Source organism: Tiliqua scincoides, chromosome 9, assembly GCF_035046505.1.
Source record: "Tiliqua scincoides isolate rTilSci1 chromosome 9, rTilSci1.hap2, whole genome shotgun sequence".
NCBI lineage: Eukaryota > Metazoa > Chordata > Lepidosauria > Squamata > Scincidae > Tiliqua > Tiliqua scincoides.
Window position 1 is genome coordinate 28,140,403 of NC_089829.1, and position 144,179 is coordinate 28,284,581.

The window sequence follows — 144,179 nt, forward strand, 5'->3', positions numbered from 1 at the left end:
AAAGTCAGCAGCAGAAAGGGGATGGGGAAGGAAATGGACTTGCTTGAGCCTGAAGCTCCTGAAGATGGACTTTAGGATTTGGCAGATGCAACATTTTGTCGCCGGTCTCACTGGTTTAAACTCTAAATATCAAATGAATCTAGAAAACTACAAATCCTTCTTGCATGTGGAAACACACACACACACACACACACACACACACACACACACACACTGCCTTAAAAAAATGAGGAAACCTGTTGCTGCTTCTAATTCTTGATTTGTATTTGTGTACTCAGCCAGAAGTACGGCAAGTGTTGTTTTGTGTTATTTTGGGTGTGCAGTTTTGCAAGCAAAATTCTTTAATGGCATCAAAAGGGAACTCACATTCGGTGTCATCAGAATTCCACTTCGGAGACCAAATTAAATTTGGTAGATCAAAATAAGTTTGGTAGAGCAATGTTCAAGCACACACGGATGCACGCCCAGGGCCAAATGCCCTTTTTAAAATCATGTCTGTTTTTCGTTCTTACAGTATGAACAGAATCAGAGTAAAAGCAAACTTGGGAAGTCAACCTGCAGAGGAGCCATTCACAGGAACAGGACCACATGCACAGACACACCCATGAAAAAGATCCTTACTTCTAGCAAACACACTGCGACTATGCATTGCAGCTGTGCATTAGCTTTTCGTGCCCAGATCCACTAGTGAAGAGCTGAAACAAGTGTCATGCATTATATCCCCTGGTACATATTAATGCCTTCTCTCAGTGGTGCAGGCAGTTCTGCTAGGAAGTCTATACACCCACCTTGCCCCTTCTAGGCCTGGCTAGTGCCAGTGGACCCCCCATACACACACAATAATCCCTCATTAAGAGAGGCCTTAAGGAAACTCACCTGCAGAACAGGTAAACCCGCTCAGCTGAAGAGGACACTTGAGAATTACAAATGTTTCATTACCCAGATGTCGATGGGAGGGGCAGGTACAGGGAGGGGGGAGCAAGGAGCTGGTCTGCCTTGGTTCTTCTTTCCTTTGAAATCAGGGGAGAAGCTATAGGCAAGACACTGTCGAGCTTTTTAAATCCATTCACTCCTCACTCACTGATTGAATTACTATATTAATCAAAACCTCACAGATGTTCTGCCCTGCAGCAAGTGGCAGGCTGACTTTGCCTTACTGGAGCAACTCAAGTCTAGCCTGAAGCAGTTGGGAAGGAGAGATCCTTTTCTGTCCTGTCTTCCCTTCAGGCAGTGAGACTCAGTGATGGGGAGTAGACTTGTTCTCTGCTGGATAAAAAGGCACATTTAAAAGGAGGAATCTAGGAAAAGTTCTTCCTTCACTCCCCCAAGAGACAATTCTCTCTCTCTCTCTCTCTCTCTCTCTCTCTCTCTCTCTCTCTCTCCTGTTTCTTTTTCTGTAGCTGCTGAGCTCCTGGTTGGGAAAGTGTAGGCAGTCTGGCTAATGTAATACCAACTGCCCCCTCAAGGTATCAATTCTCAATTGGATTTTGCAAAAGAAAGAAAGAAAAAAAAAGGCTTCAGCCTGGACCACGTTGCCTTTAATGGGGATTGACAGCAGTTTAAGCTGTTACAGGCAGAGGAAAGGAAGATGTGAAATGTTCTTGCTGGTTGGGTTTCGGGGCAGGGTGAGAAAGGTAAGGGAAATTCAGTGCCTTCAAGTTGGGGGCATCACTTGTTTCGAGACTCACGCTGCCCCTCAAACTTTAACATGAGGTTTTTCCTGGCGGGGCTCCTTCTCCACTATTGCCACGACCTGCCCTTGGGTCCCAACTGAGAAGGATCAGGCCCAGCTGCCATTTCCTTTTTTTCCACACCAAGTCACCAATATAGCATCACTCTAGGGCACTGTGGGAAATAAAATGGTATCCCCTTCCAAAACATGGCAACTGCCAATGGGATCCAACATGCCCAAAAGGCCTTGGGGCAAACACTGAGGACATTGTGGGGCAAAACAAAATGGTGGCTAGCCACCACCAAGAAGAGTTGATCTGTTTTCTATGGCATCAGTGGAGAAGAAAAGGGAGCCCCACATATGATCAATCGTTCCTTTGCCAGAAGGAAACCAGGGACTTGTAATTCCATGGAGATGGGGTGGCTAAGAAGCTATAAGTACATCCTTCCAGAACTACAATGCCCAGATGTCTTTGGGGGAAGACACAGCAGTTCAACTGTGGCTGCAATCCTAACCCATTTTCCAGCACTGACAAAAGGGCAATGCAGCTCCGAGGTAAGGGAACAAACATTCCCTTACTTTGAGGAGGCCTCCGTGAGTGGCACCCAACTGCAGGATGCAGCATATGTCCCATTGGCACCGCTATGCCAGTGCTGGAAAGTGGGTTAGGATTGCGCCCTGTGTCTATAAACGTAATTTAATAAATGTATGTTTATATTGCAGGTATATACGTAACCTGGGAATTCATGTGGGCTTCCCTTTCTATTTGCATCCTTTGACTTTTAAGTCTATGTAATATGTGTGTGTGTTTTCCTACTCACCCAATAGTGAGGATCTGAGATTATGCAGATGGCTTCAGCAATTTCAGCATTGGAAAGCTGGGGAGGAAAAAAAAACGCAAGCAAAAATCACAACAGAGAATGAGGTACCAGACCTCAAGCTGGTCCTGCAATATTGCTTCCCAAACATTAAGTGACATAGGTGATAAATTCAGCTCGCTCTTGGCTGGAAGGTTAGCAGCTGTTTAAACACAGAAGCTGAGAATTGGGAAGAGCTTTAGAAAGCATGGAGACCGTTTCCCTTTCAGACGGAATGGAAACTTTATTCATGAAAAAAGGAGGAGATTTTCAAGTTGCACTGAGCACTTTGCCTTTATCTTTGAGTGGCTTGAAAGCATCCATACATTTACCCCTACTCAGGGGCTACTCGGCTAGATAGATATTTGAATTCAGGGTCTTTCTGGACTTAACCCAAAATTTTAGCTCTACTCTGGCCCCTGGATTCTAGTCATTGGATTGGAAACAAACATGTTATCATTTTACTAGTTTTCTGGTTTCCCTCTTTAAAGGATTTGAGTCATCATGCTGAAGGATGCGTAAAAAATTTTTACAAACCCATTTCCCCTTAACAATGAGGCTTGTGGGCTAAGAGCGTCACTTCATGGTTTAAATATTTAACAGATTGGCTGTGTGATGTGGCTGCAGCCAAGGGGTCTGGAGAGAAATTCAGAACGTTTAATTGTTGCTCGGAATTTCTGTTGGGGAATTCTTTGTTTTAAATTTGAGTATTGGTGCATCTGTAGGGTCTCGTTTCACCTGGAGCATTTCTAAGATCGGTTGCAGAATTGGATCAGGCTACTTACTGCAGCATTGGCCTTTCCCAGCACCTTAACAGTTGTCTCTCACCCTCTTGGTCCGCAGACTGCCCCTCACCTCTTAGTGTTCCTTGCCTTCTGAGTCCTCCTTCCATCTTTTCCTCCCAGAGCCTTGGCAGAGGCAGTGCTGCTGATGGGCAGTGCTGGGACCACCCAATTCCTTCAGTTCATTTGTGAGGGGTGGGCTGGAAGATCTCAAGAGAGAATTCTCAGCTGAAAACTGAAGGGCTGTTTCAGGGCTGAAAGGGGGCTGAAACTGCTTATCCACTTTTGCAGTTCATTATGGGGGCTGCATTACATCATGGATTAGAGATGGAAACATGGGCCAGCCCACTCATTCGGTCTGGTGACACAGCCACACTAAGTGATATGGCCCCTTCCTTCTCCAAGCAGATGGGCACTGTCCCAAGTTAGGTTCAACCTATATTCCCATTTTACTACATGTGGATGATGCTGTGTTGATTTCTCAAATATGAATTGGCCTCAAACGACTATTAAAAAGAAGCTCTGCTTATCTTCCAAAAAATAAACTGGCGTTAAATACCCAGAAGACTAAAATATTACAGTGTTTAAATCCTGGAATCTGCTTACCTGGAATATTGATGGTGATAAAATCGAACCGATCAAAAATTTTAAATATCTCGGGGTTTACACTTCCAATATAATTTATCTTGGTGCACCCATTGCAAATTGACAGTTAACTTAGCCCATGCTACTTCTCAAGCTATTCTTAGGTTTTTCCGCAGGAAGGGTAATTGTTTCATTCCTGCGGCAGTTGAGATCTTTAATGCTAAGTCAGTTGCGCAATTATTATATGGCATTCCAATTTGGATTAGGGCAGCAAACTATGACTTAAAGCAAGTCCAGGCAAAATTTCTTAGGGCAATTTTGGGATCACTTAGGTATGCCCCTTATGCCGCTACGTGTTTGGAAACAGGGCAAAAACTCCTGTTAATCAGAGCCTGACTTTTGTCCATTCGATATTGATTGCACATACATTATAATTTGCCACCAGGAAGTCTGGTATATCCGATGCTTGGTGAGTTTGACCTTTTCACATAGTCAAACTTTATAAAGAAAGAAAATTGAGTCAATAGGGATCTCACTAGACCAGGGGTGTCCAAAGTTTTTGCCCGGAGGGCCACATCATCTTTCTGACACTGTGTTGGGGGCTGGTGAAAAAAAGAATTAATTTACATTTCAAATTTGAATAAATTTACATAAGTTTACATAAATGAATATATTAAAGATGAACTTATATGAATGAATGAAGGTCTTGGAATAGCTCAAGGCCTATAAAAGGCCTGGCACAAAGCAAGGCCAGCCTTTCCTTCGCTGCCACTGTTGCATCACAGATGTGAAACAGCAAGCAGTGGAGGGAGCCCTCATCCCACAGCTCATGCAAGAGGTCAAACAGTCACCCTCAATCTGAAAGCAGTTGCGTCGGGCCAGTGCGAGCTCCAACAAATCTTCGGAGGGCCAGAGGCTCATTGGGGACTGAGGGCTCCCTGAGGGCTGCATTGGGAGTCCTCGAGGGCCACAAGTGGCCCCAGGGCTGGGGTTTGGGCACCCCTGCACTAGACCATCTGAACATGTGTTCATACTCCGAGGCCTATCAGAGGATCTCAGTCAGATTGCTGGATATTAAATTTCAAAATCTTTGTGAACTGGCAACACAAGATTTGCTCGCCCTTAAATCCTTCCAGCCCATATCAGTTTGGGAAAATGGCAACTTACCTTTCCTCACTGACAGACCCCAGAGAACGATGCGCCATACCTCTGGCAAGGTTCAACATTATTCCCTCCAGGGTAAAAGTTGGGAAATACCACAAGATTCCCTACCAAGATCGTCTTTGCCCTTGTGACGGGGGGGGGGGGGGTTGGTTGGTTGGTTGGTTGAATCTCTTTTACATGTATTCCTCTACGGTCTATGGCATAACAGTGCCCGCTCCACCTATTTGATGCCCATCCTGGTTAATAGGGTCTTCCAGATATGGTGAAAATAAAGCTTCTATTCAATGATTGCTCATCTGCGGAATTGAAAAGGTTTCAAAACTGTTAATGTTTGATATGTATGCCAATAAAGGTCTTGTGTGTGTGTCTGTGTGTCCCTGATAATAGGGAGGCCTCTTGTTCCCCAACAAGTTCAGCAGTGTCTCCTCATTTTCAGCATAGGTGTTTTTTCATCTATGCTGAGAGGTGACAGTGGAAAGTCTGGAGCTGGACTGAAGACCCAGGCAGAGTAAAGGCCTCCCCCAATACCACAGTCTCCCCAGGTATGGCATATTTGCCCATGGTTGCACTGACTGTCACAGGGGAGTTTTTGAACCTCTGGGTCTCTGGTGGCACTGGAGCTTAGAGAGGTCTTGCTCTTCTAAGAAGGTGGCCTTACCTGTTTTGAGATACAGGGCCAGGTGGGATCTGGCAGATGTCTGGAATTTTGTCCTGCCCTCTACTCTGTGATGTGAAAAGACAAGCTGAGGTTTACGCAGTAGAACAGATAGCCAGAGGTTTTATATTATTGAAACACATTTGGGCTCTCAGTGGGAAATAGGCTGCAAGTTCCTTGAATTGCATTGCTGTGACTGTTTACTTTGGGGAGGGGGGTTTCTATTTTTGTGGCTGTTTTTTTTGAACTTTGTATGATTTTTATCAATTTTTTTTAAGATCAGTTATGATAAAAGGCAGGGTATACGTTTAGATAGGCACGTAAATAAGCAAAATTAGAAGCTGAGAGCTAATGGGAATGACTGTTCTGGACTTGAATCCTAGCTCAGATTAAGCCAGGTGTTCCCAAAGTGTATGTTACAACATCATAGGGCATCATGGCACACTCACAGGGGTGCAGCGAGATGTTCCCGGTTGCCCCCTCTTACCTTTTCCCCTAGGCTCCACCATCTTTGATCTTGCAAGATCGTGGTGTCCAAAATCTCACAAGATTTGGGTGCCACCCTTTTGGGTCTCATGAGATTTCACAAGATCCATATTTGGCTCAGCCCGGTAGAAGAGGCTGTGGGGGCATTGTGACCCAGGTAAGTTTGGGAACAACAGGATTAAACCATGAAGCTGCTCTCCTTGCCATATTTTATGTCACTTGTATGTCTCTGCAAGTTTTGTGAGTTACAAAACTTCTCCCTGTTCAAGCTTCTCCCTGAAGTCAGAGGTAATAGAGGCATGTTCAACTGAGTGGGCACCAGAGATCCTATGAACTGACCTTAGGAGAACATCTTCAAAACACCGCAGTGTGTCATTGCTTGGACAGTTGCATGGAAATTTTCCATCTTGAGGAGATTGTTAGAGACTGGGAAATTTGTCAAAAGTTATGACAAAGTCATTTGGCAGCTCTTCATCTGACCTATTTTACAATACGAGTGATTGAATTATTTCTAAAGAGGCTTCTTGGCCATAAAATAATTGTGTTCATTGGTTGGACTGTGGCAAAAAGAAAGACAATTGAATCAAAGGCTTGAGATGGTTTCTAGGATTCAATTGGACAAGTTTGTCCCCCGGGGGTGACGAGTAACAGAGATATTAAGCTTTCAAAATTACCTGGGCAGGGGGAGGCATAATTGATCCAAAGAAGCTTGGTTGTTTATATTAGATAAAGTCGGACTGATAAGCAGAAGGGTTATAAGAAAAGAACTTAATTGAAGCATCATTGTTCTGGGAAATAAAAAGTTCAGAGACATTGAGTGGGAACTTCTAAGCAGGGGTTCACAATAGTAATTCAAAGTCATGCATCTAGACCCAGGACCATGTGGGACATGAGTGAGTCAATTCCAGAAGGCATTTTCCAACTCAGGGGGAGCACTATGCTGCCTAGGATTTTTTTTTGGGGGGGAGGCGGGGAAGGGGGCGGGGAACACTGGCTTTCCAAGTTGTGACATGACAGTCTCCATGTAAAGATGAATGAATGCAGATGAATAAATGAAATTGGTTTGAGTTTAAAAGTATATATGGTATGTATCCATGTAAACCCTCCCCCCAAAGTGTGGTCATGTTCCAAATTCTACCCACCTGACCCACAGAGCTCCTCTCTCTCCAGGCTTTCCATCTGGCTTGCGGATTTTTCATCCATGCCCCTTTTGCTTGCTTAAGTGATTTTTGAAGAAAACCACCTTGTTAGCTACTGTGATCCTGGTTTGAATAACATGCTTAACCCAGTTTTGCCCAGCCCGTAGGTGTACACATTTGGTCCCTGTTGTGTATATGCAATGTTGGGTAGAAATGGCTTTAAAGGTAGTGATGCCCAAACTGTGAGCCATGGCTCCCTCAGGAGCCTCAGAAACCAGCCAGAGAAGCCACAGAACCCTCACAAAAAAAACTCACCACCTTATACAATATACAGGACTGTAGCTCTAATGGGGAATCACAGGCAATGGTCTAGTAGGTTGATGTATAGTAGTTGGCAATCTTCAGTCTCGAAAGACTATGGTATCGCGCTCTGAGTGGTGGTTCTGGCACAGCGTCTAGTGTGGCTGAAAAGGGAGCTGCCAAAAGTTTGGGAAACTTTGCTTAAAGGGGATAAGATGCAGCAATGCCTAGACTTGTGCTGTAAGTTATCTGTACCTCTTTCAAAGCACCCTTTTATACTTGTAACTATAGGAGTTAAAAAGGGGACTTTTTTAAAAAAAGGAATATATCCAAATGCAAGAAAGCCCAACCTCTTCCAACCAGACAGAGAAGGCTATTACAATTATCTCACTCCTCTCTCCACCCCATCCTACACCTCTTTCTTTCCAGGCCTGGAAAATTGTACAGCACCATCTTAATTCAGGAAACGGAAGGGAAATGAATCCTCAGCAGAAAGACAGAAATCCTCTGTATATGACAATTAAGCCCTTCCCCCCCAGGGAAGGGCTGAATGCATGCACCCCAGAGGTGTGCCACTCAATGGCATCACTAGGGTTTGAGTGGCCCAGTACAGGAGTCCAGTGCATGACCCCTATGAGGGACCTCCTCCCATGCAGTGGGTGGGGCAATGTCCCAGCTGGTGGGATGGTGATGTAACATTACCCTGCCCTCACTGGGTTTTTTTGCTGTAACTTTTGATAGAATAGAGATATTTCAAAGCTGTTTATTTCATTGCGTTCTGCATGAAATTATGCATTGAATGATATATAACATGATGGTATGTTTCAAAACAACCAAGATTTTAAAAATTTAGGCCAGTAGTGGTGTCACCCCCCATGCGGGTCACCTGCTGCAGCCCACATCTCCTGCATCCCACTAGCAATGCCACTGGCACCACTTGCACATTTAACTTGCACATAGCCTATTATGCACATTTATGTTGGTTGTGAGGAAATTACTGCTTTCCTATTCATGACTTTACAAGCCCTACCTAGAAGTAGAGCTGCCCCACCCTGCAAAGAAGGCTGGCTATCACCAGACTTGTCCTGGTGACTGTCTCTTGCTAAAAGCTGGCATCTGGCAGGGATGGTAGCTGATGTGGATCGAGGCCATGGCAGGGGAAAGGCTGTTACTTCTCCACCCTGTGCAAATCTTTGATACAAATCACTCCCCCTCTAAGTTACCTTCAGCCATGAAAAAAGAAACCTACATTTGCAGGGTGAATGCCTCCTTTTGCATGTTTTCCCCATTTTGGCTGATAACCACTCCCTAAGAATGTGTGTGCGATTTGCACTGTGGAATTGGCATGAGGGGGGTGGAGTGGGAGGAGAATTACCTTCCTGCACCATGGCTCTGTTCCAAATCAAGGGCTTCCTTTAGCAATTTAAAAAGACAGCCAGAGATATCTCAAATCTTCTGCACAATGTATGGTTCGGCTCTTAAGACAATTCTTAGATCAGAACTGAAACACTAAAAAACTGAGGATGTGCACAGCCATCCATCCTCCAGGATTTTGACATCAAGTGATTTGAAAGCCATTCCTGCCCTTGGATTGTAAGCTCCTTGGGGCAAGGCTCCATGCCTCTCTGGTATGCCACTCTGAGTCATACATCTGTGGTTTTCTGCTATGATGTTAATTGCAGCTGGTGGGTTGATTAGATTAAGGCAGCATATCTCAAACTGAAGGTCAGGACTCACTAGGTAGGTTGCAAGCTAATTTCAGGTGGGTCATGTTAGCACCTAACTCAGCTGCCATTGAAAATACAGAGCTGAAAATACAGGCTGCAGAGCTGCTGGGCAGGGTGGGCTCCTGGTGAGAGAAAGGCAAGGTACTTTGCTCTGAATAGGTGGGAATATGGGATGCTGGGAAAGGGGGAGGGCTGTGTGGTTAGAGAAGGGTCCAGGTCTGCATTCTGCTTTGACTTCCGAGCTGGAAAGTATGAATTCCAAGCCATGCAAAAGAGCCGCACAAGTGTGCTGTGTAATGGAACCATTGGCTGATCCTGGCTAAGGTTTGAAGCCTAAATTGATGATGTCACTTCTGGCCAGCCCCCAGGGGTTAAGATGGTTGCAATGCACCTCTAATAACCAGCCACGCTGCTGGTTAACCCCTGGGGGCTGGGGATAAGAATAGGCCCTCAGTTTGGCTATACTTGTCGTAAGAGGCGACTAAACACCCACCGGGTAGATGGAACTCGTCAGCCTGGGAAGGCAGCTCATCTGAGAGAAGGAAAACTCTGATCCCAAACCTCCACTGCCTTGTGGCTACATCCAGTTATGGAAAAGGCTTCAGGAGTCAACCTCGAGGCAAAATCCGGAGCCGGAGTCCCTGAGGCAGTTCATGGCTGAACACAGTCACGTTCTGGCAACTCCTGCGACGCCGCTGGAACCAACCGTATTGGCTTCTGCCTTTCCATTGGACCATTTCAGCGACGTGGAGAGGGGGGATTTGCTGCATGGGTAACAGCCTATCCTCCATACCTACTTTACCCAGGCTTCGCGCACTGGAGAGGACACTCTGTTCCAGAACCACCATTCAGAGCGTGACACCATAGTCTTCCGAGACTGAAGGATGCCAACAACAAACTTCTGGCCATGACATCACTTATGGTGGGTCCCAACAGATTGTCATTCTAAGAAGTGGGTCCTGGTGCTAAAAATTTTGAGAACCATTAGTTTAAGGAAACAGGAAGAGCAGAAGGCTTAACTGTCCCCTCACTTCCTTGCACTGCAGCTCCACCTACAATGATGGCAGAACCAGAATGATAAGAAACACCAAAGTCATCATTTCGTTGACACACTCTCTGGTAAAAGTTTTCTACCCCCCCAGCTTTTTGTGAAAACCGCCATGAATAAAGACAATGCCAGAGGCTGGGGCTGTAGCTCAGTGGAGGAAGCCTTAATTTGCAGAGTGAATCCTTGGTGTCTCCAGGTAGGGATGGGGAAGACCCTAACCAGCACCTTGGCTGACCAAAATGGTTCATGCTGAGCTACACAGACCAATGCATGGATTCAGTTAAAGGCAATTGTATGTGTGTGTGTGAGTGTGTGTGTGTGTGTGTGTTCAAAACATATGTCCAGCGGTGTATGAAGATGACAACTGGGGGGTAGTGTTGGCTGGGGTGCCAGCAGGGTGTCCGAGAGGCTGTCCCAGGATGGTGGCAGCGGGTGGTGATGAGCCTGGCTGCAGCTGCGATTTTGCTGCAGCTGCCCGCGGGCATGTTGACTGATGTGATTGTAAATACTAAGTTACATATAAATATGAATATTTACATATTTATATGTAAATATAACTTACAACGTTAGTATTTATATATAGATACAAGGTTCAATAAAAGAAAATGTGTACTTCTCTAGCCATTATTATTATTCATTTCATGTCATGATTATTACTGAACATAATTTTGTCATGAGGGGGGTGCCAAAAATTTATGGGTCTTGGTTGTCAAGTGACCTTGGCACACCACTGCACATGTCCCAAAATCCTAGGCTTGACTTACACAATATACAAACAACCTCCCTAGCTCTGGCAGGTTGGGAGGTGCAGCTTTAGTGAAATACATTGTCTCCCTAGTGAGGTGTCCAAGTCACTGCTGAGGATTTGGGGGAGAGGTCCCCATTTTTGAGCTCAGAATTGCAACACAAAACAGCTTCTGTAAAAAGTTAAGGAGAATATCAGTTTTTAAGCATTCGTCTTGGGGGACATCCCCCCCCCAGCCTCTTCATGAGGAATGCTTGCATCCTTCTCAGAGGATTTTCAGATGGGGGGGGGGGGAGATGGCCACCACCTGTGGCTGGTGGAAAAAGCACCTCTCCCACTGCTGGCAAGTTCTGCTCCTGCACCCCAACCTCCACCACCCCATGAATACTTAACATCACTATTTGCAAATAGATAGAAAATCTGCCAGAGAAGTGTATTCTGTCAACACCAGACTTCTCCAGCATCCCACCTTTCTGCAAGAGCGGCACTTCCTTGCAAAGATTGTTCTGGCCAAGTTTTTTTTTGCTGTGCAGTCCAGTTTCACTATAAAGTAGTCCACCCCTAAGAAGAGACACTCCCCTTTAATGCCCTTGCTCTCTTCATCTATAGCTCATAGGGCCTGTCATAGTTTCCCTCCCCCCACCACGATTGACAAGAAACCCCCCCCCACTTAGCATCACCACCATTCTTACCTTAAACAGGGTGTCCAGAGGACAGAAGTACAGTGAAAGTTGCATACAGCAGAGGGTTGGCAACTGGCAGCCCCTGGGCAAATCCAGCCCTCTGAAGAATGCTTTGACCCCCACCATTCTAAGCCTATCAATAAGAGTAGTCTGGTGAAAGTCTCTCTAGCATGAACAGAACATGCTGACAAGTCATGAGGTGAGGACACAGTTGAATATTAGGCATAAGAACATAAGAACAGCCCCACTGGATCAGGCCATAGGCACATTTAGTTCAGCTTCCTGTATCTCACGGCGGCCCACCAAATGCCACACCAGATAACAAGAGACCTGCATCCTGGTGCTCTCCCTTGAAAGGGTGCCCTCCTTCCCTAGGACTCTGGTCTTTAAGTGTTTCTCATCAGAGCTGTACATGCACATTTCAGCTCTATGGGGAAAAGGTACTATATGCAATATAGGCCATTGACCGCAAGGGGGCATTCTTGCACTACTCTTCCTTACCAGAACAAACCTTAAGACTGGATTTAAGGACCTGCAAAGTAGGAATTAAGGATGCTTCGGAAAACATGCAAAGTGTTATCACCTGTTCAATTGGTTGTCACATCATTGGGATTATGGGGAAAAGGGGAGAAAGTGAGTCTTCCAGACTTTCCTGTTATAATAATTCTCTCTCTCACTTTCCCATCCTGGAGCTGCTGAAATCTTGGGGCAGGTTTTAAAGGCAGTACAACCACAAGTGTCTAACAGCGTCTTTATAAAGATCATTATACTGTATTTATAAGGAGTGTGGCTGAACTTGGGCTTTAGGATGAGATCTGAGAAGGACCTGGGTATGGAAAACATTTGGGACAGGCAGCAAATTCGGAAAAAGCACTGCGAGGTTTCTGCCTTTTTCCTGGGGGAGGCACCAAAAGGGATACTGAAAGCAAATTTTAGAATTCCTTTGCAGAAACAAACATTTTATTCAGGGATCAGTAAGATTGGATCAGTACACACCAGCTGTGAACCAAGGAGGCCCTGAATCATGCCGGTCCCAATAGAGCAGCAGGGGCTCCTGGTGGATGATCCGTTCCTGGTGCCTGACTGCATCCACTTCTGGTGCCAGCCGTACACAATTGTGCAATCACAAATAGCTATCAGAAAACAAAAGATGTGTGGCAGGTGCACACCAAACACTGGACCCTCTTTACCTGCAGATGCCAAGCCCATGGCTCAAGGGCCTAGGAGGACCTGCTGGACACAGGTTCTGGTCACATCTGGAGGTGTTCTGAGGTGCAGGGAGGCCTCCCTGTACCTCAGAACACCTCCCAGACATGACTGGAAGTGGCTTCTGCCTCCTGTTATGTCTGGGAGGTTTCTAAGGAGGCCATATGCAACCCCAAAGTAAGTTATTGTGGTGCCCTGTGTCCCAACCCACAAACTTAATTATCTGCAGAGGGCTCTGCAATGGATTCCCCACACATACCCAGGCCCAAAAGGAGATTCAGGTTTAACTCAAGTTATGTATGGTGATGGTAGTAGAACAGATTCTTTCTCCCCTTAATGGTACATTATTATTATTATTTTTTTTAGGAATACAATAAGGCAGCATTTCTCAAACTGTGGGTTAGGACCCACTTGTTGGGTTGTGACCTGATTTCTGGTGGGTCCTTGCAAAGCCTCCAATGAAAACATGGGTGAAGGAAATAAGATAACTAATTGCCTCAAGCTCAGAAGCAGTTCAAAAAGCAGAGCTGCTAACTGCCCAACAAAGAGCTGAGCTGCTGCAGTTAGCAAGCTTGTGTAAAAAGAGGGAGATGTTTGAGTGTCTTTCATCTGACATGTCCCTCCCCCAAGTCCATCAATGACAGGTAGTGGAGGCAGGTGAAGGCTGGGTTAACTCCTTAACTCAGTAGGACTTATTTCTGAACACACATGGGATCAGGCTGCCTGCCTTTATATCCAGCTCCATGTCTGTGTTTGCATTTTGGCTTAATGAAATGTCAGCCTCACTCTTCTCCTAATGAAATGTCCACATTTTTAACCGTATTGCAAACAGTCTCCCTAATTCCGTGCAAGGGTCTGTTTCCACATTTCTATGCAGTGCAGCTGAAGGTGAAACCCTTAGGCACTTTTGTGAGAGGCAAGAGAGGCTATTTCTTTGGAAAGGGTATTTGTTGCTCCTAGAAAGTAATGAATGGAAAATATCATTAAAAACTCACCAACTCTTCCAATTTAAGTGAGACTGGAAAAGTAAGACCCTGTGAATCCTGAAGCACCTTAAGGCTTCCCAGTGCATTTTAATTGGATGCATGATATCGAAGGGCAATATAATAGAAACTCCTCCAACACCCCTCTAACTCATCATCTTCGAGAGTCAAAAATTCCATTGCTTTCACCAATATTTCTCCCCATTTTTTCTTTAAAGAAACCTAACTCAGCAGGGTCACCAGGGGGTGCAAGCCACACCAGGTGACGCACACAGGTGATGGGTGACACCATGACTCCCCAAAATTTTTAAAATCTTGGCATTTTCCAATACCACCATGTGATATATCAATTGATGCATAATTTCATGCAGAATGCAGTGAAACAAACTGCACTGAAATAGCTCCATTCCATCAAAAGTTACAGCCAAAAAACTAGCAGAATGAGGAGATGGTACATCACCACACCCACTGCCGAGAGTTGCCTTGCCCCACTGCATAAGAGGAGGTCCATCATGGGGGTGATCCACTGGCCTCCCCGCACCAAGTGATGTAAATCATAGTGGCACCACTGCCCTAACTAACAAGGTAAATCATCTTTAAATACCCAGCTTCAAACAGCTCAGAGGTCTTCAATTTCAGCCTGAGTTGAGAAGACACAAGAATGTTTGGACAGAACTTATTAGTTGTATGTGAACTTTGAGGGCCCTTATCTCAGCTTTTTGTGCAGTAAAAGCAGTTACTGCTTATTAGCTGTGAACCATTGTCCCCCTCCAAGCTGCCATGATATAGCACTTTTACAATACATAGAGTACTATGCTACTGGTACTCCAGCTCCCCTCTTGTGGGGAATATGTTGCAAAGTGTAAAGACACACCTTTTTCTTGGGTCCTCCTGAAAAGCCATTGATATATTGCGCCAATTCAGACTGCTACGTCAGAAATTGCAGCTAAGCCCCAAATCATTCTTTGGAAACTCTACTGCTCTCATTTCCGCAAATTTGAACGGAGCGTATCCCACACAAACATCCCCCACCCCCAATTTCTACAGCAGACAATACTTTTTTCTAGAATGCAACAACGTTATTTTCCATCAAGGACACACACACACCCCTCTTTCTTTAAAAAAAGAAATATTTATTTAAAACCACAGAAATAATAAAAGCCACAAGGCTGGGGGGAGGGAATGCCTCACATACTATATACACAGTATCACACATGAAATATAACAAAATCCTTTGGTAATCTTGAAGGCAAAATTGCACCCATGGCTTATATTTAGAACTTGGTTTTCTTACCTGATCTCCATGAGACACTACACACCTTCACATTGTTTAAGACAAAATGAATCTCTTGGGCATTCTACTGATTTCAAACTACTCCCACATGGATTACAGTGGTAAAGCACTTCTATAAACACAAACACTCCACTAATTTCTGCACAGAGTAAACTTGTTCCCTTTGATGTGTAGCTATCCCCCTAGGTTTGCATTAAGCCTACTATTATGATCCAGAACAAAATGTTCTGTAACGCACTGATTTTTCAATGCACTTAAGTGTGCTTCATCCTTCAACCACATTGCACATTGGTGGGCCTTAAATGGACTGCAGGTGTGCCATGAGTGTTGGGGGTGTCATATATTAGCAGGGTCATTGGGGGATGTGGGCCACTGTGAGATACAGGAAGCTGAACTAGATGGGCCTATGGCCTGATCCATCGGGGTTGTTCTTATCTGTAGATTTAATGCCATGTTGGAATATGGCCAAAGTGTACAGCAAATGCTCTTCTTTCAAGAACAATCTAATCTGCTCTCTTCCTACACACCCAAGAGAAGTTTAATTTTCTCCTTGAAAACTACCCATAATGTGGATGTATTTGATGCATCCAAATCTCACTTCACCTCCATGGTGCAGCAGACATGGAGGTCCTATACTCTAAACCACCTTAAAACAGTTCCAAAAATTGCATAACTTCCTTGTGCTTTCAGATCCGTGTTTTTCATGCCTTGCCCAGGAGAACCAACATCAGCAAGAAACTAGTGGTTCCTATGCTCCAGTGGAACGCACTATACCACCATTGGGCATGTACAAACCTTATAGCAGCAGGGGGAAAAAAATCAGTCCCCATTTCCAGCACTAAAGCCACCCTAAGCTACCAGTGCAAAATGTGCTCAAAGTTAGAGGATCAGGCAGGCATTAAAGTGGCAATCAGTTAAGTTTTGTAGGATGTGCAAAGATTATGGCTTTACAGTGTAGTTACAAAGTCAGCATCCCCTGAGTTAACCCTCTTCTGTCCCCCTCTCCTCCCATACACAACACAGAATTTACTATGGGCTGGTTTACTTACTCAGCAAACAATTCTGCACATGTGGTGTACAAATGGCTGCTCCCCTCCCACTATAAGCAGATGGTCATGTTCGAGGCCATTGTTCTGTGTGGGAGCATGATTTGTACAGTCTTTGGGGATGCAAGGGTAGGGTCATGAATTACATCATGCCAAGACACCTTAATCCAGCTCCCACCTTCCCAAAATATCAAAATGGGCCATGTAAGCTCAGATGAATAACTTGCCACATGGTTACAACAAGCATAGCACATTTCCTCAAGTCCTCATGTCACTTCAAAGCTACTCTTGAAACATCCTGCAGGGATACAGGTGCAAAGCAGACAAGACAGGACACTTGTAAGCAGTTCTGCCACAGAGGCTTTTATAAAAGGAAGTAGGAGGTAGGCTGATCTGCTCCCACCATGCCATTTTTGTTGTTAAAATTGCTTCTCCCTGCTAGCTGTTTTTGACTGTATGTAACAAAAACACAAAGTTGAAGGAAGGCATCAGGACAGCTATATACTTCTAGTACCTTCAGATCTCATTTTCGAATAGGCACCTAACATACTACCTCTGTAGCAGTCCTCAATATTTCACAGAATATCTTGCTGGCTTGAAAAGAGATGGATTCCAATGTTCTTCAAAAGATCCACAAACTGGATGATAGCAAGGTTCATTTTAGGATCATTTCAAGGACTGATCATTGGCTAGCACATATCATACGTCAAGGGTGCTACTCAATTAAGCAGTTTTGGAAAAGGAAAAACAAAAATTTTGCAGTCTTCTCCTAAGCATTTCCTGTTTAAATCAGGAACTGGACACTATACATCCTGCCAGCTTCCCCTAGATCAGTATTTCTCAAATAGTGGGTCAGGACCCACTAGGTGGGTCATGAGCCTATTTAATGTGGATCCCCACTCATTTTAATTTTTCATATATTAGACTTGATGCTACCATGGTATGTGACTGCATTTGGGGAAATGTTACAGATCTGTTCTTTTAACAGGCTATTGTGTATATGATAGTAAATGGGACTTACTCCTGGGTAAGTGCGGGTAGGATTGCAGCCTAGGATTGTGAAAAATTTTCCTGCTTGATGATGTCACTTCTGGTCATCACTTCTGGTGGGTCCTGACAGATTTTTGTTCTAAAAAGTGGGTCCTGGTACGAAAAGTGTGAGAACTACTGCCCTAGATAACCCCAATGCATTTCCTTCACATTTCCCCCCTCCCAAGAAGTAACAACATGAGTCCATCAAAGACACAACCAAGGTGATCAGACATCCAACCAATCCCACAAAACAGAAGTACCAACATCATGCAGAACCAGAGAAGGAAAGGGGAAGGGGTGGGGTGAAAGGAAGAGAACAAAAAGTGATGACATTCCTAATTTGGTTCTACTATGCAGATCACACAAGAGACAAGGTTCAGCCTTATGTTTTAGGATCATAAGAGGTTCCAGCTCCAAAAGGCCACATCATCTCAGGGTTGAGAAAAAAAATCTGTTCGCCAGTCTAGAAATAGTCCTTAAGTGTTCGGAAACATCCGCCACCAAAATCAGCAAAAACTTGATGCTCTTCTGAAACAGACATTTTCAACTCATGTGAACAGCCCATTAGAAACAGGAGCAGAATTGAATCCGGTCCCAAGTGCAAAACACAATAATTTATTAATTAACACAGTCCCAATATGTACGCAAGTTTAAAAACAAGTCATGAAATCTTTCTCAGCTTTCGCCAACCATGATAAATAGTCCGCACCCTTGATTTTTTTTCAGTAAAAAAATTAATCCTTTGCAGGTTAAATTTAGTAGAAAAATATGTATGCATTTTGGTTTTTAAGGTTCAGTCTTCCTTTTTATCTGAGACATTTGAGTTGTCTTCTTCACAAGCCTGAGGACAGACTTTATTCTTTGACACAAAAGATTTTTCCGAAATGGGAGTTTTTTGCATGGAAGGGCCACCAACGTTTATTTCCGTGTCAAAGTGGCAGCGCTGGAGTTCAAGGTATGTTGTGAATAGCTTGGCGTATTCAGGATGTTTGAGGGCAAAATCCTTAAATTCTTCTGCAAATCAAACACATGCACAGATGGTTTTATGTCAAGTATCAAGCACACATCAAACACAACTGGAAAGATGCTACAGTCCATAGGCAGTCTTACAGCAGAACCCTAGATTTCACTGAAGATTTCTCTCCCTGTAGTTTTCTCCTCTATTAAAACAAGGCTTCCTGTTTCTGACTGGGATGATTATACTGTCAGCCCAGAGTATCCACAGGGGATCTGTTCCTGGATCTCCCACAGATACCAAAACCCATGGATAATGAGTCACATCCAGAAAGAGTTCTGAGACCTCTGAAAGACACTTCAGAAGTGCCTTTTGAATGCCTCCTGAGGCGTGGGGCTGTGCATGTCCTCCCCACACCTCAGAACTCTTCACAGACATGACCAGAAGACTCTTCTGGTTGCATTCAGGAGATACAGTGAGGCCCTCCTGACCAGGGAAGGGACCTGTGTTGAGCCAAATCCTTGGGACCTGAATCCATGGATAACAACGGTGGACTATTAATTTTGATAATTACTGAAGTATTTTTTAAACTACCATTTTTAATTTTTTTTAAAGGGTCAAGACAATTGAACTAGCATGGCTCCCCCCCCCCCGAAACATGGCTCCCTCTGGGAACTGAGAAACAATTATTTTTTAAATAATTATACCCTACCTGACTCCACAAAATTTGAAGTGGCTACAGTAAAGGTTTACCCCCCCCCCCCAACAAAAACAGATATAGAATGTATGTAATGCAGTCCTGGAGAAAGCAAGTAAATCTTTAATTTAGAATAGTTATTATAGTCTTTAATTCAAAACAAGTACCTCTTCAAAGAATGCCAGAAGGAAGGAAGCAAAACTCCTTGGAGAGTGAGTTCTACAAGTAGGCTGTTATCACCAAAAAGACCCTCCTTTGAATCTCTTCCAGCCTCACATCAGTTAATGGAGGGCTATGCAAGATGTCCTTTCTTGCCAAAGATCTCAGGGCACAGGTAGATTCATGTGGGAGAAGGTGGACCTTCCGATGCCCTGCTCCCAAGTTATTTAGGACTTCAACCATACCTTCAATTGCACCTGGAATACCTTCCCCAGGGATGTTTATTTGGCCCCATCTTCACCATCCTGAAGATTCCAGGTGAAGTTACTAGGTAACATTTTATTTGCGATGGCAGCAAATTGCTGTTGCTTTTAAATTTATGATGAGTACTTTGCCCATTTGTCACTGTTTTGAACAAAAGTTATCCAGCAGATTTAGTAAGCTACCCACATTATTTATTACTATTGCAAAAAAGAAAAACAGAACTAGACCAGGCTTACCATAAGACAGCTTATTTGTTTTATCCGCATCTATTTCCTTGAACAGATTAGAGACATCCAGGTGAGGAAGTCCAAGGGAAGACCGGATAACTAAGGCAAATTCGTCCTCTGAAATTATACCATCTTCATCGATGTCAAACAGCTGGAGAGGAAGAAAAAGGTCAGAAATTCAACTTTTGTGGGGTGATCAACTGTCTACTACCAAGCCAAATCCTTGGCCCAGCTCAGTATTGTCAACTCAGCATTTGAGACAGGATCTTTTCCAGCCCATCCTGAAGATGGTAGGACTTGAATCTGGAACCTTCTGCATTTGTGTGGCTCTAATACTGAGCTGCAAGAAAGGAAAGCTGGGTGATGATCATCAGCTTCCAAGAAGTAGCACCAAAGGTACAGTCACCATTTTACACTCTCAAAAATCGACCCTCCAAATTTTGCTACCTGAAAATGAGATTGTAAAATTTGTGCCTGTCACTCATCGGTGGGGGATGGTGCATTTTAGTTGAGGCCTGTGACCCATACATTACTGGAGGAACAGTGGATGCAATACTGTGGGGCTGTCATATGCTTCACCTATAAGGTTACTCTGCCTTAAACACCACCAGGAGAAACATATTGATACTTATTCAACTGGAAAACCCTGCTTACAGACATGCAATGTGTCTACTGTAAAACTTTGAAACAGATCAGCATTACTCAGGTCACAGTCAACAAAAAGAATTAAATTAAAACAGTTTGCTCTTTAGGAAAAACACATTTTTTAAAGGCCTATAGATTCAAGCTTTTTTTGGAGGGTGCGGGTGGAATGAGAGAGATAATTTGCATGAAACTATACTTACCTTAAATGCCATCTGAATTGTTTGTTCTGTGTTAGCAGGATTACAGAGAATAGACAAACCAATGACATATTCTCTGAAGTCGATTGTACCATCTCCATTCTGCAAGAAACAAAGGGACCACTGTTATTAACTGGGGAAAGGGGCTGCTTGCTCTCCAATAAGCTAGATTTCTATGTTTAAAAATTGTTTCTCTTTCTTCAAATCCCATTTCCTACTTGCACACTGAACATTTAGGTCCAGAAAGTCTGCACCATGCTGTTCTCATAATTATGTGTTATCAACTCCCACTTTTTTCCACGCACAGACCAGTACCATACTGGTTTGAAGGTAATGGAGGTGCATGCTAAGTGCTGATAATGCCATAGACTAGGGATTATCTCATTAGTTGGGGTCAGAAAAGATTTGGGCAACACTCATTCTCTCCACCCCCCCCCGCAAGAAAAAAAGATAGACACATGCTTAACACTCTTCTTCACAGTACACGTAATCAAGGTTGATTCTATTGTCATAGCAAAAGTTATGCACAGCAGAGGAGGGACAAAATGAAAGCAGACTGTAGGCAGGAAGAAAGTCTTTCCTCATTTCTCAAACCAGCAAAAAACTTGGGTCTGAAGTTTTTATTGGCGGGGAATATCATCTGACCTGCTCCAGTTAATTGGTGTAAGGTTTCTTTGGCTAGTTTCCCTGCTGTTCCCTCTTTGGTCAGGAGGCAGCATACAAGCCAACCTCACTGAATGCCACCAGATAAAGACCCAGTCGCAGATTCAAGTCCTGACATCTATGTAAAAACCACTGGAAAACCACTTCTGGGGAGTGGCAGTGCCTCACATCATCACGGAGCAATGGGGGCAGCCCTTCCTGAAACAAAAACCAGGCTTATCTATGTTCTTACAGACATTTAAGCATTCATGTCTCTGTTGATGTCAGCAGAGTGTAGCAATTAAGGGGCTGCAACCAGTGTAGTGCAAAACTGACTCACATCTCAGTCTCTTTGCCACGGAGAGACTATCTATCCCGGTGCCAGTGCCCTGACCACGGAATTCTCAGCCTTAGTTCCCTCCATCTGCAAAATGGGAACACCACTGGCCTACCTTACAGGGTTGTTGGAAATGGCACAGAAAGAAAAAATACATGAAGCACTTTGAGCATTTGAAGACACTGTATAAAATGCTTATTAGTGATTACCAATTTTAAAAAACCCATTAGGAGATGGAGGACAGTGAATTCTGGCATAGCTACAGTTACAAACAATTCCATTATTTCTCCTGTGTTTATAATCATAAGTGTCTCTCAGGGAACCGCCTTGCAGGGAACCCCCCCTCCAAGGCCAAATTCTTCTCAATTCTCAAAACCTTCTTTCTATTACACCTTTGGCATGACCCTTTACGTCCCTAAACTTCACTGTAATTGAGCTTTATCAGTTGCAACTGACAGTCACATTCCTGATTCTTCCTCTGTTTTTTTCTCACTTTTGTACTGTTTTGACTGTAAGCCCCTCAGGGCAGGGACTTATCCTATTACACCTCAGAAAGTGCCATGCTTGCTGATGGAGCAGAATAAAAACAACTGGCGAACACTCACACGCATTGGGTTGTACTATTTTCCAATACACTGATTGTACAGGTGGGGCAAGAGAATTGCAGAAGGCTCACATACCAGCCCTCGAGGTACTGGCTAACTGCCAGACTTTTGTGGCATGGGAAAGGGAGGAGTCATGCCAGAAAAAAAAAAGGAAGGAAGGATTCTTCTGCTATGTATCACACCCTCAGGGCTTTATTCCTGAATGGGAAAAGCCAGTACTTTGAGTGGGAACAGAAAATTCACACATGATGGGATTTCATTGCCACAAGTAGTAGTGATGGTCACTAGCTAATACACCTTTAAAAAGAGAACTTTTAAAAAGGGGAATTAGAAACATTACAGAGAATACGGTTGCAATCTTATGCACACTCACCTGAGAATACGTTCCATTGGCTATAACGGGACTTATATACGTAGGACTTACAGAGACATACATGGACTGGGCTGCAATTCTATCACAGCTGATTAGGGATGCTGCCTACGTCAAACCTCCACGTTCCGAAGCAGTATACCTCTGAAAGCATAGAGGAGCAACAGAAGGGGAGAGCATTTCTTTTCAATTCTGCTTGAGGAAGATGGAAGCATCTTGGTTGACCACCAAGGGAAGCAGGATGCTAGGCCTAGATTTGATCCAACAGGGCTTCTTCTTATAGCGGTTCAGGAGTTAGACCTGGAAGATCCAGGCACAAATCCCTGCTCAGTCATAGCTTCCCGGGTAATCTTGAATCAGTCACTCTCTCTTAGCCTCACCTACCTCACAGGGTTGATATGAGGACAAAAAGGAAGGAAGGAATCATGTACACCAACCTGAGCTCCTTGAAGGGACATACAAAAATGTGAAAAATAAAATTTTAAAATATTTTCAAATCAATAAAAATATGATAGGAAAAGTGGTTAAACACCTTTTTCTCTCCTCTCTTCCCAAAGTGGCTTTTCTCTTTATAAAAAGAGGCTTTTGACATCTAGTTAGGGTGGCTCTTGTAGACCAGCTGCAGCTATTGAAATAAAGCCATTCAACCAATATTAAGGACAACAGGGCGTTTCTACCCTGAGGGTATTGATGAGCAATGAACAAAGGTGTTTTGATGTTTTTTTTTTTTTGGGGGGGGGGGGACACCTACCAGAATGTGCCTTGCCAACATTCTGAGTCATCCTTGAGAATTCAGTTCCACTAACATGCAAACACACCTTCAATGAAGTCTGAAAGAGCACAGAGGGTGAGGTCCTCCATTCAAGGCCCTGCAATTCCAATTTGACACTCAGGGTTGATTGCAGTTTAGTATTTTATGCCGACTTCAGACCTGGATTTCAGACCTGCAGTTTACATTCTGTGGCCTGTCAGTTCCCTCCTTATTTGTCTGGATTGCTGGTTTTATGCTTGCAAACTGCTTTGTGTGAACCGTTTCGCTTGTTAGTTCTTTTAACAGCCTTCAAAGAGTTTAAAACAAAATTAAATTAAATGAGATCTACCCTGAAAATGTGGTTTTAGAAGCTGTCCTAATGGCTGGGGTGGGAGCAAAGAGAAGGTGAGAAGGGAAGATGTGTTCGAGAGGCGAAAACCCTCCTCTCCCCACACTCATACCAGATAGACCTTGCTTGCAGAAAGACCCAAGCTCAGGCCCCAATCCATCTAGATCAAGCCTTGCCAAACCCTAGACTAGTGGTTCTCAAAATGGGGCGTTGCAAAACCCTAGCCAGAGAGCCCTGGCCTTTGCCTCCTTGGGTGGTGTGGGGGGAAGGCAGCAATGCAATCCATTGGATCATGCTGCTTCGGAGGAGCTCAGGGGATTGCTGCCACTTAACAGAGCCTGCAGCAGTCTCTCCAAAGGTACCATGCCTTGGGGGCGGGGTGATGCCTTTCTAAGGCTTCCAGCAGACGTTTTGAGGCCTTCCAAGGCATGGGGAGGATGCACAAGGCCTCCGTGCACCTCTGACTGTCTCCCGGATGCCCCAGCAGGTGTCTGGGACAGACATCCCCTGGGGGGTCTTAATTTTTGTTCCCTGGGTGCCAGATCCCTTAGCGATGTCACTGCCACCATCCCCTCCCCCCCAAAAAAAAATTCTCCTGAAGAACTCGACAATTCTTGGCTGTCCCAACAAAGCATCAGGGGATAGGACAGCTGGGAGTTGTAGAATGGAACTGTGGGAGAACAAGATGGGCTGCTGCTCTCCCACAGTTGCCTGAGAAACACTCCTCTAGAGTCTGGTTTACTGGGTACCAGTGGGGAGCAGTGGAGATGGTTCAAGAATGAATGCGGGCCCTGGCACAGGCACCAGCCCCCAGGACAGTCCCTCCAGCCCCACCCCTGGAGCCACCTGAGCAGCAGAATCAAGCCAGAAACAAGGTGGCATGATGGATGGATGCGTATTGCCAATATCAAAAGTAGTGCAAGGAGGATGAGGCCCTTGGCCAGCCCTTGATCCGCTGTGTTCGTCTCCTTTTTAGAAGTGAGGTGGTGTGTGTGGTTTCATTTTGCTCATGGTGACCATCCACCAACAACCTCAAGAGCTGCAAAGCAGGCCTTCTGACCAGGCCAGACTCTTCTCTAATTCTCTCTCTCCCCTTTTTTTTTGTGGCAGTTTTTCCATGTGATTGTTTTGCTCAGTGCAAGAAGAAAACAAGAACCAATTTATCCAAAGCCTCCTTCCCCACCACCAACGCCATCCGGTTATAGTACAGCCAAGCAAACAGCAGAAACCCAATGTGAGCCAAGTTTTATTTTCCCTGATTTGAGCTCATTTGTGCACAGAACCAAACAGGAGTCTATTTCGCTAGTGCTTTCATGAGATTCAAACTTGGCCTCGGGCAAAGCAATGCAAGACACCTATGAGGAGCAAAGCATTGCTCAGATGGAGCCCACACAATTCATATGCAGCCTAAAACACAACTGTGCCTTCCCTTTGCAAGGACAGTAAGGGACATCCTGTGACCTCCAAACAGTGCTGGAGGTCAATCCCAAAAGCCTCTTTTCCTGCTGTTGGCACTTCTAAAGCATATCCACACCTAAACATTTGCGTATCCAACACAACAGAAAGAATATATGCATGCACAAGCAAAAAAAAAAAAAAAGTGGTTACATGGTTAGACCACAGGCGCAGAAAAAAGGGGACACAATATGCAGGGAAAGACTGAAATAGGAATTGTGGGTAAAGCAAAGATAAATTGCATAGCTTTCCTACTTCTTCTCTTCCCTCCCTCCCCACCCCCAAGTAGCTATGAAAGAAAGAGAGCCCCATTGCAAGGAAGGAGGACTATCTGGCCATTTGCAACAATAAATCTAAAGCTTGCAGCTTCACAGGTGGAGACGTGTTGCATGTTCCTTCCTATCACTTGCATGGTCTCAAGAATACATAGTCAATTGCAGCCAGTCTTGCAGGGTCATCTGGACCTTCCCATCCCCAGTTCTGTCCAGTGATTTGAAGGCACGAAACATGCTATCCAGGCGCACGAGGCAGCTGATGAAGTTGTTGAAATCCATGCTGCCGTCCTCCTCGGCATAGCGGCGAATGATCAGCGCGTAGAGCTGGTCGTGCAGGTTGAAGCCCGCGGCCTTGAATGCGGTGGGCAGCTGAGCCATCTGCAGGACCCCCGGGGAGCCCGAGCGGTACTGCTTGTAGACGTACTGCCATTTCTTGATGTTGTTCCACAAGTAGCGGAACTGGTAGAAGTCCAGCTTGCCGGTGGTGTCGCTGTCCATGACCGCCACCATGCTGCGGCAAGTGTCCAGGTTGAAGCCCTCGTCCGTCTTCAGGTCTTGGTGCCTGGCCAGCACCTTGTTGAGGATGTTCATCAGCTCCGTGGGGCAGACCTCCATGTCGTCCCCAGCCACCTGCGCGAAAAGCCGCCGAAACTGGCGCACCTCCTCGCTCTCGTTGGCTTCCACGTTGGCAAAGTGGCTGCGGGGAGGCGGCGGCGGCTCCGGGGTGTACTGAGCAGCTGCCTCGCTGATGAGGTTCACCAGCCCTCCGAGGAGGCCAATGACATTGCTACTTTTCCCACCGCCGGCCCCCGACAAGAGCCCCCCAAGGACTTTCCCAGCAGTGCTGCCCCCACCTCCACCACCCCCGCCTCCTGCAGCAGACAACAGCCCCCCAAGGGCTTTTCCAGCACTACCGCCACCCCCGCCTCCTGTTGCTGCCGACAAGAGTCCCCCGAGGGCATCTCCGGCGCTGCCACCACCACCTCCTGCTCCTGATAAGAGTCCTCCAAGTCCTCTTGCAATGGCTGCTCCAGCACCACCACCACCACCGCCGCCACTCCGGCCACCACCACCGCCGCCACCAGCAGCATCCATCAACGCTTGAGCGAGGAACATGGCGAGGATTCTGGGAGGCCGCAGGAGCAAACAGAAGGCCTGGCTGTTCCCAGGAGCTCCAAGAGCGTCTGACAGAGTCGAGCTGGGCGGGTGCTGCTGTAACGTGATCCACCAGCACAACTGCAGGGCACCCTGCCCGTACTTGCCGTCTCACGCTGCTGGAATCCACAAGCATGCAGGACTCCGCCTTCTGCTCCCACCGAGCGACAGCGCATGTTTGTGCTTGCCAGTGGGGGAGCTGCACAGCCGCAGGCTCGCTATTTCCTCAGCCTCTTTGCTGGCCTGCGCTCTACCCCACCCCCTTTCCCCCTCCACCACTGCAAGCCTTCTCCAACCCCATCTGTTTCTTATATGCTGTGCTCTTGATCCTTCAGACAGAGGCGCTATTAAATCACAGCCTTTGTTTCTGCAAAGAGTACAACCCCCCTCCATTTTTGCAGAGTTCAGTGAGGAAAGGAGGGGCCAGAAGGAGAGCGGGGGGGGGGAAATGAAACATACCCTGTCAAAAAGTGCAAACAGCTCTTTGAGAACGTCTGAGACAGGGAGCTTCAAGTAGTCCGCAAATTCCTCGATGCCGATCCTGCCCCCTTTCGATGCCCGGGCGATGGCCGCAAATTGATCCAACTGCTCCCGGATATTATCCCATTTTAGACTGTTGAAAGAGACAGAAGTTGCAGTATGTCAGGAAGCATTAGCTAGAAACAGGAAGCAGAGCACAATGGAACCCCCCCACCCCGCAGTTTCTGCCCTGCAACTGGTGCAGACGGCAATCCTGACTCTGAACAGGAGGCCCCACTTAATGATCACAAACCGATTGATCTCTCTTCCTCTGTGAATCTGTTGAACCCCCTTTTAAAGCCATCTGAACTAGTGGTCAGATCCTGCGGCAGCCAATTCTTCCAGCTGATTATGTATGATGAACAGCAGTGTTTTCCCCGTTTGATTGGGGAAATCCCAAGTTCCAATATTATAGGAGGGGGGAAAATACTGCTGCTTTCTTTACACCAGGGGTGTCCAAACTTTTTGACAAGAGGGCCACATCATCTCTCTGACACTGGGGCGGGGGAAAAGAATTAATTTGCATTTCAAATTTGAATAAATTTACATTTTAGAAATGGAACTTATATGAATGAATGAAGGTCTTGCAATAGCTCAAGGCCTATAAAAGGCCTTGCACAAAGCAAGGCCAACCTTTCTTATGATGATGCTGCTGCAGCACAGACATGAAACAGCAAGCAGTGGGAGGGAGCCCTCGTCTCACAGCTCGCGAGAGGTCAAACAGTTGGCTGAGAGCTGAGAACAGTAGCATCAGGCCAGCATGGGCTCCAGCAAGTCTCCGGAGGGCCAGAGACTCACTGGAGACTGGGGGCTCCCTGAGGGTCAGATTGGGAGTCCTCAAGGGCCACGAGTGGCCCCAGGGTCAGGGTTTGGGCACCCCTGCTTTACACCATGCATCATTTTAGGAGCATCAATCATGCCCTCCCCAGTCACCTTCTTGCTGAACTAAGAAACCTCCAAAGCTTTAACTGCTTTGAATTGCAGGGAGAATGCTCTGTCCTCCCTGATTATTTTGGTTAGGAACCCTCCTCTCCCCACACTCCCTTGCTTGCAGAATAGTCCCAAGCTCAGACCCCAATCCATCTAGATCAAGGCTTGCCAAACCCTAGACTAGTGGTTCTCAAACTGGAGCGTTGCAACACCCCAGCCAGAGTGCCCTGGCCTCTGCCCCCTTAAGGGGTGGGGCGGGGGGAAGGCTGCAACACAATCCTTCACAATTTACCCAGCTCAAGAATAGCCTTTTCAAGATGGGGCAACCAGAATCATGCACAGATTTGCATGGCTGTGCTACAGATCTGCATCAAGCCAGGATGTTCCTGAACCCTCAGCATGAGATTTTCCTTCTCAAGTCTAATGGCAGCCATAAGTGTGTGGATCTGAGCAATGCCAGCTCATCCGGCAAGGCTTCTCGCCAGGCAAACAAGCCCCCAGGTGTTGGCAGTTACTCGAGAAGCTGTTTCATGCCTGCGGAGCTGCTTACTTGAGTTTCTTGCTAACTTTTGTGAACTCGACCAGACCAGCTTCCATGGGCAAGGTCAGCTGTCCAGCCGAAATCATCAAGCGGCAGTCTTCATAGGTGTGGTCTGTGACAGGCACATCCAAAGTGCTGCAATGAAAATATACACTCCACTTAAAAGGTGAAACTATTTATTCAATGTGTAAACACATTTCTGGGACCACCACTTCTTACTGCTGTAGGAATCTATTGCATAAGCCTCACAGCAGGCCGAATGGAATTAGGAACATGCTGCCAAGGGCTTCCTTTCCAGACCCTCAACCATGACCACTTAGCACATGCATAGCGAGCATATAGCACTTGGCGCTTGCAAAGTGGTTCACATATATTACCCTGATGTTGCCCTTCCAAGAACCCCATTTGTTAAGTGTACTTATCCCCATATTGCAGATAGGGAAGACTGAGGCCAAGAGGGAAAGGCTTGTCAAGGCCACCTAGTTGGTTCACAGGCAAGGGCAAAATCTGAAGCAGAAGTCCCAGTTCACAACTCACAGCCCAATCCTATGCATGTTTACTCAGAAGTAAGTCCCATTTGAGTCAATGGGGCTTACTCCCAGGAAAGTGTGGATAGGATTGGGCTGTCAGTCTCTCACCCCTATGCAGTACCAATTTTTTAATTGCCATTTTCTGAACCATTCCAATTTGTCTCCATCAGAAGAAGAAACCAAGGTGGTGTAGTGGTTCAGGAGTTGGACTTAGACCTGGAAGATTCAGGTTCAAATTCCTGCTCAGTCAGAAAGCTTCATGGGAGACCCTGGGCCAGTCACTATCTCTCAGCCTCATCTACTTCATGGGGTTGCTGTGAGGACAGAAAGAAGGGAAGAATGATGTACACCACCATGACCTCCTTGAAGGAAGGGAGCTATAAAAACGTGAAAAACAAATTCACAGTACACCTGGGCAAGTATGCCCTACCTAGTCCAATTCATTATTTAGTCTTATTTACCACTAAGAAAACGAAATTTCAGTTTAGTATTTTTAATAAGAGTGTGTGTTTATAGATCACATCACACACAATATGAAATAAACTAGAGCAGGCTTTTAAGTGGGGCTTGCCTTTCGACCTCAGTGCTTACTGTTGGATGCTGTGAGCAAGAACCCAAGAGTTTTGCATGAAAATTCTTGCACATTTCCTTCTTTATTGAAAACATTTGTGCCTCGCCCTTCAACCAGCAGGGCTCACAGAGCAGCTTACATAAGATCGAACAATGAAACCATTACAACATAAAAGGGAAGACAGGAAAGGGGAGGAAACTGGCCTCTTGGCTACTCCTCTCCCGCCCCCCCCAGCAGCTGGGGGTTCTGTGGCTTCCCTTTGCGGGACGGACAGACAGAGCAGTTCAGCAGCTTGAAGAGTACCAGCAAGGGGTGATGGGGACTCCTGAACCCCAAATATTCCCCAGGCTCCACCTTCTTCAATAGAATCCCACCCTGGTCTATAATCTCCTTACAGCAGTGATGTTTTTCTACTTACAACATCTATGATCTTGTCTAAGCCTCTTGCGATGTCACTTCCTGCTTCCAGGAGACTCTTCCAGGTTCTAAATCTCTGTGTCTAGGGCAACTGTTCATAGTAACAAACTATAGTAACGATTTGTACAAACAAATGTCTGTGTGCCCCCCCCCCCTGCTGGTTCTGCCCTAGTTGCCCTAGAAACTAGAGCTTCAGAACCTGGAAGCGTTTTTCAGTTATTTTCAACCACTGTGCTCCAAATTCCCATGGCACACAGGTTGTGGCACACCGGTCTTAGAGTGTGGTGTCCAGAAATGGATACAGGTCTCAACAGAAATCATCATTTCATGCTGGTATTATTTTGAGCTTATGGTTTCTCCCCTGTGTGGATTCCTTGATGCGAAGTCAGGATTGAGCTCTGACTGAACCTCTTTCCACACTCAAAGCACTTATATGGTTTCTCCCCTGTGTGAGTTCTTTGATGCACAGTCAGGTGTGAACTGCGACTATAGCTCTTTCCACACTTCAGGCATTTATATGGTTTTTCTCTTTTGCAGTCTGTGTGATATGTTCCATGTTCCGATTTACTGCCTATGGTTTTTGCCAACTGAGGGTGCTTTTTCCCCCTCATTCCAGTTTCTTTTTCAGGTTTGACTGGGATGACGTTGAAATCCGTCCAATGAAGAGCATCACCTTCATTGCTCCATTCCTCTGTCTCACTTCCATGCTGCTCCTCTGGTCTGTTGTAATGCACAGCTTTCTCCCTTATGTGGGTCTTTTTATGGAACGTAAGATCTGTGCTGGTGCTGAAGCTCTCTCTCATCTCAGACAATATAAATGCTGGCCTTCCCTCCTGCCTCTTTGAGCCATCCTGGTCTCTAAAAGTTACTTCCTGAAGCATCATTCATGGTTGTTTCTGGTGACAGCCCATGTGGTTCCCTCTTATCCTCTTCTCATTGCTTCCTGCCAATTTCTTTTTTTTCCTGGAGCTCCTGGAAAAATGCACACTCCCCTTCCTCCAGCTGGGTAACAAATGCTGATTTGGGAAGTGCCTCAAGAGTGGCCATCATCCTTCAGCATGGCTTTCCTGTACAGAGCCTTTTGGCCTGGATCCAGCAGAGTCCACTCCTCCTCTGTGAAGCGCACAGACACCTCCTCGAAAGACACCAGACCCTGGAATGATGCAGATGTTTTGACGCAGGCTATGGAAGGGCAGGGCAGAGACTTGCGGCTTTCTCTTCTCTGGGTCAGGCCTGGATGCTGGAAGGATCCTTTTCAGCTGCAAACTCCAGCTCTGTTGGGAAAGAGTTTTGTTCCACCTGCCTCTGTTCACTCCAGGAGCAAAGAAGCAACAGAAGATGATCGTAAAGATGTAACGTACAACAAAAATACACTAACACACTTGAGAAGCCCCCACCCCCTTCCCTTTCAGGGACAGTCCCAGGGCTCAAACATGGTTCCCGGGTGTCCCTCCTGCGCCCAGCTCTTCCTGCCACTCTTCCAGCTCTTACACTGCTCCCCCTTTGGCCTTGTCCCTGTCACACAAACCCAGGCAGAACCCTCTAAGGCAGCCCCTCTAAGGCATAACCACTGATATGGTATTCTCCCTTAGACAACTGCAGGAGAAATGCAGGGAACAACAACAGCCACTCTTTATAGCCTTCATAGATCTCACGAAGGCTTTTGACCTGGTCAGCAGGGTCGGCCTCTTCAAGATTCTCCCCAAGATCGGATCTCCACCCAGGTTCCTCAGCATCATCAGATCTTTCCACAAGGACATGAAGGGCACTGTTGTCTTCGATGGCTCCACATCAGACCCCTTTGACATCCAAAGCGGAGTGAAGCAGGGCTGTGTTCTTGCACCAACCTTGTTTGGGATTTTCTTCGCTGTCCTGCTGAAGCATGCCTTTGGAACTGCAATAGAAGGCATCTGTCTCCGGACCAGATCAGACGGAAAGCTCTTCAACCTCTCCAGACTGAGAGCAAAGTCCAAAGTCCAGCTGAAATGTCTGCGTGACTTCCTCTTTGCCGACGATGCAGCTATCACTACCCACTCTGCCAAAGAACTCCAGCAGCTCATGGATCGTTTTAGCAAGGCCTGCCAAGACTTTGGACTGACAATCAGCCTGAAGAAAACACAGGTCATGGTTCAGGATGTAGACTCACCTCCCTGCATTACAATCTCTGCGCATGAACTAGAGGTTGTCCATGACTTTGTGTACCTTGGCTCAACGATCTCCAACACTCTTTCTCTCGATACCGAGCTAAACAAACACATCGGTAAAGCAGCTACCACGTTTTCCAGACTCACAAAGAGAGTCTGTTCCAACAAGAAGCTGACGGAACATACCAAGATCCAGGTCTACAGAGCTTGCGTCCTGAGTACACTTCTGTACTGCAGCGAGTCATGGACTCTTCGCTCACAACAGGAGAGGAAACTGAATGCTTTCCACATGCGCTGCCTCCGACGCATTCTCGGCATCACCTGGCAGGAAAAAGTTCCAAACAACACAGTCCTGGAACATGCTGGAATCCCTAGCATGTATGCACTGCTGAAACAGAGATGCCTGCATTGGCTCGGTCATGTCGTGGGAATGGATGATGGCCGGATCCCAAAGGATCTCCTCTATGGAGAACTTGTGCAACGAAAGTGCCCTATAGGTAGACCACAGCTGTGATACAAGGACATCTGCAAGAGGGATCTGAAGGCCTTAGGAGTGGACCTCAACAAGTGGGAAACCCTGGCCTCTGAGCGGCCCGCTTGGAGGGAGGCTGTGCAGCATGGCCTTTCCCAGTTTGAAGAGACACTTGGCCAACAGTCTGAGGCAAAGAGGCAAAGAAGGAAGGCCCATAGCCAGGGAGACAGACCAGGGACAGACTGCATTTGCTCCCGGTGTGGAAGGGATTGTCACTCCCGAATCGGCCTTTTCAGCCACACTAGACGCTGTTCCAGAACCACCATTCAGAGCGCGATACCAGAGTCTTTCGAGACTGAAGGTTGCCAACATGATGATGATATTTTCAGCTTGTCTTGTGAGGAAACGGGCAAAGTACTGGTATGTTTAACCTGGAGAAGGAATGGGGTCAAGTGGGTATACAAAAGCACTTCTCAAAGCACTGATGGGTTGTCATGCAGAAGAGGGAGAGAGCCTGTTTGCTGCACCTACAGAGGACAGGACTACATCTAACTGACTTAGGTTACAAGAGGGTAAATTCTGGCTGACTACAAGGAGGAACTTTTTAATGGCAAAACAGTTTGACACGGCACAAGTTACCTGGAGGAATCAGGATGCCCCTTGCTGGAGATCTTCAAGCAGAGGCCTGAGGTTGATCTACCTTTCCTGCACCAAGCAAGGGAGTTGACTAGATGCCCTTGAATTAGGCAGGATATCTGTGGTGGGTGCGGGTAGGACTGAAAGGTTTAAGTCTGTTAATTAACACACTGCTCATGTGAGAGGGACAGGAGGTTTTGGGTGGCAAACATAATGTGTCCCCCTGTCACCTGGGCCCGGCTCAGGTGGCCAGGAGTTCCCTGGACACAGGGGTCTCCTTGGGAGTCAAGGCCTACTCGGGAGTAAGCCCCGAGTGTCAGCAGGACTGGAGGCCCGTGCAGGACACCTACACAGAAGTAGGGACAGGGAACAGCTGGGAGCAGGAAGACACGTGGGCCGGAAGGGTGGGGTTAGGCAGACCTGAGGTAAGCCTCATAAGGGAGCTGGAGAGGGAAGAGGGAGGTCACTCCTCTCCAGAGGGGTGGAAGGCCAGAGGGAAGCCGGTGGGAGAAGGCAAAGGGAAAGGAGAGAGGCCTCCATAGGGAGGGGATTGCGGTCAGCTCTAGAGGGAGGAGGCTGGGACAGAGACCTCCCTGACCCAGGGCCTGCCCAGACCCAGAGGGCGTACCCTGGAGAGCCTTGGTGGTCGAGACGGGCACTCGACGCCAACTACAGCCCAGGAGAACCAACTGAGAAGGGAGCCAACACCAAGGGACCGTGGGCCCTCCCAAGGCCAACCAGCCTGACCCCAGCCAGCCAGGGCAGGGTCTTCCAGAACACAGGCACAGGGCCGAGGGGCCCGGGCAGGGAGGCCTGGACTACAAGCTCCAAAGAACCGGGGCCTGAGCTGCTCTGACAGCAACGACACCAGTCAGCCTAGACGGAAGGGGGTCGTGAAGTAACGAGCCCCCATGAATGTAAAGAGGTTGACTCAAATAAACCGTCTATGTAAAGCTGCCATACCTGCTTCCCGCTCGTTTGTTCACCGCTGGCCACCACGCCTAGACCGGGTAAGCCCCTTGCGCTCGGAATCGACCCCAGGGCAGGGGCCTCCTCCTGCCATGGACATTACACCCCCCTTTCTACACCATGCAAGTTACTCATGGTGTAGGGGAGGAGGAACTTACAATGCACGAAGAAGGGCTGGACGGGGATACTGGAGACATGCATAGACTCACAGAGCATTAGAGTTGGAAGTGAACCTGGAGATCATCTAACTCAGCTCCCTGCTCAGGGCAGGTAACTGCTTACAGCATCCCCGACAGACTATGCTTGAAGACTTCTGCTTGACGTGTTTCAATGAGACAAAGCTCACAGCTGCACAGGGCAGTCTGTTCCAGTGCCAGACAGCTCTTAGGAAACTGTTATTCATGCCTAGCCTAAAACTACTTCCCTGTGGTTTCAATCCTTCCATCATTCTAGTTCTACCCTCAGGAGTCACAGATGGTAATTCCTTCCCTTCTTCCCTATGGCTCAAAGCAGTGTTTCTTAAACAGCAGGTTGGGACCCACTAGGTGGGTCTAGAGCCAATTTCAGGAGGGTCGCATAGCATCTAGCTCAGCAGCCGTTGAAAATACAGAGCTGAAGGTTCAGAATGCTGGGCAGGGTGGGCTCCCAGTAGTAGTAGTAGTAGTAGTAGTAGTAGTAATACATGTATTTATATACCACCTTTCTTGGTCGTCAGATTTCTCCTCAGACTTTTTTCAAGGCGGTTTACATGGGCAGGCTGTTCTAAATCTCTGTAGAGATTTTTACAATCGAAAAAAGGTTCTATCTTTCAAAAACCACAACATTTCAGATGGATCTTTTTGATCTGATTTCACATTCTGGCCTCCGATTTCCTCCCATGCAAGCTGACAAGCAGATCCTTCATCTCTCCCATGGAGGGTAGCCAAGACGCTTCTTCGCTCACACCAAAGAACAGGTGGAATAACTCAGCTCAGCTTGTCAGCTGCTTCAAGGTCTCGCCATTCACGGTGCTGTAGCCTCAAACTGATGACCTGAGGATGTTATCTTCAGGCAAATGGAGGCTCTGTTCTCTAGACCAGACCTCCTGCCCTTCCTGGTAGAAGTCAGGGATAATGCTTTGCCCCGAGTAGGTTGGAAAATTGAACACTGGACAGAGGGCAAGGCTATGTGGTTCGAGAAGGATCCAAGTCTGCTTTCTACTTTGACTTACAAGCTGGGATGTTTGAATTCTGAGCTATGCAAGATAATAGCATGAGCAGGCTGTGCTATTAGACCTTTCACTGATCACAGCTTAGGTTTGAAACCTATATTGATGATATCAGTTCTGGCCATGACATCACTTCCAGGTTAATTATATCACTTCCACTGTATCCCAACAGAATGTCACTCTAAAAAGTGGGTCTCGGTAATAAACAATTCCAGGATGTTAACTACCCACCATCACCACTGGCTTACAGATACTCGATGATCATCTCCCTCCACTTCTTTTCTTCTCCCAGCTCTTTCAACTGGTCCTCACAGAACTTGGTTACCAATCCCCTCACCCTCTTAGCTACCCACCTCCGAACTTGTCCCAGCTGGTCAATATCCTTCTTGAAATGTAGTGCCCAGAACTGGACACAGTATTCCAAGTGGGGTCTGATGAGTACAGAGTAAAGTGGAACAATGACGTCTCGTGATCTGAACTCTATGCCTTCGCTAATGCAGCCCAGTAATGAGTTAACTTTTTTTTTAAAGCCACATCACGCTGTTGGTTCATATTCAGCTTGAGATCCACTAGGACACCTTTGCACATATGCTACTGCCAAGCTAGGTCTCCTCTCTCCTATACTTGTGCCTCTAATTTTTTTGTACCTAAACGCAGGACTTTGCTTGCATCTCTGCCCAGTGAACAAATCTGCAGATGTCATCTTGACTTCTGATTCTGTCTTCTAGGATGTTAACTAGCCCCACACTCTGAAGTTTCCATTCAACCTAATGCCCTGTCAAAGGATGCATTTATGTGTGGGGAAGTCAGGGAGATAGAAGAAAACAGGCCATATCATGCATCAGAAAAACTCGTTTGTATCTGTGCTATTTGTGAATCACAGCCAACATATTCAAAACTAGCCATCAACAACTCTCTCACTGTGCACAATAGTCACATGTGACCAGTCACCTTGCCATTTCGTTCCGAACCCTGCTAGCAAAAAGGATTGGATCCTTCTTCTCTTCTTCAGTTGGAACATGGACAGGCAAAAACTGAAAGGAGAAAAACACGACAACCATTTCAGTGAACAGATACAAGTCTGTCAGCAGACCCTCAAGAACAGGGAAGACCTACTGTTAAAGAAGACCTCTTAACTCAGGAGGGAATGAAAAAACACAAGCCAGCCACTAGATGGCACCATATCCTTGAAAAAGAGTTCATTTTGAAGCTGCATAAACCCTGCACAGCAAGTTAAACTAAATTTGCTCCACTTCTGGGAGTTGACAGGTTTCCTCCTAGTGTTGAATGGAAAGCATTGGCAGACTGAAAAGGAAAAGGAGCTGCCACAAAACTGCAAGGGATCTCTATTAAGAATCTCATGGACTCAAAAAGTTGCTGGCATAATACAGACAGATTTATTGCAGATGCGGTTTCGGTGGACCAGAGTCTACCAAAATGGCCACTAGCTCACCGAAACCAATTCCTTCTTGAACCTGAAGGGCCACAAGGCTCTTGGTTGTGTTTTGCTGCAAGAGTCTCACTGCTATGGCTCTGGATTTCTTATAGATTCAACTCCAGAAGAGACCAAAACAGTTGCAAGATGACCATTTTCCATCAGAAAACAGGTTCAAAACAGTTACAGCACCCAAGTTTTAAAAGAGCAAAGTTCATCTGGCTCTTACCTCAACTTCAACTTTTGTAAAGGGTTGGCACAAAGTCAGCACCAGGGCCTCTTTGCTGCAGAAGAATTTAAAACAGGGATGAAATAGGAAGGCTGCTATTCCACAAATAACATAAAACCAATAAATTTAAAGTGCTTTGGTTTTAATGCCTACTGAAAACCACAGTTATCCAGATATCATCATATGCCAGATTGTAAATTATTTATTTTTCACCTTTTAATATCACCCTTCCTCCAAGGAGCTCGACTTGGTGTACATAGTACCTCTCCTCCTTTTGTCCTTACAACAACCCTGTGAGGTAGGTGAGGCTGAGCGATAATGGCACTACTCCACACCAGTACAAACACAACAAGTTGAGTGTTGATCTTGCGTAGGTGAGGGCAGATAAGAGACAGATAGATGATTTGTCTCAGGACAAGCCTTTCAAGCACTCTCATAAGGGATAGCCTTGCTGGATCAGGCCAAAGGCCCATCTAGTCCAGCTTCCTGTATCTCACAGTGGCTTACCAGATGCTTCAGGGAGCACACAGAAGAAGAGACCTGCATCCTGTTGCCACTGTCTTGCAACTGGCATTCTGAGGTAGCTACTTCTAAAACCAGGAGGTTGCACATGTTCATCACAGTTTGTAACCTGTGACTGACTTTTCTTTTAGAAATCTAGACCAGATACCATCACCACATCCTGTGGCAAGGAGTTCCATAGACTAATTACATATTGGGTAAGAAATATTTTCTTCTCCCCTGTCCCATGACTCTGTTCCGCCTTCTAGCACAGGGGAAAACAGGCAGCAGGACTGCACCTCGATCTGAAATAACCTGCCAACATATGAGGGCTACAAATCTCCAAGAAGCCAAAGGGAAGTCAACCCACTCTAAATACTTCTCTATTTTGGCAGCACTTGCAAACAGGAAAGGAAAAATGATGAGAGCCTTAAAAAGCCCACCATGTCTTATGGGGAAGTCAGGCTGTAGTGCACATGTTATTCCTATTTCAACAGAACTCAACATATCCTTGCATTAGCCTTATGCAAAGAGGTAGGCAGCTGGCAGACTTTGATCTATACTTGGGCACCATGAGGGATTTTTATTTGACTCATGGGGGTCTGGGGGTTTTCAGTTGTCATTTTGCACAGAATTATGTTGGGCTGCTGCTTCCTCTCCTAACAACCTCAGACTGGCCTTTGCATCCAGGAGAACTATGTGGCAGAGTGGAATGCGGCCCCTTCAACTGAAAGTGAGATGTTGCAGACGTGAACATCTCTCCCTTTGCAAAACAAGGACAAAGAGAAGGTATCTGCACTAGTCCATTTTCGGCTGTCCCCGTTCTGAACATATGACGCTACCAAATATCTATACAGAGAGCCATGTGCTCATCTATGTACAGTATAGTCTTCTCCTCCAGCAACAGTCTGAGATCCCTTAAACAGAAACGATGAGAACTGAACCTCTGCCCCCCTGTGTACAAAGGGGGTGGTTCTACTGCTGACAAGGAGTTTGGATAGAATAGAGCATTCCATTGCCCACCTGCAGACTGGAGAAGTGCAATCCAGGCTTCCACCCAACACTTTGGCTGCATGCATAGACCAGGCGCTCTTCTCTGAACCTGAACAGCTAGGGTCACCCATCCCAGAGTCCTAGATTTTTAAAAGGAAGCACCCATTACCCTCTAAGATTCTGTAACTGTAAGGTAGGTGCCTTAGAGTATACATGAACAAACTGCTCCAATGCAACAGGGGAGAAGCAGACATCCTTAGCTGGATGGCAACTAGTTCATTTAAAAGATAACTACACCCCCCCCAAAAAAAAAAGAAGAGGGCTCCTATCTGCTTAAGCAGAGGAAAGTTCTGCAAGTACAGGTTTTTCTACTTCTGCAGTTCAAAGATATGAGAAGTTGGACTTGCCAAAAACACCCTCTTCTACACCCATAGTAGTTTAAAGCACACAAGTTATCTGTCCTATCAAATCTGACCACCTTCACTGCAGCTAAAAACAGACACTGCAGCAAAGGCGGCTGTCTGCAAGATGCGCCAAAATCAACTACAAAACTTGGATCAGAGTAGGAAACCCACCAGTAACATGTTTCTATATACTTTGGTTTCCTAACTCAAGCCTTTGGGGTTTTCCAGGCCCCAAAAATCTACTATCACTTAAATGGTTTGATGATTCATGGATTTAGATGTTCACCTCTAATTCAGAGTTGCTTTCTGCACCTTTTTGCATTTATTTCATAATTGTCAGCCTGCCCTTCCGCCCCCAGAGAGGCTCTCAGGCCAGCTTACCGAGTCCGAAGAATAACACATCCCAGAAGAAAAAATGCCCCACAAAAATAAAAATAACCAACTGAGAGGGAAACCAATTACCAACTGAGAGCAACTGGCGATACAGGGCATCAACTCAGCTGAAATGACTGCCTGAGCAAAAGGACGTTATCGGCCAGCAAAAGACTAACAATGAAGGGGCTAAACAAGCCTAAGGGGGAGGCTTGGGGGGGGGCTGTAAACAAAAAGGCCCCATCACATGACCACTCCCCAACAGAGTTTGGGAGAGGTATGGAGTATGTCTCTGATGTTGAGTGAAGTAGGTGGGCACGTGGGGTTCACGTGGGGAGAGATGCTCCATCAAATCCCTTGGTCCCTAATCTTTTAAAGTCAGCACTTTAATAATGGTCAACACACACCTTGAATTGAGCCCAGAAACACACTGACAACCACCAAAGTGAGTAAAATATAGGCGCGATATGCTCCCAAGCACAGGCTCCAATGCAGTCACTCATGCAGCCACTGTCTGTACCAGCTGAAATTCCTGGATGGTCTTCAAGGGGAGCTCCACACCACACACATTACAGTAGTCCAATCTATGTTGACCAGATTTGTTAACGTCAAAAAGGGGGAGCAGCTGGGTCACCAGTTGAATCTTTGCAAAGGTGCCCCCTGGTCATCCAGGACTATAAGAACATCCTCAAACTGTGAGCTGGATCTTTCACGGAGAGTACAACCTCACCCCGAACAGGCTTAACAACCAAGTCCAAGTTGGCCTTCCTACTGACCAGCAGCACCTCTGTCACATCTTGATTCAGTCTTCGTTTATTAGCCTACACCCAGTCCATAACAGAACTCAGACATAGAGGAAGGACTTTCACTGCCTGCCCAGATCAGATGCAAAGGAGTGCGAGAGCTGCATGTCATCAATACACAAGCACCAACATCCAGATCTCAAAACTCTTGGAGCAGAGAACTGTCACTTCTCACCATGTATGTTGACAGCACAATGTAATAAAGAATACTGTACTGATTAAAAAAAAAAAAAAGAGGATAGTGGAACTTACAAGTCATAGCCCTGCCATGTCCATGTCACAGTATCCTAGAGAAAAAGAAAAAAAATCTTTACTAGACAGGTTAAAAACACAAACATTTAGCCACATCAGGGAAGTGGTTGTTACTAGCATGGCGGTTCCCAATCTTATGGTGCTGTGACACTCCTGGTGGTGCTCAAGAGGCCTCTTTTGGATCACACTGGGCCAGAAACCCGCTCTACTGGCCTCTGAATTGCCTGCAGAAGCCTCCAAAAGCCACTTCTGGTTACTGGAGGTAGACCTGGAAGTGGCTTTCAGAGTGTGGGCCATTCTGAGGCCTGCGAAGCCCAGTAGAGTAGCCCAGGAACCCACAGTAGCCCACAGGAGCCTGTGGGGCTGCCCAATGTCTTCAAAATGGTTCCTATTTGGAGCCAATATGGCACAAGGGCAGGTAGGAGGGCCCAGCCCATGACCCACCTCACCCATAGTTTGGGAACAGCTGCCCTAGCACAATGGCTTGCATAACTGTCTGTAGTAGTGAATCGTCTGTCACTCTTCTTCCACTGGCTGGTGGAGGAAGAGGGACAGAGAATCTGTTACTACAGACAGTTTCCCCCGAAAGAAGAGCTGCAGAACCTAGACTGGAAGCCAGAAGTGACATCACAAGAGGCAAAGTCCAAAGAGAAGACTACAAAGGTTAGTGTGCTGTGAGAAGTAAAACTCTGAAAAACTGCTGATCTAAAGGAACATCATGAACAGATAAAGTTAGAGAGAACGTACCAGCTTGTTTGGGTATCGGATGACCACTGGCTGGACCGGAACAGAGGGAATAAAGGCACCTGGAAACAGAAGCCATTTCTTAAACCAGTGTTATTATCAGCCTCCCTCACATCTACCTGCATGCAAAAATTCACAGCTGGCTACTATATGGGGAGACTGAGGCATGCCCTCACTGATGGGGTGGTACAGATTTTTCTCTTTATGTATTTTTGCCATGCCTCTAACAGCACGAGTGTCTTTATCAGCACTAGAAGTGCTGCCAGTGTTCATGGGTATCCAGCTCCTGGATATTTATATATACAAGTATCCCCTGGTATCCACAGGTATCCTCCCCCATGGATACCAGAAACTGCAGATAAGGAGGAACCCTATCTCTGTGCTAACTTGTCACCCACCCCCACACCTTCATTTACCTTCTTTATAGTCAAGCTAAGCAGGAATGTCTCTTCACCAAATGCTATAAGCATGCAAGCTTATAAGAAGAAGGCAAGCAGCCGGAATGCGAGGCAAGACTAAGTGAACCTTAATAGGAAGGAGGAAGAGAAGCAAGGGTGTGTGGAGAACCATGGATAAATGGATCTCTATGCACATGGGGTGCAACCGTATTTTAAAAAAGTCCTTCAGTGGCTCTTCTCTCCCCCCAGATTCAAGGTCATCAACTGCAACTGAACAAATGGTTAAAACCCAAGACTGCACTGAACTAGTCGTGAAAACTGCTAATGAAGCACTCATGCATCCCTCTGCTTGGGATTACCTATTGCAGCCACAAGCAGCCATTTCCCCAGGAGAGACCGTAAGACCCTCAATATGCAGAGTGTATGGCTACAGTCCTCTCCCAGGGCCTTCTCCCTGACAAACTTCCTTGAGTACTGCCTTTTCAGCACAGGCCAAATGATTTCTTCCCATGTTTTTCAAAGGGCGTCCACGCCTTCCACTACCTCTAGCCTTTCCGCAACAGACATCAGCAAGAGTCCTCACCTTGTTTAAAAGTGATCAGGCACGACCGGTTTGTACAAGTACCTTCTGGGAAAATCAATACCTAAAATGCAGAAAGGGAAGGGGACATACACATGTCATTCATTTTAACTGTTGCACAAATTCAACAATCTGCAAGGGTGGGGAACGCATCACATCTTCTGAACAATGTCTGAGGAATGTGCCCTGATGACACAACCAGAAACCAGAGGAGATACAAAGGTGGGAATGTTTCTTGGCTGAAATGCATTTGTGGCATTTTTTGTTCCAAAACACAATTTGACCACCAGAGGGCACGCTATGCTCAGCTTGCATCGTCAAAGTTAACACCTCCACAGTGAATTATTATTATTATTATTATTATTATTAACAGTATTTATATACCGCTTTTCAACTAAAAGTTCACAAAGCAGTTTACAGAGAAAAATCAAATAACTAAATGGTGAGTGAATGCACTCACTACATGCACTTTGCTCCTAAATCTAGACTCTACAAGACATCGGGAGCTTCTCCCCACATGTGGAAAAGACACTATCCTTCAAAAACAGTTTACTGACACCCAGTCATGCTTAATTGTACCTGCGGCCATTGTTCACCTGAAGTGGCACGTCTGGTTATTTCGTTGATGGTGTTCTTCCGCGAGTCGGGATCAACGCGGGAGACCACAACAGGCTGGAGTGCGCTAAGAATCCCTGCAAGAAAAGAAACAAAAAAATGACAGAGTCCTATGCTGGCAATACACATGGCTTGAGGATCCTCCTAAAATGAGTGAGGTAAGTCGCTTCCGTAACTTGGGTCTCATCATTCGAATTGTTGCCTATCCCTGCCTTTCAGCAGTAGAGGAAGTAAGAAGCAAAAGAATTATGTTCTACAGCTTCTCTGGACATCACTCTTATCAGAAAAAGGGAGATCACCTAGGAGAAATGTTACAAAAATGTGACTCCACTACTATATGAAGAACCCAATTTTGGGCCAGGGTATTTGAGAGATCGCCTTCTTCTGCATGACCAGGCTCATTCTCAATGGTCATCAGAGAAGGCCCTTTTATGGGTGTCACCATCTATGAAGGTGGGAGGGGTGGCAGCAAGAATTAGGGTCTTCTCTGCAGTGGCACCAACTCTGTGGAATTCCCTCCCTCAAAGTTTATGATCTTCTTCCTCCTTAGAGTGTTTTTGGTGGGGCTTAAGCATATGTCTTTTTAGATCAGCCTTCCCAGTCTAGGGCTTCTTAATATGGATGTTTGGGGTTTTTATGCCAATTAGTTCTATAGAACAGCCTTTTTATTGCTGCTGGTTTTTGTTTTTATCTTCTTGGCTTTTGATGGGATATTTTAAAGGTGCTGTTATTGTTTTTAAGATTTTAATTATTATACTTTTATCATATGTGTAAGCTGCTTTGAATGCCCATCAGGGAGATAAAGTAGGGCATAAATCTGTAAGTAAAAAGTAGCCCAACTCCTTCTACTTCTGAGGTCTACCACTGCAGGTGTTAACACATTCAAACAGCATGTATTCTATTTGAGAAACTGGGGTCAAACTAGGGGGAACCCACCTACCTTTTCCCATGAAAATACTTACTGCCAAGAATGGGAACTGAAAGATTTTCCAGTCTGGACACTGTTGATGGCAACCCAGCAAGGACACAGACAATTCCATCAAAGAAGCTTGAATGAGGCGCTGCAGCGAGGATGGGTGCCTCTTCAGGACTAGCTACTTCCCCCTTCACTTTGACTTGGAAGCCCATCACAAAGAATAAGGCACGACCCAGGAAGGTGAGGGCAGGATAGGTGATTCCCCTTGAAAGGGAGAACAAACCAACCAAGGATTCATGAGTCCAGCAGCCTAACTGATCATGAAGGGCACTCACTGCTTTAAAATATAACACAAATGGGACTGCCAGATAACGGAGCTGCATTAACATGGATATTTGCCTAGTTGCCTGTGGTGACCAAGAATCACCCACAGAGGACCAATGAAATGGGTTCCCTTGCACTGTGTAAGTCACATGGGGCTAACGTCGGTCTGTAGAGGTCAAAAAGAATTCTTGAGGACTAGTAACGTAAGAATTTATTCTACAAGTCGCCATTGCATTGAATGAAGATTTAATATTTTAAACCCAGTTTTTCCATTTCTGAATTCACAGAACCTTTTCCTGCATCTAACTGGTCTGCCACAGGTACTTGATGCACTACAGGAGCATCCCTTGGGGGTACTGGCTAGAACTTACAGTTGTGTTGCACAAACAAAGATGGCACTCGCAAACAAGTCTCATATGGGCAGACATCACACCTGTGAGATCTACTTTTTGTTTTTTAACCCAAACTCTGGTGGGTACACCAATTGGACAGTCAGATATTGTCTTTCTATTGAACCTACCTCACAAGGTTGTAGTGAAGATGGGGGAAACATACCATATGCCACTCTTTAGAGTTAGGATTGAATAAGAATGCAATTCAAATGAAGGAAGGCTGCAGACTTATACACATTTATTAGGGAGAAAGTCCTACTGAACTCTTCTGGAGTGTCCAAAGCCCCAAATATAAATTAAATTGTTTTCATCTTGTCAAGCAAATCAGCAGAGTTTCATTTAAAAAAAATTAAGACTTTCAAAACAAAACTAAAGACATTTATATAGCAATTAACAAAACATTAAACAAAAGTACACACAGCAGAAACACAATAAAGCCATAGAACCATAAAGCAGCAAGGCAGAGAAACCTCAAAAGGAAACAATAAAAAGTGTTTCTTCCAACACCAGATAGGTTGGGCAAATAAGAGGGCAATCCAGAGCGCTTGATTGGCCAGTGCAGGTCCCTGCACTGGCCCAAGAGTGACACGAATGTTCCAAAAAGCATGTTCATAACTACTCTGGTGCCTGCTAGGCTGGCACGAGGACATGCGCCAGCTTGCTGGCAATGGATCCCCACCTGCAGGAGGTAAATTTATGCTGACTTGGGCAGGCTGGAGAGGGTGGTAAGAGGGGGAAGGGGCTTGGGTAGGGGACAGTGGACCAAGAGGCGAATTGGGCCTGGGAGCGTGGAATCAGCCATGGCAGCACAGGAACCCCCATCCCTGGTCCAATCAGCCTTACATAGGCTGCTTGGATTTTTGCTAGTGAAATAAGAACATAAGAACATAAGAACAGCCCCACTGGATCAGGCCATAGGCCCATCTAGTCCAGCTTCCTGTATCTCACAGCGGCCCACCAAATGCCCCAGGGAGCACACCAGATAACAAGAGACCTCATCCTGGTGCCCTCCCTTGCATCTGGCATTCTGACATAACCCATTTCTAAAATCAGGAGGTTGCGCATACACATCATGGCTTGTACCCCATAATGGATTTTTCCTCCAGAAACTTGTCCAATCCCCTTTTAAAGGCGTCTAGGCTAGACGCCAGCACCACATCCTGTGGCAAGGAGTTCCACAGACCGACCACACGCTGAGTAAAGAAATATTTTCTTTTGTCTGTCCTAACCCGCCCAACACTCAATTTTAGTGGATGTCCCCTGGTTCTGGTATTATGTGAAACTGTAAAGAGCATCTCCCTATCCACTCTGTCCATCCCCTGCATAATTTTGTATGTCTCAATCATGTCCCCCCTCAGGCGTCTCTTTTCTAGGCTGAAGAGGCCCAAACGCCGTAGCCTTTCCTCATAAGGAAGGTGCCCCAGCCCCGTAATCATCTTAGTCGCTCTCTTTTGCACCTTTTCCATTTCCACTATGTCTTTTTTGAGATGCGGCGACCAGAACTGGACACAATACTCCAGATGTGGCCTTACCATAGATTTGTACAACAGCATTATAATACTAGCCGTTTTGTTCTCAATACCCTTCCTAATGATCCCAAGCATAGAATTGGCCTTCTTCACTGCCGCCGCACATTGGGTCGACACTTTCATCGACCTGTCCACCACCACCCCAAGATCTCTCTCCTGATCTGTCACAGACAGATCAGAACCCATCAGCCTATATCTAAAGTTTTGATTTTTTGCCCCAATGTGCATGACTTTACACTTACTGACATTGAAGCGCATCTGCCATTTTGCTGCCCATTCTGCCAGTCTGGAGAGATCCTTCTGGAGCTCCTCACAACCACTTCTGGTCTTCACCCCTCGGAAAAGTTTGGTGTCGTCTGCAAACTTAGCCACTTCACTGCTCAACCCTGTCTCCAGGTCATTTATGAAGAGGTTGAAAAGCACCGGTCCCAGGACAGATCCTTGGGGCACACCGCTTTTCACCTCTCTCCATTGTGAAAATTGCCCATTGACACCCACTCTCTGCTTCCTGGCCTCCAACCAGTTCTCAATCCATGAGAGGACCTGTCCTCTAATTCCCTGACTGTGGAGTTTTTTCAGTAGCCTTTGGTGAGGGACAGTGTCAAACGCCTTCTGAAAGTCCAGATATATAATGTCCACGGGTTCTCCCGCATCCACATGCCTGTTGACCTTTTCAAAGAATTTTAAAAGGTTTGTGAGGCAAGACTTACCCTTACAGAAGCCATGCTGACTCTCCCTCAGCAAGGCTTGTTCATCTATGTGTTTTGAGATCCTATCTTTGATGAGGCATTCCACCATCTTACCTGGTATGGATGTTAGGCTGACCGGCCTATAGTTTCCCAGGTCCCCCCTCTTTCCCTTTTTAAAAATAGGCGTGACATTTGCTATCCTCCAATCTTCTGGCACCGTGGCCGTTTTGAGGGACAAGTTGCATACCTTAGTCAAGAGATCTGCAACTTCATTCTTCAATTCCTTAATAACCCTTGGGTGGATGCCATCAGGGCCCGGTGACTTATTGATCTTTAATTTATCAATGAGGTCTGAAACATCTTCTCTTTTAACCTCTATCTGACTTAACACCTCAGTCAGGAGGGGCCATTCGTGCAGCGGTATCTGCCCAAGGTCTTCTGCCGTGAAGACAGATGCAAAGAACTCATTTAATTTCTCTGCCATCTCTAAGTCTCCTTTTATCTCCCCTTTCCCTCCCTCACCATCCAGAGGGCCAACCGCTTCTCTGGCGGGTTTCCTGCTTCTAACATATTTGAAGAAGCTTTTATTATTCCCCTTAATGTTGCTGGCCATGCGTTCCTCATAGTCTCGCTTGGCCCCCAGTATCACCTTCTTACATTTCTTTTGCCACAGGTTATGTTCCTTTTTATTCTCCTCATTAGGGCAAGACTTCCATTTACGGAAGGAAGCTTCCATGCCCTTCACAGCCTCTCTAACTTGGCTGGTTAGCCATGCGGGCACCCTCCTGGATTTAGTGGAACCCTTCTTTCTTTGCGGTATACACCTCTGCTGGGCCTCTATTACTGTTGTTTTAAGCAGCCTCCATGCACTCTGGAGAGATTGGACTCTTTTTACCCTCCCTTTCAACCTCCTTCTAACCAGCCTCCTCATTTGAGGGAAGTCTGCCTGTCGGAAGTCAAGGGTTTTTGTTAGAGATTTGCCTGGTATTCTTCCCCCAACGTGCATGTCAAAACGGATTGCAGCATGATCACTGTTCCCCAATGGCTCAGTAACGTTTACATCTCTAACCAGGTCCTGCATACCGCACAATATTAAATCCAGAGTCACCTGTCCTCTGGTGGCCTCCGTGACTAGCTGCTCTAAGCCACAGTCATTTAGCACGTCAAGAAATCCGGTTTCCTTATCGTGACCAGAACACAAATTGACCCAGTCAATATGAGGATAACTGAAGTCCCCCATGATTACAACCCTGTCCCTCCTTGTCACCTCCCTGATCTGTTTCCTCATTTCAAGGTCCCCATCCGATTTCTGGTCTGGAGGACGATAGCACGCCCCCAGTATTACATCGCTGCACAAGCCTGGTAATTTAACCCACAGAGATTCTACAGTGGAGTCGGACCCACCTTCAATCTCTACTTTGCTGGATTCTATCCCTTCCTTAACATAAAGGGCCACCCCACCTCCAACACGCCCCTGCCTGTCCCTCCTGTAGAGTTTATAGCCCGGGATTGCGGTATCCCACTGATTCTCCGCATTCCACCAGGTTTCCGTTATGCCCACTATGTCAATGTTTTCCCTTGTCACCAGACATTCCAGTTCTCCCACCTTTGCTTGTAGACTTTGAGCATTCGCATAAAAGCATTTGTACATGGAATGCCCTAGGATGGGCTGCTTATTCGCTCCTTTGTCCCTGCATCCTCTCAGTGTGCCAAACCGTCTATCACATCCCATCACGCTACCTTTCCCAATTTCATCTCCTACTCTGCCTTTGTCTTGTTGTTCTCTAACCTCCCCATCCTCATCCCATAGGGATGAGGAGTCCCGAACCGGATGCCCCTCGGCTCCTGTCGGCCTTCCCCCAGGGATCAGTTTAAAAGCTGCTCTGCCACCTTTTTAATGTTATGCGCCAGCAGTCTGGTTCCATTCTGGTTCAAGTGGAGCCCGTCCTTCTTGTACAGGCCCCGCTTGTCCCAAAACGTTCCCCAGTGCCTAACGAATCTAAACCCCTCCTCCCTACACCACCGTAGGTACAGATCCCACTAGCCCCATTGGACTGGCTGGGATGTTGCTCGGGGTAAGCGGTAAAACATCCCCTTATCCTGAGTTGCCCTGCAGTTGGTACCCACCTTGCACTGGTTACAGTAATTTTGGCCTAGTGACTGAAGTTAAACAAGTTCCATTCCCCTTGACTTAAGAATGGCTCCCTCTCTTGAGACTTTTCGGTGAGGCCTGAAGACCCTTCTGTTTAAACAAGCCTTCTCTCAGCCTTTTTAACATCTTTTCAACATCTTTTAATATTTTTACAGGCCTGTTTCTTTGATGATTTACTGCTTTATGCTCTTTTTACTGACTGCTTTTTATCTGACTGCTGTTTTTATGATATGTGTTAATATGTTTTTATCTGTTTTAAATTACGTTTTAACCTGTTGTAAGCCGCCTTGAGTCCCTTCGGGGTGAAAGGCGGGGTAAAAATAAAGTTATTATTATAATTATTAAGTGAGGTGACAGGTGATGACCTCTGAGTGATAGTCATCACACTGCAAAATTGATGTGCATGTGGGCATGTGCGCATGATAAGGTACAGAAGGAGTGGCTTGCCTAAATGCACTGACTTGATTTGAACTCGGGATTTTCCAGTACATGGTTCAGACCCTTAGAGCCCAATCCAATTTTGTCTACTCAGAAGTAAGTTCCATTATAATCAATAGGGCTTACTCCCAGGTGAATCAAACTGTAGCCTTAGCATACACTAGCCAGAGAAGTATACCTGGAAAGACTACTGAATACAGAGCTCATGACCCCACACGGGTGAGGAAAGCACACCCATTTTAAAGGACTGGGAAGCATCCTCTAATTCAGTCATTTTCAACCACTGTGCCATGGAACATTGGTGTGCCTTGAGTGGTCCACAGGTGTGCCACAGGAATTTGGGGAAAGGTCATTTATTAATAGGGCCAATGGGGATGTGAGCCCCTCACTGGTAGCATTGTGGGCCTTGGCAATTATCAAAAACCTGATAGTGTGCCTTGACAATTTTAGTGCCTATTCAAACATAGAACAGGATCCCACAGCAAACTCAAAATACAGAAGGAGACTTTTCCCAAATATTACTTTAACTGTATTCCCCAAATACAGAGAGGACAGCCAGGATGGTGTAGCAGTTCTGGTGCTGGACTTAGACCTGGAAGATCCAGGTTCAAATCCCTTCTCAGCCATGAAACATCCTGAGTGATCATGGGCTGGTCATTCTCAGCCTCAACTACCTCACAGTGTATTTTGAATCAGGCTCAGGAGCAGATGGGGAACCAGTGGCAATTGTGCAATGTCAGAGTCACATGCCCCAAAGAACAAGCCCTGAGCAAAGCTCTAGCAGCAACAATGTGGACCAAATGGTGCTTCTCAATCCTTTGCAGAGACAGCCCCACACAGAGTCTGTTGCAATCATGCTACTTGGTTGTGACCAGAGCATGTGCAACACCGGACAGATCTGTCACAATTTTGACAGCGGAGATGACAGAGAGGAAGCAGAGAAGGGTGAAGGACGCAACCCATTTGAGTTCCACACACGCCACACTCAGAGGTCGCCCTCCATGAGCTCCAAATGGCACGCCCCCAACACACATGCATTCAGCCAAACCCATGAAAGATACTTTCACAGCAGCTCTCTGCAAAACAGAAGCACCTTTATTCACCCTCACAGAACATCACTCCCCCGGGGCTGATGCAGAATCTCCCTGGCATTTCTTCTTTAAGGATGCAAGCCCCTTTGGGACAGGGAACCAGCTGGTCATTCCTTCTTCTATGAAAGCAGCTTTGTGAATGCTTTTTTGCTGTTGTCAAAAAGCAATTCACAAATAACTTCAAAACAACAATCAATGTGTATGCAGCTAGTGTGCCAAGTGATTCAGAACTTTATACCAGTGATTTTAAATCTTTTTCGTCTCATGGCACACTGACAAGGTACTAAAATTGTCAAGGCACACCATCAGTTTTTGGGCAATTGACAAGGCACACCATGCAGTTGGTGGGGGGCTCATATCCCCCAATAGTCCTATTAATAAATGACCCTCCACCAAACTTCCACAAAACACCAGTGTGTCATGGCACAGTGGATGAAAACGGTTGCTCTACACAATCAAAGTTCTGGGTGGGGGGGGGGGGGCGCGGAAACTGTTATGTGTGTAGGGGCCATTTCTGTGAATTAACATGTAGGGTACATGGTCAGAGGGACTGCAACTAGCGGTCATAGCTAGAAGGCTCTGCTACCACACAGAACTGCATCTCAAGTGTGTTTACGCCCATTAAACACTGTGCGGCTTACTATGCATCAGTAGAACTGTTTCAGCACAGGAAGAGGTCTGAGAGGTTACTTATAAAAATATATACAGTACAGGTATCTTTAGGGTCTCGGTCTCGGTCTATGTCTCACTCACTTACACGCACGAAACATCCTACAGCTTTTTTATTTTATTATTGTTTTTTGCAATGCCTCTACTCTTAAGCTTTTTGGAACCAGATGTTTCTAAGCAGTGCAGTTACCTTTTCCATCCCAAAAGTGGTGCAGTTCCCTTCCCAGAGTGGCAGGAAGTAGCCAGGAGTGCAAATGGCCAGGCCATCAGCAAAATTAAAAACATGCACAGGACACGGAGCGGGACCAGGATAAGCCCAAACAGGAGAGCCTGGAAAAAGAGAGAATATTCATAAGTTGAGCAATATTAGCAAGACACACACACTCGGGGGAATGATTATGACTGCATCATCTCTAAAACCAACACCAGCAATAAGCTGGAAATAAAGCCTACTTCATTGGTGTGTTGGGTATAACCAGGAAGATGAAGCATAGATGCCAAAAATAGCCAGAGTCAACACAAGTTGGGAAACTGCTGTTTCACATAGAATCATGAAACACCCCCCCACCCCCCAAATATTGTAGCACGCACATCATTTCCTGTGTGAAGTACCACAAGCAGCACCACTTGGTGCTGGTTTCCTTTTGGACGGAAACAGTGTTTGGGCGGCCACAGAGGCAGTTCAGACACTACAACACACAAGCCCAGCTCATGAGCTGTGTTCATGAATAGGCCGCCACAGATCGACACACACAGGCAGAAGCCACGGCCTCAAGCACAGCATAATTTAGAAAACAGACTAGACCTGCCTAGGGAGAGGTCTGTCCATGCTGGTTTCAGATCCCAATTCTATCCAACTTTCCACCACTAACGCGGCCCCGAGGTAAGGGAACAAGTGTTCCTATATACCTTAAGGAGGCCTCTGTGACTGCCTTCCCAACACAGGAAGCAGTGCATACCCCATTGGCACAGCAGCACCGATACGGGAAAATTGGATAGGATTGGGCCCTCAATCTCTCCAAAATGCTCTGGTTTCCAATGGAGTTGGCACATATACCCAGCTGCCAATCCTCAAGTGCAGCAAGTCCTCCCTTAAAGCTGTCAATAGGTTCTTGGAAACAGTAACTTTAAGAGAAATGACTTCTAACAAAGCCAATTTTACCAGAGGCAGGCTCTGTAACACTCGCTGAAGTGTAAGGGCTCACCAAGTGCTATCCCATCATGCTGCAAAGCATTGGAGCAACCTGGAATGCCTTGCATTCTGGGGCGTAGCAAGGCCAAGGAAGAGAGTCGCGGGCCTGGCGCAACCCAGAAGCGCTTTGGATAGCCCTTCAATATGCAGCCATGGAGGTCAGAAGGTTGAGAACCACTGGCCAACTTTAAAATGAAACAATGTTGAATGAAACAACTTTAAGTGAGGACTTGCTGTACGGCATTACCAAGTAATGTGCATGTATGTATGAAGCAGGTAAAGATCCTGAGCAAATAAATAACCGAGGCACTCCAGCATGTCTTACCCTTCAGACTTCCTCATACCTCACAACCCCAGGTATCTGGTAACCTCATCTAGTGGCTTCTTGCCAAGAGGACATAGAATATAACCGAGGCAAATTTAATATAAATATTTGAAAATGGCCAAACTAAACAATGAACAACTAAACACTCAAGTAAAAACAAATTGCTGTATAACTGGGGTTTATCAGCACAGAAGGAACATGAAGAAAAGCATTTCATACAGGTGGGAAATAGGAAACTCAGAATTATAAAGCACCATATAAGTACTATTACCTCCTGACTTAAGCTGCAATCCTATTCATACTTTCCTGAGAATGCTGATTGGGCTGTAGGGTGTAGGAGTAGTAGGACTGGTCTGAAAGGTAGTCTGAAATAAATGCAACTTCCAGGTTCAGAGGCATCATGACTTAATACTAGTTGTAGGGGAGCAACAGTTGGAAGAAGGTGGGCCTTTATCTCCTGCTTCCCAGTTTCTCATTGGGGCATCTGCTCTGGGAAACAGGATGCTGGACTAGATGGGCCTTTGGCCTGATCCAGCAGCACAAGCTGTATTATATTTCGAGTAGAGGGAATACATTTCCAGCCACAGGTAAGTGGCAGGAGCCCAAAGGAAGAGGAAGGAGCCTTCCTCCCAATAGGGAGGGTTCAGGAAAGCTCAGTGTAAGTAGAGGACAATCCTCAGTCCCTCTGCAGCTTCAAAGTTGGGAGGGCAACTGGAGATCATCACAGTTGCCAGACCACGGTGGTGTGATCGGCACAGCAAGTAAAAAAAAAAGTTGGCCACAAAACCAAAGCCAGGCCAAGCTGAAACGGTCACATTGCAAAGGCCACACGGAAACAGACAAGGGCGTGAAGTTTCTCACTTCTGTGGGTTGTACTGAGGTACATTTGTGCTGAGACCTGCCTTCCTTTGCTTTAAGCTGCTGATCTATCTTTCCATGGCATGGCTATGATTAATACATAGTTTTGTCTTTTATCAACTTGCCGTGTCTGTTCTACAGCTTGGGATCCTTGCTGTGCTTTTGCAAAAAAAAAAAAGACACACAAACAGCAACAAATCAGAGATGAGATGATGACACAACATCAAAAATAGATAATTCAAAATACACACATATTAATTTGCAAATCTGTAGGTATATCAGCGGTGGGGTGAAGAGAAGTTAAACATCAGCAAAAAACCACGAGACACTAAAAGCTTGCCTGAGTGAGTTTTGCTTTCTGCCCACCTAAAATGCAAGGAGAGGCAGCCCAATTGATGGGAAAGGTCATTCCACAGATTGGGTGCAACCACCAAAAAGACCCATTTTCAATCCCCACCCTTCCTATATTTAACGGCAACAGGATACAGAAGAAGATTCTGTGAGTAACATCAGCCAGAGGGTCAACTGAGGTTGTTTTGAAGAAATAAAGTATTTTTTTTTAAAATACTTAATATATCTCCCTCCCAGGCAGCACAGGTGGAAACTGTACCTTTATGCCAAATAGTGTAACAAGCCAATTTGTATCCCTGAGAAGGTACAATTAAAAAAAAAAATTAACCTGAAGCTAAAGTGTCAGCTTTCATCTTCAAAGCAGATGTTTGTAACTAACAGTGCAATAAAAACAGTTAAGCAGGGAGGTTGAGAAATTTCCTTCCTGGAAGATTTTCAACATAGGACACCTGTCAAAGAGGCATCAAATGTGAGGCTTACCAACTAACAGAAATTAACTTCTGGAAAGCATTTTCTACTAATGAAAAGTCAGTTTCTGCAGGACTGTCCATGTAGTTCCACAATGTTTCCTCTCTCTTTCTCTCCCTCCCCCTTTTAGGAGCAAGACAACTGTCTCCTTCTAGCAAAAACTAGCTACTCATCATCCTTTCCTTTGTCCGCATTTCTCAGCGCATGTCCTGACAAGCTAAGAGCGGAAGAGGCAACAGCACCCTTAGGGTGTGTTTGATCCAGGCCTCTCATATATACATAGCTAAATGTATGGCTATGCTGGGGCCTCCTTCACCAACTGATGAAGGGCATCCACACTCTTCACAGCCGATGGAAATGACAATGCACAAAATTCACAACACCCCAGCGATGGGCATATTCTGGAAATGGCACTTTAATGCATCCCAAACTCACAATGCAAAATGTTATGTCCTGATAAGCAGGCTACAGTTCAAGTTCTGTGTGAAAGGAAGCAGGTATACACATGAGTGATACCAAGGTACACTTGAACAAGACGCAATACGGGACAGAGGAGAAGCTTAGTGGTGGCAGCATCAATTCTCACATAATGCAAGCGGTGTGTCTTAGCAGATGGATAAAGGAGATAGTGACCAGATGGCTTGTGGTCATCTACATCCGTGTTTCTCAAACTGTGAGTCAGGAACCACTAGGTGGGTCATGAGTCAATTTCAGGTGGGTCCCCACTCATTTCAATATTTTATTTTTAATCTGTTAGACTTGATGCTACCATGGTATGTGACTGCATTTGGGGAAATGTTACAGATCTGTTCTTTTAAGAGGCTATTGTATATTTGATAGTAAATGGAACTTACTCTTGGGTAAGTGTGTGTAGGATTGCAGCCTAAGATGACTAAAAATTTTCCTGCTTGATGATGTCACTTGCAGTTATGACATCACTTCCAGTGGGTCCTGACAGATTTTCATTCTAAAAAGTGGGTCCCAGTGCAAAAAGTGTGAGAACCACTGATCTGCACAGTAACCCCTCCCCTCCACAACAAAATTTCACATTTGCAGCAACAGAGACTGCCAATTTCACCACTCCCAGGTGCATGAAGGTTTTGCTTTGCTATTCTTCTTTTGTTTTATATTAGCACTCATGGTATTGTGGAACAAGAGAAAGGGAGAAAGTCACACTCAGATCCTGGAAACATTCACTGACCAATAGCCTTTGCAGAGAAAGGAGAACCAGCAGATACAGCCACAAACCGCAGTCTCAAACTTCAGCTTCAAGCCGGAGAAAGGAAATCCTGCCCTAGAGATTACAGCCTTCCAACCATCCACCATGATTCAAAGGATCCCATCTAAATCTTATTCTTTCATTCCTATTTAAACCCACCACATTGGAGGTTTGGACCTTCTTGCATTCAGAATGGAAAAGGTGACAGACTTTGAACAGCCTGCACAACTGGGAGAAGTATTAACTTCTTTTTTTTTTGGCGGGGGGGGGGGAATAAGTGCCATTACGGAATTACAGGCACCACCACATCCTGTACTGAGATAAGACCATTTACAGAAAGGGAAGTTTGGGGCATGTTTCCAACTCATGTACATGTTTCCATGTACTCCAGCTAGGAGTAAGATCTTGTGCAGTGTTATACTGAGACCTAGGTTAACAATGAACTGTCAGTCAAAACCAAGGTGACCACTTAGCTATGGAGTCCTGCAGCTCACGCACTGTCTAGGATCAGTTCCTCATCTTCAAGTTGGGAACAGGAACCTACTCAATAGTAAAAGATCTTGTGGCATCTTAAAATAATGCGCTCATCATTTTGTGAATTTTCAGAGCAGGCTCTAGTGCACCCCATCAGAGGGAAGATGAGATTGAACAGTACAATGTTAACACCTGTTCATTCCAAAGACATTCCCATGGTATTCAACAGAGTTTTTCCCCTGCCAAGATGCATTTAAGGCTGCAGATTAACTCTTGTTTTTCCTGCAACATATTAACCCTCCCACTTCTCTGGAGTTTGCTACTTAGTAGGGACATGTTAGGGGACAGGAAACTTCTTAGCACAAAGGAACAAAACTCTTTCAATCTCTCCTGCCAAGACCTCTGCTTTTAAGAGTTGCCCAGTGCTCAAAAGTCCAACAGATACAATCACTCCCCCACCAGTGCTCAGAAGCCCCAACCCCCTACCCTCACCACTCCACTGCTATGGGCTACAAAAAGTGGCAATGACAACTAGTTTCAGTTCCAAAGGAAAAAAAAAACAGATCAATTCATGGAGAACAGACAAATGTCAATTAGCCATGATACCACAATTGAACCTCCATGTCCAGGAACAGTGTACCACTGAATACCAGTTGCTGGGGTGCAACAGTTCTTTCTGGGTCTCAGTTATCCTGTCTGTGAAATGGAACCCATACTGACAGACTTTGTACTATTTTCCAGAGACACCTGGTGAAGCTTTGGTCCAATATATTCTCTTTTATGGAATTATAGAGTTGAAATGGACCCACAGGGTCATCTAGCCCAAACCCCGCCTCTTTGCATGTCTTCAGGCATACGAGGGGCCATACATTATCGATAGCCCATGTGCTTTATACAGAGATGTTCCCAAGTTCAATTCTCAGTATCTCTTGTTGAAAGAATCTCAGGGAACTGGCATTTGGAGCCCTTCTGAAATGTGCAGCCATTCCAGTGGCAAAGCTAGAGGGGGTATGAAGCACTAAGTGTGGCAGGGAGCCTCACAGCAGCATGCAAGTGGCCCTCCAGCGCCACTCTGGGCAGGGAAGGGGGAGCAAAATGGAGGCAAATGGCTCTGAAGAGGAGGGGGAGGGGCCACCTGCACGCTGTAGTGAAGCTGCCTGAAAAACTTAGTGCTCTGCACCCACTCTAGCTACACCATTGGATCACTCCAAGATGACCAACCTTGGTGGACCACCAGGCTAGCTAAAAAGCCATTTTGTATTTCCTGCCACCAAAGGTTCACCTGTTCATTCCTACCTGTGCCAGAGGTCCTTTGCAGGCAAACCAGCTGCAACACTCATTCAGAGAGAGGTCCATCCATGAGCTTCTCCTTATCATCACTGCTGCCTTGCCCACCAGGAGTTCCATTTCACAAACACGAAAACTGAGGCTCAGTGAGACCCCAGAGGACTCCCACCTACAGGCCAGAGCTCATTGGATTCCATCACTCCAACCCCTGTTCTCTGCCACCAGTCTCCCGTAGGAAGAGAAGGTGCAGAAGAGACAACCACTGCAAACACACCGAATAGGCAAGCCAACCAGGGCACAGATTCACTGTGGCTCCCCACAGCCTGGCCTGTGGGAAGTTTCCCAGAGAGCGGCAGGCAGGTGAGGCCTGGAGGAATTCTGGCATCGAAACTCTGCTTATGTAAGCAGCCGCCCAGGCTCTCCCTTGTGGCTGAGGATTTTCCCCCCTTCCCTTAGGCAAGCAGCAGATCACAGCTGCCCACAACACCCTCAGGCATGTGGCTACACTCCTCTTTGCCTCCTCTAGTATTTTACACCCCCTCTAGCTGCACCCCTCTTTGCCCCCTCTAGTGCTCTGCCCCCCTTCTAGTTACACCCCTCTTTGGCCCCCCTCTAGTGCTTTGCCCCCCTTCTAGCTACACCCCTCTTTGGTCCCCCTCTAGTGCTCTGACACGCTTCTAGTTACACCCCTTTTTGGCCCCCCCTCTAGTGCTTTGCCCCCCTTCTAGCTACACCCCTCTTTGTCCCCTCTAGCTACGCCACTGCGTGTTTGCAACCTTCTCGCAAAGGGGCAGCTCCGATGCGCGCCTGGGAGGCTCCTTCCTCCCAGGCGCTCACCCCACCTGCCCCTCTAATCCTCCCTCCGCCATCCTACCAGGGACTTGTCCTTGGCGCCCAGGCATCTCTCCTGCACAAAGGGGTTCAGCACCGAGGGCGGGTAGAACGACGTCTGCCTGGGCAGGGTGAAGACCCGCTGCTGCTGCGGCATGTCGCCTCCCGCGGGAATCGCAGCGCCCCCGTCCAGCGCAGCCCCCGCCGCTTCTGTGCACAGAGTCATCGCCGCCAGGCGTCAAGAGCACCGAGGTGCCGCAAGGAAGCTCACTCCGCCTTCTCTCCAGGGCGCTTGCGCGGAATCCCTTCCATGGGAGGGGGAGAGAAGAGGAGGAGGCCAGCTTTCGCACTGCCCTTGCTCCTCTGCCCTTAACAGACCCCATGTTTTGGCTCCTATGCGTTGAGCAGCAACCGTGGTTGGTGACAGGTCCTGATTTGTTGGACAGCGGTCAGCTCAGGGGTGGGCAAACCTTCACCTGTGAGTTGACAAGCTGCACCCGCTGAAATAATAACAATAACAATAACAATAACAATAACAACAACAACAACAACAACAGGTATTTATATACCGCCTTTCTTGGTCTTTATTCAAGACTTTATTCAAGGCGGTTTACATAGGCAGGCTTTATTAAATCCCTTATTAAATAGGGATTTTTACAATTTCAAAGAAGGTTCTTTCTTTCAAGAACCACTACATTCAAGGTGCTTCACATTCTGGCCTCCATCCTCCCACGCTCAGAGCAGATGGAATTGCTCGGCTTCAGCTTGTCAGCTGCTCCAAGGTCGCACGGTGCCGGTGGCCTCGAACTGGCGACCTTGTGGATGTTATCTTCAGGCAGACGGAGGCTCTACCCTCTAGACCAGACCTCCTGCCCAATACCCTCTTCTATACATTTGTTAAAGGTCCATTTGTTCTATACATCCTGTTTAGGTCCAGGAACCCTAAAGCTGAAGGTTTGCCCACCCCTGAGCTAGAGAACCAGACCTAGATCTGGTGGGCGCAAACTGCAAGAGAGGAGATTCCTGTTGGACATCAGGAACAGGGTACCAAGATGTCATAACCACAAAAGAGGACAAGACACCCCAAAGTGTCGGATACCCAAGAAAAATGTAGGACATGACAAAAGGAAAGCTAGAAGTACTCATACAGGTCCAACCTTGTTATACATGGATTTTTTATAAGCTGATTTGACTCAACACGAATGGCCCCTGCAAATGAGAAGGAACATGCTGATCCCTGGAGAAGGGGAAAAATGCACCCCTTTAAAATCACAGTTTTAAAAACTGCTTTTCTTACTGTTGCAGAGAGACAGTCATGCAAGTGATCACGCCATTCTTCAGCTGAGCCAGGCAAAGGCAGGGGGTCCTTTGCATTTCTAATTGCTGACTGCCTTGCTACAACAGTTAGAAAAGCTGTTTTCAAACCACAATTGTAAAGGGATGCACTTTTTAATTTTTGTTAAAATTGCTTTTATTTAATGCATTTTATAGTATCAGAAGGAAGTCCCAGAATCAAACCCCTGTGAATGTAAAGACACAACCTTATTAGGCACAATGGAGGGACAAGAAACCTGGAAGTGGGTCTTTAAATCTATTTTTCCACTGTTTTTTTTTTTTTTATCCACAGATTTTTTTTTATCCACTAGGGATTCTGGAATGAAACCCTAGCAGATAAATGACCTATATATTGATTTCATGTGGTTAATTTGAACACTAGATTACTTATTAAATTTAAAACTATATTACATTAAATTTATGAATTCCAAGAAGGCTATGCGCTGCCTGCAGGGGCTGCTCACAGGGAAAAGGAAGACCTTCAATTTTTTTCCAGGACAGGAGGCTAAAAAGGAGGACATGCCCTGGAAAAGTGGACACCCAGTCACCCTGATCAGGAAGTTCTGAATGGTCAGGGGTGGTCAGGCAGTGGATCAGATTGTCGAGAGAGGTGGTGTGTTCTCCCTCACTGGAGATCTTCCGAGCAGAGGCTCGAAGACAGGCACTTGCTGGAGATGCTCTGCGGAGGATTTCCTGCTACAGGCAGGGGCTTGGACTAGATGACCTTGTGGATGCCTTCCAATGCTATGATTCTATGGGCGCAATCCTAATCAACTTTCCAGCACTGGCATAGCTGTGCCAGTGGGGTATATGCTGCATCCTGCAGTTGGGGGGCAGTCATGGAGGCCTCCTCAAGGTAAGGCAATGTTGGTTCCCTTACCTCGGAGTTGCATTGCCCTTATGTCAGTGCTGGATAGTTGTTAGGATTACAGCCTAAGATAACTGGCCCCTGTGTGAGAACCACTCATGGCAGTCAACCTTTGGACCAGCACTTGCTCTTGTGTGTTTGGCAGCAGACCACGTTTTGACTTGCAGATGCTCCTACACCATGTACAAAAGCTAATTTGTTTGCAAGTCTTGGAAAACACTGACCTTCTCCCCAAGGCAAAACTGCCACTGTTTGCACTGAATTCTTTCCAGAGTATATCATTCCTGTAGGAGGGCCGACTCTGCTGCAAGAGGTCCTGATGGTCTCTGGCTTAGATGACTTTCATAGAAGTTGGACAAATGCACAGAGCACAAGACTATCCCTGGATATCAGTCCTTATGGCTACGTGCCACCTTCTTTAGGGGCAAGATGCCTCTGAATGCCCATTTCAGGGGAGCCAAGGTGGGAGAGGGGCATTACCTCCCTGTGGGCTTCCCACTGGGACACCTGGCCAGCCATCCTGCAAACAGGACTGGATTAGAAGAGCCCCTGACAGTTTCGACTGGGCTCCACTGTTGTTCTCATCATGAGTTCTTGCACATTGAAGCCACTAAGTTGATGCTATCATTGAACTCTCAGCCACAACCTCAGAATCTTTTTCCTGAGTTGGCTTGGCTTGGCAGGAACACACCACCCCATCCTCCCCACTACTCTGAGAGACAAAAGAAAGAGGAAACCCAGAACTAAAAAAGGGGGGCAATTAGCAAGTGGGGAATTCCCCACTTCCCACCACAAAAAAGTGGAGTTGCAAAGAGATAAGAAAAGGACACTTTGGCTACACTGGCTCAGTCGTCTCTGAGTCTACTTGTAAGGAGATATTTGCATTCAGGCATAAATAGGGTGCAGTGAGGGTCCCCAAGGCTGCAGGCCAGAGGAGAATGGAGGGGGGGGGGAAATCACCAGGGCCTGGGACATGACACAACAAACATCTGGTTTGTAGGAAAATTTAGGAAGGGGGGCAATCAGGCATCTTGCGCCAGTCTCAGTGCCAGCTCTCAATGGCCCTACAAGGCTCTCCTGTAAGGCCAAGCTCAAGGCACCAGACAAAGCCTGCGCTCAGAATTAGCTCCTTAGTTTGAACCTCTTCTAGGCTGGGATTCTGAGGTCTCTAGCCTTGGGTTTCTTGGAATTGTGGCATCCCGCCCTTCCACAACCAGGAGTGAGATTCAGGAGGCAGTGATGTTGCATGGTTGCATACTATTGAATGAGCCCCCAAATTTGGTGCCAGGTGTAGTCTTGCAGTTACAGAATAGGAAAGCGTGGGTGGGTGGGAAATCAGCAGGAAAACTCCCAGTTTTGTTTTGTTTTTGTTTTTTTAAATATTGGCAGGAGTTTCTCCAAATTTTCCAGTGCAGGAACAGCAGTATTTTAATTTTTACCAATTTTTTTAAGTATTTACCAATTATTGAAATACTTTTTAAAGTAGTGTTTTTAAATATGATTATTACCAATAAATTGTTATTGGTATAACAATAAATTGGAGTATTTTATTGGCATAATAATAAATTGGAGTATTTTAATTGGTATTTTAATTGGAATACCAATTATTGAAATACTTTTTAAAGTAGTGTTTTAAAATATGATTATTACCAATAAATTGTTATATACTGCTTTTCAACAGAAAATAGATCTTGTCTGATCTCGGAAGCTAAGCAGGGTCAGGCCTGGTTAATACTTGGATGGGAGACCACCTGGGAATACCGGGTGCTGTAGGCTTATACCATAGTCTTTCGAGACTGAAGGTTGCCAACCAACCAGTTCACAAAGCAGTTCACGTAGCAAATAAATCAATAAATGGCTTCCTGTCCCCAAAGGGCTCACAGTCTAAAAAGAGATGCAGAAGGGACACCAACAGCCACTGAAAAAGATGCCACGCTGGGGCAAAAAGGAGCAGTGCTAAATATAAGAGGACACCACTTTAAGAGGTGCCTCTTTGCCTTTTTTTTTTTAGGGGGGAGGAGTATTTTTATTTTTCACATTTTAATACTGCTCTTCCTCCAAGGAGTTCAGGGTGGTATCCATAGCTCCTCTCCTCCTTTTATCCTCACAACAACCCTGTGAGGTCATTGAGGCTGAGAGTGACTGGTCCAAGGTCACCAAGGAAACTTCATGGCTGAGTGGGGATTTGAACCTAACTCCCAAACCACTACTCCATCCTGTTTTGCTGTAGACAATTAACACCGCTGCAAAACTCCTGCTGACCACACTGCCCTGCAACCTCCTTCTCCTGTCCTTTCAGGTCAGTGGCAAAGGGGGGCTGTCTGCCAGCAGTCAGTGGTCTAAGGGCATACAGTCCAACTACTGTGCTAAAAGGAAGCACATTTAGGTACTGAATGAATGGGGAACTGTGGGCCCAATCCTATCCAGCATGGATGCAGCTGTGCCAATGGGGCATGCATTGCATCTTATGGTAGGGGGACAATCATGGAAGCCTCCTCAAGGTAGGGGAAGATTTGTTTCCTTACCTGGGGGCTGCATTGTAGCTACATCAACGATGGAAAGTTGGATAAGATTGGGCTCCAAGTATCCTCTGTCTATGCTGTTTTGAGCCCTTGGAATGAATAGTGATGGGGATGTAATACGGGTTCAGCCTATTTATACACAGATTTTTATAACACAAATGGCCCCCTGCAAATGAGAAGGAATGTGCTGATTCCTGGAGAAGGGGAAAATGCATCCCTTTAAAATCAGTTTAAAAAACTGAACAGTCCTTTAACAATAGCCTCCTTAATGAGAGAGAGAGAGAGAGAGAGAGAGAGAGAGAGAGGGCAGCTGGCTGACAATCATCAATCCTTCTCTCTCCAGCGGACCCCTCCCTTCCCCCTGAGCAGGTATGCACTGGTGAAGGGAGGGATGAGTGAAGTGCTTGGAGGACTGATTGAGGGATTGTCTTCTTAATGACTCTTATCTTACATAACAAAGGTCAGCAAGGCTGTTTTTAAATCACCAGAGCAAAGAAACTTTGTTTTTTAAATTGATTTGTTATAGTGCTTTTTGCCATCCAGGTGAGTGCTTGGAACTCACTTGGAACCCAGGTGAATAATGAGGCTCAACCTGTACATGCAAACAGATCATAGTAATAAATCTATTTAAACTGCAAAATCAAAGCTCAGTTCCCAAAATCAACGCTCACTGCACACATGAACATCACCAGGGACATTCCTGATAATACCAGAGCCACAGTTTCATCCCTAACCTCTCTATACGCAGACAGTATAATGAGCGATGCCTACAGAAGCCATCGTTTCACTCCAGGCTTGAACTGGGTCTGTATGTAGCTCTCTGTTCATTGCCCTGTGGTTTGGTCTTTGTATACAGTATATGGCTGGGAAATAAGTGCAAGGCGCCAGTGGAAATCTACCCACTGAATATTTTGTTTTGAAAACAGTCCACCATCTAGTGGCTATAAAGAAGCAGCGCAGTTGGAGTCATTCGCTGTCAGCAATCTCTATTAAAAGGGACTTCTCTGCATTCCTCACAGCTTCTCCAGTTTTTTTGAATGGAAGTGCTACTTTTGAAAGAACTGTACCACCTTTTGCAAGTCCCATTGCTAACACTGGAGTTGGCAGCTGTGCACAGAATGAGCAGTTTGCCCCACAGTTGGAGCTTCACCCTGCAATCATAAAGGGCAGGCAGTGCAGGGTCACCTCTTCTCCATGCATACACCTCCCACCTGCCACTTCCAGCAGAGTTGGACCTGGAGAGGCAGCACCACTTACTGACTCCCTCATTTGTTTGTTTAAAACTATTTTTTCCCCACTTTTCTCTTTAACAGTAAGAGGTCAAAAGCAGCTCTTCTTCGTCATCGTCTTCTTCAATCTTTAGCTGGCTAATGGACAGCAGATAATCCTCTCAACAAATGTGCTGCTTTAGGTGCTGCTGGGATCCATGTGTCATTCATGACACGCTTCAACTCTTGGCAATTGGTGGCAATATTCCTAGCCTCGTCAATGGTCCATCACCTCTTCCTTAGATCTACCTCAATGTATTTGAGCCACGTTTTCTTTGATGCTGCCTGTTGAATTATCCAGTAGGAACGTCGCACTTGCCAGAGGAGGTTGTGTTGCAGCCAACTGGTGTTCATTCTGCAGATGTGGCCAAACCACTTCGGTCTGCGTTTAGCATTTGCTTTCCGACTGATGATTGATGATCGCACCTTATCCAAATTGACTCATTATGACGGCGATCATAAAGAGCGACACCCAGGATCTGTCTCAAGCATCTCATTTGGAAGACCTCAAGCTTCTTCATGTCTGATCTGAGCAGAGTCCATGTTTCCAGTCTATAAGGGATAATTGGCAGAATGAGTTTTCTGAAAAGGCAAATTTTGATGGAAATATTGATCTTCTTCCAGAGGCACAATTTGAGCATGAGGCAAATGCTACTGTTGCAAAGCCAATCCTGCTGTGGACTTTGGTGATGGAGGCTACATTTTTCTGTGGTGGAAAGGCAGCTAACAACATCAAAGTATAGTAATTGAGAGCCAGTATGTTGGCAGTGGTTTGGGAGTTGGACTTAAATCTGGAAGATCCAGGTCCAAATCCCTGCTTAGCCATGAAGCTTATTGAGTGATCTTGGGTCAATCACACTCTCTTATCCTCAAATATCTCACAGGGTTGTTGTGGCAAAAGGATGGAGCTCCTTGAGAAGGGCAGTATATTAATTATATGATTGATATTGGCAACCTTCAGTCTCAAAAGACTATGGTATCGCGCTCTGAAAGGTGGTTCTGGCACAGCGTCTAGTGTGGCTGAAAAGGCCAATCCGGGAGTGACAATCCCTTCCACACTGGGAGCAAGTGCAGTCTGTCCCTGGTCTGTCTCCCTGGCTATGGGCCTTCCTTCTTTGCCTCTTTGCCTCAGACTGTTGGCAAAGTGTCTCTTCAAACTGGGAAAGGCCATGCTGCACAGCCTGCCTCCAGGCAGGCTGCTCAGAGGCCAGGGTTTCCCACTTGTTGAGGTCCATTCCTAAGGCCTTCAGATCCCTCCTGCAGATGTCCTTGTATCGCAGCTGTGGTCTACCTGTAGGGCGCTTTCCTTGCACGAGTTCTCCATAGAGGAGATCCTTTGGGATCCGGCCATCATCCATTCTCACGACATGACTGAGCCAATGCAGGCGTCTCTGTTTCAGCAGTGCATACATGCTAGGGATTCCAGCACGTTCCAGGACTGTGTTGTTTGGAACTTTGTCCTGCCAGGTGATGCTGAGAATGCGTCGGAGGCAGCGCATGTGGAAAGCTTTCAGTTTCCTCTCCTGTTGTGAGTGAAGAGTCCATGACTTGCTGCAGTACAGAAGTGTACTCAGGAAGCAAGCTCTGTAGACCTGGATCTTGGTATGTACCGTCAGCTTCTTGTTGCATTAGCTTCAGCTTCAGTTTGCGTCAGCTTCAGTTGCATTAATTATATAAGGGCAATAAATTAATACAGTAAGATTTTTAAAAATAGAGAAAACATTATGTAATTAATAAATACTTTGACAGCAGTGGTATAAAAACCGCAGATCAAGGGGACACAAAAGTTAAGCAGAATAGAATTATTTTCAGGCTGGACAACCTGATGTGACTGTAAGAAAACACACAACAACCCACAAGCCACTGAGTTTTTGCTACTGTTGGGTTGGAGAGCAACTCCAACTGGAGATCCAGTTTTCTAACAGGTTGAATGAAAAAAAAGTCAATAGACATTGTTGGAATGAAAAGCTGCAGTCTTTGGTCTGGTCTGAAAGTGGCGCTGTTTGCTCATTTTACTAGGTATCCCAGCTCACTTTTTCCAAAGGACAGGCTCTAGAAACAGGAGCACATGACTGTGTCTTATTCTTAGTATAACTATTGGTATGCCTAGTCCAGAGATTTTCAATCAGTGTGCCACGGCACTTTGGTGTACCATGAATGTGTGCCACAGTAGTTTGGGGTAGAGTATTTGTAGGTCCATGGGGGGGATGTGAACCCCCCACTAGCAACGTGATGAGCTTTGTCAATTATCAAAAAACTGATGGTGTGCCCTGAATATTTTAGTGCCTGGTCAGTGTACTGTGAGATGGAAAAGGTTGAAAATCATGTGTCTAGTCCAAGAATATGTACTCTGACAGTGGCAGAGTTTGGGGTCTTTCCAGTCCCAGGTCCTGAATAGTTCAGGGCCACAGCAGGAGGCAGAATTAAAGTCCTCCACATCCTGCTGTGATAATAGATTGTGCTTCCACAAGAAAAAGCAATCACTGCAGGGCTATGTCACAACTAGCATCATCTCCAGTTTGGCCATAGATTGCATGGACTGACAGTCATTCACAACAAATTAAGAGACTGCAACAATAACTCCTTCCCACAGGTTGCCAAGTCCAGGACCAACACAAATGAACATTCATCCTTCTTTTAAAGTCAGGGTTTGTTTTGGCTCCATGGGTGTCAACATTGTGCCCAACATTAATCACTGTCTGAAGTGACTTACTTTCTTCCTTCCAAAGGTGTCCTAAAGGCAGGGTATTTAAAAAAATGAAGGGTCATTCTGTTCCTGGAAAATTCAGCTCCATTTTAATCCTTCTCTTGGAATAGTGAGTGGGGTTACCATGTTGGGTCTGTGGAACCTCTGTGTTCAGAGTCTGCCTCTGCATACCAGATGCTGGAAGCAACTGCAAGTTGGGCTGCTGTCTTCAAGCCTTGCTTGTAGCTTCCTGAAGACACTTCATACCCCACTGTGCAAGGGATGGATGCTAGATTAGGTGGACATTTGACCCTGTCAAATAGTGCTCTTCTATTTGTGTTTTAGGAAGAGCAGTGGTTTGTTCTGCATCCCCATCCTTCAGTGCTCTGACATCTATGCCTCTATGGAGTGGCCAAACCACAGCTCATGAGCCACATGTGACTTTTTGACATATAGTATGCGGCTCACAGAAACATGTTGGCTGAGCTCCTTTTATGCATCATAGTTAATATAACATTTTCAAGCTTAATAATTACTTACTGGGTATAAAGTGAGAGTTCATTGGATTAAAATGTGAGTTTAATGTTCATAGGACCAAATTCTAACCAAACTTCCATTACTGACACAGCTGTGCCAATGGGGCATGTGCTGCATCCTGCAGTTGGGTGGCAGTCATGGAGGCCTCCTCAAGGTAAAGAAGTGTTTGATCCCTTAACTTGGAGTTGCATTGCCCTTACCTTGGTGCTGGAAATTTGGTTAGGATTGCACCCAAAGAAAGTAAATATATTTGAGAATTTGAATGCTTCTTAAATATTGCGGCTTTCAAACATCTGCAGTTTATTGTAAGTGGCTCTTATATTAAGCAAGTTTGGCCACCCAATCTATGCGCTCTAGATAGCTTATATACCATATTCTCCCATACATGCCTTCCTTCCAACAGTTACCACCCTCATTACCACACCCTCATTACCACAACAGACATATCCTTAGTAAGTGTGATGTCTGCTTTGGCTGAAACTGTAGTCTGAAGTGGTATTTCCCATGACTATTTTACCACCTCAGTGAGAACTCAACCCCATTGGAACATGCTAGACCAGTGTTTCTCAAACTGTGGGTCAGGACCCACTAGGTGGGTTGTGAGCCAATTTCAGGTGGGTCCCAATTCATTTCAATACTTTATTTTTTAATGTATTAGACTTGATGCTACCATGGTATGTGACTGCATTTGGGGAAATGTTACAGATCTGTACTTTTTACAGGCTACTATGTATATGCTTTTAACAATGATAGTAAATGGGACTTACTCCTGGGTAAGTATGGGTAGGATTGCAGCCTAGGATGGTTAAAATTTTTCCTGCTTGATGATGTCACTTCTGGTCATGACATCATTTCTGGTGGGTCCTGATAGAGTTTCATTCTAAAAAGTGGGTCCCGGTGCTAAAAGTTTGAGAATCATTGTGCCAGTCCAATTCCTTAAGAATACCAACCATTTAAGATATCAACCACATATAACTGAAACTGTCCTTTTATTCCTTTCTATATTTATACCGTTGACATTTCATGGATGCATTTTTTTCCTTAAAAATTCTTTGTGTCAACATAAACATTCCATCAGGTTGTACAACAAAAATCGTTGTATACCCCAAATGCTTTAAATCTAAAAATAAAAAAAGAAGAGAGAAAGAGGAAGAAAAAAAAAAGGAGAAATCACCTTGATACAATAAAGGATGGGAAAAATGAAACAAGTTAGACATCCACTAAACTTGGCTTTTCCATATAACACGTTGACTTCACAAATGAGTCATTCTGTTTGTCTTTTATATATAAAAAAGGCAATTTTATGGCAGGTAACAAAGTGCAAAAAGCAAATTGCTATTTTTTTAATGTAAGGTATTCAATTAAAACGTACTTTAAAACAATACTTTTCATACAGCTTCTTGCCATGATTCCATCATGCATCAAACACTTAAGGCAAATCCTTGAGGCCGCCTGTGCCTTTAGTCAGTCTTTCTGCATTGCCATGTTAAAAAAAAATGGGAACAATGTAGAAAATCATGGAGAAATGATAAGAGCCATGTGTAGGAAGAGGGTGTGTCTTTTGGGGGCAAAATATGAATATAAAGAAGAATGACACGCTTGGACTAAAAAGGACAAGGGCCAAATTTCAAATGTAAATGGTAAGTTCTGAAATTTGAGTTATATTTTCAGTTTGGAGGGTGATCCATCAGTACGTTCATATAGTTTTATCAATTTTAGGTACCCAAATTTGAGCAGAAAGAGGGAGGACCTTTATAATATGCAATGCAAACTTTCAGTTCATAAAACTTGGTAATTTTGGAATTGTGATTTCATTCTTGAGGCTTTGACATTTGGAATGCATTTACATTTCATTTCAGCCCAAAAGGTATTAATATATGCCACTGTGATCCCACCAAGGTTCATTGAAAATCCACAGAATTTCCAGTGAATTTAATGTAAAAACCAAACTATAACATCTACAGTCTTGCTGGAGGTATCACTTCAGTCTGCAGAGGAGGAGTCAGATGTTTGAACGTTCTCCCTCATATACAAAGTAAACTCCTTGCATGCAGAAAAATAACAGATGAGAGTGAATGTTCTACCCGAGTCTTCCTCTTAAATGCTAGTTTTCTATGTGCAGAGAGATTTCCTTTATATAATAAAATATTCAAACAACTGATCTCCAGCCAGTGGAGACTTGCTCAAGAACCAGGGAAGCATAAGTTAACAGCTGTTTTGCTGTTAGCACCAACCTGCAACCCAGGAAAATGGAACATTGCACCAACATTTCAGGCTACAAAAGTAAACATTTTTTTTGTTGTATGCTGAAAAGTTCCAGAAAAATCTTAAATTAACTAATGACAAAAAAAGAAAACAAAAAAAAGAAGCCTTAGTGTACTCGCCACCCCCAATCCTAAATGCATCTGCTTTGAAGTAAATCTCACGGCTTTGATCAAACTTCCAAGAAAGTGTGCTTAATCCAAGGATATCATCAATTGTTGTATACAAGTAGTGGTACTTAGTGATGGTCCCAGTTCCAGACTGGTCCTCGAAATAACATACAGCTCTATCTCTAGTTGCAAGTAAAACATAGGATTTTTACAAAAACAAAATGTGTAACTAGTTTGGGTTTCCTTTGGTTATGAAGACATCATACAGCTCAGCAGCCCAGCCAATCGGATTTCACATTGCCAACTTTAACAATCTTGAGGCTCTGATCTTCCAGTTTTAGATAGTACCAGTCCTTAAAGAAGTAGCTGAAGCCTGCAAGGACAGAACAGATCTTGAGATATTTAGCATAAGAAATATCAAATGAGAACCACCTCATGTTGTGATTAGAGCAGCGATAAATTAAAAGCTTGAGTTTGATCTTCAGCCATCACCCACCCCAGCTCCCATGAAAGGTACTCAGTCATTCAGGAGACCAATTTAGAGGGATTCTTGGTCCTTGGGGTATCAATGAATGCATCACTCCTAACCGCAATCTGTGCTGCATTAAAAGTGGTTTTGATTACTTGGCTGGAGAGGAGTTATTTAGACAGCCCAGAAAAGTTCAGGAAAGGTCAGGCTTCTTAAACTTCCTTACAACAGTGGGACATTTTAATTGAAGAGCAAAGCCTGTCTTGACTGTAGCTGGCTATATGCCAATCCAACTTCTGGTTTGGGAAATATAGATTTTTTTTGGGGGGAGGGGGGAAAATAGATTTTTATTTTAAAAGTTTCATACTACAATAAATAATACAAAGGAAAGAAATGACAATTTACATTTTCAACTACAGTCACATTACATCAACTGTTTAACTAGAACACAGATACATCACGTTATAGGTGGATTCACCCCATCTAACCATTCCCACCATTTTTTCCACCTGTCTACCAGTTCTCACCCTTTTGTAACCCGCGAAGCCATATACTCTGGAGACCACAAAGCGGACCCATCCCTGCATGTTGGTGGACTTTTTCTCCTTTATTTCTTTGCCCCTTTGGATGCCCAGCACAAAAAGGACATACAGATTTATCAATCTTACCGTAGACCACGGCACCTCCCACCTATCGTCTCCTCCGCTCCGTTGTCCCGCATTACTCGTCCTCTTGGGTTACCTCCCGTTATCTCCCCATACCTCCCGCCAGCTCCTTCCCAGAGACGATAGTCTCCCAGGCCTGTTGGGCCAGTTCAAGCCACTTAAAGGCCCTCACTACGCCCCTCCACAACTCCTTCACAGGCATACACTCTTGGATGAAATGGGCTACTGTTTCTATCAGTGGCGGGGTGCCTACCAATCTAGAGGGTCCTGACCCCAAACAGGTCGGCCTCTTGCACCTCTTCTGATCTTCTTGCAACCATGGGTTTGCCGCTCCCACCCTGAGGACCTGATGGAAAGCCCTCCACCTTAATTCCCATAAACTAAAGGGGAATCTCTTCTCACTAAAGGCACTGTGCACCACCTTCTCCTGCAAGAGGTACACAGAAAGGTGCGTCTTACTTTGCTGTTTCTCTTGGTGAGGCCTCACGATAAACTCCTGTACTGTCGTTTCATACACGTAACGCTTGAGTTGTTTCCCTTCCAGCCCACTGGTTTTATACGGCTTGGCCAAGAGCCCCATCTCCTTCATCAGAGTCACCGCCTCCCTCATGAACTCCAGCAAAGATCATTTTATCGCCTCAGTGAGTATGTATCCTGTCTCTTCTTTCACCCACCATTTCTGTCCCCAGGTCATCTTTGCCCAAGTGTCTCCAAATTGGGCCCATACAGATGCAAAGGTTCCCCTTCCTGTGGCCTCTGCCTCCATTTCGCCCAGTTGCCAAAGTTATAGGAAATAAAGGTCGCCAAGAACAAAGGTCCCAGGGCCCAAACCCCTCCTTCTTTCACTTTCTTATATGCCATCGCTCGGGCAAGAGGGAAGAAGGCAGTGCCCCACAAGAAAACAAAAACCTGATGTGTAACCTTGTCCACCACCTGTTTCAGTGGGGGATAGATTGCCGCCAAATTGGACGTCATACACGCAATACATGTTGACGTAACGCGCCTTCTGGTATAAGTTTAAGTTCCATTTTTTCCACCTCTTCAGTTTTTCCTCCACCTTAGAGGCCCACAGTTTCCAGTTCTCTTCCCACCCTCTTTGTTTCAGTCCAAAAATTATACCTAAAATTTTTACAGATTCCACCTTTTGAACCTCTTGTTTCCTTTCATCTGTTTCAAAAACAGCCCCCATGGCCCTCACCTCTATGTTTTTCCCCCTCAACCAAAAAGAATTACATTTGGTTTTATCCTCGTTTATCACCGCTCCCGAGGCCCTGCTGTATTAATCTATTATTCCCTTCAATGTCTCCATCTCACCCACGTCTCTAACCATAACGTACACATCATCTGCATGGGCTACCGTTTTTATGGCATTCCCAGCCTCTGCGCTATTCCCTTCCCCACCCATGGCGATTCCCTTTATTCTGGGCTCTGCCTGGAGTATGGCCAGCAACTTCCGGTTTGGGTGACTGCTGCAGAAGGGGATGTCTGTGAGGCAGTCATGTGGCAGACTGAAGGAGCTGATTTCCAAAAGGTAATCATGGGGTGAACAAAGATGGTGGCTTACCACTTCCACTCACGTCCACCACTGCATCTAAGTTGTCTGGGACGCCATTCCAAGCATCTGCAATCAGTTTAGGGAACCCAGGGTCCATTTTCTTCTTTACTTCATTGTACCTGTAAACAAACAAACAAACAAACATTTTGTGGAGAGGTGTACTGCAATCATTCCAGCAAACGTCTAAGATCGTCTGAATCTCCATCAGACAGAGTCAGTCTAATTGAGTATTATCTGACTAGTGGGAGGGGCCAAAGAGATGGCAAAGGTGGTCTTTCTTGGTCCTGCAAGCTAAATGCTAATCAAAGATTATTTGAACTGAACTTTGGGTCACTCTGAATGCAAAGCATGTGCCCCTGCCCCACTGAGACTTGGCTCTTTCATATCTGTAATGGTAGATTAAGGCTGCAGTCCCATTCACACTTGCCTGGGAGTAAGCCTCATTGACTATAACGGGATTTACTTCTAAGCAGACACGCATAGGATTGAGCTCTTATTCCTTTATAATTTAATTTACCATGGGGCACAAAACCGTTACCCCAAACTCAGGTTGTGCATTCAAGGACTGCATGCACAATACTTTGGTACTATGATTGTAGTATGAGAAGGCAACTGCAGAAAACAGAGACATGGCAAAGCCTAACATAGTGGACTGATGGCACAAAACTATGCATGTCTACTCAGAAGTAAGCCTCATTGTGCTCTGTGGGGTTTACTCCCAAGAAAGTGAGCACAGGAGGTGCTTAAGTGAGCCGAAAGGTACAATCCAAAGCAGCCTTTGCACTGGCCTTTGGGTGTCACAAACCTGCTGTAAAGCACATTTGTGTCACCATGGGAGTCAGAGAGGTGGGCACAAGGACATGTGCCAGCTTCCCTATGCTAGATCCAGGCCCAGCAAAGGTAGATTTATGCTGGTGGTGGGTCACCGGCATGGGGCTTTGGGGAAGGTGTGGAGCGGGCATTTTTGGGTCATTTGAGGTTGGAGGGAGGGCAGGCTGGCAGGCAGACCCGGCTGGGGGGTGGGTGGGAACAAGATCCAGCACTTGGGCCATAGCCTAACCCCCCTTCCGAGCAGTCTGGCCCAACACTGGGCTGCTAGGATCTGTGCCACCTATTTTGCCTGTGCAGATCTGAGTAGCCCTATTTGGGTGGCTATCGCATGACATGGGGTAATGGGAAATAATTCCCCTTACTCTGAGTTTCATTGCATCCAGACTCAACCCTGTGCTGGATTCAGTGAAGGCCAGCCAGCCTGCCTGTTTCAGTGCTGGTTAGGATTGGGCTATAAACTGCTCTTCTTCACTGCAGTTGAGATTGTAGATAAGAAAGTTCAGGCACCAATAGTCTCTATTGACTGTCAATAGAGGGACATCAAGTGATGACTGCTAGAATAGATGACTCCTCCCCCCCCCCCCAAATAATATAGATGCATTTATAGTCTATCCTAAGCTTAACAGGAATGATTTCCTAACATGGCCTGTAACATGGCTGTATCTGAGCAGTAGCTACCTTCTGAAAAGCAGTCATTCTTACCTCCAAAATTTATCTCCAGCAAAAATGTAGGTTTTCTTGTTTTTGCTCCAGTTAAAAGCTGCATTGACATGTTGCACATCAGGGGGTAAGCCCAGGCTGGTGAGTCTCTTTGGATAACCTCTCTCCAAAGTGCTCGCAGAATAAACCCAGTATTCATTTCCTATGAAAACAAAGCACCCGGTTATCATGATCTCCGTTAGAAAGGAGGTTAACTGAAAGGGACCAGTGACCTTGATCAGAGGTTTCCAGGTTGCATTCATCATAGTGCGGTTATGGAGGGGGTGGGGTAGGGACAGGTTTAAGCCAGAAATTAGTTTCAGAACTTGTTCAGCTTGCAAGTGGGGGGCTGTGGGGGAAAGGTTTTCATGAAAGCCATCTTGTTCAGTTTTATTTTCTGCCACTACTTATTTCATTGCAATTCTCATGGCAGTAGTAATCATGCACTCAGAAATCTCAGCTGCTAGTGAATGTGTTTTGTTATTTACCCACCAAACTCTAAAGTGAGGGTATGTAGCCCTCACTCTGATTAGGTTTCATGATAATGCCACATTGGGGGGGAGGGAGTCCCACTCACAGGCATAAAGAGAGAAAGGAGATAAAAACAGAGTAAGTATCAGCTGAGAGATTTGCTCAATCATTGCCTCTTCCATTCAGGGCTCTGGAAGAGGCCTATTTGTGGATGAGGAGCATACAAGGAAATGGAAAGATTGTCAGCTGAGCTAGTCACATAAAAAGCTGGCAGAGGGCTTCCTGATTGTCCTGGGTCCTCAGCAACTGCAATGGGTGCCAATCCTCCACAAGGTCCTGCTTCATGTGCACACAAACACATTTTTTTTTTTCCAAAAAATGAAAATTATTTTGGAGACACGCCAAAGCAATTTTGAGTGCTCGTGTTGCAGAACGCTCAGCACTTTGTTTCTTTATTTTGAATGTTTCTGCTCCACTTGTAAGCAGAAAGTTTCTCAAAGCATTCCACACAGGCGAGGAATGAGAGACAGTCCCCTGCCCCAAGGGGGTTCCCAAGCTAAAAAGAGACACTATGGAGAGGACAGAGAACTGGGAAGGAAGAGACAGCAAAGATAAAGAGGGAAAGCATTTGCAGCAGTGGTCATTTCATGTTCACATACTTAAACTTTCTGGCAGGACAACATAAGGATTTTCTGGAGAGTCATTCCTCACTGGGTTGGCCATTGACCTTTTAGCAATTTGCAAATTTGCATGGTTGTTTCTTTTAAAAAATATAGAGGACTAATTGAATTTATTCTGCAAACAGCCTTGAAGCCTGGCTTCTCCCTACAGTTCTGGATCGGTGGTGGGGGAGATGTCATGCCTGGACGCAAACGAGGTGTTTTGGCTACATCCCGTTTATCATGTAATCCAACCTCAGCCGCCATTCAAACATGTGGAATTCATTATCGATCCTTGCCCCTCCCTTGGAAAAAAAAAATCTACAGCAGCATCCAGCCATATCATTATCCTTATTGTTATTTTAGTGCGACTGGAGATGTTTAGTCATTGCCCCGCGAATAAGGACACTTTTGTTTTTTTGCTGGCTCAGTTGTTTAAAACACTGGAAATGGCCAACACAGCTGCAGCAAATATATAAACACACACACCACACACACACACAGAGTGAATGGGTGGTGATTTTCTTTGCTTTCATTGCCTCTTCAGTCAGCATAGCTATTGTATTAGATATTTGGAAGTGAGAACTTTTTGTTTTGGCAAGTAAAAGAATGCATGCTTCATAACCGCTAGTCCTGAATGTGTTGGCTGCTAATAGATTAGGGGTCTCCAAAATTTTTGGCCAGAGGGCCACATGAAATATCTGGTGCAGTGCTGAGGGCCGGAAAAAAATTTAAATATAAAACTTAAATAAATAAATTAGAGATGGAACTTAAATGAATGTATAAATGAATGAGTGGGCTCATGCACTCAGCCTCTCTGGCCCTCAGAACACCCTCCAGATGCAATCAGAGCACAGCTCTGGTCATGTTCAGTTGAGTGGGACAGAGGTTTTCAGGGGACAAGAGGCTGGCCGCGGGCCGGAAAGAGGCTTGCTGTGGGCTGCATCTGGCCCCTGGGCCGGGGTTTGGAGACCCCTGTAATAGATGATCCGTAGTGAACCATTGACTAGAGATGCCCCAAATACATCCTTGTTTTTCCATTGATATCATGTATTCAGGACCCTTAGCTGCCAAAGTAAGTAGGTGACTTTCTTATTGTGTTGTGCATTGCATGCATCTTACTGTCTGCCATAGACTTAACCATGCATTGTGTTCGCCACTCAAAAGCACAGGCAACTCTCTAAGCAAGAATAAGGCAAATCAGAACCATTGTGCACAACATGGCTTAACGGTGCATCATATTGTATTGCATAACTCAATTGTGCATCAGCTGGCATTACATGGCTTGCAGCTGAATCCTATATAAAAAGTGTGCTGGCAGCAGCTCAAGCAGCCAGCACACACCAGCAGTCATTGGGAGACCCATTGGAGCAGGTAAGCCTGGAACAGGGGATGGAACAGGGTGAGGGAAGGATGGAGAGAGGGTGGAATGGGGAGAAGATGGGGTGACACGTGGATAGATCTAGCTTGGGAGTGGGTGGGATTGGTGGCACTGGTGCATGCCACATCCAAATCTCCTTCCTGGGCCTTTTCAGTCAGCATAGCTATTCTGTACACAGAGCAAAGCAGACTTGCACCAGAGATATTACATATAATCTTTCTACGTATAAGCACTCAAGGAGCAATCTTTTATGGAGAGTTGACTTTCTTCCATGGCAGTCTTTGGAAGAAAAAGACTTATAGCAAATGTGAAATAGTATGAGAGTTCATTAAATCCACCCTTTTTTGTGGCAGCAGTGGGTTGAATTGGGAACATATTTGAGTTCCCCAGAGCTGGGTTTCATGCAGAAGTGCCTACTTCACTGTTGTTTAAGAGGGGAAAGAGATGCCAATACATTTGCAGACTGTGTTTATGTCTTGAAAGATACAAGGACATCTGCAAGGGGGATCTGAAGGCCTTAGGAGTGGACCTCAACAGGTGGGAAACCCTGGCCTCTGAGCGGCCCGCTTGAAGGCAGGCTGTGCAGCATGGCCTTTCCCAGTTTGAAGAGACACTTGGCCAACAGTCTGAGGTAAAGAGGCAAAGAAGGAAGGCCCATAGCCAGGGAGACAGACCAGGGACAGACTGCACTTGCTCCCAGTGTGGAAGGGATTGTCACTCCCAAATTGGCCTTTTCAGCCACACTAGACGCTGTTCCAGAACCACCTTTCAGAGCACGATACCATAGTCTTTCGAGATTGAAGGTTGCCTACATCCTTATGTCTTGAAAGCAACACTACCTGAAAAAAAGACTGTTTTCTCTTCCTGAGGAGCCTCGTACACAGCATCGATCTTTTCCGGGACCTCCGACCAGAATGTTGCAACAAGCAAAGGACCGGTGGGTCTGTTTCGCTGGTTTGCTGTCCTCCAGATGAATCTAGGAAGAGAACGTTACAAAGAGCTGATTCATTGGCACATCTGGTTCTCATCATTGCCAGCCACTGCGCATGCACACCCATGCCTGTGCGTGGCTATGTGTGTGCAACTACATACAAGCCATCTGTAAATCAAATGTATAATTATGGCAGTGTGCATTTGAGTAATTGTATCACAGGTTGGAAACATTATTTTCTTTGGACACTATTTCTCTCTTTCAGGCCTCTTAATGTACCACATTCAGTGTTTGTAACAACTGCTCTTGAGCTCAGATTAGTCCTTACCACAGAACAAAATAATATATTTGGGGCTTCAATTATCCCAGCAAATAAACTCATTTACAAGGCACTTAAACTCCTTCAGCCGTCCCTGTCGCCGTGCATCGAACAGATGGATATGCATTTGGAAAACGCCGCCGCTTGTATCGAGTGCATTACTCTGGACAATTATGATTGTAGCAACTAAAAAGCTCAAATCTAATAACCATCTATCAAACAGCTTGGCTATAAAGGAAACCTGGAGCATTTAAACCACTCGTCAGAGGAATAAAGGCGGTAATTTAGTAGCTGTTTTATGTAGAGGTGGAATCCTCTTCCGATTTACGAGCGCTAAAAAACGGCAGTTTGAATTCAGTGGGAGAAGGCATGGAACGTTAACAAAGGCAGTACTGTGGGGTTCTCTTTCCTCCCTTTCTTAACCCCTACTTGATGAACGATTCATTCTGTTCAAATAAGATGAAGCTTAAATTTGGCAGGTATCAAGCAAATAGCCTAGTAAAAACAAGGTTTTTTCACCAGGATTATCCAATTTTGTTTCCTACGGAATGGGAGTGGAATCTACCACTTGAGATTAAAGAGGGGGTAAAAGAACAGTGCTGTCCCCCTCATTGGAACATGACTCCAGTTGGAGACTCCTATGTGCCATGTATGAAGTCCAGCCCCTGTCACACATGCCTACTGCTGCCAGGGTCCCAGGCGATATTTCTCTCTCCCTTATACAGGTGAACGTTGCTTTGTGACGTTCTGACTGGCAATGGGCTGCATATGTGACGGTTCGTAACCAGTCACTGTTCCCCCCCCCCCAAGCCTCTAAAGCTGAGGGAAACTGTGCTCCCTTGCCTCCGGGGGCTTTTCTGAGCCCCACAGAGTCAGCATGAAACTGCATGCTGCCTCTGCAAGGCTCAGAAAGGTCAAAAAATCACAACTTCTGGTTTCATTCATTCATTCATTCATTCATTTCATTTCATTTCATTCAACAGTCTATTCTGCCACCTCAGGATACAACCAAAGACTTCTGCTGCCTGTTGTGCATCAGGCCTGATTTTGTCAACCTGAAGCGCACACACAGAGGAATTCATAGAGCTGGCTTGTCATTGTGACTTCCTGTCTGCTGGCTATACTCTCTTCAGTGTTTTATGTTTGTTGAAGTTTATTACACATGTTCCAACTGATAAGAGTGACCTTATGCATCCCCTTCTGGAAAGAAAGGTGGAATATAAGTTTCTGAAAGGATAAGGGAATGCTTTGATTTAACATTTTCCAAACTGTGGGTCTGACATGACCTGATGTGCAGTGGGTCATGACCTGACACTCACTGCTGCACTGCAGAGCATTACTGGGAGCCACCAGAGGCCACTTTTGGGTTGCGCCGAGCCTGAGACCCACTCCATTGGCCTCCACGGGTCCCAGAATGCCTTGTGGAAATGACTGGAAGTGATTTCCAGTTTGTATCCATCAAAGATTCTGGTGAACATCAAATTACTCATGGTGAACAAAATGATGGTGTTAGATGGGCCCCCTTTGGCCTGATCCAGCAGGGATTTTCTAATGTTCTAATTTTGGGAGCTGGAAGGGGCAAAGCAGGAGCAAAGACACTCCTCAACAGATCTGAAAGTTGCCAGAACTTTCAGCACCTTATTTTTGCCATGTGTGACCAGGAGGGAAATGGGACAGAAGAATGTCAGCTCATCCCTTGTGCTACCTTGTGATGGGTTCACTGCAGTTTCACTTTGCTGTATCTGAAGCACCAGGTGGCAAAGGGAGTGTAGTATTCCAAAAAAGCAGATACTATTTTCTCACCATGGTCCCCTCACCTCTATCCAACACTCACATACCAAAATCATCTTTCTCCCCCTGAACACATAACACTTTCCATAAATCTCCACTCTGCTTTCCTCTCCCCTCGCGGATGAAGCAGAAATTCCTTAGATTTACCTCCTCCTCATCATCATATATATTCACTCATATCCTGCTACACCTCGTATCCAATCTTTAGTCTTCCAGCTCCACCTTCTCCCACCCTAGCACCAGCCTGCCTGGGCTGGCATGAACCTACCCCCTTCCGCTGGTGTGGAGGCGGAAGGTGTGGAGAGCTGGTGTGGAGAGCTGGCACAGGCATCCACACTGGCCTAGCTGACTTCTGAGTTAGGGCAAATGAGCTTTATGGCACGTTCACTACACTTGGGAGCCGGCGCAGGCAACCTGTGCCAACTTATCTCCAGTTTAGGATTGTGAACATAAGAACATAAGAACATAAGAACAGCCCCACTAGATCAGGCCATAGGCCCATCTAGTCCAGCTTCCTGTATCTCACAGCGGCCCACCAAATGCCCCAGGGAACACACCTGATAACAAGAGACCTCATCCTGGTGCCCTCCCCTACATCTGGCATTCTGACTTAACCCATTCCTAAAATCAGGAGGTTGCGCATACACATCATGGCTTGTAACCCATAATGGATTTTTCCTCCAGAAACTCATCCAATCCCCTTTTAAAGGCGTCTAGGCTAGACGCCAGCACCACATCCTGTGGCAAGGAGTTCCACAGACCGACCACGCGCTGAGTAAAGAAATATTTTCTTTTGTCTGTCCTAACCCGCCCAACACTCAATTTTAGTGGATGACCCCTGGTTCTGGTATTATGTGAGAGTGTAAAGAGCATCTCCCTATCCACTCTGTCCATCCCCTGCATAATTTTGTATGTCTCAATCATGTCCCCCCTCAAGCGTCTCTTTTCTAGGCTGAAGAGGCCCAAACGCCGTAACCTTTCCTCATAAGGAAGGTGCCCCAGCCCCGTAATCATCTTAGTCGCTCTCTTTTGCACCTTTTCCATTTCCACTATGTTTTTTTGAGATGCGGCGACCAGAACTGGACACAATACTCCAGGTGTGGCCTTACCATCGATTTGTACAACGGCATTATAATACTAACCGTTTTGTTCTCAATACCCTTCCTAATGATCCCAAGCATAGAATTGGCCTTCTTCACTGCCGCCGCACATTGGGTCGACACTTTCATCGACCTGTCCACCACCACCCCAAGATCTCTCTCCTGATCTGTCACAGACAGCTCAGAACCCATCAGCCTATATCTAAAGTTTTGATTTTATGCCCCAATGTGCATGACTTTACACTTACTGACATTGAAGCGCATCTGCCATTTTGCTGCCCATTCTGCCAGTCTGGAGAGATCCTTCTGGAGCTCCTCACAATCACTTCTGGTCTTTACCCCTCGGAAAAGTTTGGTGTCGTCTGCAAACTTAGCCACTTCACTGCTCAACCCTGTCTCCAGGTCATTTATGAAGAGGTTGAAAAGCACCGATCCCAGGACAGATCCTTGGGGCACACCGCTTTTCACCTCTCTCCATTGTGAAAATTGCCCATTGACACCCACTCTCTGCTTCCTGGCCTCCAACCAGTTCTCAATCCACAAGAGGACCTGTCCTCTAATTCCCTGACTGTGGAGTTTTTTCAGTAGCCTTTGGTGAGGGACCGTGTCAAACGCCTTCTGAAAGTCCAGATATATAATGTCCACGGGTTCTCCCACATCCACATGCCTGTTGACCTTTTCAAAGAATTCTATAAGGTTTGTGAGGCAAGACTTACCCTTACAGAAGCCATGCTGACTCTCCCTCAGCAAGGCCTGTTCGTCTATGTGTTTTGACGTCTATGTGTTTGTCTATTGTGCTCTTAACTATTTTTATTTCCCATACATCCCCTGGGCAGTGGTGTTGCTACAGGGGTGTAGGCTGCACCAAGTGATGTGCATAGGGGGGTGACACAACCACTGACCAAAATTTTGCTTTTTTTGAATAATACTATCATGCTATATATCATACGATATGTATTTACATGTAGAATGCAATGGAACAAACCACACTGAAATACAGGTTGCGTCTCATTATTCTTGACAGTTCCCAGAACTCACATCAATTTAAAAAACAAAGTCCCTTTGCTCCAGTGATTTAAAAACAGCCTTGCTGACCTTTTGAAATGCACAGAGAGGCAATCAGTCTCTCTCCAGGTGCTTAGGCTTCACTAGGAGGCAGCAATCCATCCCTTCACCAGGAGCCTCAGCAAGAGGGAAAGAGTGGGTGATAATCACTGCCATTTAGCTTCTTTCACATTTTCAGGGGAAGGGAGGGGTTTGCCTTGTGCCTGGAGAGAGAATGCTTGATGGATTGTCAGCAGGCTGCCTTCTCTTGCATTAATGAGGCTATTGTTAAAGGACTGTTTTCCTTTAATTTAAAGGGTACTTCTCATCACATTGAGATAAAAAAAACCTGTGGATAATTAGGTTATACCTGTAATCACTTGCATGACTGTCTCTCTACAACAGTAAAAAGCAGTTTTTTAAACTGTGATTTTAAAGGGGTGCATTTTTCCCCTTCTCCAGGGATCGGCACATTCCCTCTCATTTGCAGTGGCCATTCGTGTTGAGTCAAATCTGGGTATAAAAAGCCAGTGTATAACAAGGTTGGACCTGTACCTCTATTCTATCAATGTTGTCCCCGGGAAACTTGTGGGAAATAAAAATGATGGCCACCAGCCCTTCAGTCAGGAGCATCCCCACTGCAAAAGTGGGATCAGCAAAAGAGGTGAGTCAAAGTAGTGATTTCTACCCCTTTCACCTTCCAACAAGGCTCAGTCTTCTGGACTGGAGTCAGGAGTCTTACTTAGCATCCAAAGGAGCTGAAACAAGAACCAAATGGCTTCGCCTTTCTTCTCTGTTTCTTTTCTGAGCTCCAATTGACAAGTCAGAAAAGGAAATTTTAGTCCTGTAGGGAAATTCAAGAGCTCTCCAGCTGACAGCCGAGGAGTGGAGAGAGTTTTCTGGGCATGCAGCCGGCACCAAAGGTTATTAAGGGGCTTGAAACTTGGAAGTCCCTTTTCTGAGCATGCCTGGGTGGTTTCTTTGGTTTTAGTGCAGGCATCTGAAGTGCTCATGTTTCCATGCAGCACATAACTGGGACCACATCCAAAATTCTTGGACCAAATCCAGCCGTTTTAAAATGTACACAGCTCTCTTATATGCCTGGAACAATACAAGAACCATTGACATTTTCATTGGTGCCAATTTTGCACGTTTCCCTGCATTCAGCAATATTGAACACAATGCTTTTAACATGATGGTTGCTGTTAGAAAACCTAGCTGGTCTGAAAAGGCACATCAAGAAAAGACCTGCAGTGTGGCCAACCTTGGCAGGTTTACTTTGCTTCTCATTGTCAAAGCTCGGCTGCAGAAAGCAGTAGAATATGAGTATGAGCTCTGGGAAACAAGAGCCTAGTTGGTTGTGATGTCCTTCAGCGAGGACAGACTATAGGGACTCCCTATTCAAACTGGGACAAGAAGTTTTGATTGAATTTCCTAGGCAGGAGACAATGGTCTGCCTGAATGCATGCCACCACTTTGGAGCCCATGCATGACTACCTAGGGTTTGCTCCAACATGTGCTCTACTATATAGAGCAGCGGTACAATTTTGGGTTGGTGGACCAAATCCTGATGATTCCCAACACCTTTCTAGGGCACTGAAGCAGATAACCCTGATTTTCTGGGTGGTGCTTCAGCAAAGTGACTATAGTCTTTCAGACCAATACCTAAGGTAGTGCTTCCCAAATTGTGCACTGTGGCACCCAAGGGTGCCATGGCAAACTTACAGGGGTGCCACGGAATTTACCAGGTGACCTCCTCTTCCTGGTTCTCCTAGGTACCACCATCTTGGATCATGCAAGATTTCATGAGAATTGTGGAATCTAAGATGGTAGCATCCACCTTCCCAGCTCTCCTGGGTGCCACCATCTTGGGTTGCATGAGATCTTGTGTGATCAAAGATGGCAGTACCTGGGAGAGCTAGAAAGAAGAGGCCATTGTGAAAAAGGGCAGCATGACCATGGTTATGTTTGGAAACTGCTGTCCTACGGGATTAGCTGCCATTTCTATCTTTCTCATGGATGAGCCTTGGAAAAACGTTTGAGGAGCCTAAGTTTCCCCCAGAACATGGCCAGAGAAAACCTTTGTTGGATAACATTTTTGCATATTTAAGCATATAAACATCCCTGATCTCAACCCCTGAGCTTCTACTTTTATTTCAGCACCTGATAATACTCCTAACCAGACCAATCTCTCTTCCTTACCTGTCTTTGAAGAAGAAGATTTCACCTCTTATTTGCGCTACAGCATCGAACACGAGGTCTTGGTTGCACAGCTCAGGGGTGACCGGACCAAGTGTCGGACTGGGGCCTGGACTGACATCAGTAGAACCTCCTGTAAAGAAAGAAAAGGTTGAGCATGGAATGATGCAGTAATTCGGACATTCCTTTGAACCTGAGAAAGTGCCTTTGGAGAAAATATCTATTTCTAGTGCATTCTACAAGATGATAGTGCAGCCACAAACCAAGCATGCAACATTCTTGAGGCTGACCCAGATTCCTCATCCCAGAAACATCTTTAAAGCTTGACACAATAGCATATTCTTAGGTTAAGGAATTGGAAGCAACTTGTGAGGTCTTCACCTGAGGCTGCGCAGCAGAACTTCAGGACCTCTTGCTGAATTCCAATCCTTTGTGCTGCCTTTCTAACCCACCCTAAAGCCCTCCATCTGCCTGTCCAAATGTACCCACAGACAGTCCACTGATCTCTTGTTTTGTTGGGTTGCCTCTTGACTTGCCTGTCTCTTACTTGAGTTCCAACTCGACTGCTTCTTGGTTCTCTCATATCCCTTCCTGCAGTCACCATCTGTAGACTTTCCACTGTGGTCTACAGTTCTGACCTTATAGAAACTTGCAACACAATTCCTGCAGCTACATCCAGGGAGCCCTGGATAATTATCCCAGGTAATTAACATAAATTATGATGGTGTGGTATTGTGTGACAGTTACATTAAAAACAAACAAACCCTATAAACCATGATGTCAGAATGAATGAATAGAAACTTTACCGTAAAGTTCCTGTATTCCTTGAACATCATCCTGAGAGAGCCGGAAATGCTTGGTGTAAGTATAGATAGGAGCCATGAGTGCTCCAGGATCTTGAGAATGTTCTAGTCCCATAGCATGGCCAAACTCATGAGCAGCAACCAAAAATAGACTATAGCCTGAAAGAAAATGAGTCTGTTTTGAAAATAGCTGAAATACAACATTATCTACCTACCTATCTTTCTACCTTATCTACCTATCTATCTACCTATCGACGCATTTTTGGCATCACCTGGCAGGACAAAGTTCCAAACAACACAGTCCTGGAACATTCTGGAATCCCTAGCATGTATGCACTGCTGAAACAGAGATGCCTGCGTTGGCTCGGTCATGTCGTGAGAATGGATGATGGCTGGATCCCAAAGGATCTCCACTATGGAGAACTCGTGCAAGGAAAGTGCCCTACAGGTAGACCACAGCTGCGATACAAGGACATCTGCAAGAGGGATCTGAAGGCCTTAGGAGTGGACCTCAACAGGTGGGAAACCCTGGCCTCTGAGCGGCCCACTTGGAGGCAGGCTGTGCAGCATGGCCTTTCCCAGTTTGAAGAGACACTTGGCCAACAGACTGAGGCAAAGAGGCAAAGAAGGAAGGCCCATAGCCAGGGAGACAGACCAGGGACAGACTGCACTTGCTCCCAGTGTGGAAGGGATTGTCACTCCCGAATTGGCCTTTTCAGCCACACTAGATGCTGTTCCAGAACCACCTTTTAGAGCGCGATACCATAGTCTTTCGAGACTGAAGGTTGCCAACAACTACCTATCTATTTGATAGGGGTTAAGCTAATGCTCTATACTGTTTCACCTACTGATTAAAGTTATGTTTATAATTTTTTTTTTGTACTATTCATTTAATGTTTTTGTTTGTTAGCCCTTGGAAGCCACTTTGAGCTTTCCTACAAAGTGGAAATGAAGGATATAAATCCATAACAAATAATGAATTTAAAACAATGCATTGGTGAAGCCAGATTTGGATAATGCTTAAAACTTCCATTGCTATTGGCTGGAAGAGATCTGACTTTGAAATATGTTAAGATTAGACTTCCCTAGCAGTGGCATATCTAAGGTATGGCAGGTAGGGCATGTGCTCTGACTGCCATGAGGGGCACCTTCCCAGTTGACTCTCGGCTTCCACTGAACCATTGCAGACCTTCAAGTACAGCACTGTGTCCAGATGTCTGCAGCGATTTGGCAAAAGTAGAAAGTTGGCCAGGAAGCTTCGGGAAAAGGAATGGGGGACGAGGGAGTCAGTCACATTTGAAAGCTGCCATCACCCTCCTCTGAACCCAGAAGTGACATCACAGTTTCACATGATGTCACAACATTGTGTATTGTCATGACAACAGCGTCCCAGGCAGTGTGGTCCCTGGCTGCGCTGCTGTTCACCAGCCACTGTCTCAACTGCTGAGATGTTATGGAACGCTTGCAAACATTCCAGATTCCCAGACGTTGAGAAACAAGGCCAGGGAGAACCTAAGGGTAGTATGCACCACTGTCTCAGACTACTCTGGACTGTGTAAGGCTTCTTTGCCTCTGATCATGGGTGGTGGAAAGGGTGGAGAAAAGGCCTTGCCTGCCTTAAAATGCCATTACCTTAATACTGGAGTGGATATGCTCTTATTGTTTAGTTTAAAGATATTAAACTTTCGAACATTCACTTTGAATGCTTGCCTTGTCCTTGATCCTAATGCCAGCTTCAAATGTGGATGCTTTCCACTTCCAAAGCCTTCCATATTTTAGACAAGGAGGAAGAGGTAAGTTTGGACATAAAATGCATTTCAAGAAGACTCATTTCCACAGGGCAGATGAGTAGGCAACTCTTAGGAAACATACGGACTTGTTCTTCCTATTGTATAACTGACTCATCTCTCTCTCTCTCTCTCTCTCTCTCTCTCTCTCTCTGGTGTGTTTTTTTGCAGACGCTTCTGAGCCCTTTGATGTTCCAAATAATATTTCTGGGAACGAAGGAAGTGGCTAAGTGAAGTGTTTCGATTCACCAAGTACAAATGTAACCACAATCTGGACATTCAGTTTGTCTGGACAGCTCTTCAAATGAAAAAAAAAAATTATCAGAAGAGGAGGGGAAGAGGAAAGGGGCTTTTCAGAGAGAGAGAGAGAGAGAGAGAGAGAGAGAGAGAGAGAGAGAGAGAGAGAGAGAGAGAGAGGTTTTAAAAGAAAAAGTAAGGGTTTTTTTTTTGTTCTTAAGGCTATATTGGGTCTCTAAAAGTAATAAAGGGTGCAATCCTAACCCCTTATGTCAGTGCTTTCCAGTACTGGCATAGCAGTGCCAATGGGCCGTGCTGCATCCTGCAGTTGGGTGTTACTCATGGAGTCCTCCTCAAAGTAAGGGAATGTTTGTTCCCTTACCTCAAAGCTGCATTACCCTTATGTCAGTGCTGGAAAGCACTAACATATAAGGGGTTAGGATTGCGCCCCAAATTGGGCAGAATTAGAGGCTATTCAAACACGAAGGCTGCAATCCTAACCAACTTTCCAGTGCTGACAAAAGGGCAATGCAACTCCGAGGTAAGGGAACGAACATTGCCTTACTTTGAGGTGGCCTCCGTGACTACCCTCCAACTGCAGGATGCAGCACATGCCCCACTGACACAGCTATGCCAGTGCTGGAAAGTTGGTTAGGATTGCACCCTAAAGCAGGTTTCAGCATTCCAAGCAGGGGCATCAGGAACACAGGTTCCCCCCTCCCCTCCCTCCCCTCGTAGGACGAAGGGATTGATTGTGATTGAAAAATTCCATCCCTAGTTTGGCAGGAAATTGTAATTTGTCATCAAGACCTAGCAAACTGTGGCTTGAACAAACCACCATTTCCTTGAAAACTAGGAGCAAACTGTGGCCTGAAAAATGAACTCTTGCAATGTTCACATGAAATTGTTGTTTATAATGTACACCTGTCGTATGTGGGGCTACCTTGAAAGGCTGCTTGGAAAAAGCCATTTGCTCAAAATACAGGCACTGAGCTGAGCTGCCAACTGGGATTGGCTGCTGAGACTCCCTCACCAGAGTTAAAACAGCTCCACTATCACCTTGTTGATTTCCAATTGAAAGACCCCTACATGGCTTGAGATGTATATCCCTGTGGGATCACCTTCTCCCCCATCAACATGCTCGCTTGACCATCAAAGATGCCATTCTTGACTCCACTCCTATGCCTCTGTCCTCAGAACTGAGAGAGGTGGCAATCAAGGAGAGGGTCTTTGGGGCTGATGTCCTGTATATTGAACGTTCTCTCCAGGTAGCTTTGCTTGATGCCTACTCTTGATGCTATTTTGGTGATGTTATTTTGATAAAGAACTGTTTTATTTTCCCAAGTCTACTGCTTTCATTCTTTAATTATGATTTATCTGGGGCTGATTCCAAATATTGTCTGGCCAGCTTCAGGTGTTAAAAGATGTCCATGCTCTGGTGGACATGCATCCTGGTTCTCTCCTCACTTGCCTCGTGTAAACATCATTGATTGCATGGAGGAGGGGTGCCAAGGAGAAGTGAGGGGAGGAACTACAATGTGTGCACATCACGAGTGCATGCATCATTTAATGAGCTGGCTGGTAGGGTGATTAAAGTATAGCTATTATTGTGTTATGATGTTGTTTTTCTAAACCTCTCTAGGCACTCATTTGAAGGTGTGATATATAAATTTGTTAAATCAATAAACCAATAGACAGGGTTGGACCTAAAACTTAACGCAAGGTAGAAACAAATTAACAGTATTTTTGGAAGGTAGCAAGAAGACAGACAGTAATGGGGAAGTTCTCCCAATGCACCACCAACATCCCTAGAGAAGACCAGAGAAAGTGCGCTTATGACCTTGGTCAGGACAAAATCCCCACTTGCGGTCTTCATCGTAGTTGCTGGTGGTCGAACACCACATCTTTCCATCTTGACGTCCAGAACTGGTACAGGATTCATAAGTAGTCCCAAGGAAGGTGAAAGGGAAGACACAAGGTTCTCCTTCGGAATTTCCACCAACAGTTGACATGGCTGCAAAGGAGGATATGGAAGAGTAGTAAGCATGGAGGAGTGAATTTCCTCTAATCGTTTCATTATTGTTCTGCTACTCTTTGCAAATGCCACTTCTTCCACTGCTCCTTATAGATGCTATTGTATACAATAGCTTTTTTCTTTTACCTGTTTCTGGACAAAATCCAAATTTCTTATCTCGATCGTAATCTTCGGTGGTTCCACACCATCTGTACCCATCCTGTCTTCCTTCTGTTGTGCAGCTATCATAGGAGGTGCCTTGAAACATGAAGGGGAACTTGCAGGGTTGCCCATCTGAATTTCCACCCATGGTGAAAAGTGCTGCGGAAGAAGGAGCCATAAAATATTACAGTGTAAATATAATTTGAGTCTAACTATTGACAATGTTACCAGTTCTCCATTTCCAAAAGCAGATAAAATAAAAGAGTGTTTTTACATGTCTTTGAAGGACCAGCAGGGAAGAGGCTGTGAGACCCTATTTTGAAAGTGAATTCTACCACACAGGGACTAGCACAGCAAAGGCTCTGCTGCTGGTAGATGCTAATCTAGCCAGATTGCAATGGGGAAGTTCTCCCAATGAACAAACATCCCCAGAGAAGATCGGAGTAAGTATGCTTATGACTGTGGTCTGGACAAAATCCCTAGCTGCAGCCTTCATCAAAGCTGCTTATGGCTGAGAATCACATCTTACTTACTCCCAGGTAAATGTGCATAGGATGTGACCTAATGTAATATGAGCAGCATACTGACTTTTCAGGCAGCCTATGGAAAGAACAATGGTCTAGGCATGAACATATACCGCTAGGCAAATTTCTCAGTATACCTCCTGCTCAGCCTGATATAACCTCTTGGCTAAGATCCTCTGAAAAAAGTTTCAAGGTCAGCAAATGAATGCGTCTGCTAATGACATCACTGCTCCTGCTATAGAAGTTCTGGAGTTCTGCTCCTGCTCAGCTACATCCCTGCATAGGATACTGCTTCAAATATTTATTCCTAAGAATTCATTAGAAATGTTCAGTGTATGTATAGTTTATATACTTGGGGGGGAAATCCCAAAACACATCTAAATTGCAAATTGTCTTCAGTTTCTAGACCAGGTCAAGCAGTGTTCAGGCATTTAAGGAGTCTATAGGCTCAAACATGCACATAATTTTCTGGTGCAAAATAGCAGCCACTCTCCCAGTTTTGTCTTCCCATCTTGAGGCCTTCTGGGCTTGTCTCTTAAGGAGGCAATGCACAACACAAACATTTAGAGCATGAGTTCCCAAACTGCTACTGTCATGGTGCCCTGAGGTCATGGAACCCTGCCATTCTCAGGAGTCACCATCTTGAATTGAATTGTGTGAGATCTTGCAAGATCTCACATGGTTCAAGATGGCAGCTTCTAGGAGACCTGGTAAGAAGAGGCCACCAGAGACATCCCGCGATGTTCCTGTGAGTTTGCCACATCATACAGTTTGGGAATGACTGATCAAGAGCAAAGAGTTTCTGGTAGAGCAAGCAGTACAGAGGCATGTACTGGAGTTCTTTCTCAATGAAGGCTTCCTGTTGGAGAGCAAATGGAAAGTGGGTCATTCCGATGAGTCACTTGCTACTTAAGCTGCTTCCAGCTGTAGACCTGGCAGTGTCCACATTTCAAGAGCATATTTTATTAGCTAAAAGTTGAGAGAGAGAGAGAGAGAGAGAGAGAGAGAGAGAGAGAGAACTCTCCCCTCCCCAAACAGATGGAAACTTTGTACAATGTTGCTTCATGTTGGAATAATGATGGTTTCACTGTCAAAATAAGGCTATTTGGTTTTGTCCACAGGTTACATCATAGAGAAAGCTTAACGATCCTCCATTTTTTTAAACCATTTCCATTTGTATCCCTTGCCCATTTTGTAGCAGAGAAGCAATGTGGAGAAATAAAGATTAAGAAAGCATTTTGTTCTGTTAGGATGGAGGATGGAACAAACTCATTCATCAGCTTACAGAGATGGTGACTTTGGGTAGCAGATTGGCAGGGGGGTTATCCTGCTTGCCCACCCACCTCTACCATACCTCCTTTCCCATCCTGAGTTAGACAAGCAGGAGGAGAATGGAGCCTCCTTTAGAGGAGAGAGTAGAGTGGTGGGTTATGCATCTCAGTATGGAAGAAATTGGTGGGCAAGAGTAGTGGTTTCCAAATTGTGGGTTACAAGCTGACTTTTGGTGGGTCACAACTGGCCTCAAAATGGCCTGCAGAAGTCTCAGAAAGCCACTTGCAGCTTTTTTTTAAGCAAATCGGAAGTGACTTTCCAAAGACTGGAAGTGGCTTTCCAAGGTTTCTTCATGCCATTCGGAAGTCCGCAGAGGTCAGCAGAGTGGGTCGCCAGCCCAGCATGACCCAGAAGAGGCCTACCCACTGTTGCGGTGAGTAATTCAGCTTCCAGAATGGCTCCAATTTGGAACCAAACAATAGCAAGTGTGGGTGGGAGGGTCCCAGTCGTGACCCACCACACTTGGGCTCGCAACCAACCACAGTTTGGGAAACCCTGGGCTAAAGCCTTAGAGGCACAAATACTCTCCTCTCCTCCACACTTCCGCTCAATTCTCCTTTTCTTTTTTAATCCGGTGTGTGGAAGGATGGAGAGAAGTAGCAGAGGTACATCTGGTATGCCACCAGGTCAGAGTTATGCTGCCTCAGGCAGGGATGGGCAAGTCCCGCGCAGCAACAAGGAGACAAGAACAGCTGCAAAGAACGAGACAGTAGACTTTGTTTTGCAAGCATTTTGAGATAAGCTCTTTCTCAAGGGATGTGGTCTTTACCATTAGGAAATGAACAAATAGAGTCAATAAATCACCACCTGTCCTGAATGACACAGCTGCTGTTATTTTCCTGCATGTACCATTTTTGTCTTCTGCAGATACATATTGTACTTTCCAATACTTTCCAGATGAAAACAAGGACATGCTGGTAATATCCCTCTTCTTCTGTCCGTGATTGCTGCCCAATTCCCCATCCCCACAGATTATTGGGGCGCAGCTTCCCCACTGGGCTGAATGATGACCACAGAGAGCCCTGACCTGCCTTTGGGCCATGGTGGGTGAAAAAAATTAGTTCATCTCCCTTCCTGTGAGCTGCATTCTCAATCCAGATCAGTTTCCCTGAAGCTTGCACTACAAATTAACTAACAGACAGCCCAGTCCTAACAGGATTGCCTGTGCCATTATGCAGTGGCACTGAAAGAGCTGCCACTGTATCCTGTGTGGGCAGAGAGGCAGTTGGAGGTTTCCGTGAGTTAAGGGAACATTTGTTCCCTTACCTTGTATCGAGCCCCAGTCTGCCCAATGGGGCTACTTGGATCTGGACCAGCTCAATCACTGGTACAGAACTGAGTAGCCCCATGTAGGGCTTTCAGTCCCAAGATGGGGATTAGGATCCAGTGGCAGCCTCTGCCGCCATCCCCACCTCATTCCTGGGCCTGAACCACCCTGCCTCCCCCTGCGGGGTTTCACACCCGTGACACTAAGTGGCAGACTCACCATTTGCAGCTCCCGGTACATCTCTGACCAACGTGGAGGTCCAGTACCTGCCCTCACTGGCCTTCATGCTGGCATTTCAACCTTCTGGCTGCCATGAAGTGCTTTACATCACTTTCAAAATGCCCATTTCTTTGGCAGTGCATTGAAGACTGGTGCTGCTAAAGAGCAAGATTGGGCCATAAAGTTGAAATCCTATGCACCATTATCTGGGAGTAGGTTCTATTTATCTCAGTGGGAGTTACTTCTAAGTAAACAGGCATAGGATGGCACTGTAAGAAGAATGGTTGGCAACCTTCAGTCTCGAAAGACTATGGTATAAGCCTACAGCACCCGATGGACTGTCTTGATGTATATTAATAACATGCAGTTCCAATGTAAGCTAGTGGCCATCAACATGCCTTGCGGCACTGGTTTCCATAGATCCGTTCCACAGTGTGTGGAGGAATTAATCACTGGTGACCATTCATAATCTACTTCCTGTCAATCTCATAGCCTGACCTTGAGCTCTAGTATTAGGAGAGTTAGAGACAAATTTCCCCACATCATACCTCTAGTTGTGCAAAACTCTAGAATGCACAAATTGTGTTGGCTACCTTTTTACATACTAAAAAGTTCTCGAAATGCTGATCTGTGCCATCGAGGAAAAAGAGAAAGGAAGAAGGGAAAATGGTGTGTCTGTGTTCACAGTGCTCTGATTTACAACATTCACTCAGCAGATTCCATGATGCAATTCCCTACTCCTGCGGCATCTGTATCTATTACTCGGTTTTGGAGAAAATGGTGTTTTGCAATAATAAAGTGAACAATGCCACAATTTGTCTAACAAGAACCATCTGTGTGCATCGCTATTCAATGCTTCTGGCAAACAACTGCATCGTAGACAAAAGTCTGTAGCCCTTGATTCATTTGCGAAATCCCAACTCCAAAAGATTTTCAGGTTTTAAAATGGGGGGGAGGGGGGTTTAAAATAGTGTCTTGATGTCTGAGCAGACTGTTTGCAGTTTTATAATCTGAAGACCTCATTTAAAAAGTATGCACATTTAAGTCATCCTAAGCACATTTGGGTTAGAGGGACACATATTTTCAAAGCAAGACAAAATAGCTCCCCACTTCCTGTAAACCTGACTACTCACAAATAAACCCCACTGAGTTTAATTTAACTTACTCCCAGGTAAAAGTTCACATGAATGGGATCCCTGGGTCTAATTCTAACCAACTTTCCAGCACTGATACAGCCATGCCAATGGGGCATGTGCTGCAACCTTTGGTGGTGGGGCAGTCATGGAGGCTCCTCAGAGCAGGGGAATGTTGTTCCCTGACCTTGTGGCTGCATTACAGTTTCAAAGGCCCTGGAAATTTGGATAGGATTGGGCCCTCAGCTAGTTTATCAAGTGCTATGTCTGTGAGTTTTACCTGAAGAATGAAAGGGGAGTGGTGACTTTTTACCCCTTACAAGAAACTGAGTGTTCACCCCTCCCTATTCTATCTTCACAACAACCCTCTGAAAGAGGTTAGGCCAAGAGTGTCAAACTCATTCCAAACAGCGGGCCAAATAGTATTCATAATGCCTGCTGAGGGCCAGATGTGACTTCATTAAGCAGGAAGTGATGTCATTAAGCAGGAGTGACATCACTAAGCAAGTCAGGACCAGAAATAAGCCCCTTTTTCCTCACTTAGAAACTCATCAGCTGTAAATGACAGAAGAGAAAATACAGATAGTGTCTCATGCCTTCTGTTCCAGAACCTTCAGTGGATTAAAAAAAATCAGTGGATACCAAAACGGTGGAAAAAATAGCTTTAAAGACCAACTTTCAAGTTTCTTGCTCCTCTGTTGTTGCCCCAGAATTCATTGGTATAGACCCTATACCCCATTCAGCCACTAGATGGGGTGAATAATGGAATCTAATGGAATAAAATTATAATGATTTAACAGTATGAAGGTAGAAAATTGGATTTTAGTGTTTTTTTTTTCCTTGTTACAAGGCATTTAAAGGTGGACCTCGTATCAGTGGTGAGTCAAATCAGTGGATACTGAGGTCCCACCTGTATATAAATCTTGATCATATTTTCAAGATATGGAAGAGCCCAATTATTTTGTGGACTGCCCTTTCAGCAGTGATGCCTCAGCACAGTTCAGCAGCTGAGAACTGGTGGTGGTAGTGCTGGGAGAGCCTGAGGGGCAGATAAAGATTTTCTGTGGGCCACACTGCTGGGTGCAGCTAAGACCAGGATGGCCAACCTTTCAACTTTAGGGCTCCTGAAGGTCCTGGAGGGAATTTCTCACAAATGAAAAGCTGCACCTGTTTAAATTCCCTCTTCTACTCAATTATTAAAGATCCAGGAGCCTTAAAATGTAAAGGTTGGTCACCCCGGGCTAAAGATAGTGACTGCCATTCAGTGAGGTCAGTGGTTGAGCAGGAATTGGAATCTGGATCTACCTTTATATTAGTCTGACAAGATGTAGAGAGAGAGACTCCCAACCTTAAGAGAAAGCAGCTGATGACAGTCAACTGAGAGGAGGAAGGGGGAGGCAGGACTAGCCTTTAAAGCTGAGTCTTAGGTGGGAGGAAAAGTTGAAACATGAGCAGAAGGGACTAAGGAGCAGTGGTGTTCCCAGAGAGGGGGCTCAGCACTAAGTTTTGCAGGGTGCCTCAATGCACCATGTAAGCTGCCTCTCCCCCCTTGCCATTGGAGCCATTCTGGGCAATGCAGAGGATGCCTCCTAAGGAGATACTACTGCTAAGGAAAAACTGCAGGAAGGAGGATTGGCTGAGGTGCAGAGCCAGACTACTGGGATACAGAAATCTTCTTGGGAAAGGGGTTTCATACCTGTGTGGTGTTCTGTAGAAAGGTTTTGAGGAAGGAGAGATTTTGTTTGCTTCCGTTTAGCTTTAGGAAAAGCAGTTAAAGGTCAGTCCAGGGAACTGAAACTACTATACTGTTCAGAAAACTGAAGCATAGGTTTGGGGAAAATGGTGAAGTCAAAAAACTACTCTGGAGAAATCAAACTTAAACACATGTTGGGCTGAACCAGAGAGAATAAGGGCTACTTGGAGAGCCAGCACATTCAGTCAAATAAGAAATGTGAATAAGAAAAGTTGTATCAACATGTCCAGTGACATAGCTGAGAAGGGCAGGGAATACATTGACCCATGTACTAAATCTTGAGAGAGTGCATCCTGCTCTCTCCTCCCCAACAGTGGATCCTGCGCCAGACGGGCACTTCTGGTTTTGGGAAGTGCAAAAATCCAAATTATGTTCATGAAAACTGAAAGTGCCTTTCTAAGGCCCCCAGGATGTCTTTGGAGGCCTTCTGTGTTTCTGGGACACCCCCAACGGTGCTCTGGGCATCTGGCCCCCAAGGGGTGCTAACTCCCTGGGGGACGGTTAAAAATTTTGTGCTCCAAGTGCCTGCTCCCTTAGCTATGCCAGCAGGAAGCCAGATTACCAGGTAGTAGGAATCTTCTTCCCATGCTCAGGACTTAACAGGGACAGAAGGACCAGGTGAAAAGCAGCATTTCTTATTTTGCTTCCTTCATCTGTCTTTAAAAAAAAAAGGTTCCTGTGTGTGGCATTCTGGCTTGAGAACTGCAGATGACGCCACTTTTGCCATTTCCTATCTGCAGATGAATTTTTCCTTAAGAATTCCTTCCAATTGGGGAGGCAAAATTGCCTGTAAATCCTGGCTTGGAATTCACTGCTTTGCAAAGGGAGCAGCTAGGACCTCTGCCTGCCAGGTTCTGCTAGCAGAACTTTTTCCACTCTTCTGGATTCTAACATGTGGTTTCTAAAATATACGTACATACATGGTGTCACTTTTTCTCTGTCAAAACTGGGCAGCTGAGAGTGCTCCATATATAAAAAAAACAGACCCCAAGTTATTTGCTGTACCAAACATAATTCTTTGCTTCCGAGAACTTAGAGGCTCCACTTACAATGATATGCTATACAGAGCAAACATAATTGGGATTCAACAACCTCCTCCCCTGTATAGTACTTCATCTTACTGAGTAGACCAGGGGTTGGCAACCTTAAACACTCAAAGAGCCATTTGGACCCATTTTCCGGAGGGGAAAAAACCTCAGGAGCCACAAAACCCTTTTGACATCTAAAATGAAGATAATACTGCATATAGTTTTTTTTTTTTAACCTTTATGCTCTTATAGGTCCCATTTTTATAATGTAGCCCCCTCTTGTAGCTTTTAGTTAGTTTTGTCATACATTCTTGTCCTGTGTTTTCAGACGCCTGGTCCTCTATGGTGTTTTGCCTGATTCCAAGGCCTTTCTCTGCCTAGAGAATTAGGCCCACTTTAAGCAAATTAGCTCCCTTTCTTTCCCCCAACAAATGACCCTGGTTCTGCCCTGCAGTTCTGCTGGACCCCACCTCCAGGGTAGCTGGCCTGTTCAACCTGCAGAGGTCCTCTCTCCTGCCAGCAGCCTCCCACCACTACAGCAGACCCTGGGTCATCAACAGCCACACACCAAACTCCAGTGTCTCAGGCAGTCCATTAGTCACAAAGTCAGTCAGAGTATCCAGGGCAAAGTCCAAAGTCAATAAGCCAAGTCACAGTCCAAGGTCAGGTTCCAAAGTAAGTCAGTCAAATCAGTCAGAGTATCCAAGTCAAAGTCAATAAACCAAGTCAGTCTCCTCTCCTACCTCCAACCTGCACTCCTTCTACAACCCACACCCCCTTCCTTAGGTGCCTGTTATATCCCTGAGGGCCCTATTGCCTTCAAGTGGCTGCAGCTGTGCAGCACACTCTGCTGGATGCCCAGGCCTTACCCTTAAAGGTAAGGGTAACCCTCTCCACACTATCCTGGGAGTAAGCCCCATTGGCTACAATGGGACTTCTGAGCAGACAAGTTGGTTGGAGCTCTCAGGTTGCAGTCCTCTCCACATTTTCCTGGGAGGAAGCCTCACTGACTACTTGTGAGTAGACCTGCATAGGAGGGGGCTGAGGATGCAGCCCTCCACACCTTCCTGGGAGGAAGCCCCACTGACTACAGTGGGGCTTATTTGTGAGTAGACCTGCACAGGAGGAGGCTGAGGCTACAGCCCTCCACACCTTCCTGGGAGTAGTTCAGGGACTACATCAGGGCTTACTCTCAAACAGACTGCAAGGGCTCCCACTCACCCGTCCTTGCGCTTGGCCTTGAGCAGGCTCCAAGGCTGCCATCCAGGCACCCTTTCCTGGGAGTAAGCTTCATCTGCTGTAATGGGGCTTACTACTGAGTAGACACACAGGATGTCTCCTCTGCTGTGGAGGAAAAGCCTCTCCTTGCACTGAGTGGGGACTTGCTCAGGGAAAGGCGGGCTGCAAGGGCTCACAATGGCTGAGGAGCAGGGCATCCTGCTGGAGAGTTGGGGAAGGGAAAAACAGGGAGCTTAAGCCTGCAGAGCAGGCAAAATTGAAAAGGGAAACCAATGCGGGGCAGGTGGGGCTGAAGGGAGAGGAGGGCAGTGAGCTCAGGGGACGGAGGGAAGCAGCCTGCCCTCCCAACACAGGTGCCACTTTCACCCAGAGGAGCCGCAGCAGACAGCTGAAAGAGCCACATGCGGCTCTAGAGCCGCAGGTTGCCGACCCCTGGAGTAGACCAACCAACATTTCATGGGGGGTAGTAGGCAACCTTCAGTCTCGAAAGACTATGGTATTGCGCTCTGAATGGTGGTTCTAGAACAGCGTCTAGTGTGGCTGAAAAGGCCGATTCGGGAGTGACAATCCCTTCCACACCGGGAGCAAGTGCAGTCTGTCCCTGGTCTGTCTCCCTGGCTATGGGCCTTCCTTCTTTGCCTCTTTGCCTCAGACTGTTGGCAAAGTGTCTCTTCAAACTGGGAAAGGCCATGCTGCACAGCCTGCCTCCAAGCGGGCCGCTCAGAGGCCAGGGTTTCCTACTTGTTGAGGTCCACTCCTAAGGCCTTCAGATCCCTCTTGCAGATGTCCTTGTTGCCATTTTGCCTAAATGAGTCTGCTTCCCCAGCTTTTTTGCCTGTTTTCTCAAGTTTAATCATGTGCCCTTGAGACTGCACCTGGGGGTCTGCTCTTTCAGTGCATCAGAGAAGATAAACAGGACATGGTGGAAAGCTGTAGTTCACATCTGCTATTCCCTCCACCTTTCTCTCCATCACACCTAAGCTACCAATTGCTCTGGCCAGGCTGTTGTGCACGCTTATAAGAATGAATACTTAGCTGTAGCAACTAACAACCCATAGTTGTCTAGCATTCAGTATGGCATCCATGAGTATCTTGTTGAGAAATGAAGTGAGTTTTGTGTGCCTTTTAAGTCTGGACTTTGTGCTCTTGTTCTAAAGAAATTTGGATTTAATGTGCAAGTTAGATTTGTGGTCTGATCACCCGCAAATTGGAGATTTGAGTTTGGAGGTGGTTAAGAAGAAGGTTTGAACCTTGTTTGCACAGCAGCTCATTGGAAATTGGACACAAGGTTCATGCCAATTGCCTAGGGTTGGCCAACTAGGGTCTTTTAATTGGCCCACAAGATCCTTAAGGAAAAGGATCAAATTGTCAGTCGGTGAATTCCCCATTAAGGCTTCCCATAGAGTCACACTTACATTCTAACATTTTCTGGTAGGAAAAACCCAACTGCACGAGAGAAAGGCAGACTTCTCTCCCACCTGTGCTCCCCTGCAAATGGTAGTTCAGAGGCAAATTGCTGCTGAAATCACCATTGTGGCCAGTAGCTACTGATAGACCTGCTCGCTGTGAATTTGTCCAATCCTCCTTAAAATTAATTTCCAGCACCACACCAAGGGATGTGTCTGCAGAAATTCTTGGTGCAAGAGATCCAGACAATTGATGGCATTCAACACAACAAAAAAAGTCATATGACCCAACAAGTAATCTAGCATGGACACTGGGAAACTTTTAGGGTCATACCTGCCATGCAGAAGAACCACAACAAAATCTAGATGGAAACAACATTTTCAAAACATTGGACTTACATTCGTGGGGGCAGAACCCATATTTCCCATCAGTATCAAAGTTGTATGTCGTTGAACACCAGAGGAAGCCATCGCTGCGCCCTGCATCGGTACAGCTGTTGTATTCTTTATCATTGAAGAGGAATGGGAATTTGCAGAATTCTCCATCAGCATTGCCATATTTTACCCGAACAACTTGGTGGGAAAGGAAAAAATCCATCAGCAACAGCCAAAATACATGTGTTGGGCTTTCCCCCCTGAATTTCTAGACCAGAGTGTAAAATGTTAACATTAAAACTTAACTAACACCTTCACTAAGCCTAACCATTTTTTTAGGAAGAAATTCATTTGGAAATATTAAGGTGTCGAAGCAGGAGATGGGACTGTAGCTCAGTAGAAAAGAACACGCTTTCCATGGTGTCAGGTTCAGTTTCTGGTATCTCCAGATAGGTTGGAATAGGCTTTGCCTGGAATCTTGGAGAGATACAAACAGCCAGTACTGTATATCCACAACTGAACTAGGTGGACAAATCCACCAGTGGTAGAGATCAGAAGGTCTCTTTGCTCTTCCTTTTGTCATGGGGATTCTTGCCATGGATGAAACAAGAGAGTTGTAATTCCTCTCCGCTGCATAAGGCCACATGGCTAATTTAGGCTAAATATTCTAACACAGAAGGGTAAATTCTGCAAATGTTTCTCTCTCTCAGCAGACAAAACTGGGACTATTAGGGTGTCAGTCCAAGAATCAGTCCTAGTTTCCAGGGTCCAACCTCCCAACCTCTGGCAACAGTGTGTCCCTCATAGATCTTAAAGCCATCACCAGTTGATGTACCTTGTCCTTCGCCCAAAGTCCAGAGCTCATCATCGTCAAAATGGGAGTCGCCTCCAACTCCAGGGCCAGGTGCAAATGCGTGAGCCAAGAGACCATCTTTGCCATCAAAAGGATACCCATCACCATGCTCTGTGGAAAGAAGAACACAGCAATGTAGCATCAAGCAGAGAAAACTGCAGGGTGAAGAAAAGAATAGACATTTTCCTGTGTGTGTCTCTCCTCCTCAGCCTGTTTTCTTTTCTTGCTTTATCTCCCTGTTGTTTGTCCACAGTGTCTGATATTCAGGCTGTCCCTGAAGGAGGTGTGGTCTGGAGGTCAAGACATTGCCTTGCCTGAAAAAGCTAAGCTTGGGTCTCACCTTGGATAGGTGACAGGAAGCCACAGGCCAGAGACAAAGGAATGGGAACTGGCAAGAAATGGACAACATCTTGAGAACCAGCCTGAGGCCTGTTTTGCAACTGCCTGTGGAAGCTTGGAAAGTGCAAGAGCTGCTCAGCCAAGATGAGTGAAGGGAAAACATCTGGAAAATGGAGACTCCAACGAGTAGAATAGCATTTGTTAAAACCCATTTAAAAGGGGTGGGGTTTATGGGTCAGCCTGCCTATGTAAACCACCATGAGTCTACAAAATTCAAGTCTATGAGTGTTTGAGAAAGGCGGCATACAAATACTGTAAATAAATAAATGCAATCTTGGTCTCTGTGAAGAAATGACAGTCCACATTTCTCTTGCACAAAGTTATTCAAAACCACAGTCTTCTTGCTGGATGAAGGCCGATTCTTGGCTTCATCTTCAATTTCTCTGAAAGCTTTTCTTGGAAAGGCAGCAGCCTGGTGAGGCCAAAGCTGTTATTCTTCACTTTCTCACTGTGGGCCTGGCAATCGACGCTGCCGATGGGTTCTCTTGCATGGTTAAGGGCCTTCTTGGTTTGATACGCTGCCATCACAAACAAATACTACGTCTGCACAGCCAAGGACCACTCGGCTATGTGTACCTTGGGTCACTGCAATGCCGGTTCAAGTCAATGCGGTCAGTCGAGGGAAGGAGAATAAATTGGAGGATAGCAAATGTCACGCCGATCTTTAAAAAGGGAAAGAGGGGGAACCTGGGAAACTATAGGCCAGTCAGCCTAACATCTATACCGGGTAAGATGGTGGAATGCCTCATCAAAGATAGAATCTCAAAACACAGACGAACAGGCCTTGCTGAGGGAGAATCAGCATGGGTTCTGTAAGGGTAAGTCTTGCCTCACAAACCTTATAGAATTCTTTGAAAAGGTCAACAGGCATGTGGATGTGGGAGAACCTGTGGACATTATATATCTGGACTTTCAGAAGGTGTTTGACATGGTTCCTCACCAAAGGCTACTGAAAAAACTCGACAGTCAGGGAATTAGAGGGCAGGTCCTCTCCTGGATTGAGACCTGGTTGAAGACCAGGAAACAGAGAGTGGGTGTCAATGGGCAATTTTCACAATGGAGAGAGGTGAAAAGCGGTGTGCCCCAAGGATCTATCCTGGGACCGGTGCTCTTCAACCTCTTCATAAATGACCTGGAGACAGGGTTGAGCAGTGAGGTGGCTAAGTTTGCAGACGACACCAAACTTTTCCGAGAAGTGATTGTGAGGAGTAATTGTGAGGAGCTCTCCAAACTGGCAGAATGGGCAGTAAAATGGCAGATGCATTTCAATGTAAGTAAGTGTAAAGTCATGTACATTGGGGCAAAAAATCAAAACTTCACATATAGGCTGATGGGTTCTGAGCTGTCTGAGACAGATCAGGAGAGAGATCTTGGGGTGATGGTGGACAAGTCGATGAAAGTGTCGACCCAATGTGCGGCAGCAGTAAAGAAGGCCCAATTCTATGCTTGGGATCATTAGAAAAGGTATTGAGAACAAAACAGCTAATATTATAATGCCGTTGTACAAATCTATGGTAAGGCCACACCTGGAGTATTGTGTCCAGTTCTGGTCGCCGCATCTCAAAAAGGATATAGTGGAAATGGAAAAGGTGCAAAAGAGGGCAACTAAGATGATTGCTGGGCTGGTGCACCTTCCTTATGAGGAAAGGCTACGGCTTTGGGCCTCTTCAGCCTAGAAAAGAGAAGCTTGAGGGGGGACATGATTGAGACATACAAAATTATGCATGGGAAGGATAAAGTGGATAGAGAGATGCTCTTTACACTCTTGCATAACACCAGAACCAGGGGACCTCCACTAATATAGAGTGTTGGGAGAGTTAGGACAGACAAAAGAAAATATTTACTCAGTGTGTGGTTGGTCTGTGGAACTCCTTGCCACTGGATGTGGTGACAGCATCTGGCCTGGATGCCTTTAAAAGGGGATTGGACAAGTTTCTGGACCATTATGGGTTACAAGCCATGGTGTGTATTTGCAACCTCCTGATTTTAGAAATGGGCTATGTCAGATGCAAGGGAGGGCACCAGGATGCAGGTCTCTTGTTATCTGGTGTGCTCCCTGGGGCATTTGGTGGGGCTGCTGTGAGATAGAGGAAGCTGGACTAGATGGGCGTATGGCCTGATCCAGTGGGGCTGTTCTTATGTAAAGTACAACCTCCCTGACTAGCCGAGAAGCCCAGGCCTGACTGGTTTTTTTGGGCTTTCAACTGCAAGAAAAGCAGTCCTTTTAAAAAATTTAAACCATGCAGCTTAAGTGAACAGTCTTTTTTTTGTGCTGAATCCCTCTTCCATGAATCCACTCAAAACTGTTGGGCTGTGATTCCAGGCCAGCCCCAAACCACTATGCAATGCTCAGTGATTTCATTCCTTGACCTGTTCTGGTCTCTCCTCCCTCCTCCGCAGATCCACCCAGATATGACAGAAGTTTTGATTTCAAGTCTAGTCAACCCTCTTCTCTCCTTTCAATTGGATCAGGACTCTCATTTCTGTTGAGAAATGGCTCTTTTCTCAGATTTAGCACCCCACCTTGCATAGTAGGATATTGACCTACCCTAAAAGATTGGTGTGAAGATTGCTGAGATTGTGCATGCAAAGTGCTTTGAAATGCACTACAGAAATGGGGTGATTCAGTCAATTCCCTGTGCATGATACAGCACACACCCAGGCCTTTCTCATATGCATAGGTTGGAGGGGGTGGTGGCTATTGGGCAGTAAATGCTATATAAGAACTAACCAGCAGGAAGAAGGAAGGATATGGCTGGGAGGTCTGCATAGTTCCTTAAGTAGTAGTAGTAGGAGGAGGAGGAGAAATAGGAGTATTGCAAAACAGTATCTAAAGTTATGCATTTTTGTAAACTGCCTGGAATATTTTCCCATTCAAAGACAGGGTATACATCTTATAATTAATAAATGAATACAGCACTTGTCAAGAGGCATGAATTCAAATGCTACCAAGTCATGAAAAGCTCATTGAGGAGTCTTAGAGCCAGTTATTCTCTCTCTCCCCTCCCGCTTTCTCAGCCTCACAGGGCTGTTGTGAAGATAAAATGATGCCTGTGTGCATATAAAGAAACACAAACCCCTTGAAAAAAGTACAGGGTAGGCATATAATAATGAATATAGATACATACATACATAGATACATACATACATACATATACATACCCCATCGTCCAAAATTGATCATGATGTCTGCTTCCCCATCATGAATTCGGTTAAATCTGAGTGGTGTGACATCGCTCCAAACTTTAAAGGCTCGAGCAAAAGCATCGTCCACGGTTTCAGAGTCCAAATCTGGTGTGTAACCTAAAATCCTTAATGATAAAAATAATGGTAGGGGGAGAAAACACACACACACCACTGACAGTGGTGCAAGTCTCAGGTTTTGATTTTTAAAATTCCGGTCCACTCTAGGAATTTTTGCAGGAATCGTTTGCTGCAAAAGGAGAGTAGCTGCCCATTGGAGGGGGTGGTCAGTCACGGTCTGTGAGATCTATTTTGATGAAACTCATCTGCTGCCACTACTTTTGGGAGCACTGCTTGAAGAAACACTGCTCTAGCCATCCTGTTGGTATCTACCAACTTGGAATGGTCACTGCTAGCTAGACGGTACTTTCCTTGCTAATAGATGGTGCATTGCATCTGTGAGACGTATTGTAGATCAGGGGTCTCCAAACCCCGGCCCGGGGGCCATACGTGGCCTGAGGCGAGCCTCTATTCAGCCCCTGGTCAGCCTCTTGTCCCCTGAAAGCCTCTGGCCTACTTGGCCGAACATGATTGGAGCTGTGCTTTGGTTGTATCTGGCGGGTGTTCTAAGGGGCAGAGAGGTTGAATGAATCAGCCCATTCATTCATTTATTCACTCATCTAAGTTCCATCTCTAATTTATTTATATAAATTTTATATTTAATTTTTTTCTGGCCCTCTACACCATGCCAGACATTTGATGCAGCCCTCTGGCCTAAAAGTTTGGAGACACCTGTTCTAGATCATATGAGTGATCATCTGATAAGCTAGTGTTTGCTTGTACAAAAATTATCTGTTCTGCAGAAATAAACAGACTGAAAATCCCCTCAAATCATTCTGAGACCTGCATTTGTGTAAATGTTCCAAAAGGTCTCATCTGAGCCTTCTAGGCATATGCTTGCAAGCTCATCTGATGAATCACCCAGAATTTATCAGTGTCTACAAAATGAATGCAATAAAGAAGGAACAGTTTTACTGGTTCCAGGAATGGATATTGCAGTGTATTAAGCAAAAAAAAAAAAAACCATTGCAGAACATACAGTCTGAGTCTGTGAATGTTTACTCACAAGTGAGGGCCAGGGATCTTACTCATAAGTAAGTGTGCACAAGAGTGCAACCCTAGTCTTATTTTTTTCATTTGCTTTGCTTGTGTGCCATGGTTAATTCTCAACCAGCGACATCTTCATCCATTGGAGATGCAGGAAAAGGGGATGCAAACACAACTGAACCACCGGGCTTAAGTAGATATGGAAATAATTAGAGGGGCCCACTGCACTTCCTCTGCCTAAGGCTTTAGTAGTTGATGAACTCCTTGTTAAAGTGTGTGCCTGGATCTCACACTTGTGCCTTGTTCCTGCAGGCACTAGTGTTGGATTTGTTTCACAACATAATGGGACAGTCCTTTAAACAAAAGGAGCGTCGTGCCCATAAGGAACAGATTGGTGTAGCTGTGCAAAGTGTGGTCTGTTTTGAAACTGTGATCTGTGTCATACCTATGACTTTCTTGGTCCCCATACATGGTCTTCCTTTGTTCCTTCCTTCAGATCTACCTTTCTTTCATGACTGGTGCCAAACTCTCAGCACCTGAGGGGGACATGTCAAATGCTGCTCCCTTTCCCTTCCAATGGCACACCAGTGGCTAGCTGCCCTTCTCCTTCTCCCACTCCCTGGATTCAAGAAGAAAGAGGGGGAATGGAGCCCAAGAGGAAGTATGAAGGAAATGTGAGAGATGGGTTAGAGTGTGGCCTTCACTTTTCCTCTTCTGCTTTGTCCCCCTTTTTCTTTCTGACCCCACGGAGAGGACAGAGAAGGGAGGCAATGGCTGCCCTGTGCCAGTCCACTATTTGAGGCAAATGTCTGACTCAGCCTCAGGGAAGGGTCAGCCCCTCCTTCCTTCATAGAACCAAAGTTGGAGGAAACCTCAGTCTCTCAATCTGCTGCTTGATGCAGGGAATCTAACACTTCCTAATACTCTTATTGCTCCCCCCAAAAGTCTAATACTCTTATTCCCCCAAAAGATGACTCTCTCTCTCTCTCTCTCTCTTTTAGTGTTGCCACTATGTTATGACAGAGCTGGTACACCTCTGACAGAAGGCAAACATCCAACCAATTCTGCTTTTCCAAATGCCACATCTCCTTGCTGGAAAAGCTGTATCTGTTAAGCCACATCAGCTCTGCCAATACAAAGGAAGGATGTAACAATAGCACTTTGGGCCAACACACACAACTATTTTTGAGGTGGAAAAGGGGTCACTCTGAAAGGGGGTGACTTATTCCTTTCGTAATTGTTTAATGAAGGGGTCTTGAGATTAGGCCCACCTGAGTGCTGGGACATAAATGGCTTCATGCTTTGGACAATGTATTTGTTCTGAAGGCTTTGCAAGATGGTACTTACCGGTATGTGACTAGATTTTTCTCCCATTTTGGTTTCCTTGGGAAGAAATTATAATTGGCCACGTCTGGATTTCCACAACGGGGCTTTTTCATGGTTTGTATGGTGTTTTGGTCCAGTTCTCCTGTTTCAGGAAGCCCGAAGAATTTCTGCATTTTCTTCAACGTATCCTTCAGTACAAATAAATTGCAGTTGTCCTTGGGGCACCCATAGTACTTGTTCAGGTATTGCTTTAACAAAGGAGAAAACCACACAGTGAGTCTTCAGGAGGGCTGTCGCTCAGTGGTCCCAGTTTCAATGGCTGACAACATCTCCAGGTCAGGCTGGGAAAGACTCCTGGCTTCTCGCAATCAGTGTTGACAACAAACAGCTAGATGAACCAAACGTTCCTATGCTCATGGCATCGGGACTGTTGTTGGAAAATGGGGTTGGCTGAAATGCATGCAGGGTTCCAAAGTTCAAAAAAACATAGTGGTGATCAGGAGCAGGGACTGTGCATGCAAGCCCTCTCCCCCACCATAGACGACACAGGGTTGCATGAGCACCCCAGCTTGAAATGGGTTGGGTTTTTTGTTCATGTTCCAAGAAAATGCTTGCAAAAGTGTGAGTCTTTGCAAGTTGATTTGAATGCTTGCAGAAGCTCAAAACTGTTTGCAAGCGCTTGTGTCTTCTGTGAATGATGGGTAGCCCAATCCTAAGTAGCGCTGGTGCAGCCAAGCCATATGGCCTGCACTGCATCCACAGCAGTGTAGGAGGTGGCTGTAGTCACCTTAGGGTAAGGGGCATTTTTCCCTTTACCCTGAATAACGTTCCAGCCACCCTTATGGGGCTTATCAAATCAGCACCAGCTATTTAGTAGCCCAGGAGTGGCGGTTAGGATATGGCAGAGGAGGCCTTCACTGACCCCACCCCCTCCCCAGACCCAATCCTCCCCCATTACACCCTCCCCCATCCAAACACCCCATCTGTGCCTCCAAACCGCCCTCCCACCACCCTCTCCCAGCCCCTGTGCCACCCAGTGTAAACATACCTTTGCCGGCCAGTATAGGGATTTGAACCAGTGCAGCTGAGCTGGCATGGTCCTCCATGCCAGCCCAGCCAGCTCTCTAGGAGATGCAACTCTGAGCTGTCATGGGAACAGCCACACCAGCTCAATTACACATTGGAATTGCACTGATAACTTACAAAGACTCAAATGCTGAGCACCTATTGCTGCAGTCCCCGTAACCTCATGTTCCCCTTCCCCAAACCAAACAGCTTCCTTTTGGAGGTGACTTCCAGGACCCCAGCAGCATCCTTTCCCAGAGATGGCTGGGGCTGGGAGATGCAAACCAAGAATGCCCAGTAGTGGACAAATGCGATTTTTGTCCTTTTCACTCAGAGGAAAGATTCTCCCAGCTGAGTACAATGTAGTTATTCCACCAGGGTTATGGTGTGGTGCTGGTGATCTCAGTCCCAGGCTCCATCGAGAAAGAGCACCAGAGCCCCAGAACTGCCACTGCCTTCTCCACCCCCAAGGGTGTACCCTTTGTTTTGTTCACTTGGGTTCACAAGTTTCACAAGTTCACATTTTGTTTGGGGGGAAGGGAAGTGGGGAGGGGGCAGTGGCAGTGACGATGGGGTGGGCATTTTATATTCAAGCCTTTGCGAGTGCATCACTGTCTGCCTCAGTTGTGCCTGCGAGCATTCAAATGGGGTGCTCAAAAAAGGGAGCACCCTGTTTGAATGTTCACAATAGCTTGAACACGGACTGGCAAAATGTCTGAAAAGGGACTATATATCTTGTTCCTCCTAGAGATGACCCAGTTGCCCCCAAATATTCAAGAAACCATATAGAAAAGCTACTTGAACAATTTGTCTACCATTTGCATTGCATAGGGAAGCTCATGGGCATGGATTGTCCAAGCTGGTGTGTGAGCCCAGAATATTCAGGTGCTCATGGAACTGAAACTTCTGGAAGGGAAGAGGAAGTTGTCAACTTGGATGGAATGGAATCCTCACGCAAGGGCAGATGGAGCACTAGAAAGGGGTCCCAGAATATAGGGGGGAGGTAAATGAACAGCATAAAGGCCAAAGGAAGACTGAAGAGCAGATAATAACCTGAAAAAGAGGAACCTGAAGGAAGATTCAGTGAAGAGAATTTGTAGAGTGATGGAGACAAAAAGAGGAGACAATCAAAGAGGAAGCTCTGAAAATACAGTGATTGAGTCAGATGAGCTATATGTTAGAAAGGGGGAAAGAGGAAACAAGAAGTGGTGGAGATTGTTTGAGTGAGAGGATGGTGTCAGGGATTGATCAAGCTGGGCTCTGCCTGGCCAAGCTAACCCCTGAACTCTAGAGCCAAAAGAAGCATGAGCCAAAAGAAGCATGAAATGTTTATTTACCCAGTGTGTAATTAATTTCTGGAACTTCTTGCCACAGGATGTGGTGATGGCACCTGGCCTGGATACCTCTGAGAGGGGGTTGGACAGATTGATTGGGGAAAACTCCATCGCAGGCTACAAACCATTGATGACTATATCCAACTTCTTGGTTTTAGAAGTAGGTTTCCTCAGAATGCCAGGAGTAGCAAGGTATCTTGTAGTCTTGTGTGCTCCCTGAGAAATCTAGTGGGCCACTATAAGATACAGGAAGCTATACTAGATGGGCTTTTAGCCTGATCCAGCAGGGTTCTTCTTATGTTTTTAAGCACTCAGTGTGCCAACAGTGGGTGAGCCACAGAGTGTCACGGGAGCCTAGTGAAAGGCTATGCCCAAGGGTCACCAGAAACCAGACTGGTATTGGGTTGGTTAAAGGAAGTGGTGACTAGACCATTCTATCTAGAGTATAGATTCTGACAGACAAAACTTCCCAGGTGTGGCATTTTTCTATCAATTAATTACTATGGTCTAACTGGACAATTTGAGTCAGTAATGTTGGGGTGGGGGATTAGGATAGAGGGGCTAAATTCCACTTCTTGATGTGAAATAATTGGCCTCTTCTTTGGTTTCCATCCTGGACTGGTTCGCTTGAGTGCCCTTCAAGAGGCAAAACCAGGGTTTGAGTCTGGTTCTGTGTCTGAGTGCACTTCAATCCTTTCTCCAATTCAAAACAAGATAAGCATTTTTTTTGTTGATGTACTTAAGAATAAAATAAAGTCCTTTTTCCATGAAAGTACTTAAGGTCTTTTTAAAAAAAAAAAAAAAAAAAAAAGATTAAGCAAACAGGCACAGCATCTTAACTCAGCAACAAATGTCTTAATATTGTATATGGTATATTCCTTCAAGCCCTTTCAGTGACACTAATAGCTTATAGGACATTGCTCTAGTGCAGTTCTAAGGAGCAGTTTCAGCTCCAAGCAGATCTGTCGCAAGACTAGTCATTAAGTTTCCTGAAAAGTTCAGGCAGCTGTAAACAGGAGTTGCCCTTCAAGCTATACTTAAAGAGATGCTTCATATACAACAGTCAGACCATTCTAAACAAGGAACTTAGGATTGACTTTCTGACTGCAAGATTTTCTGCAAGCATTGTGAAGAATAAATAATGCTCTGCATTTGTAAGCTAAACATTTTGCATCTTAATGCTCGGTTAAAGCGCCCACAGTTAATGAACACATATCTGTGCCTGGACAAAGCAGCCATTGGAAAGAAATATAGTTTTCTGGTCTGGCTTTGAAAAGTTGAACAGAGGAAACCAAGCTTGCTCTGAAAGCTGATAACCTTGCCAGCCTCTTTTCCCCCATACAGGGATGACTACAGGGTTTGTCCCACAAACCAGTGGTGGTTTAAGAACACAAACATTTCAGGATGTATAGATCTCCAAGGGGGAGGGGGAACAGAAGCCCTTACCAATGCCAGCTCTTTGTCTGTCTTGGGAGAAACATCACCTGGAAACTTGATAATAGGTGATGGTATCAGTTCTCTTCCCGATTCAGGAAGCCGGAGGGTTGGTGGCGGCGGCGCTGAAGTTGGCTGCAAAATGGAGAGCTGGATCAAAAAGATTTTCAAAAGGCAGCCAACAAGGCTCAAGGAAAGGCATGCCTCCATTCTGTTTCAATGTAGGTTTCTTCGTCAAGAGCTCTGTCTATCAATGAGTCGAGTTGTAATGTCCCATCAGTTGCTTATCAGAACATCCTCACTTTCCTTGGGTCCCGTTCCCTTTTGCTTGCTCCAGCAAGTCCTTTGTATGTTTAAGGCATCCAGATGCACAGTCTCTAAGCCACTGCAAGAGGAAGTCTGAAAACCAGTGGAAACATTGGGGGGGGGAGGGAGAAGAGCAGTTGCCAGATGGGAATTTTAAGGTAGCAACAGGCAGATAGATGAGAGAGAGAGAGAGAGAGAGAGAGAGAGAGAGAGAGAGAGAGAGAGAGAGAGAGCAGGTTTGGTCCTTCCACAAACTTTAACTTTGTCCAAATGCAACTGGGACAAATATACTCCCTGGTTTAAATTGTGGATGGAATCGAGTGTTCACTGATGAAACAAATATAAGGAAATCTCTTAGCAGTGTCCCCAGGACTGGAAAATAAGGCAGGCTGGGAGAGTTCAGACCCCTAATGGCATTGAGGTACCGAATGTTTTTCTTTTGTCCTGGTGAGGAATTGGATCTTGCGGCGCACACAAAGTCCATGAGCTACAATGAGATAGAAAATACATTCGGGGTATCCTTAAATTCTGAAATGCCAAATGATGGAAATGAAAGCAAGGGATGGACAGCTCACTAGATCATTTGCTTTGGGTTGGGTTTCTGAAAGGTTTTGCAACTGTCTGGTTTGCAAAATTTGGGTTATGCAATGTCAGTCCTTGCTACTAAGTGGCAGTTAAAGGCTCATGAAAAGCTCATTTGCCGGAAACATGGTAATGATCAATTGTCTGTCCTGTTGATGGCAGCCAGTATAGAAAAGTTAGATGGACTGTAGATCTGATAGGCTTGTTTCACACTATCATGGAATATTAAGCTTAAGGTATGTCTGTATGCATGCATTGTTCAAACCGGGAAGTTGGAACTGGTTGCTGCTTTTTTCAAGGACCTATTCGTAGCAAGTCTGAGTTTGCCAGTCTTCCATGTAAGACTTCAGTGTGAACCTTCACCGAATAGCCTTCAATGTAAGCTAGCTTTGAAGTGGACTTACTGTTCAGGATTCAACTTTTGTTATAGGACAGGGGTGACCAAACTTGCTTAACTTAAGAGCCACATATGATAAACTTCAGGTGTTTAAAAGCGGCAATATTTAAGGAAAAATTCTTAAATATATTTTCTCACCATGAACCTTAAACTTATGTTTTAATCCAGGGGACTCTCAGTATACATACCCAGTGAATAATTATAAAACTTGGAAAAAAAAATTACTTTTTATATTGATCATGATACAAAAAGGAGCTCAGCCAACATATTTCCACAAGTCGCACAGGATGTGTCAAAGAGTCACATGTGGCTTGCAAGCCACAGTTTGTCCACCCAGTTATAGGACAATAAAATACTGGCCAATTAGCACCCCTAGCTCCAGAGCATGTTGATAGAGATTGCTAAAATTATAGAGGTTGCTAAAATTCATAAGCACCTGACAAAATTTGCCCAGCTTGTAATGCTCAGCTGTATTATTAATCGAGACCCATTTCTCGACTAAGAGATTCTTTCCTGGTTTGAAATCTTAAAGGAGATTGCCCAGATTCATGCATAGTATTCTCTCACATGAGCTCCAAATTCTCCATCTTGCTGTGACATTTCATGATTGACAAAGCCACATTATTCTCTAAAATTTGGGAGGAAGATAAACCTATGTCACCAGTGCTTGTCTTTCAGCACCAGGTAAAGGGAAAAACACACCTTCCCTGCTGGTTGTTTTGCATTACTGGGAATGACACCCCTCCACTTGGCCCCATCAGGGATTAATCTAACTATCTCAACTAGGCAGTTAGGAAAGAGTTCAAGGCTTCTCTAACAGAAATTCACTCCCTGTGGAGAGACACATCTTGCACTGTGATGTGACCTTAGATGGGGACCTTAGATGACTACTTGTGGCTCCAGTCTCAGCCACTGCTGCCTCAGGGCCCAAACCTTTCCAACATTCCAGCGCTGATGCAGCCATGCCAATGGGGCATGCACTGCATCTTGTGGTTGAGGGGCAGCTACTGAGGCCTTCTCGGGGTAAGGGAAAATTTGTTCCCTTACCTTGGGGCTGCATTGTGGCTGCACCGGTGCTGGAAAGTTGAATAGAATTGAGTCCTCAGTGATGTGCAGAGGACCTGGGGACCCCAGCATCCACAGATTTGACTCATTGTGGTGCCTTCTGCGCAAGGCTAGGAGGAGAAAGGAACCTCCGCATGAAGGTTCCAAAAGTGGGTCTTTCAGGGCTAAAAATAGATCTGGGAAACAATCTCTTTAGTGAATAGTTCAAGTAGCTTCCTTATGAGGAAGCCTACACCATGGCTTCCTCATGAGGAAGCTGCTTGAACCATTCACTAATGAGGCTATACTATATCTCCAAAACTAGACGTGATAGGGCAAAACAGACGCCATTTTTGGAATCAGCACCCCAAATTCATATCAAACCACCATAAAGTTTGGAAAAACTTTAGGAAAAGGAAAAACATTTCTGACCCTCAATTTTGTAGGCCTGTGTAATTTCCTGCTATGCTGATGTAACAAGAGTGTGAAGAAGTGCAGAGACCACCTTAAGCAGCCCATCATTGTGACTGCAGTTCTTTCTTTTCTTTACCCAGTGTGTAATTAGTCTTTGGAACTCCTTGCCACAGGATGTGGTGATGGCATCTGGCCTAGATGTCTTTGAAAGGGGTTTGGACAGATTGATTGGGCAAAAGTTCATTGCAAGTTATAAGGACAGATTGATTGGGGGAAAGCCCATTGCAGGTTACAAGCCATGATGACTATATGTAACCTCCTGGTTTTAAAGTAGGCTACCTCAGAATGCCAGATGCAAAGGAGTGGCAACAGGATGCAGGTATCTTGTGTGCTTCCTGAGGCATGTAGTGGGCCACTGTGAGATACAGGAAGCTGGACTAGATGGATCCTTAGCCCGAGTCCTGGTCCTAAGTTCTATTATGGCATCAGAGAACTCAAGACCAGCTCTAACTTTTCCTGCTCTCTTAAAGGATGCCAAAACTTTTTTTTTTTTTAAAAGGGGGGGACGACCCACATCTATAATCCTAACTAGAACTCATTCAATTTTTCAGCTCCTTATCTTCTTTTCTTTCCTCCCTCTTTTGGCCAGATCACACCATTGCTGTTGGGTATCTCCACATTTCAAGACTCAAATTATTCACATGAGGGATTTTTGGGAACAGCTAGATTTATCAGCAAACAAAAAAGGTTGTTGCAAGAAGTCCAAGAAAAGTCTCCCTCCCTCCCACTTCTGATTCTTCCAGTTGGTTTGCAGGGTCAAGGAACTATCCTGGCACACGGATTCCCTTTGTCAGCTTATCAGCAAATTCCATGTGAGGTTTTGGCAAGGCAAGTAGGGGCAGCCTTTAACCGATGTCTTCCATCTGAAACTATCCAGATCCACAGTTAAAGTCAACTAGGCCTGGCTGCTGAGATGTGTCTGATCTCCGTAGAATTCAGTGGAAGAAGTTGTTTGTCCTGCTGTTGGGATTGCGATGCCAACTATTCTCCTTGCCTGCCTCCCTCATGTTGATTATGCCTGCATCACTCCCTTGTCATGAACATGTTAGCACAGAGACACTGAGAAGGCTTTAATGGATGACTTTGAAGATCTGCTCTTTTATAATTCATGGCAGGCCTTTAATTAAAAGCAAATGGAGAACTGTGGAAACAGCAAAGGATTTAAAAGTGCTCTGCCTTGGATGGGAAAACCAATTCCCCCTGACCAGTAGTGTTGCAGGCAGCATGCAAATTACTCTTCATTAAAGCAGAGGAGGAGGGAGACTGCTTTTCAAAGGAAGCAGATCCCTATTGTCTTGGTCTCTGCAGGAGTGAAAATGTCCAAGGGGCCTCCTAATAAACCCTATCTATTTTTCTCTTTACCAACAGGTGAAGAATTTAATCAGAGAGGGTTTGACACACACTCGCTTAACACTTGATTTGCTTGATGGAGTTTGTATAGTCATTTAAAAAAAAAAGCAAACAAAAAAATCCTGCCCCATATTAATGAGTACGTAGGTAATATGTGGATATTTGGAATGATGATATTGGCATTCATTAATTATTAGCTTCTGGGGAGGGGTGCATTCTTCCCCCCTCCAAAAAAAAAATGACCACACTCTCCCAAATTGTGGAACCAATCCTATCCAACTTTCCCGTGCTGATGTAGCCATGTTAGTGGGACATGTCAATATGATGAGAAAGGCAGTCATGGAATGGTTATGGAATGCTTGTTTCCTTACCTTGTGGATGTATTGCAGCTGCATAAGCCTTGGAAAGTTGGATAGGATAGGGCTCTATCATCTCTAGTAGGAAGGGATGCATCTGAAGATAGCCTATCTTGAGTTAGACCATTGGTCCAGAACTGCCCAAGAGCAGTTTTACAGAGTGTTACCAGGGAAAAAGCATGTGCCTGAGTGCTGTGTGAGACCTCTTCATGACAGTACAACACAACATAAATACTTACACATATTTCTATTGATATGGACCTCTGTGGGAAAAGACATCACCACCAAAGCTTGCAGAGGAAAGGGGCATCTCCCTCACCCCAAGGCAGTTAAAGAAAAGCAAGCCAGATAGTCAATGAGAGAAAAAGGTGCAGAGCTAAATGGAAAAGCTGTGTCTCTGAAAAGTGCTTATGAAATGAATAGTTGCTTGGCCATTTCTGGGTGAGTCACCCAGGGAACCATTCCAAATACCAAGGGCAATACTAAAGGGTTTTTCCAGGATTTCCCTGACATGACAGAGACATTAAGATGAAATGATACAGAATTCAGCTAGAGAAGATTAATCAAGGGAAACATTTTGTTTTCCTTAAATATGAGACATAATTCAACTCCAAGGAGGGACTCCTTATGTAGAAATGGGGGTGGACTTGTTCTATGGCTTGGGTCACTTGCTTTGGTCATTGGCATATACCAATTTTTGCATGTCTTGTATTGTGTACTTGTTGTGATAAACTCATGTACCTTCAGTTATGTTGACTGTACCTGCTGGTACACAGGATCCTGTTCCGACAAGTTTCTGGAGGAAAAATCCATTACGGGTTACCAGCCATGATGTGCATATGCAACCTCCTGATTTTAGAAATGAGCTATGTCAGATGCAAGGGAGAGCACCAGGATGCAGATCTCTTGTTATCTGGTGTGCAACCTGGGGCATTTGGTGGGCCGCTGTGAGATACAGGAAGCTGGACTAGATGGGCCTATGGCCTGATCCAGCGGGGCTGTTCTTATGTTCTTACATGTTCACAGGAGTATTCCTGTTTTCATCCAAGAAATATTGGAGGGTATGCTAGAGATGCCTAATTAAACTGCTTGGATTTGGTGAACTGCAATGTGTCAACCCTACCACTGGCTGTGCTTCCTATTTTCATTCACAAAAAGTAGTCAAGGCAATCAGATGCCTGGACAATACTAGCCTGCTTTCCTAATGGTTAGCAACTGATCTCATGTGTAAAATCCCAATAGTTTTGCTGCATGCTGCTGAACCAATCGATAAGGTTCACCTTTTTGCCCAACATGTGATACCAACAACTTAATATGAACCTGGTTCACCTCCTCTTTTATGAACTTGGGGCTTTCAATTTTTAATTGCAATATCTCTTATTAAACACAAAGACCTGGAGAAACACAACCAAAGCCATCATTATTATATGCATGGCAAGTTATCTTCTGTTTCCTTACCCTCATCATTCATTAATGCTTCAGAAAGCGTTGTCGTTTGTCGCTCGGAATCTTTTGACTTCACTTTATTGCTTATGAGTTATGACACCTGGAAGACATAGAATGTGAGTCCGCCTTTAATTCAGATACTATATGCCATAGATAAATGGGCTGCAATGTATTGAGAGAAATGATAGGTAACTCAATTGCTTGAAACTCTTTTGGATATACTCAATAAATGCCTGTGCCCAAACAAACAAGCATCCATTAATTTTTTTTAACTTTTAATTCAAAAATTTATTTAAAAAAAACTGTAGTCAATGAGTGCCATCACACAGCCCAATCCTATCCACACTTTCCTGGGAGTAAGCCCCATTGATTCTGATAGGACTTACTTCTGAGTAGACATGCATAGGATTGGGCTGTTGGTTGATTCATTCCTTCTGTTTGAGTAGGGAGGAAACATCTGCTTTAAGACGGTGCTTGCAACCTGTATCATCCTAAAAGGAAGCAAATTTAATTTTTGTTGCAAAATGCATATATTTCTTTGTATTAATTAATTGATTGCTTCAAAAAATCATGGGACTAGTCAACTAATGGCCCAAACCTATTGCAGTGCTGTGCAGGTGCAGTGGCCACTTCACCAGTGCTAATTGTTGCAAGCATACCATAACGTATGTTTGTGATGACTTGTGAGTAGGCAGTGCCGGTGTGAAGGCCTGCATTGTTCCGCTGGCACAAAATTCAGACTTACGGATGCTGGAGCAGGTATGTTCTGCACCATATGGCGCACGGTCGGGGGTGGGCAGAACAAAGGCAGGCAGGGGAGGGCAGAGGAGTGTGGGGTAGCATAGGAGGCCTCCCCCAAATCCTAATCCCAATCTCAAACTTTAAAGTCTACACAGTGCTACTTGGACTTTTACCCGTGATCTTGCTAGTGCAGTAGTTCAATTGGGTAGACTGGGGCTCAATACAAGGTAAGGGAATGAAAGTTCCCTTACCCCGAGGGAAGGCCAAGATCCAGGTCTATAGAGCTTGCGTCCAACATACCAAGATCCAGGTCTAAAGAGCTTGTGTCCTGAGTACACTTCTGTACTGCAGCGAGTCATGGACTCTCCGCTCACAACAGGAGAGGAAACTGAACGCTTTCCACATGCGCTGCCTCCGACGCATTCTCGGCATCACCTGGCAGGACAAAGTTCCTAACAACACAGTCCTGGAACATGCTGGAATCCCTAGCATGTATGCACTGCTGAAACAGAGACGCCTGCATTGGCTCGGTCATGTCGTGAGAATGGATGATGGGCAGATCCCAAAGGATCTCCTCTATGGTGAACTCGTGCAAGGAAAGCGCCCTACAGGTAGACCACAGCTGCGCTACAAGGACATCTGCAAGAGGGTTCTGAAGGCCTTAGGAGTGGACCTCAACAAGTGGGAAACCCTGGCCTCTGAGCGGCCCGCTTGGAGGCAGGCTGTGCAGCATGGCCTTTCCCAGTTTGAAGAGACACTTGGCCAACAGTCTGAGGCTAAGAGGCAAAGAAGGAAGGCCCATAGCCAGGGAGACAGACCAGGGACAGACTGCACTTGCTCCCGGTGTGGAAGGGATTGTCACTCCCGGATTGGCCTTTTCAGCCACACTAGACGCTGTTCCAGAACCACCTTTCAGAGCGCGATACCATAGTCTTTCGAGACTGAAGGTTGCCAATACATATACCCCGAGGAGACCTCCAGCTTGCTAAGTTTCAGTGCTGTAAATGGCATAGGCCAGGTGGCCCTGCTGAACCAGAACTGAATAGGATTGGGCTGCTCGATTTTTTTTTTTAATTCAGTGACGGACATGATAGATATGTGCAGTATTTAATCATAGGTATTAGTCATATTCTGGGATGTGTAGCAGAAACATGGCTGTTGTTTAGATGGGAAACCCAGGGCGCTCTCTCTCTCTCTCTCTCTCTCTCTCTCTCTCTCTCTCTGTGTGTGTGTGTGTGTGTGTGTGTTCAGATCTGCCAAAAACTTGGGAAATTTGAAGTGGGTTCCTTCTAGGATAAACATCTAAGAATCTTCAAGAGATGTCAAACATGTTTCTCGAAAGCAGTGGCATCACAAGGGTATGTGTCACCTGGTGCGGGAGGCCAGTGCCTCACCCCTATGATGGACCTCCTCCCATGCAACGGGCAGGGCAACACACCAGGCGGTGGGCATAGTGATGTACCATTGTCCAACCCCTGCTATAACATTTGACTATAATGTTTTTGGCTATAACATTTGACAGAACAGAGATATTTCTATGTGGTTTGTTTTGTTGGCATTCTACATGAAATTACACATCAATTGATATATAACACGATGGTATTGTTATTGACCAAGATTTTTTAAATTTTGGCCAGTAGTGGTGTCCTCCCCCATGCGCATCACCCAGTGTGGCCAGATCCCCCTAGCAATGCTGCTGCTCTAAAGTGGTTACTCAGGGAGAATCCCGAGCATTCCTAACAGGGCCTCAAATATCAATCTGAGTGTTCGAGAAGGCCTTAGGAGTGGACCTCAACAGGTGGGAAACCCTGGCCTCTGAGTGGCCCGCTTGGAGGCAGGCTGTGCAGCATGGCCTTTCCCAGTTTGAAGAGACACTTGGCCAACAGTCTGAGGCTAAGAGGCAAAGAAGGAAGGCCCATAGCCAGGGAGACAGACCAGGGACAGACTGCACTTGCTCCCGATGTGGAAGGGATTGTCACTCCCGAATTGGCCTTTTCAGCCACACTAGATGCTGTTCCAGAACCACCATTCAGAGTGCAATACCATAGTCTTCCGAGACTGAAGGTTGCCAACACACCTGGTAGGCAAGGTGATTTTTAACGTATCATGTCCCCAGATCTATGCCATACTCACATTTAGATTCTCCTTCCTAGAATCCTTAAATCTAATTTGTTCAGTGCTGAGCATAAACATGAGCAGGACCGATTGAAGAAAGGAGAAAATTCTCTACCAGAGAGCTGGTGTAGGGATTAAGAGGCCAAATCATAACTTCATCACATTTTTAAACTGCCCTTCCTCCAAGAAGCTCAGGGCAGTGTATGCAGCTCCTTCTCTCCTTTGGCTCTCACAACAACCCTGTGAGGTAGGTGAAGCTGAGAGATCGTGACTGGCCCAAGGTCACCCAGGAAGCTTTGTAGCTGAGCGGTGATTTGAACCGGAATTTTCCAAGTCTAGGTCCAACTCCCAACCACTACCCCAATACCTGACTAGGTGGCCTTTCCCAAGCTGTCACTTCCCAGCTCAAGCTGCAAGAGTTGCTGTGCAGACTGCAAAATAGATAAAAAGTGAACACATGCACACCTGGAAAGAGCGATGCAAAAGCAAAATATTGTAATTCTTGTGTCTTTGTGATCAGCTTCTCTTTTGTTCTTGTTTTGCAGTTCACCATGTGCTTTTAATTAACAAAATATGCATGTTCCTTACCAAACATAAATCCTCCATCTAGCAGAAACAGGCTTTTACAACACAGCAGTCAACTCCAAGGGCATAAATCCCATTTAATCCTATGTCAGATGTAGTCATTCACTGGGAGAGTTAAGAAATATCACCCTCTCTTTCTGCCATTTGCAGACTCGGTGGTTGTGGGGTTTTGCTGCATTGAAAGTGCAAGGGGGGGGGAAGGAAAAAAAATCTCTGACAAAGTCAGGCAAGTTGAAAATATTCAAATAGCCTGAAGATCAAACCAGACTTTTGGTGGAGGAACACATGAATCTCTGGTGAATGATAAAAAAAAGTGGTGGGATGGGTGTCTTTTGGAGGGGGAAAGCAGTGGGTGCTTCTCTTGGCGGTACTCTCCCCTCCTGAAATGGGCTTCTGCAAAGATCTGTTTGGGAAACCTGGCTGATATAGGAGTGGTCAATGGAGATAAGGATAGGAGAATCGGGTTGCATGGGTGAAGGAAAACTTTATCTGGGCCGGCAGGTCCAAATGCCCCAGCCCCAAATGCCCCAGGTTCAAATTATTGCCTAGAGGGAAAAAGTGAAACTAAGGGCACAATCCTAACCCCTTATGTCAGTGCTTTCCAGCACTGACATAAGGGCAATGCAGCTCTGAGGTAAGGGAACAAACATTCCCTTACTTTGGGGAGGCCTCCGTGAGTGACACCCAATTGCACGATGCAGCACATCTCCCATTGGCACCGCTATGCCAGTGCTGGAAAGCACTGACATAAGGGGTTAGGATTATGCCCTAAAATGTATATCATTCTTGAGGGTGCGCATGCAACTGTTGTTCCTTGTACAGATCTTATGAGATTTGCTAGAGCCAATCAAGTACTAGTCTGAACACTGAACTTCTGCTGCAGGTACTCCTCAAGGCAGGATGAGGAATACAGTCAGGGCCAGGGCAAAAGTCATGTTCTTGAGAAACCAGATTAGAATACATCCATAGGTCCAGGGGCAGGCCAAGCTGAGAAGAAGGCCAGGCCTCACCATACCATCCATGCTGCTACTCTTAGGAGTGAGTTGCTCAAACTGAAGAGCAAGCTCTGAATCCAGAGTTTTATAAGCTTAGGTGAGCAGGGATTGGCCTATGGCAGTGGTTCCCAAACTTCACGATGCCCCCACAGTCTCTTCTTCCCAGCTCAGCCAGGCACTACCATCTTGGATCTCGCAAAAAATGTCACCAGACTGAAGATGGTGGTACCCAAATCTTGTGAGTTTTCATGAGATCCAAGATGGCAGCTCCCAAATTTTGTGAAATTTGTTCACCACTATCTTTGGTTTTGTGAGATTGAAGATGGTGGCAGGCAGGAGAACATCCCACAACTCCCCCTGTGTGTCATGATGTTGTAAGGCAGTGGTTCCCAAACTGTGGGTTGTGGCTGCCCAGGGAGCCATGAAAACCAGCCGAGGGAGCTGCAGTCATAACCTGTGCTTATGACTCTTCCTAATGTTTATGTCTTGGGCCTCATAATCTGCAGCCAACCCTGAAATGGGACAAGCTGTGAGTGGAAATCATGTCTCAATGTGCCATCTTGTGTACAACATGTAATATCTATCTATGTTGCAGAAAATTCTAAATTCAGAAAGTGTCAGAATGCAAAGCTGAATTTTGGCAGGTCTGGAAAAAAAAACCCATTGCCCTCATCAGAGATGAAAGCCATCAAGGTCATCTAAATGAAGGCAGAGAACTTAACGATAACAAAGAGATGGGATCAAAGCATGGCAGAACTTCCATCTTCACAACATTTGTAAAATTCAGTTTTAAAGTCATTCAGCTTAGGGAATAAAAATTGACGAGTGCTCATGTCAAGGACAGTAATTTCTCAAACACAGTCATGAAACTGAGTGTTCCCCGCCTTTGATCAAACATTAACTGCACATACTTCCCATTAAAAAAAAATTAACTGGAATTTTAAAATTCACATCATGTGCTATCTGGGGCTTTCACAACTGTATGTCTTAAACCCTGATATAATAAAGGACTTCAGGATGACAAATGTGGTCTTTCTAGTCTATGTCAAAGTCTCCATATTAAAAACAAACTGATAACTTCCTTTCAGAGTACAACCCCAAACAAGAAACAAACAACCCAATCCAGCATAAATTCCTGCACAGCGATGCAGTGGCACCAGTCTGGGCTACACTGCATCCCGCAGGGGAATTGCAGTTGCTAGTGGTCTCCTTGAGGTAAGGGACAATTGTTCCCTTGCCCAAGGGTAAGCTCAAGCAGCTGCAATTGGTTAACTCAAATGGGGTAGGGATATGGTGCATAGTGGCACGGCTGATCCCTCCTTCAAATGGTTGGCAACCTTCAGTCTCAAAAGACTATGGTATAAGCCTACAGCACCCGGTATTCCCAGGCGGTCTCCCATCCAAGTACTAACCAGGCCTGACCCTGCTTAGCTTCCGAGATCAGACAAGATCGGATCTGCCTGCTCTGCCCCTGTTACTCTGCCAACCCCATTCCACCCCTTCACCCCCCCCCCCCGCACCAGACAAACCCCATCTGGCAGGCATTCCTGTGGCCACCAGTGCTAGCACATTCCAACACAGCCACATTCTGTGGCCTTCCTTCCAGCACAGCTGTCTTTCTTGCTGTTGCTTTTGTGACAGTGCTAACACATTCCACTTGTGCTCCATGCAGTCAGGGTCAGGCCAATAATATCTAGAATCTTCTCAGTTATAGATTCTGTGGAAGGATTGTGTTGCTTTTAACCTGAGATCCATTGGTCTAAGATGGGGAAATTGATTTCAGTTTCCTTTAACTCCTGTAATGTAATGGCTTGGAGCCAGTATGTCTTAGAATATTTTCTTCACCGAAAAAAAAAAAAAAACTCTTCTTCTATTGAATTCCATTCCTGAGTATTTAATCACGTATCGCTTCACTCTAGTCTGGCAACAAAGCTAGCATGTGATCCAGCTTCACCATCACCAGTTGCGGGCATGGTGAATACCCCTCCACCACCACAAATAAAGATATGGGTGTCATGATTTTGGGTCTCTGACTGATCTTACACATTCCTGGGTCACTGGCCTAACTCTCCCAGTGAGTCACACAAGTGTGCTCTTGGCAGAAGTCACAAAAATGAAGGAGGGAACCTTTTCTTCCTTGGAGGAGAAAGCAACGTGGAACTTGAAGGAGAAAGCAATTCCCTCCTTGGAGGAGAAAGCAGCTACAAATTGTTGATTTGGCTTACAACACAGAGCCTGAGAACCTTTCTGTGTTGCCCATAGGAGATTAGCATTTAGCAAGCAAAACAAGACCTGAGTCTCAAGGCTCTGCCAATTATCATGCTTTATGGCGTAAGTTGGAAAAAAGAAGAACATTTCATTATGGTACATTAGAGAACCATTTCATCAAGAGACTGATGAGGTGGTGGACGTCTCTCAAACCAGATCACCATTATGGGACAGAGCCGAGGACAAGTCACCTGACACTTGTGGTTACACATTCAGTTCCTGTTTGCACCAGAGTTTCAAGCAATGTTAGGTCAGGTGCCAGAGGAGGAAATAGGTGGTGTTCTCTTCTAGGATGAAAATTCCAAGTTCCTTTGTGTGGAATAACTGAATGGTGGGCTGTGTGCCAAGAAACAGAGGTGTTATGAGGATCTGAATATGTGCAAAGATGTTTATGTTAGCCCTAGTCACCTTTTTTTCCTGAAAAGCCAAGTCAGACTCTAAAGGTTATTCAACGCACATTGATGTTATTATAAAGTCTCCCTGGTCAAGCTTGTGCGATGCTGCAGCACCACCCTCCATGAACATATTATTCCTGGCCCTCCGCCAGCTTGGCGCTTCTGATTGGAACACTGAAACCCACAACTCATTGGGCCTGGAAGCCTTGGGGGCTCTGTTTCTGGGACTCGCTTTTGCGCTCTAGCAGCATGAAAATGAAAGAGTCCTGGGGACATTAGCATGTGCTAATGAGCACACTGGAATGAGCAACCACATCCTGGTGCGAAAGGAAAGTCCCATTGCCTCTGTTCCCAGGTGCTATTGCATTGGAGATCTATTCTCCTGGCAGGGATATGGGAGTCAGTAGAGCAGGTTGCAAAATGTGATTTCTTTCCTTCATCTTTTCACTTGTTTAACTTACACAAACATTTTAGTGCCTTAAAAGTTAGACCTTGGGTATATTTGGGGCACTGTTTCCAAAAATGGCATCGGTTTTGCCCTATCAGCTCTAGTTTTAGTGATACGGCATATATTGTTCTTTGTGTGAGAAAGAGTTTGATATTCTCACAATATAAGCTGTATCTCCAAAGCTAGAGCTGGTAGGGCAAAAGCATTGCTATTGTTGCAATCTGCACCCCAAATATACCCCCAAAATACATCTAACTTCCAAAGCACCAGAACAAGAATATTTGGGGGTGAGGGAGCCTGTGTTATCATTGGAGTGTGACCAGGGCTGGTGTCAGAGGTCAACCAACTACCCTCCCACCACAGGATGCAGTGAACATCCCATTCACACCAGGGCTGGAAAGCTGGATAGGATTTGGACCTTGGTCAGTGGCCAAAAGCCCAGGAACATCAAAGTTGTACCTTGAGGTACTGATGGAAAGGATGGAAGCCACCACATTGGCAGACAAGATGCCCTTCAAGTTGCCCAGAAGCACTGGCAAGACAAGTTTTGTCTCCCACCCCACCAAGTTTACCTTAGCAGTGGTAGGAGCCAAGAGCACTCGCGGGGAGCGATACAGTAGTGGGGTCATTGCACTGTTGATGTTAAAAGAAGACCACTGCTAGGGTGGCTGCCTGGTTCCCACAGTTAAGGGGTAACCACAAAGGCATTTAAGAACCCCTACAAATCTGCCATCAAAGAGCCCCGTAAAAGTAGCAGTCAGTGGTGAATGGGGAGAGGTTTGTTGTGATCACCGCACACTCCAAAAGTGAGCTGACTGGGTTGTCACATTCAGAAGGTGGGAAGGCTGGAAGGACAGAAAGGATAGCCAGGCAAATATGAAGCTCTCAAAGAAGACAGGAGTGATAATAGCTACATCATTTCCTTCCTTCCTTTTTTCTGTATTAATTTGAGGTGACAGCTTAGTATGAAGCACCCTCTGGTGGCCATTGAGATCTCTTAAATCAAATGATGATGATGATTGATCATATGGTTTTTCACTCCAAAATTGCTCATCACTGATGAGTCACTAGCAATACTGATTTCATGCTCATTAATTTGTGTGTGTGTGTGTGTGTGTGTGTGTGTGTGTGTGTGTGTGTGAGAGAGAGAGAGAGAGAGAGAGAATTTTGTTGCGTGCCCTGCAAATACATGTTATGAAGGATAAGGTATAAACAAGTGAAATAAGTAAACAAATATGGCCCCCTCTTTACCCTTCCAGGGGATTTCCTGAAGATCTGCACTGAGAGCAGTGCTATTTATCAAGTATCTAGAGTTAGGGGGATCAGGCACTTTCCCAGAAGTGTCAGGGTTATCAATCGCTACTAGCCATGAGAGTTAAATGCATATTCCTCTGAATAATAGCTGCTGTGTGTGTGTGTGTGTGGGTGCAGGAACAACATGAAAAGGCTCATGGTGGCCTAAGTCTTCTCAGTGCCTGGAGCAGTAAGCTAAATATATCCTCCCCTAGTCTTCTCCACTATTCCTTATCCTGGAGGTTTTCAAACGGTGGGTTGTGACACACTAGTGATTTTTTGGGGGGTCATGTAGCATAGAGCAGTGTCTTTAATGAAAACATGGGTGATGGAAAGATCTGATAACTGATTGCTAAGCCCTGAGTCAATTCAAAAATCAGATAGCTGCTAACTGCCCTGCAAAGGGCTCGGCTCTTGCAGTTTGCAAGACCACTGCTAATTGCTCTGGAAAGAACTCAGCTCTTGCAGTGTGCAAGCATGTGAAAACATAGGAAGCTAAATGTTTGAGCATCTTTTTTCCCATTATTATTACTTGTAAGTTAATAAATTAAAACATTTATTTCTAGATCATTATTTTAAGTCTCATAAACTTAAGTAGCTTCCAACTGAGCGCCATGTTAAAAAGTGGGTTCTGGTGCCAAAAAATTTGAGAACCGCTGCCTTATCTACTTGCCTGAATTAGAAAAGGAGTAATGGAATGGAGTGGAGAAGGAAGTGTAGAGGAGAGTAGTGGGCTAGAGAGGAGTCATGGAAGTACTTGGATAGATGAGGTGGGTACTACCCAGAATTCCTCTCCTTGAGGTATCCTTAAGGGAGGGCAGGACTTGGAAGGGCTGATCCTTTTATGCTTGCGGACTTGCTGGTTGGTCACAGTTAGATGCAGGATGCTGGGCTAGACAAAACTTTGGACTGATCCAGCAGGACTCCCCCTCCTCCTTCCCTTTCTCATTCTCAGTGAATAACAAGGCAAGAAAAATGAGAACCGTGTCAAATTTGATGACATCATCCTGGCTGGAGCATATTCATTACTTTTTCAGCAAAGGCTCGAGTTTATAGAACATCGTTTTTGAATCAAGGCTATTACCACTGCTTGCCAGTAATGCTTTTTCTCGATACTTTGTGTTGCGGAGTAGCCCTTTTCTTTTTTTCTTTTTGCTTTCCAGAAGGGTCATGTAAGAGCCCAAAAGGAAATTGTCAGTGTGACTCAATTTAAGTGTACAGCATGAGGTTTCCTGCTTGGCTCAGTCAGCCAGGGATATTATGAAGAGGAAATGAAAAAAGGAGCCTCTGCAGTGTGCATAGATGCCCCACCTGTTAAAGCCATTTGTATGGGCATCACTCTCAATTTGTAACACGGAAAATAACTTGGTAGCAGATGCAATGCTGGGTTTTCCCTTCTGTGTGGAAGTGTCTTCTCAATTCTGACTGCCTGGAGCCCTGCTAATGGCAGAGTAGCAAATCCACTCGGAAAGAAACTCTAGAGGGAGGATTGCTGTGCTATGAATACCACTGGCAGGACTTCACAGTAGGGCAGGTGGTAATTGGACACCGGTGGTGAAGCTGGCGGGGGCTTTGTTTTGCTCCCCCTGCCGGGAACGGCTGAAGGGAGGGGCCGCTTACCCGCCGCACTAAGGATCCCTGCCAGACTGGGTGCTCCACCCCCTCTAGCTACGCCACCGTTGGACACTGTTCTCCAGGCCTGATCCTCTTGGAAGTGTAGAAGACTGAGGAGGAGGGAGCGATGCACCTATGGCCAGGAATGTCCATGTGGCAGCCCGAACCTTCAAAAGAGGCATGACTTCAGCAAGGACAGTGGAGAATGAAACAGGGATTAGACAACGCCAGGGGTCCCCAAAGTGTGTGTTGTTATGCTATAGGACAGCGGTGGCCAAGCTGCAGCATATGTGCCACTAGTGGCACGTATTAGTATTGGCAACCTTCAGTCTCGAAAGACTATGGTATCGCGCTCTGAAAGGTGGTTCTGGCACAGCGTCTAGTGTGGCTGAAAAGGCCAATCCGGGAGTGACAATCCCTTCCACACTGGGAGCAAGTGCAGTCTGTCCCTGGTCTGTCTCCCTGGCTATGGGCCTTCCTTCTTTGCCTCTTTGCCTCAGACTGTTGGCCAAGTGTCTCTTCAAACTGGGAAAGGCCATGCTGCACAGCCTGCCTCCAAGCGGGCCGCTCAGAGGCCAGGGTTTCCCACTTGTTGAGGTCCATCCCTAAGGCCTTCAGATCCCTCTTGCAGATGTCCTTGTATCGCAGCTGTGGTCTACCTGTAGGGCGCTTTCCTTGCACGAGTTCTCCATAGAGGAGATCCTTTGGGATCCGGCCATCATCCATTCTCACGACATGACCGAGCCAACGCAGGCGTCTCTGTTTCAGCAGTGAATACATGCTAGGGATTCCAGCACGTTCCAGGACTGTGTTGTTTGGAACTTTGTCCTGCCAGATGATGCCGAGGATGCGTCGGAGGCAGCGCATGTGGAAAGCACTCAGTTTCCTCTCCTGTTGTGAGCAAAGAGTCCATGACTCGCTACAGTACAGAAGTGTACTCAGGACGCAAGCTCTGTAGACCTGGATCTTGGTATGTTCCGTCAGCTTCTTGTTGGACCAGACTCTCTTTGTGAGTCTGGAAAACGTGGTAGCTGCTTTACTGATGCGCTTGTATAGCTCGGTATCGAGAGAAAGAGTGTCGGAGATCGTTGAGCCAAGGTACACAAAGTCATGGACAACCTCCAGTTCATGCTCAGAGATTGTAATGCAGGGAGGTGAGTCCACATCCTGAACCATGACCTGTGTTTTCTTCAGGCTGATTGTCAGTCCAAAATCTTGGCAGGCTTTGCTAAAACGATCCATGAGCTGCTGGAGATCTTTGGCAGAGTGGGTAGTGATAGCTGCATCGTCAGCAAAGAGGAAGTCACGCAGACATTTCAGCTGGACTTTGGATTTTGCTCTCAGCCTGGAGAGGTTGAAGAGCTTTCCGTCTGATCTGGTCCGGAGATAGATGCCTTCTGTTGCAGTTCCAAAGGCCTGCTTCAGCAGGACAGCGAAGAAAATCCCAAACAAAGTTGGTGCAAGAACACAGCCCTGCTTCACTCCGCTTCGGATGTCAAAAGGGTCTGATGTGGAGCCATCGAAGACAACAGTGCCCTTCATGTCCTTGTGGAAAGATCTGATGATGCTGAGGAGCCTGGGTGGACATCCAATCTTGGGGAGAATCTTGAAGAGGCCATCTCTGCTGACCAGGTCGAAAGCCTTTGTGAGATCTATGAAGGCTATAAAGAGTGGCTGTCGTTGTGGCACGTAGACACTTTGTAAGTGGCATGTGCCAAGTCACGAAGTTATTTTTGAAAAAAAACATTTAAATAATAGCAAAGAAAGCAGCACAGCAGTTTATGGTTTGCTAGATTTCTCTACTACTCCTTACACAGCATGCTCCCAAGTTTCTAATGCTGCAGTGGGTGCACTCAGTGTAAACATTCCTACTGCTTGGTTTGATCTGGTTGCAAAATGGGGAGAAAGGCAGGAAAAAGAATGATAGACAGGAGAGAAAGCCAATAGGGTGGATGCTAATGAACTGCTTTCTACTAATAGGCAGATCACTCGCTCACCCCAAGTTCCAGTATTGGTGAAGTGGTAAAGAGGTGAGGGCTGTAGAAGGTGACGGGGGCCAAGCGTGGCAGCACAGAGATGGGCAATATGATCAGCAAAGCCCAGGTGGCCCAGTTGGGCAGAGGTACCATCTTTAGGAAAATCATCCACAGAGAGATCCCAGCTAAGATCATCGGCAAAGAGATCTCAGCTAAGATCAGCTTTTAGGATAAGGAAGTGGGCAGGCAAAGGGGAACTGTGCTGTGCAGCACAGAAAGGCTATGAATATACATTATATGGATCTTGGAATTAGTCCTGCTGGGCTGGATTAAAGGTCCATGCAGACTGTGGTCTCATCAGCAGCCAGCCAGATGTCTTTGGAATGCACCAAACAGGCAACAGCTCTCCCATGTTTCTTTCTCTCTACCTTCTGGCACTCGGAGATATGCTGCCCTTGCACTTGGAGGCTGTATCTATTTAGCTATTGTGGTAATCACTAAAAGCAACATAAAGGTGGAGTGGCACATTCAAGATCCTCTACATAAAATCTAGCATGTGGTGTGCTGTGGGTTGGCCATCCCTGCCTTAGGGCATCTCCGCGCACTCATAAGGCCACTGCGGGATGTCCCCAGTGGCCCCTCCTATCTGTTCTCACAGCCACTGCCATCTTGGATCTCACAGTATCTCACAAGATTTTGGCATCGTCATCTTGGATCTTGCAAGATTTCACAGGATCCAAGATGGCAGCATCCAGCTGAGCCAGGAAGAAGAGACTGCAGGGGCTCTGTGACCCAGGTAAGTCTGGGTATCACTGGACAATGTCTTTTCCTGGTGGTAGGCACAACTGTGAGGCACGGGGTCCACTTCTGTGCAAAGAGCTGTCTCTGGTGTCTTGGTGGCACTCAGAAGAGTGGTTTTGCCAATGTTGTACTTGGAGAAGTAGTACTTGCAACAACACCACTGAAAAGCCCGGAGTCCTTGGCGTCACGACTTCTTGAGGAAAGGCAGTTCCAGTACACACTTACTTGAGAGTAAGCTCAGTGAGCTCAGTGGGACTTAACTTCTTAGTAGACATGCCTAGACTTGCACTGAGAAACTCATTTCTTTGGCTGAGTGATGGCTCCAATCGTTAGAAATTTGTTGACTCTCCATGTATGTAGATATTGGTGTTCTATGTTGTGGCCTTGTTTTTATTTATTGAGATTTTGGAAAACCTTATATTTCACAGACCAAACACTGTCGGTCCACATCAGCACGCATTTGGCCTTTCGTAGCCTCCCAGAAGTGCAAGGCAGTGGAGGAAAATCAAGAGTTTCGCATTAGGATGATGATTTCACTGCACCATCTAGTGGACGCCAGGAGTTAAACACCTGAACTAACAAGCTTCATTTGATGGACGAATTTCAACCCAAGGCGTCTCATTATCACAATCCCGTTTTAGGTGGGTATTTTATAGGCAGCTTTTATCATTCATATGGATATGAGATGGGAGTGGAGAGGTCTATAATGTTCAAAGGCAGAGCGGTGCAGTACTTAGTGTGAGAGAGTAGCATTTGGGAGACCCAGGTTAAATTCCTCACTAAGTCATGATACCCACAGTGTGATCTCCAGCCAATTACCACATGACTCATTTATTTTGTTTCCATTTCTATCCCACCTTCCATTGCACAGGGCTGCTACCCCCCCCCCCCCAAGGAAAAAAAATAAACTATTAGAACAATTAGTAATACAAGGAGATTCAACCATTTGCCCAGCAAAGACAAACATGTGTGTGTGTGTGTGTGTGTGTGTGTGTGTGTGTGTGAGGGGGGGGGCTGGGGAGAATCCAATTGCATTATCAAAGAATTTGGCTCTGAGTGGAGGGTATGGATATCCCATATAGTCCCACAAATCTTTGATCCTATAATGTTTGTTATTTTTGCCAACACATTTTGGAAAGATTCAGATCCTTTTTCCCATTTTGAAATCTATCACTAGCTGCTTTTGATCTCTTTTTGTGCCGCACTTGAGATTTGCTTTCAAATGTAGAGAAGAGTATTTTTTCCAAAAGCATTTCTCTGCAGTTCCCTTTCCTGGCACTGCTGATCTAAATGATGCCCAGAGTTGCCCAGTAGAGTTATGGCTAAGAAGGCTGGTTGTCATCCCCTTGAAAAGGCATGAAGCTTCTGGTCAGGCCCCCATCTCTCTACATGAGGCCCATCAGACAAACATGTCATTGGATTAACCACTTGCTTGGAGGAAAGCCTTTCAGAAAAGTGCTGACAATGGGGGAGCTGGATGGCTGTCCCCTCTGCAAAGGTTTGGCTGGCATTTTGGCTGGTGTCACCTCCTGATGCTACAAGATGTTCAAGCACTCTGGCATGTAAACAGCCCAGGCCAGAAGGCCGTCGGGAAGTGAGATGTATGAGCTCCAGTGGGGCTGAAGCACCAGCTGTTTGAAGGGGATAAGGGGTGACTATAGAACTCGATGGAAACAACCCAACAGAGAGCAGCCAGGAAGAAACTGGAGGATTGCAGGTCTGGTTTTGTTTTTTTTTCCCATGTCAGACTAAGCAGGCATAATGCTCAATATTTGTTTGTTGACTGGTTTATATCCTGCTCTTCTGCACATGGAGCACTCAGAGTGGTTGGTAGTCATCAGAAAATACAATACAATGAACTGAGAGAAACACATATGAACGCGTATTCCACCATAATTAAACCTATGTACATAAATGGAAATAATTGCATAATTACCCCTATTTGCCACAGTCTCAGTTACTATTATCTCAGAGAGAGAGAGAGAGAGAGAGAGAGAGAGAGAGAGATCATGTGTGCTAGAATCCTTTTACAGTCAGAAAGATCAGGGACTTCAAAACAGCAGAATGTTGGAGAAAGGCAGGGCCAGTCCTGGGGAACTCTCTTTACATGAACAGCAGGAAGTCTGTATACATCCTGCTCGGCCCCTTTAAGATATAACTTCTATCTGTACTCTCTCTCATAAGAACATAAGAACAGCCCCACTGGATCAGGCCATAGGCCCATCTAGTCCAGCTTCCTGTATCTCACAGCGGCCCACCAAATGCCCCAGGGAGCACACCAGATAACAAGAGACCTCGTCCTGGTGCTCTCCCCTACATCTGGCATTCTGACTTAACCCATTCCTAAAATCAGGAGGTTGCGCATACACATCATGGCTTGTACCCCATAATGGATTTTTCCTCCAGAAACTCGTCCAATCCCCTTTTAAAGGCGTCTAGGCTAGACGCCAGCACCACATCCTGTGGCAAGGAGTTCCACAGACCGACCACGCGCTGAGTAAAGAAATATTTTCTTTTGTCTGTCCTAACCCGCCCAACACTCAATTTTAGTGGATGTCCCCTGGTTCTGGTATTATGTGAGAGTGTAAAGAGCATCTCCCTATCCACTCTGTCCATCCCCTGCATAATTTTGTATGTCTCAATCATGTCCCCCCTCAAGCGTCTCTTTTCTAGGCTGAAGAGGCCCAAACGCCGTAGCCTTTCCTCATAAGGAAGGTGCCCCAGCCCCGTAATCAGCTTAGTCGCTCTCTTTTGCACCTTTTCCATTTCCACTATGTCTTTTTTGAGATGCGGCGACCAGAACTGGACACAATACTCCAGGTGTGGCCTTACCATCGATTTGTACAACGGCATTATAATATTAGCCGTTTTGTTCTCAATACCCTTCCTAATGATCCCAAGCATAGAATTGGCCTTCTTCACTGCCGCCGCACATTGGGTCGACACTTTCATCGACCTGTCCACCACCACCCCAAGATCTCTCTCCTGATCTGTCACAGACAGCTCAGAACCCATCAGCCTATATCTAAAGTTTTGATTTTTTGCCCCAATGTGCATGACTTTACACTTACTGACATTGAAGCGCATCTGCCATTTTGCTGCCCATTCTGCCAGTCTGGAGAGATCCTTCTGGAGCTCCTCACAATCACTTCTGGTCTTTACCACTCGGAAAAGTTTGGTGTCGTCTGCAAACTTAGCCACTTCACTGCTCAACCCTGTCTCCAGGTCATTTATGAAGAGGTTGAAAAGCACCGGTCCCAGGACAGATCCTTGGGGCACACCGCTTTTCACCTCTCTCCATTGTGAAAATTGCCCATTGACACCCACTCTCTGCTTCCTGGCCTCCAACCAGTTCTCAATCCACGAGAGGACCTGTCCTCTAATTCCCTGACTGTGGAGTTTTTTCAGTAGCCTTTGGTGAGGGACCGTGTCAAATGCCTTCTGAAAGTCCAGATATATAATGTCCACGGGTTCTCCCGCATCCACATGCCTGTTGACCTTTTCAAAGAATTCTATAAGGTTCGTGAGGCAAGACTTACCCTTACAGAAGCCATGCTGACTCTCCCTCAGCAAGGCCTGTTCGTCTATGTGTTTTGAGATCCTATCTTTGATGAGGCATTATCTCTTTCATTAGTATTATCTAGATCTGGTGATTAGGCAAAGGAGGGCACACCAGAAAGAGAGAAGGGATGCGGGTGAATCACTCCTCATTGTATGAAGAGCAGTCATTTTGACAGGTATTATCTGAACCAACCGGCCCTCAGCTGGGAGAATTTCAGAAGCATCATTAGGGCATTTATGGTGGTCACTGAGCCTATGTAGTTAGATCTGGTTGGTTACGGCGGGAGGTGAACTGTCTGATTTATACATCCCTCCATCCAATCTTTTGTTTTACACTGTTTGTATTTTAAATATGCCAGTAAAGGTTTCTTGTCTTGTATTGACATTAGAGCATTTACATCAGCATGGTGCACATGTGGAAAACTCTTTTCATGCACGCACAACCCCCTCTTGCTCAGGTGCATATACTCTTGCAGATCCAACACGTCAAACTGAGAGCTTATCCCAAGTTCTGGTTATATGGTCCTGATTGCAACTTCTTTATCACTGGTGATCCTTATTAAGTACGTGGCATAGTGTAGGTTACAGATCAGTCCTCTCTCTTTAGGCGTTGTATGTGTTTGGCTTTGATATCTCGCCTGTTTTAATGCAGAACAAGGGATGCCCCTGGTGTGTTACTTATGGCAGTGCTTTCACATCAGGCCTGGAGCTTTGAAAAACCATGCGCGTGCACACATGTTCACCCACAGAATAAATAAAGCTTTGGTATTATATCAGCACTTTTGCAAAGTAAGTGTGTGAATGTCGTATTTCAGATTAAATGCATTTCACTTTTTTCCTTTTCTTTTTTTTTCTAGGAAATGATCGTAATAAGGTGGGCATGTGGCTTTTTTCAGAAACTGCACACATTTGGTAAAGAGCTTAGAGAAAACAGTGTCAAATCCCATATTGAACCCAGCTGCTGGTTCTTACTTTTTTCATGTCAGGCTTATTTCCTGCCGATATACATCAAATTAAATTCTTTACTAAGCTCACAATGGTGTTTCTTTTTTCTTTTTTTTCCCTGCAAGCGGAAAGGCAATGTTCACCTGAATGAAATATCATCTCCCTTTAATGGACTGCAAGGGCAAAGTCACATTTCATCGTTAAAAAGGGAGCTGTGGCAATGTAAAGGGAAGAGAAAAAGAACATTTGCTATGGATCTTTTGAATAGTTTTCTTTTCCAAAATAGTCTTCCAGTGACCAAATAATTTGGTAGCTGGGTGATGATGTGGTGTGGGTGCAGACTCTGGGAAGAAGGGATTTAAGATGGATCAACCTAAGACTGGCATCAGCACATGGCATTTCTGGTACCCAAGGACTTGTGGCTCATAGGGGAGAATTTACTTTATACTTAAGTAGCAGCCACCAACCAGGTGGGTCCCCTTCCTTTACCTTGACAAAAGATACAGCAGAAGTCATGGCTATCTGCTGCCACGCCCACTGCCAAGAAAAGGGCATGGGGCCACATCAGAGTTGGCCCCCCAGATAGCACATTTGTTTGTTTGTTTGTTTGTTTGTTTGTTTGTTTCAGTACTTGTATACTGCCTCTCTCAAAGACTCGTAGACTTGGGTCACATAGATCAAGGTGGTTTACGGCCTTATAAGCAGTCTGACCATAACCCCCCCCCCCCAAAAAAGAGGGTTTTTACAAGTGTTATTCTATGAAAGAAATTCATAGAATCATGCATTTCCCTGGATGTTTCCCTTCATGGTGCAATCATCGTACTGGCTGCACAGCTTTTGTGCTTCCCAAGTTTCCAAAGATTGCTGCAAAACGTGCCTCGGGATAGTATCCCATTTATTGCCAGTCCACATTCCTTTGTCTCTAACCAGCTGCTTCCAATCTCCCATCCAAGGGAAAACCTGAACTGATCCTGCTTAGCTTTCTTAGGCAGTGCACCAGCTCAACCACCAGAATACTTGCCTGTCTTAAGGACCTCCTCAAATGCCTCTGGTCCTGCATTGATCTACCAGGGGCTGCCAAACAATTACCTAACACTGCCAAGGATGAGGATAATGAAATAATGCTGGATGCCTCTAAAACTATCTGCTTGTGATGGGCCACAGGAGAGTGAAATGTCAGTTCACAAACTGCATCAGATTCAAATGCAATTTATGTTCTCCAGCAGGCATGCACAACCTTCCTGCAATGGTAACATTCCATGCACAGAACAGCTAGTGATGGGAGAAGTAGTGGGTGAGGTCAATGGCATGAAAGATCAGACAGCATAACACCTGGATAGTACTACAGTATATCTCCTGTCAATCACTCTCATTGGTTCAGTGGTTGGAATGCCTGCTTTGCAAGCGGAAGATCTTGGGTTCTGTCTCCGGTGGTTGCAGATTGGAAATCTCAGCTTCCAGGTGATAGCTGAAGACCCCAAGGGAATAAGCAGTTGTGGCTTAGATTGAGCAATGATCTGATTCAAAGAAAGGAAACGTATGTTAAGATAAACTTTTGAATGGGTGGTCAAGCAGTTGGCTCAATGACCACATATGTTTGCAGAAGATCCCAGGAATGTAATTTCCTGTTAATGGATGATATTGAAAGACTAGAGAAGTGGTCTTCAACCTTTTTCATGCCAAGACCCCAATAAATAAATTAAAAAGTAAAGTATGAGACTGGGAACCCACCGTTGATCATGCCCTCCCAGTACCCTATCCATCCACTCTTTGCCCCCCTGTCATGCCCTCCCAGCACTGTTCACTGTAGCCAAATATTCTTATTAAAAAGAGCAGAAAAAGTTACCACAAAGCCTAACACTAATAAAAGCTATTTTAGCACAGTTGCTAAGCACCTGAGTAGGACTGGCACAATCTCCTAGAACTTGAAGGGATACACCAGATGCATTCCCCTTGACCTCTTGATGCTCTAGTCCAATGGACTTCAACCCATTCCATTCCTGTAAGTTACCGTGATCCCACAACTCAGGCTTAGCGACTCATCGGGGTCCTGACTCCAAGGTGAAGATCACTGGACTAGAGAGTAGTTAATACTGGGCATGAGGGTTTAATGAATCTCTAGAACCCAGCGCCAAGTATTGTATGTGTTTGTCCAGATAATGAAAGGGTTTTTTTTGTTTTGTTTTTTTTAAATGCACATTATTGGAAATCTTTGAGAAGAAAAAAATGATGGGCAATGCATTGGCTTAGTTCACAGCACATGTACAATGTCAGCTTTTGGGGCCTGCAATGCACTCTTTTTCAGAATTTGTTTTCCATCAGCCCAGATTGTGTCTCGGTATTAAAGATCAGTGATGGGCAAAGTGTGAAACTCGACTTACAATACTGGGCCAGCCTCCCCTTTATCTCCTTGCATACAAAGTAACCTCTATTGAGATGGGTCCAAAGCCTTTACTCATCCTGGAAATGTACGCAGAATGCCTTTGCCAGCACTCCCTGGGAGACACGGTCTTGCAATGACTTAATCCTCTCTAATCCCCGGTTGAAAAATTACACAGATACTGCAAACTTTGAAGGAAGAATACATTAAAAGAAGATCTAGAGGGGGAGAAAAAAAAAATCGAGCCAACACGCATATTTCTAGGGTTAACGGGTCAACTTTTCAAGGATTTGTTCACAATTTCTGCTGCCTCATGTGTGTGAACATAAAGGGAGTGCCTGCTGTACAAATTTTGTTGTCTTTGAAAAGGAACAATTAAAAAAACAACAACATGAAAGCAAAAGGATAATGTTTTGCATACAAGCAAGCCTAGAGGAAAGGTCATTTCAGCCAGTGCAGAGTTTCTGAATGTACGCAAGGCAGCTTGCAGGCTGGAAGGACAAACATTTACGCTTTAGTCAAAAGGGGTGGGCAAAAACTGCAATGCCCACTGGATACTATGCTGTATTCTCAGATGCCCCATGCAGAGGCAGTAGGTCATCCTGTTGGAAGAATCCCCAAACTTGAGATTCAGGAGGCAGGTCATGATGATGTAACATAGTTTTGTACTTTTGACTGACCACACAAATTCTGTATCAGGGTGGAACCTCAGAGCAGACCAATTGGAGAAAAAGAAAATCTGAGAGTTGGGAAATCCTATCTTTTTTCAGATAAATCTTCCCCATTTTTTTCAGTAGGAAAATGCTCCTGGTGAGGTTTCTTCAGACATGGAAGTGTGTGACTTCGGGTGGATTGATAGGGAACCCTGTGAATGAAGTTCTTTGCAGGGATGGGCAAGTCCAGGACGGCTTGACTCAAGTCGAGTCATGATTCTTTGCCTTCCGTGACTCAGCTCGAAAACAAGTCATAATGGGAGCACTTTCTGAATTGCCCGGAGCAGTTTTTCAACTCAAAAAGACTTGAGTCTCGAGTCGTTCCCTTTAAAAACCCAAATGGGCTGCTGCCAGGGTGTGTATGTGTGTTGGAGTTCTCTGTAAACACTCCCCTGCTGTCCCCATCCCATCTGTAAACAAGGTGGGAAAGGGTGGAATGGACTGCGTGAGAGTGGGGACAGAAGCAGTAAGAGGGAGAAGGGTCACATGCACCAGCTGCCAGGTTTTCCAGAACAACCCAATCCTTTGCAGCTATGCTCAGAAGTAGTCCCATTTGTACTGGTCATTCAATAAGGCTTCCTCCTCCCAAGTGGCAACAGAGCCCACCAGTAGCGTAGCTAGAGGGGGTGCAAAGCATTAGGTTTTGCAGGGAGCCTCAACTCAGCTTGCAAAGCACTATGTGTTGCACAGAGCCTCACAGCAGGCATGCAAGAGCTTCACCCCTCATCTGGGGGTGGCAGATGAGGCAGAACTGCCCTGTCATTGTCTGTAGAAAAGTACCGGGGCTGCCCCACCTGCTTACACCCGAGGAGGCTCTCCTTACACTTGAGAAAGCGGGCAGTATTCCAGGTCATTCCAGAAACCCTCCTCCGTGCTCAACTGAAACTTTGAATACCTGGGGACACCCCACCCCTGCTCTCTGAGGGCAAGGGGAGTTGGGCTCCCCTCACCTCCAGATGACACGTCCTCCTGCGGCCTCTGTGGTCCTTGGAATGACTGAGAGTCGAAACAGGAAGTGGCATTTTTAAAGCCTCATAAGGCATAGGGAGGCCTGGGGAAGCCCACGGACCCGATCCGTGGTTAACTGAAACCAAAGATACGGGAACTGCAGACAAGGGGCCCACCTGTATGTAGATAATGTCATATCAATTCTAGTGCTAAGGCTGTGAGCCACTTTGGTACCCAAAGCTTCATTGGGTCATTCTGTATCTAATTTGTCAGCGCAGGCATTGCCTCCTTCCTCTTATCCCTCAAGAGAAAGGCCTCTTATTTACAAAACATGGTCCTGATGCCCACCAGCATGCTCCTCCCTGTTATCGTCCTCTAAGAATAGGAGAGATTTGTCCGACAGCAATCAAATGGGTAAGATTTTTGCCGGCATCTGCTTCAAGATGTTCTCCATTGTTGCCTTTGTCGCTTGCTTTGCTTGGAGTCACTCCTGTTTGCAACAGCTGCCAATGATGTACAAAGCCCTGGGCGCACGGTTACAGATATTTGCAATCCGGCTGCTTTTGTGACTTCGATTCCATTGTCGGTAATAATAAGGCCGCGAAAGGGGCTGCTGGAGGGAGTCCAAGCACTTATTTGGTCTTCAAGCTTCGACAGTATGCTGGCAGCTGGGTGAGCTTTGTTGAAATCCAAAAATGCAAAAATGTTGCTTGTTCCCGCGAATCCGATGAGATGCCTCCACCAGCTGCTCGACAGGATGGCCTCCAGTGAGCTGTGACACCTGCATAAATGAAGATCTTCTCTCCCCCCCCCCCCCAATCTAAGAATTTTATTGATGTGGCCACTTGGTCTCAGGGGCTGTTGAATGAAACTAGGGTTCTACCAGTTTATTGGTATGGGACAAAGAAGGGCACTGCTGCTGTTGGATGGATGGGGGTTTTTGGGGTAACTCTGCACTGGATCTTCCACAGGTCCACCACACCCTGCACTGAGCACCAACACTACCCCAGGCAGTAAAGCTCCAGGCAGAGCTTGCCTTAGGGGCTGTGGGGCCCAATTGGAAACATGTTTTTGTGGGGCCCCAGGTTCACAGCCAAGGGCTGCAGAATCCTAGAGATATAAATAAAAATTAATTATAGACTTTGGGACTGATTCTGAACTTGGACCACCAGCTCACTGCTAGTGTGCACTGTCACAAATGTGCCATAAGACACATTTGCAAGCCTTACTGTGGGCCCAGCGCCAGAGGTAGTCCAGAGGGAGCCCAGACTGGGCCAGCTCTGGTGCTGAACCTTCGGTCTGCTGCCTAGCACTCCATGCGAAGCACTGGGTGGTGGAGAGGTAAGACAATGGAGAAGAGTGGGGGAGGTGGTGTGGAGGCATTCTGGGGTGGGCAGGGAGTGAGGGGGAAGGCATAGCAGGGAAGGTAGCGGGGCAGGAGGGGGTGGGACTGGCACAGCTCAGCTCTGCCAGACTTGGAGCCCTGTGTCAGGCCGTGTGGCCCAATATGGGTCATCTTGATTCTGTGCTGGCTAAAAATCTGCAGCAGAATTGTGTAACCCCATTGCAGGGCTACTTCCCTTACCCGGGAGAAGAGGACAAAAATCTCTTTCCCACAAGGAGCTGCTGGCAGCTGCCCGGCACACTCAGGATCCCGCAGTAGCCATTTTGGTGCCATGGGTGCTTCACGTGCCAGGCAGCTCAAGAATGGACTGTTTTTCTCTATGTGGGAGCTTGGAAAGCAATCAAAACAAGAGCTTAAAAAGCGCATGTGGTTTAATGGACTAAATGGATCTAAGTACATTTTAAGACAAAATTGCATACATGTAAGCCTACAAGTAAACAAATCAAATATCAATCGCAATGTATTGTGATGTGTATTTGACAAAACTAGGGTAGATTACCCTAGTGCAGGCCCATCCTAGACACATGGCTTAATTGGGAGCAATTGGTCGAATTGGCTTAAAGCCGGCCCTGGCTTCAGGGGTTGACTTGACCAAGTGTGCTCTCTTTTGAACATGGCTCTCTGGCCGGTGCTGGATCTGATTGTTCTCTCTCTCTCTCTCTCTCTCTCTCTCTCTCTCTCTCTCTCTCTCTCTCTCTCCTTAAAAAGCAAACCATCACTTTCTGGGGTTCAGTCCATAAACATGTGCAAGCAGGCTGATGATAGCTGGGGGCATAGCTTTATGTGAGCTGAGAAGGAAAAGAAAAAGAAGAAAAACTTTGCGCTGTCTATGTGTTTGTTTTCCCTTTACTGAGCAGAGATCCTAGTGCTCATAGAACTATTCTCCTGTTGCAATAGAGCATGCCCAGTATATTAGTCAGTGGTCACACAAATGTGAAAGCTGTAATTATAGCTACAGAACACTGATCACCAGAGGATGGAAGGGTAAGGCATTTCTGCCATTTGCCCAGTTGAGCTGGAAAGGACGACGCCTGCCAAGCTTTTGATGTGGGAGCCCTTTTGCTTTGCTTTCCGCCCCTCCCTCCTGGATCTATCAGAGGCAACTGGTTCTTGCCAGCCATCTTCAATCTGGCATCTTTCCTCGGATGGCGCTCCAGTGCTTCACCCCAGATTGGATGCTGGTCATCTTTGTTTTGGCTTCTGCAGCATTCAAACTGTCCCATGCAGAGAATATGCTGGCTTTCTTGTGGGTATTCATTGAGAACTTGTGTTGGTGTTTATAGCTTAGTGGTCTCTTGTTCAACAGTAGACCAGAAACTACCTTTTTCTGCAGGTTTCTAGCTCTGGTACACCAATTTCATGTACTTGATACATAATTATCAGGGGAAAAAATGGTATAAAAGTTTTTTCTCCCAACAGATTGCAGTGGTTGTGTTGTCAAACTTCACTCAGTAATGCTATCTTTCAGTGCAGAACTAGAATCAGAATCAGTAGTGACCAAATGCATATTTTGCAGGGTGACAACTGCTGCCCTCTCAACTACTGCCCTTTTCTCCCACACAGTCATTCCCCATCTCGTTACCCAGCTATTCTTGTTGTACCACCTCTGCTGTTCACTAGCAGTGAAAGCAGACATGGAGAAAGGAGAGGAAGAAGCTGAGGTGGCAGGAAAACGAGATGAGACGTCCACCCATAACAGTTGATCTAGAGTGGTGCCAGTCATAGATTTGAGCTGGCTAGGGTGGCGTCAGTGGCTCTCCGGTGCTGCAAGCCACAGCAGAAATAAATGAATAGGGTGGGTGGCTTCCTATTTGTTGCTCCCCCAAATGTGCTGCCAGAGGTGATATATGCTCTGCTCCATTATAGGGCTGGCCCTCCACAGGTTTGCAGGGTACCCAAGGAATCACAACCAAACTCACTGTGGAATCTGGTGGATCCAACCTAATTGATTGATAGTAGCTCTTGGATCTGCCAGAAGCACAGACATTACCAGAAGATTATTGTAAACCAGTACAGGTGCTGATTAACTGGGTTTCTATGCTCCTACTGGCTCAGTTTTATTAGCAGTTAGGGGCATATGTTGCAATGTCTGCAGCCTCTGAACATTATTCTAGGGCTAGGAAGGTGAGAGAAAGAACAGTCTAAAATCATTCACTTTCTTGCCATATAAAAAAATCTAGAACTCAAGGTCATCTATTGAAATTGATTTGCATCACGTTCAGAAAACAAAATCTTTCTAGGTTAAGGAACAACATTCCATGAACAAAATTTTTTGCCTCGCAATTGGAGATGACCAGACACCCATTGATTTAAACACTGATTAGACACATTCATGGTGGGTCAATAGGTGTTGACTGATATTGTTAGCAGTTAATTTATAGCTGTTAAATAATTGGAACAGGATCTCTATATGTAAAGATCTAAGGAAGACATGAACATTTGATACTGACAGAAAACAGTGAGGGATAGCTAGCTTCACTGTGACTTTCTTATAAGGGCATCTGTCTAGATCCAGATGGAAATCAGAGCACAGGCGTGTCCTGGTATCTGTAGGAGTTCCATGGTTAACTGAAACCATGGATGCTAGGGAATGCCCCCCTACCTTCCAGAGGTGAGGTGAGCCCCTGAAGAATTCCCTGGGCCGCCTAATGCTTTATAAGGCATTAAAAACATCACTTCCTGTTTTACAGAAAAAAAGGAAGTGATTTTTTTTCTTTACTGTAAAGCTCAGTCTGAGCCCGGCAGAGGCCCGGGAGGGACATGCATGACCTCTGCTGGGCTCAGAGGACCCTTCAGAGGCCTCACCGCCAGAGGAGGTGTGCACAGGGGAGCCCCACAGACCTGATCTGCGAATAAGTGAATCCACGGTTTCGGAATCCGCCGATACAGGGGCCCCTCTCTATTGGTCCAGAAACCAAAGTGTTGGAACATTGGTTGGTCAATGTTTGGTCTGATTCATAAAAGCAATTTTTTTCCCTTAAGAATATCCCAGTTTAGAGAGTATTACAGTAATCTTCCCTTGAAGTTGGAGGTATGCATAAGGATAAATTTGCATTAGGAAAACATTTCTTTTTAGAGGAGTTGAGTGGAGCACATCATTTCGCAGCTGCAGATTTCTGAATCACCTTTTGGCCAAATGAGACATGTTCTTAGAAAACGAAGGAAAACTTTGAGTTGATTGGAAATAATATAAACCTCAAATCTTGGTTATCGTATCTCCAGCTATTAACTTCTTGGAAGGCAAATAATATATATATATTTTTCTCCGTTGCACAAGAGAAGTATTTATTTTTTCATATTTGTCCAATTTTTCTTGTCTGACCATCTGTATGGTTATGTCTTAGCAAGATTAATCTTGTGATATTGGAAATCCAGACGGAGGTTTTCAGCTGAAACACATATAAATAACTTGAACTTGTACCAAGCTCTAATCCAGAGCATTGGTTTACATTATAGCAGTTTAGTGGAATCCCTTTTCACTTTATAGGAGATGTGTTTTATAACATTTAATGATTGCAGAGATGCTGGCGGCGGCAGCTGGTTGAAATTGGGCATTGGGCAAAGGGTATTCCTGACAGCAAGATTTGCATTTTTTGTAACCACGGATCTGTGTGCTAAATCATTTAAGAATTGGTGCATATCCAAAATACATCTGTTGACCCAGATTCAGCCCTCTGGTAAAAAGGCTGGAGTGATTATTTTTCCAAGAACTCCATCGATTTTATCCACATTATTAGCATGTGTGCCAATAAATGCTTGCCATGAGTTCAGGAAGACTCAGAAGAACATGAACAATTGTGTTTGTGCAACTCATTCACTCTGGTTTTAAGCATTTGCACTCTTCATGTTCCATTTTTATTAAAGTGTTCCTGTAGTTGTCCAACAGGAAAGAAGGAAAGAACAGGAAAGAAATACCTTCGACCAACATGATGCAGGGATGTCTTCCTAAAAGTCAGGAGAACTTACTTGTGTCCGACCACTGATTGGAAGTGACTGGGAATAGGATATCACTGATTCTATAGACCTTGCTTTGTTGGCTCACTATAAGTGTTCATCTAGCTAAGCATGTCTATTCCAAGTATGGCCAGCCAGATATCTTGGTAAGCTCACCAGGAGGACAAGCTGTAATTATAGGCACGCATGCCAGTATTTTGTCCCCAGAATCCAATGTTGAGCCAGTGGGGTTGTATCATTTTTTTCAGTCCCTGAATATTTGTGTCCTGGCTGAATGTCTACAGAACATCCTTTAACCAATCAATCTCCAAGTGCCAGCAGACAAACGCGATACAAAATTTATTTAGAGTTGATCTAGCTGGGGGCATCTATAATTCAAAAGTTTGAAAATGTCATATTAGTTCACAAACCCTAGAGGGAAAAGGAAGACTGGGAGAGAGGGAAGAACACCATGTTTCATTCCAGCTGGCTCATTCTCCTTTGGTCTGTTTTCATTTGTATTCAGTGTAATGTTAAGTGATATTAGTGGTCTGCTTTTCAACTACTCAACATCTATCTGTAGCAGATGATGAATGAAAGGAAATTGGTTTTGGGGGGAGGTTTATGTACATAGATATGTGTCTTTTTGTTCTATTTATGATCACTGAGGCTGTGCCTGACCTACAAAGAACAAGGGGTTGCAACATCTTATGTTTTGTGCAAATATGGAGATACATTTCTTACTCCCTGTAGAAAGAATAAGCTCTGTATAATGAGAAGACCAGATGTTTGCCTTTTGGACAGAATTTGCATGAACATGGTTTCCAAGCTGCCAGTTAGGTCTGGAACCCTGCAGTGGGTTATTTCCGTACTTGGAGCAAAACAAATAGATATGGAAATGGGGGACCTTGTCCCATTCTGTGTCCATATAATACTTCTACAAAAGTCTTCCTATGCTTGTGGGGGCTTGCAAAGCAGCAACCAGATGAAGAAGGAATGCCTGCTCCATGTTCTTGCCACTAAAAACAGTGTTGAAAATTGAAGGCCGCAGATTGTTTAGAAAATGTGAAATGGAGCCCGTTTGACTTCCTTCTTCAATGCGGCCAACAGCTATGGAGACAACAGGATTTGGCTGACCAAACTCCTAAGAGATGCCATTGGCTTTATGGTTCATTCCTGGAGGCCTGAAAGACAGCAGAGAGAGAAACAGGGGTGATGTCTAACAGGCTGACAACTGGGGAAGAGAGCTCATGGTGGAGAGAAGACCCATAGCATCATTTGAAACAATTTTTCTGCCTTGTGAATTAATTTTATCAACAGGGCTTCGTATCAGTGATGTGGGGTGCGGTGGCAGGACTGCCCCACCAAAGTTCATCAGAAAGCACCACTTACTGCCTCTGAAACTGGGAGTGCACAAACGCAACCCAAACACTCCTAACAGAGGCTGGAGTTTTTGCGCTTGTGTTTGTGTG

The 144,179-nt window shown here is 45.6% G+C and overlaps 3 protein-coding genes across 3 annotated transcripts; all 3 read right to left on the bottom strand.

Moving 5' to 3' along the window:
- Positions 1-15,144: 15,144 nt before the first annotated feature.
- Positions 15,145-58,185, bottom strand: LPCAT2 (lysophosphatidylcholine acyltransferase 2). Its single transcript, XM_066637112.1, has 14 exons — positions 57,998-58,185; positions 51,140-51,279; positions 43,712-43,929; positions 42,714-42,826; positions 42,138-42,198; positions 41,160-41,218; positions 40,413-40,447; positions 37,088-37,142; positions 36,375-36,457; positions 28,487-28,612; positions 26,947-27,100; positions 20,552-20,650; positions 19,716-19,857; positions 15,145-18,418 (listed from the first exon to the last, which is right to left on the bottom strand). The coding sequence occupies exons 1-14, from the start codon at positions 58,178-58,180 to the stop codon at positions 18,198-18,200; spliced, it is 1,689 nt and encodes a 562-aa protein (XP_066493209.1). The 5' UTR covers positions 58,181-58,185; the 3' UTR covers positions 15,145-18,197.
- On the bottom strand, positions 24,812-26,553 carry CAPNS2 (calpain small subunit 2). The gene has a single exon (XM_066637113.1). The coding sequence runs from the start codon at positions 26,446-26,448 to the stop codon at positions 25,474-25,476; it is 975 nt and encodes a 324-aa protein (XP_066493210.1). The 5' UTR covers positions 26,449-26,553; the 3' UTR covers positions 24,812-25,473.
- Positions 58,186-68,142: 9,957 nt separating the features above from the next.
- MMP2 (matrix metallopeptidase 2) lies at positions 68,143-110,012 on the bottom strand. Its single transcript, XM_066636939.1, has 13 exons — positions 109,649-110,012; positions 105,825-106,051; positions 103,350-103,498; positions 99,771-99,899; positions 98,960-99,133; positions 88,645-88,818; positions 88,324-88,497; positions 84,463-84,618; positions 83,660-83,789; positions 77,112-77,248; positions 73,765-73,924; positions 72,241-72,350; positions 68,143-69,915 (listed from the first exon to the last, which is right to left on the bottom strand). The coding sequence occupies exons 1-13, from the start codon at positions 109,844-109,846 to the stop codon at positions 69,812-69,814; spliced, it is 2,022 nt and encodes a 673-aa protein (XP_066493036.1). The 5' UTR covers positions 109,847-110,012; the 3' UTR covers positions 68,143-69,811.
- Between the last annotated feature and the right edge of the window lie 34,167 nt (positions 110,013-144,179).

What these genes read in the sequence shown, in the direction of transcription:
- CAPNS2 (XM_066637113.1), bottom strand. Translation starts at nt 26,448, where the DNA reads ATGTTCCTCGCTCAAGCGTTGATGGATGCTGCTGGTGGCGGCGGTGGT.
- LPCAT2 (XM_066637112.1), bottom strand. Translation starts at nt 58,180, where the DNA reads ATGACTCTGTGCACAGAAGCGGCGGGGGCTGCGCTGGACGGGGGCGCT. An exon ending in CAGGTGAACAATGGCCGCAG is followed by an intron (nt 42,199 to 42,713) that starts GTACAATTAAGC and finishes TCTGCATTTTAG; the next exon opens with GTATTGATTTTCCCAGAAGG. An exon ending in GTTCGGAACGAAATGGCAAG is followed by an intron (nt 28,613 to 36,374) that starts GTGACTGGTCAC and finishes TTTTCATTGCAG; the next exon opens with CACTTTGGATGTGCCTGTCA.
- MMP2 (XM_066636939.1), bottom strand. Translation starts at nt 109,846, where the DNA reads ATGGAGGCATGCCTTTCCTTGAGCCTTGTTGGCTGCCTTTTGAAAATC. An exon ending in CAGACAAAGAGCTGGCATTG is followed by an intron (nt 106,052 to 109,648) that starts GTAAGGGCTTCT and finishes CCTTTGTTAAAG; the next exon opens with CAATACCTGAACAAGTACTA. An exon ending in GAAAACAGTCTTTTTTTCAG is followed by an intron (nt 73,925 to 77,111) that starts GTAGTGTTGCTT and finishes TTGTTTTCATAG; the next exon opens with GAAATGAATACTGGGTTTAT.